Below are 144,179 nucleotides of genomic sequence, written 5' to 3' on the forward strand. Positions count from 1 at the left end.
TATATAAGGGCAAAAATCCGATGTACGCTACCGGGCCGAAACATTCGCCTCTAACGGGCCTGCATTTCAGCGGACCACAATTGGGCCGGCCCACAACTTTCTTGGGCCTATGCTGCCTAGCCTTTGGGGCCTATCGAGGACAGTGTGTGCTAGGCCCACAACTTACTTGGGCCTTCATTAGGCCCAATGTTTGGTTGGGCCTTTAGTGGACCCAACGCTTAGTTGGGCCCATGTAGCTTCGGGCCATTAATAGGCTGAATATTTTGCTGGCCTATTACGGACTAGAAGATACCATGGGCATTTAGCAGGCCGAAATGCATGTTGGGACTCAATTTTCAATACTCGTCCACGGGCCTGTAGCAGGCTGAAGTGTAGACCACCCCATTATTGGCACAGTTATATGACGGGCCGTTACCAGGCTGAAACATATCTCGGACCTTAGTTGGCCCACTGATATCATGGGCCTTTAAGAGGCTGAAAGCTTAGTAGAGGCATCAACGGGCCGAATTATACGATAGGCCATTAACAGGCCCAAAGTCATGTTGGGCTGAACTGTTGACACCTTGATCACGGGTTGTTAGTGGGCCGGATGTCGCGTCGGACCATATATGGCCCATGGGCAGCACGGACCATTCCCAAGCCGAAAGACACACCGGGCAGAAATGAGCCCATGTCTACATCGGGCCTCTAACAGGCTGAAAATTCACTGGGCCGTAATTGGGCCCAAATACTCGGTGAACAATTAACGGGACAGATCTGGTGGTGGGCCATTAATGGGCCATGTTTAAGCAGGTCGTTAGTGGGCTCGCACACTAGTACCTAAGTAAATCATACGGGCCTTTGACTGGGCCTGCCTTTTCAACCTATATGGGCCTTTGTTGGGCCCTGCCATGTGTCGACGTATCATAGGCACGTCTCCTCCATTGGATGGACGACATCTAGCCCACCACGGAGCCGACACGTGTTTCCTCCGGCCAATGATAATTTACACGTGGAAAATACCCATTAGTATGGCCTATTAATGGGTACTGATCCAAACCAGAACCCAATAGCTTAACGGCGACCCGTTACGGTGGATGCCACATGTCAGTTAGCCTTGACAAAAACACTTCCATGATGTACCATTTATCGTCATGGAAGTAGACACTTCCATGATGATAATTTCGGTATTGTCATAGAAGACTTCTATGACAACACATGTATGACTATCTTGATTCTATCATAAAATCATCATGAATGTACATGCATGACAGAAAACGTGATCTACTGTGACAAACATGTATCATCACGGAAGTGTATTTTTTTGTAATGCTAGTAGTGGTAGCTGCAAGGCTAGGAGTCACACCTAGGCCAATGATCCTATATTACCTGATAAATACTTAGACTTTGAGGCAATGCGATGCCATGGCTTTATTAAGGATGGAGCCCAGAACTATGAATATAACTTAATGTTCAATAAATAACATATTATATCTGTTATTTTCCTGCACCTGCCCTCTTGATTTTCAGCGTAAACAAAGATATTACATTTATGAGAGTGAGGCATGTGAGTACAATGCAGCAGTGGAAGTTGCTTGTTTGGCTGAGGAGGCTACACGGCAAGCCTCCATGAGCTACCACTTTGATTATTACCCAGACCACGGATGGTGATTACCAAGCTAGGCAAAAGCCTAAGCTTGGGGGAGTAAGTATTTCTCACCGATATTATATTCATGTTCACACATTTCATTCAGTTGTCAGTGTTCATCCTCTTTCATTGTATAATCCATGTTAGGTTTATTTTCTCGCTTTCTTTTTGTGTGTTTGAAAAACTTAGAGAAAAACCAAAAATATTTCTCTCTTCTTTTCGGTTTTTATTTATACTTTAATTAGTTGTAGTAGTAAAAGAAACCCCAAAAGATTTCTCGTTTCTTCTTTTGCTTGTTGAGAGCTTTCCCGTGTAAATAGTTTTTCTCGTTTTTGTTTTTTCTTCATTAATTTGCTTCCTTCAAGAAAAAAACTAAAAAAATCCAAAAACATTTCAGTGTGCTTCTCTGAAATTCTTTTCTTTTGTTGAGTCATTGTAAGGAGAAGACCATGATGAAAATGTTGAGTGGCTCTCATATGCATTATTATTGATTTGACAAAGAGCCCATATTATTGTGTCTTCTCCTTTGAATAAAATGTTTGCAGATTCCAGCTTAGTCCACGTCACTCTTGCACTATTATTATTTCCATATCATTCGGTCGTGCAAATGAAAGGCAATAATGACGAAAAATTGATGAAGTGACTGTGGCAAAGAAAGGCGGGTATAAACTCAACTTTTTTTTGTTTTTGTAAATATGTTTAACTCAGTATCCATGATTCAACATATTACGATTAAACATGTTTATGATGAAAAGTAGAGATTATAGTTGCTCATGTCATGCTTAAGTAGCTAGGAGTGGATAGTGATTTATCTTGGGTGTCAACATGCATTAAAATGATTATGATGAAGTATGATGATATGGTATCCTCCTATGAATGTTTTGAGTGGCTTGACTTGGCACATGTTCACGCATGTAGTTGATTCAAAACCAACATAGCCTCCACGATATTTATGTTCATGGTGTTTATATCCTACTCATGCTAGTATTCAATGTTAATTATTCACAATGCATGATTATGACCGTTTTCGCTCTATCTGGTCTATCTATTTGCTAGCCTTTGCCTGTACTTATCGGGAATACTGCTTGTACATCCAAATCCCTAAACCAAAGTTATTCCAGATTAGTCCACTATATCTACCTATAGGCGGTATTACTCTTCCGTTCCAAGTAAATTTGCATGTGCCACCTCTAAATATTCAAATGAACATCTATTTTGTGTGCCCATACCGCTCATGGAGCGACAAGGAGCGGTCAGTATCTTCCATGCTAAGCGGGTTATTCTCATGATGAGTGTTTATTCAGTTGTCCTTGCACGAGAGGGGCTGGAAATCGAGATGCCCAGTCCCATGATTAAAATTGCAAATAATAAAACAAACTCCCCTAAAAAGTTGTTGGTATGGAGGGCACCCAAGGATTCGGCTAGCCATGGCTTGTGTTTGTTGGTGGGAGTAATCTTTACTTTACCGCCTGCGAACCGCCGCTAATTTGTTTAGCATGGAAGATGTTGAAAATTCTGAGTCGTGACGTTGACAGGGAAGGCATACCTCCCAAAATTATATTTATCTCTGATTTAAGCTTCAAGATCGGCACCTATGTAAATCCTTGCTTCCCTCGGCGAAGGGCATATCTATTTACTTTTATGTTTTTTTTTACTTTTATTGTTGAGTCACCACCTTCTCAAATAAGCACCTGTCCTGAGAGCACTATTGTCATTCTTATGCATTGTGTACAGTTAATATTGTCTCCATCATGACTGGATCTCTTCTACCATAAATTACAATGTTTAGTCATCGCTTGAACTTTGGAATTGCTCTACATTTATGTTTTGCGATCTCAGAAAGGGCTCGCAAGATACCATGTTGGCATATTATATCATGATTGTTTTGACAAAGTGTTGGCATTTGAGATATTTTATTATTGCTCGCTAGTTGATTATGGCATTGATATGAGTGAATATAATTTCCAAGAGTTATCATTTGCTTGGTTAGTTATAATCTTTGCTGAAAACCTGGGTATTATTTAAGCATATATATATAGATAAAAGAACAAAAGAGTTCGTAAAAGTTTTTATTTATCACTTTCAGTTTATCAACTGAATTGCTTGAGCACAAGCAATGAGTTAAGCTTGGGGGAGATGATACGCCTCCATCGTATCTACTTTTCCAAACACTTTTGCTCTTGTTTTGGACTCTAATTTGCATGATTTGAACGAAACTAACCCGGACTGACGCTATTTTCAGCAGAACTATCATGGTGTTGTTTTTTGTGCAGAAATAAAAGTTCTCGAAAGTGGATGAAACTTTTCAGAGATTTTTAATGGAATAAATTGAAAAAACTGGAGCAAAGACCCACTGGAGGGGGTCACCTGCTGCCCACGAGGCCCAGGGCGCGCAAACCCCCTAGGCGTGCCCTGGTGGCTCGTGGGGCCCATGAGGCTCCGCTGATCCTAATCTCAAGCCTATAAATTTCGTTTTCCCGGGAAAAAAATAAAGAGAGGAAGTTTTGTCACGTTTTACGATATGGAGCCGCCACCACCTCACGTTCTTCATCGGGAGGCCAGATCTAGAGTCCGTTCGGGGCTCCGGAGAGGGGGATTGTTCGTCATCATCATCAACCATCCTCCATCACCAATTTCATGATGCTCACCGTCGGGAGTGAGTAATTCCTTCGTAGGCTTGCTGGACGGTCATGGGTTGGATGATATTTATCATGTAATCGAGTTAGTTTTGTTAGGGCTTGATCCCTAGTATCCACTATGTTCTGAGATTGATGTTGCTATGATTTTGCTATGCTTAATGCTTGTCACTAGGGCTCGAGTGCCATGATTTCATATCTGAACCATTTATGTTTTCATGAATATATTTGTGTTCTTGATCCTATCTTGCAAGTTATAGGCACCTATTACGTGTTATAGTCCGCATACCCCAAGGTGACAATAATTGGGATTCTTTCCGGTGATTACCGTAGTTCGAGGAATTCATGTATTCACTATGTGTTAATGCTTTGTTCGGTTCTCTATTAAAAGGAGGCCTTAATATCCCTTAGTTTCCTTATGGATCCCACTGCCACGGGAGGGTAGGACAAAAGATGTCATGCAAGTTCTTATCGCAAGTGTGTATGACTATATACGGAATACATTCCTACATTACATTGATGAATTGGAGCTAGTTCTGTATGGCCCTAGGTTATAATTGTTAAATGATGAATGCCATCCAATATAATTATCCATCAATGATCCAATGCCTATGAGATTTCCACATATTGATCTTTACTAAGTTACCACTGTTGCTGCTACTGTCACAATTGCACAAAACTACTGCTACTGCTGTTATCGTTACTGTTGCTATAGTTACTACTGCTATCAAACTATCTTATTACCGCTCTATTGATCACTTTGTTGCAGATATTTAGTCTACATGTGTGGTTGAATTGACAACTCAACTCCTAATACTTGCAAATATTATTTGACTCACCTTGTGTGGAATCAATAAATTTGGGTTGAATACTCTATCCTCGAAAGTGTTGTGACCCCCTATACTTATGGGTTATCAGTAGACCACATACGAAATCAATACGTACAACGATATATAACCTACATAGAAGAAGATGCTTTACTGTCAAATACAATATCATTTTTACATAGTCAAAGTGGCCCATAATAAGATAGATGCTCCAACCCATATTAGTATGCTAAGCCTATTTGCTAATGCATCAAGCGAGTGACCATATATATTAGCCATAATTGTACGGATACAAATTAGACACTATTTAGACGACTGACCGTGTAAACATGCAAAGTTGCAATAGAAGAAGGGGTGTTTGATTTTCTTGTGAGCACAAGAGCTACACCACTATTTTGTTTACCGTCTTTCGGTACAATATTCGACCAAAAATTAATTAAGCTTGAATATAACATTATTCCAACCCAAGACTATATTTTGTATCTTAGAACACAATTTGAATCCTAAAGTCTTTTTTGATGTCTTGGACAATTTTCAAATTTCAAGAACATTTTTTCGAATGTCTTGAACATTTTTTTAATCTTCTAACATAATTTCAATTCCAAGAACAATTTTTTAATGCCAAGAATAACATTTTTTGTATCTTAGATCATTTTTGTTATCAATACAAGAATATTTTTGGAACTTTAGAACAGAATTTGAATACTATATCATTTTTTGAATGTATCAAATAACTTTTAAATTCCAAGAACATTTTTTTAATGTCTTGAACATGTTGTGAACCATATAACATCATTTCAACTATAAGATTTTTTTTGAATTGCAAGACCATTTTTTTCAATTCCAATAACATTTTTGTACTCCAAGAACAAATTTTGAATTCCAATAATATTATTTGAACCTTAGAACTTTTTTAAACCTCAATTTTTTGGATCCTATAGCTTTTTGAATGTATCGAATAATATTTAAACTCCAATAATATTTTTAAATGTCTTGAACATTTATCAAATCTTAGAACATAATTTCAGTTCTAAGAACAATTTTTGAATATGATGAACATATCTTGAACCTTAGAACATTTTTTGAACCTTAGAACATTTTTTTGAATCTCAGAAGAAAATTTGAATCGTAGAACCATTTTTGAAGGTCTTGATCAAATTTTGAATTCCAAGAACTTTTTTTGAATCAAGAACATTCTTTGAATCCTTGAAGATTTTTTGAATCCAAGAACATTTTTCAAATGCCTTGATAATTTTTTGAATCTTATAACATAATTTCAATTCCAAGAACAATTTTTGTATTTCGGGATTTTTTAATCCAAGATTTTTTTTGAATAAAAGAATAATTTTGAGTGCAAGAACATTTTTTTGGATCTTTATAAGAAAATTTGATTCCTAGAACATTTTTTGAATGTCTTGAACAATATTTGAATTCCAAAAACTTTCTTTGAATTTTTTTTCCGAAATTCTAAAAATGTCCAGAAGTTTAAAACTATAATTTTATCAGTACTAAGAAATAAATTATGATTCTTAATGTAATTCAAATGTTTTTGTAGGTTTACATAAGAATGAGAAGGAAATTTTATAATGCAAAAGATCGTGGAAAGAATTTTACACACGAGTACTAGTTCTAGTTCTGAGAAAATCAAAATGTGCTCTAGCCTATTTTTTTCTACACATGAACTTATGTTTTACAATTTCGGTATAGTTCTTTGAGATAGATCAAATTCCATTTGTTTCGTGCTGTACATAATTGGAAAGTGAAATATGAACAATTATCTATTGAAATTAATCTTTCAACACTCTCTTCATTCTTTTTAAACATTTTGTTTCTTTTGTGCATTAGTTCATACATGAGAAACAACGAACGAAGAAAAACCCTGGTGAACCAGATAACATCGAACCAACAGGCCCGCCAAAAAAGCCAACCAATAGTGAAACAAAAATGAACAAAGAAAACCCCGAGACAAAATAGATACGACCCAACAAGCCCGCTAGTTGGATGCAGCGTGCGAAATGATGCCATTTTTACAAAAAAGAGGGTCACGTCGGGATTGGGAGAGCATAGATGAGAGTGAGAGTGTTAGGTGGGCTACGCAAGGTTTTAGGGTTTAGGTTAGGTGGGCTTGGTTAAAGGTAGTTGGGTCCAGGTGACCGGGGCGCTGTGGCTCTCTTAGACGGCTGTTGCACCAAATTCTATTTAGCGCTGAGGTTATAGGCTATTTCAACTTTTACAAACTTATTTTCAAAACTCGTGAACCTTTTCAAACTCATGATTATTTTTTCAAAATCAATGAACTTTTTTCAATTCGTGATTTTTTAAATCTATGATTTTTTTTCAATTTTTAAAACCTTTTTAAGTGTCATGAACCTTTTCAAAAAGTTGAACTTTTGTGAAATGTGAACTTATTATCAAATTTCTTGATTTTTTTAAATTCACACACTTGACGCAGGAGCGAATGACGCAGTGGGCTGACCCAACAGCTAGCGAAGCTTTTTTGCTTCTTCTTTTCATTTTTAGTCATTTCTGTTTCTTTTTTCTTTTCTTCATTTTTCTTCTTTTGTGTTTGTTCACTTTCTTTGGTTTGTTATTTATTTTTATTTTTATTTTCTCCTTTTTTCAATATATTCAATTTTTGTTTGTTTTTCCATAAAATGTTCAGTTTTTGGAAAAATATTCTCAAAAATCGAAAAATGTTCTCGTTAAACAAAAAAGTTCAAAACTTTTGAAATTCATAAAATGTACCAGATTTCAATTTTTTGTTCATGTTTTCAAAAAATGTTCGCACTTCCCAATTTGTTCGGGATTTTTAAATTCTGTTCTCCGTTTAAAAATTTATTCTCAATATTCAAAAAATGTTCGTGCTTTAAGAAATTATTCGCGCTTCCAAATTTGTTCTACATTTCAACATTTGTTCTCAAGATTCAAAAAAATGTTCATGTGTTAAAAAATTGTTCGTGCTTTCAAATTTGTTGTTTGTTTCAAAATTTGTTCTCAAGATTAAAGGAATGTTCATGCTTTAAAAATGCTCATGTTCAAATTTTTTTCTTTAAATTAAAAAAAATCATGATTTTAAATTTAGTTAAAACTAAAAAATATTTCAGAAATTTTCAAAATTTGGTCGTCTTTGTCAAGATTGTTCACAAGTACAATTAAAAAATGTTCAGAAATTTTCAAAATGTTCTGGTTTTCAATTTATTTTTCCCTATTTTAAAAAATGTTTGAGATTCCAAAAATGCTCTAATTTCTTTTCACAAATTTGAAAGTGTTTGCGTTTTTCTAAAATTGTTCGCAATTTTAAATAATGTTCTTGTTTTCAGTTTTGTTCCTTTTTTATCCCCAAAAAATGTTTGCATTTTCACACAATGTTCTAATTTCAAAAATTTGTTCACAAGTTATAAAATGGTTGCATTATTAAAAATATTTACCTTTTCCAAACAGAAAGTAACATTTCTTTAAATTGCGGTCTTTTTCGCGGCTTATAGTTCATATATGCTGGGCTACCTTTTTTGACATGAAATCTCAGGAATTATGGTGGCTAGCTACTTGTTTGCCTGGAGCAAGGTAGCTTGTTCGATCCCTCACTCACACTTTAGTTCATTGTAGTTTAGTGAACTGATATTTTTAGTTTTGTCGCTACTATTAGTTTCTTTTAGGTTTGTGTTGCCAATTTAGCATAAGAACTAGCTAGTCCTATTTGCTAGCTCAGTGCATACATCAATAAGAAGACGCAGGTTTGATTCCCAGCGGCTGCAATCCTTTACGTGATTTTTTACCTCGCGCCTTCTTTACCTCGCGGACGTGGTGCTCCCGCAACATGGGCCAGCCCAGGTGAGCTGATCCTGTGCGAAGTGCGACTCCTTGCCGCAACGAGCGGCGTATAGGAGCTCCCGGGTATAGGTGCGCAGCTAGGGAAAATCCTATTTGACGCTCTCTGCGTAAGCAGTCGACCGATCGCATACAGGGAGTGATCAGCAGGACCGGCCCATCTCCCACTGTAGGCAGTTTCGGTTTTGGGAACTTTCTAGCAGTTTCCCAGCCGGTTTTCATCGGTTTTGGGAACCTTCTAGAAGGTTCCGTAAGTTGGTTTTCTATTTCCCTTCTTTCTTCTTTTTCTGTTTCCTTTCGTTTTTTTCCTGTTTCTTTTTTCTTTTTCACTCCTTTTTTTCTTTTTCTTTTTCACTCCTTTTTTTCTTTTTCTCTTTTCCCCTTTTTCGTTTTCTTTTTTCTCTTTTAAGTTTATTTTTAGTTTTTAAATGTTTGTATTTTCTGAAAAATGTTTGTAAATTTCAAAAAATGTTTCCATTCATCATAAATTGTTTATAAATTTAAAAAATGTTTTCACTTTCGAATTTTGTTTAGTAATTAAAAAAATGTTCCCTTTTCCAAAAAATGTTTGTGCTTTTTCAAAATTTATGCGGAACTTTGAAAAATGTTCCTGTTTTCAATTTTGGTTAAGAAATAAAAAAAATGTTCATGCTTTTACGAAAAATGTTCCTGTTTTAAAATTTTGTTCAGAAATTCAAAAATTGTTCGGAAATTTAAAAAATGTTCTTGCTATTCAAATATTGTTTAGAAGTTCGAAAAATGTTCCTGCTTTAAAATTTGGTTCACAATTTATAAAAATGTTCGTCCTTTTACGAAAAATGTTCCCGTTTTCAAATTTAGTTCAGAAATTCAAAAAATGTACTTGCTATTCAAAATTTGTTTAGAAGTTCAAAAAATGTTGCTGTTTCAATTTTTTTCAAAATTTAGTAAATTTTGGCAAATTTGAAAAATTGGTCGGAATTAAAAAAAGGCAGCTATACTTCCGGGCGCTACAGTACAAAAATGTTCGTATTTTGAATTTTTAAAAATGTTTCAGAATCTCGCGCTGATGTTAGTTCTTGAAAATTTCGGGCTGTGTACTAGACAACAACTGTCGTCATCTCCCGTGGCTAGCTACATGCGCTCATGAGAGGGAGGGCTGGAATGATCCCTAGCTAGCGAACTGCATTTTTTTGCGGGATTTTCAGTTTGCGCCATTTGCTACCGCACCCGCAAATGGGCCGACCCAACATAGCGTCGTCTGTGCATTTGCTTGGATGTTCGACGCAAAACGCGTGGAATAGAGCTCCCCGCGGCTAGACCGCTCTCAACGCGAGTTGGATGGTATGGAGGGCCATACTGTGCCGGCCCAGCTCACGTAGGCTACAGTCATGTTTTTTCTTTCGGTTTTTCTTATTTTTTCTCTTGTTTATAATTTGAATTATTCTGAATAAATATATATTGCAAAAACACATTACGTAAACATTTGAAAACATGTTACACAAGCATTTTAAAAAAATCGTATAGAGAAAATGTTACTCATGCATACAAAAAATGTACAGAAAAAATACAAATGTGTATGAAAAAATGATCATATATTGAAAAATGTTAGATGTGTATATAAAAAATGTTGACCATGTACTAAAAAAATATTAATCTTGTATTTGAAATGTAAATCAAGCATTTGAAAATTTTCAAAATGAATAGAAAAATGTTAATTTCGTATTTGAAAATGTTAATAATGCATTTGACAAATGTTTAAAATGTGTATAGAAAAAATGTTCGTCATGTACATTTTTTTAAAACTGGTATCTGAAAGACGTTAAACATGTATTATAAAAAATTATTAGATATATACCAAACATGTACAATATGTATGGCAATAGTAGACATCATGTTTTTTAAAAATGTTAATCATGTATTTCAAAATGTTAAATGTGTATATAAAAAATGTTTCTGATCTATAAGAAAAATGTTGAATGTGTACTAAAAAAAGACACCGATTGTAAACGAGAAAGAAACAGACAAAACCAAAGGAAAATGAAAGAAAAAAGTAGTGAAAACCAAGTAAAAAACTTTGAAAACCAAAGAAAAACAAAGAAAAAGAGAATGGATAGAAAAGATAACCCTGTGAAAACAGAGAAAAGAAATGAAGAAAATAGTTGAAAAAACAAAAAGATTGGAAAATAGTAATAAACGTGGAAAACCAGTGAAAAAAGAGCTCTTTTCCTTTAAGTAGTTCACAATTTCTATTCTACCACGAACCTGGCAGGGACGCATTGGCCAACAGTGAGGAGACCCTGGTTTGATCCCTAACTTTCTCCCTTTTCTCTATTTTCTCTTGTTTTAATGGTGCGCTAGTGGGCCGGCCCACTATTGTAGACACTTCACACAAGAGCTTCTTTGCTTCTCGCTGTAAGCAATATATAGCTCTTTCGCTGCTGATAATGAAGATCGGGAGAGCTTCTATTGGACGCTCGCGGTGCGTCCAATATGCGAGCTTTCACAGAACTATCACACAAAACAGGTCGTCCCATTCCCACGAGTCGAATGAAAAATGCCAGCAAAAAAAAATGCAAGCGAAGGAGTCGAACCCATGATTACACGCTAGATAGTAGTGTTGGCAGCTACAGGAGCTAGAGACTGAGGATGGCTTAATTACAATGCTACCGTCAAAGTATTATGTACACTTGTAGATCCTTTTTGTTTTCAATTTTTCAACATTTCTTTGAAGAAAATGTGAAAAACAAATCCCTAAATTGTTCGGAAATTGTTTGAAAATCATGAACAAATTTTGAAATTCGAATAAACTTTTTAACGTGAACAACTATTGAAAACATGAAAAAATGTTTTGAATTTCCAAATGATGAACAATTTTGAAATATACATTAAACATTTTTGTGATAATACATTGAACAAATATTTAAATACACAATCAACATTTTTTATATACATTGAACAATTTTAAAATACATGATGAAAATGTTTTAAAATATGTTGAACATTTTATTAATATAGGGTGGACATTCCGTAAACATATGATGAACATTTTTGTATAATACAGAAAACAAAAGATAAAAAATAATATCAAATTAAAAAATAGATAGAAACAGAAAAAGAAGAAAAGAGAAAAGAGAATAACCAGCAGAGCGACCGTTAGTCGACCCAAACTGGAGGATCGGGTGGGCAGGCTTCAGCAAAGCCACGTTATTTCGTCGCTTTCTAGAGTCATCTTGCGTTGGAATATCCTATTTGGCGCTGCAGGCGCCCGTTAATGTAATTTCTGCAAACGGGCGCCTGCAGCCACGTTTACTGGGCTCGGCCCATTTGTGAATTTATTTTCTGTTTTAAAAAATGCGCATGCTGATGGAATCGAACCCGCGGCCCCTTCGCTGCGAGGGTTACGCGCTAACCAACAGACCACCGTCCCGCTCGTGTAAATCATCTTCCCTTCCTTTTTTATTTAACTCTTCAGTTCGTTATGTTCCTTTATCCTTTTCTGCCATTTTTTATTGTTTTCTTTAATGCGCGATTGTTTCTCACATTTCGTGAACCTCTTTTTCTTAATTGATGAACTTTTTTCATTAGATTACTTTAAAAAATTGATGAACTTTGTTTTACAAATTCTATGAACTTTGTTTCAAATTTGATGAATTTTTTTCAATTTTGATGAACTTTTTTTAATTTTGATGAACTTTTTCAAAATCGATGAACTTTTTTTCAAAATTGGCGGACTTTTTTTCAGTTTTGATGAACTCTTTTTCCAAATTCGATGAGCTATTTCTGAAAAGCGATGAACTTTTTTCAAATTGATGAACTTTTTTCATAATCGATGAACTCTTTTCAAAATCAATGAACTAATTTTAAATTTGATGAAATTTTTCTTCTAATCGATGAACTTTTGTTTCAAATTTGATGAACTTTCTTCAAAATTTATGAACTTATTTTCATTAAAAATATTGACTTTAAAATAATGAATAGTTCAAAAGTGCATAATAACTAGCGCGGCTCTTATGGTACTTAATGCGTTTGTGTTTGTAATAAATCAGTAGTCTTCCCGTAGTCTACTGGTTAGCTGAGCAATACTTCAATTTCGAGTCGTGGTTCTTACGTATTTTTTGTTGCGAGACGTTTACTGCTCTGTTTCGTTCTTTCGTCCGTGGGCGAGCCCACTAGTGTTGCCTGTAGGCGCCCGTTCGGTTCCACGGCGCCTGCAGCGGGCAATTAGGAGCTCCCTCTTGCGTTGCTGCGTATCGCTCTTTATGTGGCGCCCCTATGTCTTGCATTAAGCAAGATGGTGGGAACCCTCGCTGAAGGGTGGCGCCGGTTCAGCCGGCCCAGGCTCACGGGAACAACAGCCTAATTTTTCATTTTTTTTATTTTGTTTGTACTTCCAAATATTTTTAATAAATATATACAAAAGTCAAACTACATAAAACATTTGAAAAATATTGCCTAAGCATTTGAAAAACGTTAAATGTGTATAAAAAATATTTATCACGTATACGAAAAATGTAGACAAAAATATATGTATGACAATTTGATGATTTGTTTTTAAAAGATTAATAAAACATTTGACAAATTGTTTGAAAATGGTAATCGAGCATTTAGAAAAGGTAAAATGTGTACAAACAAAATGCTAACCCTATATTAAAACATTGTGAAAACAATGCATGATGTACATAAAAATGTTATTCAATAATTTGAAAAACCTGTTGAACGATTACTTACAAAATGTTAATCATGCATTTGAGAAAATGCTAAATGTGTATAAACAATGTTAACCACATATAAAAGAAAGGATGGAATTTTTGTTATCATGTATATAAAATTATTAATCAAGAATTTGAAAAATAAAATGTAAACAAGTATTTCAAGAATGTTAATCAAGAATTTTAAAAAGGTTAACTCTGTTTCGATGAAATATTGACCATGTTTTAAAAAATGTCAATATTTAAAATGTTAATAGAGCATTTGAAAAAAATGATACATGTGCATATAAAAATGTTGACCATGTATTAGAAAATATGAATATTGTATTTGAAAAATGTTAATCAGACATTTGTAAAAATTTAGAAGTGTATATAGGAAAATGTTGACCATGTATTAAAAAAATATTAAATCTGTATTGGAAAAAATTTAGACGTGTATTAGAAAAATGTTGTTGACATATACAAAAAATGTAGAATGAAAACCAAAAGAACAAAGAAAAAATATACAAAATAAACATAATAAAAACAGAAAATGGAAAATAAAATCGAAGAAACAAAATGCAAAAAAGAATGAAAAGTGGAGTAGAAACAAAGAAAAGAAACAACAGAAAAGGAAAGATGAAAAAACCTGGAAGAAACCAGCTCGAATCGCCTCAAGTAGGAGACGCCCTTACTACTTAGCATGAATGGGACTTGGGCGATGTGGCTAGCAGCGCCCGTGAACTTCCCTGGACACCATGGATCAACCCTAGATTTTTCCCTTTCCTGTACTCTTTTTACCGTAGAACCTTCAGCGAGACTTTCTACGGATTCGCTTAATGCTAGATCTAGTCGTTGCGTGGGTGTAGAGACCAAACACGCCACACCACCCCAGTAATGCGCCTGTCCATTAGTCTGTTTTTTCTGGTTGTTCCTTTTGCCATTATTTCCTTTTTCCACTTTTTTTTATTTTTTGCTCTTATTTAAAATTCTTGATATTGTCCAAATCGCGAACCTTTTCTCAAATTCAAGATTTTCATTGGAACAAGCAAAACAACTTAAAACTCATAAACTTTTTTCTAAGAACGAGAAAATTTTAATATTTGTGAATGATTTACAAAGTCAGGATTTTTTAAATTCATGAACATTCTTTGTTATTTGTAAACATTATTCAAAATTTTCATTTTTGACACTCATGATTTTTCTTAAATGTGTATCTACTAAATGGTAGTGAACAATTTCTCAAACTCAAGAATATATCTCGAAATTGCAAATAGTCGTGATCCCTTTAGAATGTCGAGAACATATTTTCAAATTTTGAAATATTTTTTGAATTCATGAACATTTTCTCATGTGTGAATTGTATTTTAGTTGGTGAACATTTATTCAATCACGAAAATTTGTTTAAGTTTGGGAAAGAATGGGAAATACCTGACATGTTTTGAATCGACGGATATTTTTGAAATCATATTTTTTTGAATTGGCGAATATTTTTCTAATCATACACGTTTTTGCAATTAGTGAACATTTTTTCAAATTCCTGAAATTCTTTTAAAATCCTACACATTTTTCGAATTTGTTAGTAAATTTCAAATTTTCATGTTTTTTCGGAAGTCCCAAACGTTTTTAAAAAGATGAAAAATAAAGAAGAAAATAAAAATTTAAAAGTAAGTAAATGGTACGGAAAAACTTATGTGTCGCATTTTGCAAGAGAACTTTGCTGAAAAATGGGCTAACAGAATTTTGAAAAAAAAGAAAACCGCCCTGTTCGCACACCCGGGTGTGCATTTGCTTATAAACACTAATTTCAAAATGTTGGTCATATGTTCTAAAGATGTTAATTGTGTGTATAGAAAATGTTTCTCATGCATAGGAAAAATGTATATAAAAAATTATATATAATGTGTATGAAAAATATTGATCACATATTTTTTTCAAAAACTTATTCAAGTATTTGGAAAAGAATGTTAGTCAAGTATTTGAAAAATATTACTCAAGCACTTGAAAAATGTCAAATGTGTATAGAAAAAAATATTTGTCATATATACAGAATATATATATATATATATATATATATATATATATATATATATATATATACATACATATATATATATATGAATGAAAAAATATGATCATCCGTTATAAAAATGTTAAATGTGTATAAAAATGTGCGTCTATGAAAAATGCTGATCATGTATTTTAGAAAATGTTAATCAACCATTTAAAATTATTAATAAAGAATTTTAAAAAATGTTAATCAAGTATTTGAAAAATATGAAAGCATTTTAAAATGTTAAATGTGTATAAAAATGTGCGTCATGTATACGGAAAATTTATACAAAACAAAAACAATGTGTATGGAAAAATGTTGATCATATATGTTTGAAATGCTAAATGTTTATAAAGAAAATGTTTCTCAAGTGTATAAAAAATATAAATTGTGTATGAAAAATGTTGATCACGTATTTCAAAAATGTTAATCATGCATATTGGGAAAAACTGCTAATCCAGTATTTGCAAAATATTAATGAAGGGAAAATGTTAATGTGTATATAGAAAATGTTTGTATGGAAAATGAATGTTCATCATTAAAAAATGTGAAATGTGTATAAAAAATGTTCCCGGGGTATAAAAAAATGTACATTGTGTATGAAAAATGTTTATTTCTGTTAAAAATATGTTCGCCATGTATTGAAAAATGTTGACCATGTATTCGAAAAATGTTAATCTTGTATATGCAAAAGGTATTTGATATATACCTTAAATGTGAAATGTGTACGAGAAATGTTATCCATAAATAATATTAGTTTTCAAAAAATGTAAATCATATATTTCAATATGTAGCGACCAGACCTCAAACAGTCTGATCTCTGTGCTCCGGTGTCATCCCTGGATCAGTAATGCTGACACCACACAATACTCGGTGGATTTATAACAGAGTAGCAATCACACACTTATTACATCGAGTGTCTCAAAAAAGAACTTATTACAATAAATATGGCTTAAGGCTATCTAATAACGATAATAGCGGAAGGCTTGGAAGATAAGTGAGTCCATCAACTCCAACGGCATCACTGAGTATAGAACCATGACCTAAAAACTCCTTAATCGTCGTCTGAAAAGTCTGCAACATTAACGTTGTAGTCCGAAACGGGTCAGCACATGGAATATGCTGGCAATGTAACACATAGAGAGTAATGGAATGAAACAACTATACTATATGCATATTTGGCTGGTGGAAAGCTCTATGGTTACAGTTTTGCATAAAGCCAATTTTTCCCTACAACAAAGGAATAAATTTTATTTACTATCATGGTGGTTGTTAAACATTGAGAATGGTTGACAGCATCCTCAATCCCAATTAAACATCATCATTATCAAAACCCAACAAAATTAATTTAGAGTAACATGTTGAGATTCACATGATAATCCAAATACTAGATACTCAAGTTGTCCATAACCGGGGACACGGCTAACCATGATTAGTTTGTTACACTCTGCAGAGGTTTGCGCACTTTTCCCCACAAGACTCGATCACCTCCGTTTGGTTTCTCGCACTACATGGTGTTTGAGAAGACGGATGACCGAGACATAGTCTTTCAAAAGCACTAGCACCTTACGATGGATAGACCGTTACATCTACTTTCCCCTACACCTGCTAGTCTACCCTGTAAGAGTTCGCATGACTTAATCAACTATGCCAGAGCCCATAATGGCTTGTGGCTGCACACGGAAGTTTCTAGTATGAAAAATCTCATGATCCCTTTGGGCCTAGGTGGCGGTCCATAAAGAAAAACAGGAATCCTGGAATACCCAGGTATCTCAATCCACCCAGATGTGTGTTTAAGTTGCTACCTTAGATAAACCATCAATTAACAAACTCACATCTGTCATGGATATCACTCACCCAATCCACGTCTACTAGCATAGCATGGCATAATGGCAAACGTAGAAGTAACTCCCAAGGTTTGATAATAAAACAGGTAATAGGTACTACCTCAACTACTTCCCATCCCATAATTTAATTAGATCCTAATCATGCAATATGTGAGGATTAATCTAATGCAATAAAACTGGGTAGTAGGAAAGATATGATCAAAGTGTTACTTGCCTTGCTGATGATCAGCGAAACCTAGAGATTCGAAGTAACAGGCGGCGCACTCCGGGTATTCTATCGCAGACAAACAAACAAGCATACAATAAGAATTCATCTAATGCACAGGTAAAATTCAAATAAGAGATCTAACCAGAAGGTTCAACTTAAGAACTCCGGTTGGCAAAAAGAATCAAATCAAACGAATCAACGAAAGTCAAACGACGAAAGAAAACAACTTCGTTCTACTAATCTGGATCTAAGGCAATTTTTACAGTAGAAAAAACTTATTTAAGTTGGTTAAACGGATAGAGGGTTTCGAGACGAAACTCCAGGCGCTTGAATCGCCTGATTCCGATAAACTCCAGGCGCACGAGTAAGGTTCTTCTCAAATGCAAAGGAGATGAGGTCTTGATGATCTAGAGAGATCCTTCTCCCTTAGGAGGTCTTGATAATCATATGATGGGGATCCTTCTCCCTTGAGAGGTCTTGATCCCCAAGATGGAGGTACAATGAGCAAAGCTGTAACGCCCCGGACACGCCCCCGATGGTCGTTACTCCTGGCGGGATCTAGACTGGCCCCACAGATCAATACTAGTCTTTTCTGCACACTTTGTCCTCACTCGTGCGCACCCGGGAGCAACTTCCCGGTCGGTCACCCATCCTGAAACTACTCCAAGCTGAGCACACTTAACTTTGGAGTTCTGTCCGAATGGGCTCCCGAAAAAGAAGGAATTCCTTATTGATATGAGTAGTCTATCATCCCTAATAAGCCAGGCTATCACATACACCCCCACTCAGAGGAACCGACGTCCTCGTCGGGCCACAAGAACGTTCCCTCTTGGCACATACGTCTATGCATCCAGTCCGGTACATGTGCCATGCAGTGTGCCACGACGGGTCACAGACGTCATGAACAACATGACCACGCACCTGTCCGCAAACATTCGTGTAACCGCGAGGGTTGGCTCTGATACCAACTTGGAACGGCCCGGACACACCCGCCGGTGGTCGTTACTCCTGGCGGGATCTAGACTGGCCCCACAGATCAATACTAGTCTTTTCTACACACTTTGTCCTCACTCGTGCGCACCCTGGAGCAACTTCCCGGTTGGTCACCCATCCTGAAACTACTCCAAGCTGAGCACGCTTAACTTTGAAGTTCTGTCCGAATGGGCTCACGGAAAAGAAGGAATTCCTTATTGATATGAGTAGTCCATCATCCCTAATAAGCCAGGCTATCACATAACACTCTGGTTAAAATTCTAAGCTTTTTCTCAACGTTATCCATTCCATCTGCCCCAAGTTGCCTTTGTTTTCCCGCCCTCCCACCCTTTCTTTTCTTCAAGGATTCAGATTTCTTAATCATGTATCCTTTTATTGATGGGGAGTCTCTCCATTCTTTTCCGTCAATGTTCTTACCCGGTGATTCTCATGAAGATGCTAAGGAAGCTTCAAGCTCTTTATTCTTCATTCTTTTCTTCTCCGGTGGATTCAATTCAAGCTTTATCAATCATATCCTTTTCTCATTTCAAATGTGTTATCATGCCGGTGCACCTCTTAATCATCCACTTCTCGCTATTCAATTGTTCCGGAGTGTTCAAGATATCTCGAAGATTCGTGTTTCCACTCTGCATTTGTTCAAGCTCTTTCGAGGATGTTATCTCATTCAAGCCATTTAATTCAATCGGCGCAATCTCTCTTTTAAATTGTTCAACGGTGTATCTTTTGAGTGGGCCCTAACCCACAGGGCTTTTTTCAGGATCTTATCTAACTCTTCTATTTCCGTAGCTACTCTCAAATTCTTCTCCAAGTTTGACGTAAGAATGAGTTATGATCAGTCAAATGCCTTCTCCAGGATCTTTCACATTCTTTTCATCATTGGTTCAACCTTTCTAATTTCCATTCCCGAGTGCCTCAACAATTCAAGGTGGTGTTTCTCATCATCATTATCAACATTTGAAGACCGGAGAAGAGTTTTTCCTCCAAATCTTATCCGTTTCTCTCAAAGATGCGAAGTTCGAACTTGCTGCCATCCTCTCATAATTGTTTTTGATTGTGAGAATTCTTTTCACCCATCCGGAGCAATTCAGGAGTCTTTTCAGTTTGATTCTCCGGAGCCCGTCATCTCAGAATTATTCATTCCAGCTTTCAACTCTCGTTCTCAAATCCTACCGGTGCATCATCCAAATATTCTCTAATCAAGCATCTTCGTTCATTTGCTAATTCTTCCCGGTGGTTCGCTATATTTTCCTTGATCGTTTTTTAGTTCTTACGGTGGTTCATTCAATATTTCTTTTCCTTCGTTATCATATTAATTCATTCGTTGTTTTCCAAACCCCACCGGGGGATCCATCAAGACCTTCCCAAGTTTGTGCCATATCTATCTTAATCCGTTCTACGAGAATAAGTAGTATACCAAATCCGTTGCTTGTCATTGATCTAAATTGGTGAAGGATAAGCATAATGTAATTCTTATTCTTGTTTCATCGAGTGAATTCAATTCCTTATTCCGGAGGTTCATCAAATTCTCGGTTTCAATTGTTTCATCTTTTCTTTTCCGAAGTTCCAAGTTTTCCTTGGTTATCTCATCAAGAAGCTCCACCTAATCATTGCAAGGTTTCACCTTGTGTTTTCAACTTCTCTTTCTTTCTACCATCCTTTTATTACCGGAGTTCTTCATGGAGGCTCAACATGGTGGCTCATCAAGGATTCTTTTCATTCTTCAATTGTTCTTCAAGATCTCTCTAGAAGTCATGACCTGCCAAGCTATACTCTAAAATAAACATGGTGTTTAACACATGTCTTGTTTTGAGGAGTTCAACCATTCTTCATCTTGCATTTCTAAGTGCAGTTCTTCCTATCTTATCTTTTGAGGTGGTTTTATGTCATTCTTGACTTTGAGTTCGTGTTTCATGATTCACCAATCTCTTCATTGGAATTATCTTGGGTTATATTTCACCTAAAGCTTTCCCTAGGGATTGTTTCTATTTATGGTTCTCATAAAGGACCCAAGTTCTTCATTTATCCTCCCGGTGAAATAAGTTTCTCGTCTCCTTGTTCATATCAATCCAATCTATTGTTTTTTGTTAGTGGCGGAATTTCACCTCAAGATTTTGAGATGTTTTCCATAAGCCCACAACAAGCTTACTCTTTTCGTTGTTGGTTTTCCAACAACTCCGTTCGACCCTTCTCCTAAAGATGCCCTTTCAAGCTCAGTTGACGTAGACGATGTTGTTTTCCCCTTCGTTCTTTTAATTCCATTCTTACATTTGTTCCGGAGGCATTGTGATGTTGCTCTCTTCGACCCATCATCTTGTTTTGTCAAGTTCATGTTCAATTCCTTCCATTTACAGTCAGAGTGTTGTCCAAATTATATCATTCTTTTCCTTCTCTATCTTGTTTAACCAGAGTGTCGTGTATGTCATTCCTCGTCTAAGCGGAGTCTCATCCAAGTGCTTTCATTTTGCCAAGTTCATATTCTATGCCTTCCTTTTCCAACCAAAGTGTTGTCGTAATTGATCTATATCGTTCCTTGTACATCTCGTTTCAACCGGAGTGCTTGCATGTACTTCTTATCCATTGCAACTTTTTTCTTATGTCTTTCAACCTACAAGGTTCCCATAATGTTCCTTGTTCCTTTTTTCTAACGGGGTGTTTTCAACTTTGTTCATCTTTGGTGTATTCTTTTTTCAATTTGTTCAACCTCGCAAGGTTCTTTGGTTTCAATCATTTTTCCAAGAAGCAGCTTAGTTTTACCTCTTCTCTTCCTCTTCCGTTTCCCTCCGGTGCCATCCCTAGATCTCGGCACGAGATCCTCTTGTAGTGTGGAGTGTTGTAACGCCCCGAATCCGATGCGCTAGGTGTCCTCCAGTTATTCGCTGTTGTTGCCATGTCGTTTGCTTGCCTGTCGCATCTTTGCCATGTCATCATGTGCATTGCAGCATCATGTTTTCAAAATTTGCATCCGTCCGGGTTCCCCAGTTCTCCCCATTGTCCGTTCTGAGCCCAGATACACTCGCACGCGCCTGCGGCATGTCCGAAATATTATTTTATTAGTGGCCGGAAATGGTCTAGGAATGGGATGAAAGTTGGCGTGCGGTCTTGTTATAGTGTAGGTGTCAAGTTTCGTCGCATTCGGAGCTCGTTTGATAGCCCAACCGTTAAACATATAGCGGCACTATAGCCGGTCATACTTCAGACGTTTTCGGTCTCCGGAAACTGCTGTCGGGCCTCTCTCTCTTTTCTCTCCTCTCAGCCCAAGGCATTCTGCACAACCCACAAGTTCCAACCGACCCCTCGCGTGAGCGTCCGAAACTTCCCCAGACCCGACCCGGGCAGTCGTTACCGTTGGGTCCGGATCATCCCCAAACACATATAAAATATCTTTGTTTTATTTATTGGACTCCCTAACCTATATTTTTCTCGACCGTCCGATTTAAAATTGGAGGAACCAAATACCCCTAAACCTAGCCACACTTGCTATATATAGTCCACCCTTAGTCTTTTTGGACAAACCCTAAAATCTAGGGACTTGTCCCGTCGAGCCGCCGCCACCCGCCGCATCTTCATCGGGATCCCCATCACCCCAATCCAGCGCCTCCACTATTTTCCCCCGATCCCTCCGCCTCCACTCGCTGCCTCCACCGCACATCCATCCAGTCGACCGTCCCCGCAATAGAGCAAGCCATGGCCACTCCTACACCGCCTCGCGCACGAGCGCCCAAGCCCCTCGATCCAGCCGTCCAGGAGGCCGCCGCCGTGGACACCAGGCACCATCTCCCCGATGCCTCCTCCTACCCATGTCGTTTCCCTCTGGATCCCTCTCTCTTTCACTCAGTTTCCTCCCTCTCCCTCTCACTCTGGTTCACAGGAACGTCGCCATGGCCACCGCGTCAACTTTGTCACCACCGAAGCCCCGGCGATGACCAGCACCCGACGTCGGCAAGCAACAGCAGCAACTCCCGCATCCCCGACTCCCGAGCACCTCCACCATCGTTGTCTCAGGACCTGCCATGGAAAAACCCGTCGACCTCGCTGGCAGGAGCTCCAGCTCCACCACCAGGACCGGCCTTGTCCCACTCATCTCCGTCCCTCTCTCTTTCTTCCTCTGATTTCCTCTCTCACCTGCTGTCTCTCTTCTCCATGAAACTCACAGGAACTCCATGGCCGTCCCTGAGCCCCACCCATGGACAACGGCTGCCGGAGCTCATCTTCCCCATCACCGCGCATGTCCGCCGTCGGCGAGAGTCCCAAGCCACCAACGCCATGAACGGAATCCATCCAGGATCTCACCGCCGTCCGCTCCTTCCTTAAGCCTCCTCACCAACGCCGTACCCCGCCATCATTGTCTGTCCGGCGAGCCGCCCGAGCCCCAGGTCGTCCCTCTCCTTCGCCCCGCTGCTCCCCCGCCTCAACTCCGGCCGGACCGGCTCGGTTCCCCGCTGCCTCGCCAAGTCCATGGAGCCGCCTTCCCATGCTCCTTCACCTCGCCTTGTCGTTCGAGGGCCGGCCCCGCCGCCGGCGACCACGAGGCAGGAGACCGCCATGGACGGCCGCCCAAGTCCGCCTTCCCGTGCCATGTCGCCGCCCTGCGCCTCAAGTTTCCCCTGTCGAAGCCCCGCGCATCGCCCTATTCCTTCTCCTGGAACGAGACGACGAACAGCAGCAGGGGAGCGCTCGCGTTGACTGCAGGGTGGCTCGCGTGGGTCCTAGCTCCAGCAACCGCGCTGCGTTGCTCTGTTTATGTCGAGCGAGTTGGAGAATGCTCGTGCTGCTTCTGTCGTGCGCCAGGTGGGCCACCAACCGGCCTCCAGCCCAGCTGCCTCATCCACCGACCTAGGCCTCAGCCCATGGGTGAGCAGCCCCCTCCAGCTCCTCTCCTTACACATTCAGGCCAGCCAGATTCGGCCCACGTACTTTTTTTAGATCTGCAAATTTGCTAATTAATCCAGAGACTGCAGTTTTACAGAAAAACCCTCTAACTTCATGCATATAATAACTCATGAACTATGCATCATTTGTAAAAAACTTTATATATGTAAAATGCTTATATTTTCATCTACTTTTAACAAGATGTTGCTTTCATGCATGTTAACAATGTTTAAAATGTTGTTTGTGTTTATTTTGCTTAATTGCCATGCTAAAATGCTTTACTTCATAACTAAATAATCGTAGCTCCAAATTTAATAATCTTTATATGTAAATGGGGTAGAAAAATGCCTAGTTTAACATGGTGCACTCATCTTGCATGTTTAATAACTCTAAAATATAGTTTAGGGCAGAACAGTACCAAATCTAAAATATGCACATGAGGATTTCTCTGGACTTGTTGCTTGTTGCTCCGGCCTCATTTAAACTTGTCTAGTTAGATAGTTTCTTTATGTTTCACCCCTTGCTGTGTTTAATAACATTTAATATTGTTGGGTACATAAACGAGAGAGAACTAAATAAGTCATGTGGTGTTTCGTCAATATGCAACTCGTTGCATATTGAGCTCCACTTAACTTGTAGTTTTGTTTGTGCACTTTGCCATGCCATGCCTCATTAAACCAGACATGCATCATCCTTGGTTGTGCATCATGCAATGTTTATGCTTGTGTGTTTACTATGTTTCTTGCTTCTCTCGTTAGCTTCGGTTTCGTTCCGGAGTTATGAGGATCCGTTCGACTACGTCCGTTTGTCTTCTTCATGGACTCGTTCTTCTTCCTTGCGGGATCTCAGGCAAGATGACCGTACCCTTGAAATAACTTCTATCTTTGCTTGCTAGTTGTTCGTTCTACCGATATGTCGCGCTACCTACCATTTGTTTATCATGCCTCCCATGTTGCCATGTCAAGCCTCTAACCCACCTTCCTAGCAAACCGTTGTTTGGCTATGTTGCCGCTTTTGCTTAGCCCCTCTTATAGTGTTGCTAGTTGCAGGTGAAGTTGAAGCTGGTTCCATGTTGGAACATGGATATTTTGGGATATCACAATATATCTTATTTAACTAATGCATCTATATACTTGGTAAAGGGTGGAAGGCTCGGCCTTATGCCTGGTGTTTTGTTCCACTCTTGCCGCCCTAGTTTCCGTCATACCGGTGTTATGTTCCTTGATTTTGCGTTCCTTACGCGGTTGGGTGTTATGGGAACCCCTTGACAGTTCCTTTTGAATAAAACTCCTCCAGAAAGGCTCAACCTTGGTTTTACATTTTCCTAACAACCTATACCTTGCCCTTGGGAGTAATTAACCTGAGGGTCATCTTTATTTTAACCCCCCGGGCCAGTGCTTCTCTAAGTGTTGGTCCGAACTAGAGCCCCTTGCAGAGCCACCTCGAAGAAACTTGAGGGCTGGTTTTAGTTGTACGGATTGCTCATCCGGTGTTGCCCTGAGAACGAGATATGTGCAGCTCCTATCGGGATTGTCGGCACATCGAGCGGCTTTGCTGGTCTTGTTTTACCATTGTTGAAATGTCTTCTAACCGTGATTCCGAGACTGATCGGGTCTTCCCGGGAGAAGGAATATCCTTCGTTGACCATGAGAGCTTGTGATGGGCTATGTTGGGACACCCTTGTAGGGTATAAACTTTCGAGAGTCGTGCCCGCGGTTATGTGGCATATGGGAATTTGTTAATGTCCGGTTGTAGAGAACTTGACACTTGACTTAATGAAAATGCACCAACCACGTGTGTAGCCATGATGGTCTCTTTTCGGCGGAGTCCGGGAAGTGAACATGGTCTTGTGTTATGCTTGAACGTAAGTAGATTCAGGATCACTTCTTGATCACTTCTAGCTTCTCGACCGTTGCGTTGCTTCTCTTCTCGCTCTTATTTTCATATGTTTAGTGCTTGCTGCAGCTCCACCTCATTACCTTACCCTACCCATAAGCTTAAATAGTCTTGATCTCGCGGGTGTGAGATTGCTGAGTCCTCGTCACTCAAGGATACTTCCAAACAGTTGCAGGTGCCGATGATACCAGTGCAGGTGATGCAACCAAGCTCAAGTGGGAGCTCGATGAAGATCTTGGTTGTTGTTATGTGTCTTTTCTGGTTGATCAGTAGTGGTGCCCAGTTGGGACGATCGGGGATCTAGCATTTGGGGTTGTCTTCTTTTATTTTGGTTCCGTAGTCGGACCTTGATTGTACTCTGGATGATGTATGTTTAACTTGGTATTTGTGTGAAGTGGCGATTGTAAGCCAACTCTTTATCCCTCTCTTATTCAGTACATGGGATTGTGTGAAGATTACCCATCTTGCAACAAATCTACCATGCGGCTATGCCTCTAAGTCGTGCCCCGACACATGGGAGATATAGCCGCATTGTGGGTGTTACAAAAGCTCTCTCTAGTAATCTCAAATACTTTGCTAACCCTAATTCGGAGCTAGGAGATGAGTACTTATAGTCCAATGGGTAAGTTAGGGATACATGGGTCAAGGCCCCTTTCTCTGCACATAGACATGCCGGTTATACCGGTCACCCAGATGGTTGTACCACTAGGAGCGGTTGTACTGCTTTCCTGGAGGCGTGTACTGAAGTGGAGACCAGTAGTACTGGTAGGAGGACCGGTTGTACTAGTCGAGCTGCGGCTGTAGGAACAAGTGTGTGTGTGTGTGTGTGGGGGGGGTACCGGCCTTAAACCGCTTGAAAATGGTAGGTTTGCTAGGTGGAGCAGCAGTGAACCGGTAGTAGACCAGTTGTACTGGTATTTTTGGGCTGAGCAAAAATCCTCTCCATGTTCTTAGGGTCCCTCAAGCTCCTTTCCTTCTCCATGACTGATTCCTAGGTACCTAAGCACAAAAAGTTTCTCCATTTGAGATAGTAGCCATGTCTCAAGTGGGTCGAAGGGAAGTTCAACAAGGAAAGAGTTAACCTCGGTTTCAATAGCTCTTTCATGGGATCTTATCATTGGTCCAGTTGGTGCTTGACGAAACACTGTGGTGTCCATGGGGATGACTGAAGGATGCTTCGCATCATCTCCCACCCCCCCTTGGGAAAGATCCGTTCTCGGATCAATAACTTTATCGCCATGGAAGGGAGATAGGTCCTTGACGTTGAAGATGTCACTCACGTTGTACTTATTGTGTGGGATGTCGATCTTGTAGGCGTTGTCATTGTACCATGCTAGCACCTTCAATGGCCCATCAACACGAGGTAGAAGCTTGGACTTGTGCTCGGTGGGGAAACGGTCTTTGCAAAGGTGTAACCACACAAGATCTCCGATGTTGAACACCATGGGGTGCTTATTGATGTTTAGTTTGGTGGTGAGGCGATGTACTTGGCGGTCAATCATGTGCCTTGTATCTTCATGCATCTTCTTGAGGTAACTTTCCCTTGCGCCCGCGTCCATGTATGTTCGTTCTTGTAGTGGTAGCGGGAGGATGTCTAATGGCGACAATGGGTTGAAGCCGTAGACGACCTCGAAGGGGGACTTGCCGGTTGTAGAGTGTCGTGCTTGATTGTAGGCGTACTCGGCGATGGGCAGCATTCATCCCACTCACTGATGTTTTTCTTGATCAACACACGGAGGAGCGTAGATAGTGTCCGTTTGGTGACTTTCGTTTGGCCGTCAATTTGTGGGTGATATGCCAAAGAGAACAGTAGTTGATTCCAAGCTTGGCGCATAATGTCTTCCAAAAGTAGCTTAGGAACTTGACGCCGTGGTCTGACACGATCTTCTTGGGCACTCCATACAACCTAAAGATTTCCCTACGAAAAATATTTTTAACATGTGAAGCATAGTCTATCTTGTTGCATGGGATAAAATGTGCCATCTTAGAGAAATGGTCCACAACAACAAATACAGAATATTTGCCATTTTGTGTTCTAGGCAACACAAGCACAAAATACATACTAATGTCTTCCCATGGGTGATACGAAATAGGAAGTGGCATATGTCTACCATGAGATTGAGCTTCTGACTTAGCTTTCTGACATGTAGAGCATCGGTTGGTGTAGCGTGCGACATCACGAAATATCTTTGCCCAACAGTAGTTGGTGGAGAGCGTCGCAAAGGTCTTGTTGTGTCCGAAGTGTCCCATAAGTCCTCCGCCGTGAGCCTCTTGCAAAAGCAAAAAACAAAGAGAAGACTCGGGAACACAAAGTTTGTTAGCCTTCATAAGATAGCCATCCTTGAGATAATATCACTCCCAATAAGTGTTAGCTTGACATTTGGCATAAGGAATCATAAACGAAGGATCATGCACATACAAATCTTTAATGTGCCCAAAGCCAATAACATTCAATTCAAGTTGGTAACCAACATGCACTTGTGGGAAAAAGCATACACTACTACATTTTCTTTATCCTTAATGTACTTAATGACATAAGGAAAAGACTCAATGAATTCACTCCATTTGGCATGCCTTTTATTCAACTTGCACTGGTGCAACAAGCTGCTATACAAACGGGTTTTAACCCATTTCCATGACAGCATTTTAAACCATCGCTTAGTGAGTGTGTGTGATAGGGGGGTCCTCCCGACACGACCCAAAAACCGTCGGCTATAGGGAGCCATGATGCAGACGCATTGCCAAATGTAATCATATGCGATGCAGCAACATATTGCACACACCACATTCTGGTACGCGTGTGGGGTTGGTGATCAAACGTTTCTAACGACGCTGTGAAACCAAACGGTGTTTCATACTGAACCGTTTGGGAAGCAGTATCTAAGGCACACGGGCCAACTTATGAACTTTGTGCGATATGTGACCCATCACACACGAGTTTTCTGCGGAACTCATCTGCCATGCATGACACTATCGCACATGTTAGGCGAACAATTACCGTGTGCAATAATGTGCTATCAGAAATGGTTCAAGAGCCCCTTCGCATACATACAAGTGCCACAGATCGTTTGTGATTTTTGGTGTATCACTGAAGTTTGCGGTATGAGTGACGTGTGCTTTCCGTTTGGGATCCCACACGTTTCCTGTAAAATTTACAGGAGGGATTGTATTTTACATTGGGCATGGTTTACTATAAGCTCTCGTGTGTGATAATGTGGTATCACAAATGGTTCGGGAGCCCCTACGCACACGTAGAAGTGCTGCAAATTGTCTGCAATCTGCTATGTATCACCGACAGTTCTGCTACGATTGACGTATGCTTTCCGATGTGGATCGCACACACTCATTTAGTTGAACCGTGTGCGCATCAATGACCATTTTAAAGAAAAAACATACCATTTGAATTGGCATGCAAAAAGCAAATTCGCCACAATATGCAATTGAACAAATAGTGTCCACAGGAAGAACATTCATCAGATTCCGCAACAATTGCAATTGAACAAATGGTAGCTAAATTCCAACGATTTGTCGACATATATATGCATTACATAATTAATCATAGTGTACGAAATACGAAGACCTCATCACATGGAAAACAATGGATCCGTGCGTATATGTTTAGCGGCTAACTCTTACTCAGTGTTTCAAGAGAAGGCATGCTAAAGTCTTCATTATCACCAGTGGGGTTGATGTAGTGATTCAGGAAGAAGTTGCTGATAAATCTCCGAACCATCAGCAATTCACCAGCAAGGAGTGGTTCAGGGGTCCTCGGTTCAAAGATGAGTTGCAGTATTTTTAAGATCAGAATGTGCCATATGAGTGGAGTAGAAGATATTAATTAAGATAGACTTACTGGGACTAGTTCATGAGCATCTTCACAACTATCAACAGATTTGCAGATGGAGATCATGTGTCTGCAAACATAATATCCACAAAGGTTGGTCCCTGCTTGTTGCCGAGGACACTGAATTTTATTGTACATAATTATTCATGTATTTGCCCTATTAGGAACAACCTAACCGATGTCAGATGTATTTTTTTCTTTGGACAAAAATAGAAAGAGGTTTAGAAGCTTGAACATTTGACTAGCATAAGAAAAGGTATTTGCAAACTATTGGATATATTTTCCAAAAATGGCGGATTTCGGTGTGTTACGGAGAAATGATCTCCTACTTTAGAGGTAGTTCCCTCTTGAACAAGTTCTTGGTTTAGTTTTCTACAATGCGACCACACTGCAAATGAAGATGAATTTTCACAACATCAATTCTTGAACCAGATATGAGTGCAAATTAATTTCAACACCATAGAATTCAATACCTATCCATGAATTGTTGAAGATGCGTTAGATCCTGAGGCTTTATTGACTCTTTGAGAGAATCAATGTAGTAAACTATGTTCTTATTTGGAACAATGAATACCAAGATCTAGTGATTGCTACATATTAAGAAAACCATGAACTTACGAGTTATGTCGAAATCTGAAAGACAATCAGTGTATGCGTGGTTGCTTATTTGAGTTACCACCCACGATATGGACAGAGAAATGATTTTGCATGGGATGTGTTTTTGAAGATACGAGTGACCGTGTTAATGGCCCACTCCCGTTCATCCTTACCATGTAATGTTGTGCCATTTGCTAATGCCGTATCTATGAAATACACACTCTCCCTTTTTCTTCTCTGCATGGTCAATCCCCTGAGAGGAATAAAATGCAGTTAGTTGTTTATCATTTACAACCTTGTATGGAGAAGTTGATCAGAGTTTGTTAAGTACTTAAAAAATCAGGCATCTAACAAGAGTGACATCGAGCACGTTCAAGTTGAAGAAGGGATGTAAGTCCTTGAAATCCACACTGATGGAACTAGGATCGTGTTGGAAATGATCTCTGTTGTAGTAGACTAGCTGAACATGATGAACTACTGACATTAGATCCGTGCAATATTTATGTAATGCGCGGCAACTGCAACTACACTCATCAAAGTATTGGCCAACAAGAAATGGCTGGCCATGGACGTAACTATGTGCTTCAAGTACGTCTGCTTTATTTTTAGCAAGTGCCAATTCTATTTGTGCATCATCCATGCCGCCAGAAATAATATTACTCTTGGATTCGAACAACTTCTTGTTAATTTGATTCTGGGTGATGAGTGCCTTAAGAGGAAACCATTCTCATTCCTCTTCGATCTCGTGGGTCGCCTCCTCACAGGTGCAGCCTTTTTGCTTGCTTCCTTCCTAGTACTTGAAGCAGTTCTGGTCCAAGGTCTGGATGGCTGAAACGGGCTCCTAAGTAGGCAGTAAAGCTGCGACAGACTGTTCAGCAGACAGTTTAGCTATGCCGGAGTGCCAAGCTGGCGATGCTGCTATGACGGACTGCTGGGCTATAGGAGCAGAGGCATCGGACTGCTGACCAGGCGTTGAAGCAATGTCGGGTTTCTGCGCAGTTGGTGACAACTTGTCGGTGTGCTGTGGAGGTTGTGCCAACGCGTTGGTTTGCTGAGCAGGCAGTCCTGATGCATTGGTATGCTGATCACGTGGATGCAGACTGATGGACTGGTGAGCAGTCGATTCTGGACCTACAGACTGCTTAGCAGGCGGTTCCAAAGCATCAGACTGCTTAGCAGTCTGTTCCACCAGGTTGTTCTGATGAGCATGTGGTGGAGCTGAGCCCCCCCCCCCCGCTGCTTCGGTGGCCGGCATCTGAACCGGTGGTGCGTCTTTAGCAGTTGTAGGCCTTGCCACTAGCTGTTCTGGGGCAGACGATGACATCGCCTATACAGCAGAAAGTCAAGCGGGCTGATCACAGGTTGATGCATCACTCGTCGGATTACGAGTATTAGGTTCCTTGGGGGAAGCACGCGAGAGCTGCCGTGGCAAGGAGAGCATCATCGGTTGAAGGGCGACAATGGTTGCTCTTGGCAGGGCTTCAAGGATCTCATCCATGAAGTTTCCTTTTGTGGCCACTGGGTTTGATGTAACAGTGTTTCTCCCAAGGGTCTTTGCTCATCAAAGTCCCCTAGGACATTCTTCTAGGCAAATTCATTGAATCCATGCTTTACTTCAGTCACGTAGCACTTCACACCGCCCGGCTTCAATGGCACATTGTCCAACAAGAGGCCCTCTTCCAAGAAGGGTGGGAAAACCCAGGTTGTTGCACATTTTAACGTACCTTCATAATGTCTAAGAACGCCCCTCAGTCTGTCTTTCATTCTAGTTAGATCAGATATAGCATCATCATGCAGCTACAGTCTCAGTGTCGCTGGGGTCAGCTGATGCACATCTACTCTTGTGCGGTGTTATCGCGCAATAACCAGCATCATCCATGCCCACCTCCCCTCCCATATGTTGGCTACCTGTCAGTGTTAGAGTCTTCCACATCATCATTGACTCCTCAATTTCCTTTCGAAGCCCCGGGTACATGTCCCTCCTCAACCTTTCATACGATTCATTCTACTTCATTTCACTCCTTGCTTTTTTCATGTTGAGCCTCTCTTCTTTGCTGAGTTTGAAAGCCCTCTTGTGCGGGACATTGACACCTATACCCCTTACACGGCCAGGGACTCTTTCGTTTCCAGACTATCAGATAGAATGTCACATGGCCCTGAGTTCTTGTAGAACCTTCCAGGGATCTTGTAAGCCTTTAACATCATGCTATAAAGTTCTTCATCATGCGATTTTTCAATGTAATAAGTTCCGTCGTCACGCCTCCTTGCACGTGCCTAAAAGTAGTCTCTAGCGTGTTTGCCCCTGATATCACTAAAGGTCAGTTTCCCACTCGCAGCTATGTCTTCTTTGTCCCCCTGGTCCCATATCGGTTTCATATCGTAGTATCCTGCCACACCCATACGGTGGGGGAGTGTGTTCGTCTTCTGAAGTTCTGATTGCTTGGCACTCTTCTCAGTAAACTCTGTAGTTGCCCTGACCCTTTTGAATTCTGCCCAGTCTGCCTTTGTAATTTGGGGGTATGCGGGGATTGGGTCCTTACCTTCAGTCAAGTACTTCTTGTACAACACGTGCTTCTCGTTTCTCCAAGCATCCCTGGCCGTCTTCAGTGCAGCATGTTCCACCTGCATTCTCCACTGCTCTGGAACGTTGAAGTGATCCATGATCTCCCGGACTATCCTTTGTCATGTTTCTGTGTCAGCCTTCCGAAACCATGGCAGATTAATGTTGAGCCTTGCCCTGCCAACAAATCCACACACACTCCTGAACCTCGTGTGTGCTTTATCTAGTTTAGTTGGAGCCCAAGACTTTAAATCGATGTCGGTTACTTCATATACACCTTTAGGCTGGTGTGTGGGCTTCCTTGGAGCATTCCTCCATGTCCTGACCGGAAGGGTAATTGCTACAGCTCTCCCCATTACAGATTACTTGATCCCTGACCATCTGCTAGAGACCTAGGGTTGTCAGACTCAGGTGAAGATACATCGCCGGAAGCATGAGTGATATCGCTGCTACTCGGCATCAACAGAGAACACATGCGAAACTCAGGAAAGAAGGATAAGCATAAGGCTAACAACTTGGTAGCAAGCTGTGTAAACATGTCATGCAATAATTTTGAAAATGTACAATTAATTTGTTAACTTTGTGTGACTCGGGCGCCCATGATTTGTAAATCAACAATAACTAATTGGAACAAATATAGCTTATATGTACTAGTTAGGAAGGTAGATAATAAACATATATATGCTCTCCATTATTTTATAGCCAATTTGGGAACATACTAAATGAAATAGGATGAGGGATTGCGAGGAAATATGCCTCGCCGCAATGGAGAACAGTAACTAAAAGGTTTTTTGTGTAGACCCGGCAGGACCACATGAGAGGCGAGGGTTACAGGATCGATATGCTCAAGGGCGGCTGGTGAGCAAACGAAGATGGTGAGGCACGGACATTCACGTGTTGGGAACAACTGTGGAGGTAGGGTTGACGCTGAAAAGTGGGCACACGGCCGGGTTGAGCACGCCGCCACCGGAGAGGGTTCTGGTGTGGATCTTGGGGAGGGGAGTTGGCGATGGAGATTGGGTGGACTATTGAGTGAAATGGGGGCCGGCGGTGGGGGGATGTTTGCGGCTTTAGTGAAAAAGGTGAAAAAAGATCCTCGGTCGCCGCACGGAAAGGCCTATGCAAACAGTTGCCTCTAAGCGACCATGTGCACAAACAACATAATTTCATTTGAAATGAAGATGTGCTAATTTTGAAATGAAGATGTGAGTTCATCGTTATGCCTCGAATTTTTTCCATGGTAAGCAATCACCATTATACCACAGATTTGATTTTCTGACGCATTTCATGTATCATTTGCTATATTGAAGCCATTTTTGGCATTTACCATGCATTTTGGCATATAAGTCAAATCCTAGCCGCAATTGCATGTGCTGATGAAAGGGATGGGGATTGTCATTTGATCTGGGAGCATCCAATGGTGCAGACGTACGATTTGTGGGGTTTGGGTTCTGGCCAATCAGAATGCACGACTCACAACACGCGCGCGGTAGGGGGCGCATCTGCCACGGTTTGGTTGGCACGCGGCTTTCGTGAATGAACTGTATGCTATTTGAAAACATTTACATCAACTAACAACATATTCTTATTTGAATGAAGACGTGAGTTTATCGTTTGGCCTCTAATTTTTTCCACGGCAAGCAATCACCATTGTACCCTAGGTTTGATTTTCTGGTGCATTTCATGTCTCGTTTGCTATATTTGAATCATATTTTGCATTTACCATGCATTTAGTGCATATACATACATACATGCATGCATGCATGCATATATATATATAGGACTATTTTGTTACAAAGCCCTTATAGAGGCCCGATCCATTTTGCACAAACTGGTGTTGTGGCACAAAACAGAGAAAAAGCCCACCCACTTTCCAACTTTTTCTCGAACCTCATATCCATGTCCCCTGCTCCCACGCGCCACCGGCCGCCGCTCTCCTCCTCCCACGTGTCGCCGGACCCTGCTCCCATGCGCCGCCAGCCGCCGCGTCCCTGCTCACTCGCCGCCGGCTCCCCCTGGTTCCACGCACCACCAGCCCCTGCCTCCATGCTTCCATAAGCCACCGACCGCCACCTCAGCTCCAGGCGACGCCCACCCCTCCCACCACCCCCGGCTCCTGGCACCGCCCGCACCCACCTCCCCTCGGCTCCCGGCGCCGCCGAGTGCCCAACCTCCCTATATTCGGCGATGCCTCGCGTGTACCTCCTCCCGTCTCCCGACGCTGCCCTCCCACATCATCCCCCGATCCCGAAGCCGCCCCATGCCATCCTCACCTTGCTCATCCCCGTTGCTGGCTGCAGTGTTGTTGCAACTGTATCCCTTCTCCAGCGATGCGTGAGCAACACACGAGTCTGTCGTAAATGCACTTAGAGTGCCGCCGCCCCGTACGCTTGTGCCCATTCCGTGCCGACCCCCACGACCTCGACTGTGATAATGCCAGATCTCGTGGCTCCCCTCTGCTGCTGAAGACGAAGGGTGTCAACGCCAGCAGTCCTACTTCTCCATGACGACAAGGATGACGTTGTCGTGTGTGCTCGGCCGTGGCGTGCATGCTGTCCTTTCTTTCTGCTTCCGAGACGGTGAGGTGCTCCAGCAGGCGTCCGCCGATGGGATACCCAGGACAGCCCCCATCTTCCACCTACCCTACTCCTCTCTGCCCGGAAGAATTGATGATAACCCGCCGGAGGAGCAACATTGCGGGAGCTCGAAGTAAAACAAGGACGGCTACAGCGATGCACCGTGCAGTTCGCCCGCTCCTATCCAAGTTCCCGCCATGCATTTTGTGTGTGTAGAATTTCGTCTAATCTAGTTCGAATTTGGTCCACTTGCGTAAATCTGGTAGTTCAAGACAAGTACGTTCGGATGCTAGAAATTAGGTCCTTTGTGAATATTGCTTGTTTCAGAAAGAAATAGACTTTGTAATTGCATGACATGGTGTACTGAAAACCATAAACATGGTGTACTGAACAAAACATACACATTCTATCTATTTAGCCATGAATAATACTTAAGAATGTTTGATATGCACAACAACTATTGAGTCTTAGATCCAGGAATACACACACCAATTGCCACTATAGATAGATAGATGGACACCTCTTACCTGATGTATTAATTCAAAGCTCCAATTCCAATGTAAACTGCTGTTGTTGCTTAACACACAAAAAGTCACTTATTAGGATTTAGGAATATACTTATTGTCATGATTTACTAAAGCCAAGATCCATTGCAGCATTCGAAGCCCTTCAGTTCACTTCTATCTCTCCCGATAAGTTTAGTGTGTGTAATGAAAGAAACGAAAATATAATAGTTCAGTTCACTTCAGCTGGTTGATATTGGATTCTATTGGTTGATTGCAAAATACTTTGCTATTTGCCCATCGTTGTGGCCTTGCTCCCTAACCAACGCCGCCGGCCAACGATGTGGCCTTGCCCCTGATCATCACCACGGCCCCTCCTCGTGCCGTCACATCGTGCACTCACCCCACTGTGTGTGGCATCCTCCCGGTGAAGCGCCCGCACCGGCGACAAGCGCCATGCTGCAGGCCAATCTTCCGGCGTCGCCCTCCGCCACCTCAGTGCACAGGTCGTCCACCTCCACCACCCCAAGATGCTCACCACTGCCACGAGAGCCTGTTCAACTACGTGCGACACCAAGAGGCCAAATCCCATGGAGCTGATGACCGATCTGCGGCGTCGGCAAGTATTTAAGTGCAAGTTCAGAACTGAAACAATGCCGATGTTGAATTCAAAACTTGGTGTGGTAGGTGTACTGCTCAGAAGTGGTGTTTGAACCCATTTTGAAGAGTGACATCCATAGATGTTTTTGTATACATAAAAAACCAAAAATTTCAGTTCACCTTTGTGTGTGCCTTCAGATCATCTTACATGTCAAGCACCAAACCGACACCCCTGGTAGCCAACGCGACTTGTGTTGCTGGTGCTAGTGTGGATGTGTACCAAGTTCAACTACCAGTATATGCTGAGTACATGTATGTTGTCGTGAACGACCAAGTTCGGGGATGCCTCTATCCCTAAGGCAAGTCGGGGTACTATAAGCAGTTCTTTGTAATAGTCCTATTTACTACTACTTATTAGCATTTTTAACTCTCTTGATTTCTTAATAATAGGGTAGTTCAATTTTGCTAATTCCTACAGTTCTCTAGTTAGAAAACTAGTGGTTCATTTTTCTAATTCTTGTGGTCTACAAAATTATTTAACCACCATCGTTGGCCGTTCTCCTTCGACATCTCCTAAAGTTCAGCATTCATCATCTCATCCTTGTATTTCTACGCATGTTCAATTGCTGCTCGCTTAAGAGTTCAGAAACAAAGATTTTGAATAGTGATCACTAAATATTTTCTTGATCACTAAACATGACCAATTTTAGCATGTTACCTAAAATATTTTAGCATGTTTTCTATTCTCATCCACAAGTTCACACACTACCATCTCGGATGTCCAAACATTTGTTTCCCTGATGTTCATATATTATTGTCTAGAAATAAATGCTGCAACTTCGAGAGAAAAGTTCATGTTGATTACTCCCGTCTAGTGTAAAAGTTCGCCAACATACAATCTATAAGTTCAAATATCCAACACATTAGTTTAGTCATTGGTACTAACTACTCCAGCCTTTTTCTTGATGTACCTATGGTGTCTAGTTTTTGTTTCTTTTAGTTCAATTTCTAAATTTCATCCAGTTCAATTCGTATGGTAGCTCCAATTTAGTCCATGTGGTTAATTGTTGGCTGGTGTTTGTGTAGGGTACCGCGACATTGAGTAGGCGCGAAGTGTATCACTCCAGCACGCCATGTTGTGCATGACAATGTCTTTTCCGCTGCAATGGAAGCTGCAGATTTGCTCGGCTCTACTTGCCTTGCTAGTGTTTGCTTTAATGCCTCAATGGTGCACCGTGCATCTTTTGCTCTCTGAACACAGAATTAAAAAAAGTGTTTCCTATCCAAAAACGTCCAAAAATGAGTGGTTGTATAAAAATAGTCTATGAATCACTGTACTGATGATAGAACTAGTCTGCATGGTCTGGAAACTTTGGATTTCAGTTGCGTTGTTGATCGAATATGAGCTCCTATCAGCCGGTAGTCCAATGATTGCGGCTTGAACTACGTCGGTATTCCCCCAAAGAGGAAGGGATGATGCAGCACAACTACGATAGGTATTTCCCTCACTGATGACACCAAGGTTATCGAACCAGTAGGAGAACCACACAACACCACGTAAATAGCTCCTGCACACAAACAACAAATACTTGCAACCCTACGTAAGAGAGGGGTTGTCAATCCCTCACGGGTAAAAAGATAGGTAAAATTGTAGTACATTGGATAAATAGATCTCACGGGAACGCGAGATAAAATAAATAAATAAAAATTGTAGCAAGGTATTTTTGGGGTTTTTGGATTAATAGATCTGAAAATAAAAGAAAATAAGAATAGACCCCGAAGGAAAATATAATAAAGAAGAGACTCGCGGGCCGTAGGTTTCACTAGTGGCTTCTCTTGAGAAAAATAGCAACGTTGGGTAAACAAATTACTGTTGGGCAATTGATAGAACTTAAAATAATCATGACGATATCCAGGCAATGGTCATTATATAGGCATCACGTCCAAGATTAGTAGACCAACTCCTGGCTGCATCTACTACTATTACTCCACACATCGACCGCTATCCAGCATGCATCTAGTGTATTAAGTTCATGGAGAAATGGAGTAATGCAATAAGAATGATGACATGATGTAGACAAGATCTATTTATGTAGAAATAGACCCCATCTTGTTATCCTTAATAGCAATGATACATATGTGTCGGTTCCCCTTCTGTCACTGGGATCAAGCATCGTAAGTTCGAACCCATCACAAAGCACCTCTTCCCATGGCAAGAAAAATCGATCTAGTTGGCCTAACTGAACCAAAGATTCGAAGAAGAAATACGAGGCTATAAGTTATCATGCATATAAGAGATCAAAAGATTCAAATAACTTTCATGGATAAAAACATAGATCTGATCATAAACTCAAAGTTGATCAGATCCCAATAAACACACCGCAAAAAAGTTACATCAAATAGATCTGCAAGAGACCATTGTATTGAGAATCAAAAGAGAGAGAGAGAGGAAGTCATCTAGCTACTAACCACGGACCCGAAGGTCTACAAAAGACTACTCACGCATCATCGGAGAGGCACCAATGAGGATGATGAACCCCTCTGTGATGGTGTCTAGATTGGATTTGTGGTTTCTGGAACTTGCGGCAGCTGGAATTGATTTTCGTCGACTCCCCAAGGTTTCTGAAATATTGGGGTATTTATAGAGCAAAGAGGCGGTGCGGGAGGCCACCGAGGTGGGCACAACCCACCTGGGCGCGCCTGGGGGCCCATGTGCGCCCTGGTGGGTTGTGCCCCCTATGGGCACCCCCAGGTGATTCTCCGGCCCATTGGATGTCTTCTGTTCCATAAAAATTCCACAAAAAGTTTCGCTGCGTTTGGACTCCGTTTGGTATTGATTTCCTGCAATGTAAAAAGCAAGCAAAAAACAGCAACTGGCACTTCGCACTATGTCAATAGGTTAGTACCAAAAACTGATATAAAATGATTGTAAAACATCCAAGAATAATAATATAACAGCATGGAATAAAAAAAATTATAGACACGTTGGAGACGTATGATGCAAGAGTATGCAGACAATGCAAACATAACAACAATCTTCCAAAACAGTACAATCTGTAAAGAATGCAAGAGTATCAATACTTCCCTAAATCCAAAAGTTATGTAAATTTGTCACACTGTAGAAAATTTAACAGAGCTCATTTTGCAAAAAGTTTCAACATTTTATCACATTCTGACTTTTCTAGGGAATTTTTGCAACAACGGTAAACTTTCTGTTTTCAAACAGCAACATGTATACTTGCAAAATAAGCATGGCAGAGGATATCATTGCCACTTTTATTGAAATAAAAGATGCAAAACATTATTATAAATAACATAAAGCAAATCCTAACAAAATAAAATGATTCTCCAAGCAAAACACATATCATGTGACGAATGAAAACATAGCCCCAAGTGAGGTTACCATAATGTTGGAGATGAAAGAGGGGATGCCTTTCCGGGCATCCCCAAGCTTAGTTGCTTGGATATTCCTTGAATATTACCTTGGGGTGCCTTGGGCATCCCCAAGCTTAGGGTATTTCCACTCCTTATTCTCCTCATATCGACATCTCACGCAAAACTTGAAAACTTCAATCACACAAAACCTAACGGAACTTTGTGAAATAGGTTAGTATGATAAAGAGCAAACCATTTCACTTTTGGTACTATCAAAGACAAGATTCATAATTGCTCTCACACAATGATCTTACACAATGCCTACTACAGCATATAATTTCCACAATTTATATTGAGCAATATAAGTCATGGAAATTAGAAAACAAGCAAACTATGCATCAAAAAAAGAATCTGTCAAAAACAGAACAGTCTATAGTAATCTATACTCCAACCATACTTCTGCTACTCCAAAAATTCTAACAATAGGAAAATCTGGGTAATTTATCTATTAATCTTCTGCAAAAAGAATCAGCATTTTATCACGCTTCTGTTAAAAATGAGAATTGTTTTCCTGAGCGCAAAAGTTTTTGTTTTTCAGCAAGATCAAATCAACTATCACCGTAAGCAATAAAACATGATTACTATAGTAGCCTAATCACGTGAACACACAAAAACAGTAGGTAAAAGTGTTGGGTTGTCTCCCAACAAGCGCTTTTCTTTAATGCCTTTTAGCTAGGCATGATGAGTTCAATGATGCTCGCATAGAAGATAAGGATTGAAATACAAAGAGAGCATCATGAAGCATATAACTAGCACATTTAAGTCTAACCCACTTCCTATGCATAGGGATTTTGTGAGAAAACAACTTATGGGAACAAGAATCAACTAGCATAGGAAGGCAAAACAAGCATAACTTCAAAACTTTCAACACATAGAGAGGAAACTTGGTATTATTGCAATCCCTACAATCATAAGTTCCTCCCTCATAACAATTTTCAGTAGCATCATGAAGAAATTCAACAATATAACCATCATATAAGGCACTCTTTTCATGATGCATAATCATAGAAATTTTGTTACTCTCCACATAAGCAAATTGATTCTCAGCAATAGTAGTGGGAGCAAACTCAACAAAATAGCTATCATGTGATTGAAAATTAAAATCATGATGACAAGTTTCATGGTTATCATTATTCTTTATAGCATACATGTCATCACCATAATCATCATAAATAGGAGGCATGCAATCATTATAACAAATTTTCACATCAAATCTTGGGGGACTAAAAATATCATCTTCATCAAACATAGACTCCCCAAGCTTATGGCTTTGCATATAATTAGCATCATGGATATTCAAAGAATTCATACTAACAACATTGCAATCATGCTCATCATTTATACCAAACATTCTATTGAATTCTTCTTCTATCAATTGAGCAAAATTTCCTTCCATCATTTTCACGAAAGATATTATAAAGATGATCAATAATATGATGCAACCTCAATTCCATCTTTTAGTTCTATTTTATAAACCAAAATAGAGATAAAACAAGAAACTAAAAGATTTGATTGCAAAATCTAAAGATATACCTTCCTGCACTCACCTCCTCGGCAACGGCGCCAGAAAAGAGCTTGATGTCTACTACGCAACTTTATTCTTGTAGACTCGTGTTGGGCCTCCAAGCGCAGAGTTTTGGCAATTTTCCCTCAAGTGGATGACCTAAGGTTTATCAATCCGTGGGAGGCGTAGGATGAAGATGGTCTCTTTCAAATAACCTTGCAATCAAATACAAGAAATCTCTTGTGTCCCCAACGCACCTAATACAATGACAAATTGTATAGGTGCACTAGTTCGGCGAAGAGATGGTGATAAAAGTGTAATATTGATGGTAGAAATATATTTTTATAATCTGAACAAATAAAAACAGCAAGGCAGCAAATAGTAAACGGGCACAAAAACGGTATTGCAATGCTTGAAAATGAGGCCTAGGGTCCGTACTTTCGCTAGTGCAATCTCTCAATAGTGCTAATATAATTGGATCATATAGCCACCCCTCAAAGTGCAACGAAGAATCACTCCAAAGTTCCTATCTAGCGGAGAACATAAGACATAATTGTTTTTAGGGTACGAAACCACCTCAAAGCTATTCTTCCCGATCAACCTATCCTAGAGTTCGTACTAAAATAACACGAAACTATTCTTTCCAATTGATCTAACCAAGCGTTCGTACTAAAATAACACCAAAGAAAATTTAGATTCATAATATTCAATCCAAAACAAAGAACCTCAAAGAGTGACCCAAGATTTCTACCAGAGAAACAAAAGATGAGAACGTGCATCAATCCCTATGTATAGATTACCCCAATGTCACTGCGGGAATCTGCAAGTTGAATGCCAAAACACATATCAAGTAAATCAATATGATACCCCGTTGTCACCACGAGTATTCATATGCAAGACATATATCAAGTGCTCTCAAATCCATAAAAGTATTCAATCCGATAGCAACAAAATCTCAAAGGTAAAAACTCAATTCATCACAACAGATAGAGAGGGGAAACACCATATGATCCGACTATATTAACAAAGCCCGCGATACATCAAGATCGTGTCTGCTACCTCATGAGCATGCGTTGGTTTTCCCTTGAAGAGGAAAGGGTGATGCAGCAAAGTAGCATAAGTATTTCCCTCAGTTTTTGAGAACCAAGGTATAAATCCAGTAGGAGACAACACACAAGTCACCTAGTACTTGCACAAACAATCAAGAACCTCGCAACCAACGCGATAAAGGGGTTGTCAATCCCTTCATGATCACTTGCGAAAGTGAGATCTGATAGAGATAGTAAGATAAATATTTTGGTATTTTGTTGTATAGATTGGAAAATAAAGATTGAAAAATAGTAAACGAGATGCGATAATAAAAGAGATGCAATATAATAAGAAAGAGACCCGGGGGCCATAGGTTTCACTAGTGGCTTCTCTCATGATAGCATGTATTACGGTGGGTGAACAAATTACTGCTGAGCAATTGATAGAAAAGTGCATAGTTACGAAGATATCTAAGGCAATGATCATGAATATAGGCATCACGTCCGTGTCAAGTAGATCGAAATGATTCTGCATCTACTACTATTACTCCACACATCTACCGCCATCCAGCATGCATCTAGAGTATTAAGTTCATAAGAACAGAGTAACGCTTTAAGCAAGATGACATGATGTAGAGGGATAAACTCATGCAATATTATATAAACCCCATCTTTTTATCCTCGATGGCAACAATACAATATGTGTCGTTTCCCTTTCTGTCACTGGGATCGAGCACCGCAAGATTGAACCCAAAGCTAAGCACTTCTCCCATTGCAAGAAAGATCAATCTAGTAGGCCAAACGAAACTGATAATTCGAAGAGACTTGCAAAGATAACCGATCATACATGAAAGAATTCAGAGAAGATTCAAATATTGTTCATAGATAATCTTGATCATAAACCCACAATTCATCGTATCTCGACAAACACACCGCAAAAGAAGATTACATCGAATAGATCTCCAAGAGAATCGAGGAGAACTTTGTATTGAGATCCAAAGAGAGAGAAGAAGCTATCTAGCTAATAACTATGGATCCGAAGGTCTGAGGTAAACTACTCACACATCATCGGAGGATCCATGGAGTTGATGTAGAGGCCCTCCGTGATCAATGCCCCCTCCGGCGGAGCTCCGGAAAAGGCCCCAAGATGGGATCTCTTGGGTATAGAAGGTTGCGGCAGTGGAAATAGGGTTTCGTGGTGCTCCTGGATATTTTCAGGGTATGTGAATGTAACACCCACGATGCGGCTATGTCTCCCACGTGCCGGAGCACGACTTAGAGGCATAACCGCATTATAGGCATGTCGCAAGAGGGGTAATCTTTACACATCCCATGTACTGAATAAGGAAGGGATAAAGAGTTGGCTTACAATCGCCACTTCACACAATACATAAATATAGCATTACATCATCCAATATACAAACAAGGTCCGACTACGGAACCAAAATAAAAGAAGACAACCCCTAATGCAATAGATCCCCGATCGCCCCAACTGGGCTCCACTACTGATCAACTGGAAACGAAACAACACAACAAACACGATCTGCATCGAGCTCCTCCTTGAGCTCGGTTGCGTCACCTGCACGGTATCAATGGCACCTGCAACTGGTTGAAGCAATCTGTGAGTCACGGGGACTCAGCAATCTCACACCCTCGCGATCAAGACTATTTAAGCTTATGGGTAGGAAAAGGTAGTGAGGTGGAGTTGCAGCAAGCACTAGCATATATGGTGGCTAACTTACGCAAATGAGAGCGAGAAGAGAAGCAATGCACGGTCGTGAACTAGAAGTGATCAAGAAGTGATCCTGAAACTACTTACATTCAAGCGTAACACGAAACCGTGTTCACTTCCCGGACTCCGCCGAGAAGAGACCATCACGGCTACACACGCGGTTGATGCATTTTAAATAAGTTAAGTGTCAAGTTTTCTACAACCGGACATTAACAAATTCCCATCTGCCCATAACTGCAAGCATGGCTTTCAAAAGTTCAAAACCTTGCAGGGGTGTCCCAACTTAGCCCATCACAAGCTCTCACGGTCAACGAAGGATATTCCTTCTCCCAGGAAGACCCGATCAGACTCGGAATCCCGGTTACAAGACATTTCGGCAATGGTAAAACAAGACCAGCAAAGCCACCCAGATGTGCCGACAAATCCCAATAGGAGCTGCACATATCTCGTTCTCAGGGCACACCGGATGAGCAAGACGTCGGGTTGGCATAAACCCTGGTTGCCCAGGGGGCACAGGACATCACTCAGGTTGGACCAACACTTGGAGAAGCACTGGCCCGGGGGGATTAAAATAAAGATAACCCTTGAGTCCGCAGAACCCAAGGTAAAAAAAGGCTAGATGGCAAATGGTAAAACCAAGGTTGGGCCTTGCTGGAGGAGTTTTATTCAAGGCGAACTGTCAAGGGGTTCCCATTATAATCCAACCGCGTAAGGAACGCAAAATCAAGGAACATAACACCGGTATGACGGAAACTAGGGCGGCAAGAGTGGAACAAAACACCAGGCATAAGGCCGAGCCTTCCACCCTTTACCAAGTGTATAGATGCATTAATTAAAATAAGAGATATTGTGATATCCCAACATATCCATGTTCCAACAAGGAACAAACTTCATCTTCACCTGCAACTAACAACGCTATAAGAGGGGCTGAGCAAAGCGGTAACATAGCCAAACAACGGTTTGCTAGGACAAGGTTGGTTAGAGGCTTGGCTTAGCAATATGGGAGGCATGATATAGCAAGTGGTAGGTATTGCAGCATAGGCATAGCAATAGAGCGAGCAACTAGCAAGCAAAGATAGAAGTGATTTCGAGGGTATGGTCATCTTGCCTGCAAAGTTCTCTGAGAAGACAAAAGTTTGATCCTCGTAAGCGTACTCAATGGGTTCCTTGAACACGAACTCGTCTCCCGGCTCTACCCAAGGCAATAACACAAGCAAAGGAAACAACAATCAACCACGGTGCAATGCGCAAGCAACATGATGCAAAACATGGCATGATATGCGGGATGTGATATGCAATGCATATGCATGCTCCGGAAGGAAAAGATCAAACCAGGTCTCAACTTGGCAAACCAAGAGCGCAGCTGGAAAGATGAGTTGATTTCGGTCGAAACCGATATAAAGATCACCGGAATCGGATGCACGGTTTGCAAATGACAAGCAAAACAAGTATGGCACAATTCTACGGTTAACAACACGATGCCATCTAAAATGCATCAAGAAAATAAGCTACTGCACTCTAACATAGCAAAAAAGCACATGGCAGTGATCTACTCAAGATGCTTGACAAAAGATGAACACTAAGCTATGGCTAAATCACACAAGAGCAGGTCCAAACAAGCATGGCAAAAGTACAAAAGATATCAAGTTCACAGACTTAGTGAAAATAACAACATGTCAGGAATTAACATCAGGAAGCAATGTTTAGAGCAAGATAACAACATGCTACAGGAACATATCATGGCAAAAAAAGGCATGGAATGAAACTAATCAAAGCATATAACAAAAGTCCCTTACTGACCATAAGCCAAAAAGGATCATAAGATATGACAGCACCCATGTAAACATAGCAAGTTTCATTAACAGATTCAGACTTAGCAGAAAACTGGACATGGCATAAACAGAGTTGCGTAGGTATGTTTGCGAGCTCGATGCACTCAACACAAAGCATTGCATGACAAACTAAGCATACTACCAGCAAGAAGACATGATCAAGAAGCTAACCATGGCAGGAACAATCTCATAGCATGCATGGATCAACTACAACCACCTTGGCAAAATTGATTAACATGTAAACAACCTGCCAGGAACATTTTATAGCAAAAGTAGAGCAAGATTGAGTCATGCTATGGTACTCCATAATTGCAAAAAAAGACATGGATGGATAGAGCATAACAATATCTCAAAATCATCCTTACTGAACATACTCACAAGAAGCATGGATCACTCTGTAGCAACATGAATACATGGCAAAAAAATAACATCAGGGAAATGACTTGAATTCTAAGTCCCTGAAATCAGCAACATCACGAGAGCTACTTTGCATGCATGTGCTAGTCACCACATTGATCACAAAAATACATGGCATACACCCCTGTAAAGATGGCATGGCATATAACAAAACACATGTAAAGCTCATGCCCATATGCAGCACACAATAATCATGGTAAAAATGAAAAATGCTCATAAACTGATAAGAATCAGGAACTAACATTATGAAGCACTCTTGCAACAGTCATTAGGACATCAAGATGGACACAAACAAGCATGGTGCAATGGAACAAAATGAAGAGCACAACCTGATGAACATTTCGATATATCATGCATGCAAAACGGAGCTACGGGTGAGAAGTTATGGCATGATGAACAGGACTATAAAACTTCACAGATCTGGGACTTAGAGAAAAAAACATGGGCACAGGATAGCTAAAGTGCGCACGAGCGGGGTTTAGAGGGATGGCTCACCATGGGCTTGGCCCAGGTTGAAGGAGAGGCGGGCCGAACTGAGGTGGGCCGGCGCGCTGGCCCACGAGGAAATGAGCGAAGCGGGCGGGCGGTTCCAGCCGCTCCCGATGCGGGAGGCGAGGGTGACACCGGCGCGGTGGCGCCAACTCCGACGAGGTCTAGGGCCGACGAGGAAGGTGCGGGGCGCCGGGGGTCTGCCGGATCTCGAGCAGGGCGACCGGATCCAGCCGTTTTTCGGTGATGGCGGGGCGGAGCTTGAGGCGGCGAAGACCGGACCCGAGCACAGCGACGGGGCGAACAGAGGAGGTTGTCGGACGATGGACGGCGGGGATCCAGTGAAGTGCGGCGGCGGCGCGCGCTGGAGAGGAGGGGAGCGGACGGCGGAGGAAGCAGGCGAGGCGGCGTGGCGCGGCGACGTGGTCGGCCAAGTCCGGCGAAGCGAGCGCAGCGGCGCCGGCGAACGGGCGCCGGGGCGGCGCGGAGGGGCGCGGCCCGGTTCGGCCCGGAGCGGGCCGATGATGGGCTCCGCGGGCCCGCGCGTGGTGGAGACTGGCGATGGCGACGTGGCGCGCTGCTGTTGGCCCGGAGCGGCCGCTGGGGTGAGGTGGCGCGACCCTATTGGTCGGAGTGATGTGGCGGTGGCGGTGGACATGTCCGGTGACGGGATGGACATGTCCGGCGGCGTGAGGAGGAAGAGGACTAGGGTTAGACTGCGCGAATTTCGGAGGGAGCCACATATTTATAGGTAGAGGGAGCTAGGAGAGTCCAAATGAGGTGCGGTTTTTGGCCACACGATCGTGATAGAACGACCGAGAGGATGGAGGGGATTTGGATGGGTGTTGGGCCACTTTGAAGGGTGTTGGGCTGCAACACACACTAGGGCTTTACGGTTCCCCGGTTAACCGTTGGAGTATCAAACGGACTCCAAATGGCACGAAACTTGACAGGTGGTCTACCGGTGGTAAACTAAGGCCTCTTGGCAAATCTCGGTCCAATACGAGAACGTTCAACACCCGCACACGAAAAGAGACAAAAGGAGGGCGCCAGAGGACATAGGAGCGCCGGATTGAGAAATGGACAACGGGGAAAATGCTCGGATGCATGAGACAAACACGTATGCAAATGAGATGCACATGATGACATGATATGAAATGCATGACACGCAAACAAATGACAAGGCAACAACAGCGAATAACTGGAAGACATCTGGCGCAACGGTCTCGGGGCATCACAACACTCCACCACTACGAGAGGATCTTGTCCCGAGATCTAGAATGGCACCGGAGAGAAACGGAAGAGGAAGAGAAGAGGTAAAACTAAGTTGCTTCTTGACAATTGAGTGAAACCAAAGAACCTTGAGAGGTTGAACAAAACGAAAGAAAGAATATAACGAAGATGAACAAAGTCGAAAACACTTCATTAGAAAAGAGGAACAAGGAACATTACTAGAACCTTGTAGGTTGAAAGACATCAGGAAAGGGTGCAATGGATAAGAAGTACATGCAAGCACTCCGGTTGAAACGAGATGTACAAGGAACGGTAACGATTAATTACGACAACACTCCGGTTGGAAATGGAAGGTAAGAATATGAACTTGGCAAAATGAGAGGATACTTGAAAAGAGGACACGACGCTCCGGTTAAAAGGATAAGCACGAAAAGAACGTGATCCTCGCCATTCGAGATGATGATTGAAAAGAGCAACATTACAATGCCTCCAGAAGAAATGAAAGAATGGAATGAATGAACAGAGGGAAACACGATCTTGGGAGAGCATGCTTACAACAAATGCTAGAATGGAGTCGTTGGATTATCAACAACGAAAGGATAAGCTTTAAGTGGGCTTATGGAGAACATCTCAAAACTGAGGTGAAATTCTGCCACTAACGGAAACGATAGATTTGATTGAGGTCAACAAGGAGATAAGAAACTATTTCACCGGGAGGATAAATGAATAACTTGGGTCATTTATAAGCACCATAATAACAACAATCCTTAGGGAAGGCTTAAGGTAAAATATAACCCAAGATAACTCCAAAGAAGAGAAAGATTGGTTGAAAAGATGTCTTGAGCGAAGAGAAAATGATGGAATTAGATGTGTCACTCTTGAAAACTTGTGAATCATGAAACACAAAGGAAAATTATCAACAATGACATAACACCACCTCAAAAGATGAGATATGAAAGAATTGCACTTTGGAATGCAAGATGAAGAATCCTTGAGCTCCTTTGAAAAGAATCTCGATGAACACTTCGAGAAGGAATTAAATCCTTGATGAACCATCATGTAGATCCTCCATGAAGAACTCCGGTAACAAAAGGATGATCTACGAAAGGAAAGAGAAGTTGAAAACACAAGGTGAAGCCTTGCGATGATTTAGATGGAGCTTCGTGATGAGATAATGCGGAAAAAAACTTGGAACTCCGGAAAAGAAAGATGAACAAAAGAAATCAATAATTTTGATGAACCTCCGAAATAAGGAATTTAATTTACTCGAAGAAACAAGAATAAGAATTACATTATGCTTATCCTTCACCAATTAAATTGATGACAAAGCACGGATTTTTGCATACTACTTATTCTCGTAGAAAGGATTAATATAGATATAGCGCCAACTCGAAGAGGCCTTCAACGAACCACCGGTAGGATTGGAAAGAATGAATGAATTGATATGATAACGAAGGAAGAGAAATCTCGAAACCGAACCACCGTAAGAATTGAAAATGAACGAAGAAAAGATAAAGAACCACCGGGAAGAATTGGAAAACGAATGAAGATACTTGCTAGGATTCAGATACATGAGAATGAAGAGAACATGAACTGATTAGAGGATATTTGAATGATGCAACGATATGATTTGGAGGATGAGAGCTGAAAGCTGGAAATGAATAATTCTGATATGATGACCTTCGGAGAATCAAACTGAAAAGAATCTTGAATTGCTCCGGATGGGTGAAAAGAATTCTCACAATCAAAACAATTATGAGCGGATGGCATCAAGCTAGAACCATGAATCTTGAAGAAAATGGAGCAAGATTTAAGAGAAACTCTTCTTCGGTCTCCAAAAGCTGAGAATGACGATGAGAAGCACCACCATGAATTGTTGAGGCACTCCGAAATGGAAATTAGAAAGGTTAAACCAATGATGAAAAGAATTTGAAAGATCTTGGAGAAAGACATATGACTGATGAAAATTCATTCTTACGTGAACTTTAGAAGATTTGAGAATAACTCCAGGAAAATTAGAAGAGTCAGGTAAGATCCTGGGAAAAGAGCTGTGGGTTAGGGCCCACTCAAAAGATACACCGTTGAACAATTACTTGAAAAGGAGATTGCACCGGTTGATTTAAATGGCTTGAATGAGATAGCATCCTCGAAAGATCTTGAACGAATGTAGAGTGGAAATACGAATCTTCGAGATATCTTCCGCACTTCGGAACAATTGAATAGCGAGAAATGGAAGATTAAGAGGTGCACCGACATGGGAAAACATTTGGAACGAGCAAAGGATATGATCAACAAAGCTTGAATTGAATCCACCAGAGAAGAAAAAGAACGAATAATGATGAACTTGAGGCTCCGTTAGTATCTTCTTGAGAATCACTGGATAAGAATATTGACAGAAAAGAATGGAGAGACTTCGCATCAATAAGATGGATACTCGATTAAGAGATCCGAGTCCTTGAAGAAAAAGAGTGGGAGGGCGGGAAAAACAAAGGCAACTTGGGACGAATGAAACAAACACCGTTGCAAAGAACTGAGAATTGATCTCGCAAATGTAGAAACGATCGGATCCACTTGAAGAGGAACACGCCGGTTGAAAAGAATTATCATTACAATCTCGATTATCATGAAGGATTGGTATTCACATAGAAATATGAGAACACCATTTAGGAAAGGTATGGAATCAACATTTGACTTTGAAGCAACTCGAATACCACAACTCAAAACAAAACAAAGGATTGGCTTGCAGAATAAGCCGGAACAAACATATGATAGAGATTTCGTCCGAAGTTTTCGTGGTGGGGCCCACACGGGCTCGATCGTACAACACCATCATGTACAAGGCAGTGCACATGACATACGAAGCGTCCCCGAGTCAGCATAGCCAAGGACTCTTTAAGACACAACGAGACCACTGTAAAACCAACCGTGGATAGGCGGACCACTAGACGTCAAACCCCAATTTCATATCATACATCTATCAGAAAGATATTCTAGGAGCTACTTGAATTCCCACTTATAAAACTCCCGAAACTTTCTGGTTATGCAATCAGGTGTTGGGGATACAGGGGAAGCATAATATGTCACCCAAACTAACAATCCCTACATCCAGTTGTATCCATCCTTCAACACATAACCAAGAAAACTTCGGAAATCATGTACCTCAACCTTCGAAAAGCATTCGTTATATGAGTTATGGCAATACTCCCGAACTCCCGCCCCAGTACTAGGTGGTGTCGAGGTTATCTCACCAACAACTGCATAAAAAAGATTTTCGATGTCGGCGAAACTCAGGTATTCCAGAACTGCAACGATAAAATTGTGACGACAACACCTCAGAGCTCAACTCCCCGGGACAGTGCCACAACCCCTAAATGACAGGAGGCACCAAGAACAATGTTCTCGTCACAAAACCATCGAAACGATTCCAAGATACCCACGTGATCCTAAAAAAATTTGTGAAATTTGAGGAGAGAAGAGTCAAAACTCTACGTCAGGAGGCCTCACCAGAGCGACGAAGGGACTGAGGAGTAAAAAGAATCCTACTCTCCGATATATATAATCCTATAAGACTCAAAACATTTTTCTAGGCTCAACAACGCCAGCGATTCGATCAAGCAGGGGGCTCCTAAGTTGGGGAAGGCTCTGATACCAACTTGTAACACCTACAATGCGGTTATGCCTCTAAGTCGTGCTCCGACACGTGGGAGATATAGCCGCATCGTGGGTGTTATAGTGAACATATATAGGAGGAAGAAGTAGGTCGGTTGAGCCACGAGGGGCCCACGAGGGGGAGGGCACGCCCAGGGGGGCAGGCACGCCCCCTACCTCGTGGCCACCTCATTGGTTGCTTGACGTCCACTCCAAGTCCTCTGGATCACATTTGTTCCAAAAATCACGCTCCCGAAGGTTTCATTCCGTTTGGACTCCGTTTGATATTCTTTTTCTGCGAAACACTGAAATAGGCAAAAAAACAGCTATTTGGGCTGGGCCTCCTGTTAATAGGTTAGTCCCAAAAATAATATAAAAGTGTAAAATAAAGCCCATTAACATCCAAAACAGATAATATAATAGCATGGAACAATCAAAAATTATAGATACGTTGGAGACGTATCAGCATCCCCAAGCTTAATTCCTGCTCGTCCTCGAGTAGGTAAATGATAAAAATAGAATTTTTGATGTTGAATTCTTTCTAGAATATTCTTCAATATATTTTTTTCTATTGTGGCATGAATGTTCAGATCCGAAAGATTCAAGATAAAAGTTTATTGTTGACATAAAAATAGTAATACTCCAAGTATGCAAATCAAGCAATTATATCTTATCAAAATACCATAGCCAAAGAAAACTTATCCCTACAAAGTCATATAGTTTGGCCATGCTTCATTTTCGTCACACAAAATGCTCTCATCATGCACAACCCCGATGACAAGCCAAGCAATTGTTTCATACTTAGCCATTTCAAACTCTTTCAACCTTTACGCAATATATGAGCACGAGCCATGGACATAACACTATGGGTGGAATAGAATATGATGATTGAGGTTGTGTGAGAAGACAAAAGGGAGAAAGTCTCACATTCACGTGGCTAATCAATGGGCTATGGAGATGCCCACCGATTGATGTCAATGCAAGGAGTAGGGATTGCCATGCAACGGATGCACTAGAGCTATAAATATGTGAAAGCTCATCAAAGAAACTAAGTGGGTGTGCATCCAACTCGCTTGCTCACGAAGACCTAGGGCATTTGAGGAAGCCCATCATTGGAATATACAAGCCAAGTTCTATAATGAAAAATTCCCACTAGTATATGAAAGTGACAAAATAAGAGACTCTCCATCATGAAGATCATGGTGCTACTTTGAAGCACAAGTGTGGAAAAAGGATAGTAACATTGTCCCTTCTCTCTTTTTCTCTCATTATTTTTTTATTTTTTCTTTTCTTTTTTATTTGTGCCTTCTTTCCTTTTTTTCTTTTGGCCTCTTTTTTTTCGTCCAGAATCTCATCCCGACTTGTGGGGGAATCATAGTCTCCATCATCCTTTCCTCACATGGGACAATGCTCTAATGATGATCATCACACTTTTATTTTCTTACAACTCAAGAATAACAACTCAATACTTAGAACAAAATATGACTCTATGTGATTGCCTCCGGCGGTGTACCGAGATATGCAATGAATCAAGAGTGACATGTATGAAAAAATTATGAACGGTGGCTTTGCCACAAATACGATGTCAACTACATGATCATGCATGGCAATATGAAAATGATGATGCGTGTCATAATAAATGGAATGGTGGAAAGTTGCATGGCAATATATCTCGGAATGGCTATGGAAATGCCATAATAGGTAGGTATGGTGGCTGTTTTGAGGAAGATATAAGGAGGCTTATGTGTGATAGAGCGTATCATATCACGGGGTTTGGATGCACCGGCGAAGTTTGCACCAACTCTCAAGGTGAGAAAGGGCAATGCACGGTACCGAAGAGGCTAGCAATGATGGAAGGGTGAGAGTGCGTATAATCCATGGAATCAACATTAGTCATAAAGAACTCACATACTTATTGCAAAAATTTACAAGTCATCAAAACCAAGCACTACGTGCATGCTCCTAGGGGATAGATTGGTAGGAAAAGACCATCGCTCGTCCCCGACCGCCACTCATAAGGAAAGCAATCAAAGAACACCCCATGCTTCAAATTTGTCACATAACGTTTACCATACGTGCATGCTACGGGACTTGCCTACTTCAACACAAGTATTCACCAATTTCACAATTACTCAACTAGCACACCTCTAATATTACCACCTTTATATCTCAAAACAATCCATCAAGCATCCAACTTCTCTTAGCATTTAAAATTTATAACCAAAGTGAATTAATATGCTGTTCTAAAGGACTCTAAAAATGATATAAGTGAAGCATGAGAGATCAATTATTTCTATAAAATAGAACCACCGCCGTGCTCTAAAAGATATAAGAGAAGCACTAGAGCAAAAATTATCCAACTGAAAAGATATAAGTGAATCACATAGAGTATTCTAATAAATTACAATTCATGCGTGTCTCTCCCAAAAGGTTTGTACAGCAAGGATTATTGTGGTAAACTAAAAAGCAAAGAGTAAAATCATACAAGACGCTCGAAGCAAAACACATATCATGTGGCGAATAAAAATATAGCTCCAAGTAAAGTTATCGATGGACGAAGACGAAAGAGGGGATGCCTTCCGGGGCATCCCCAAGCTTAGGCTTTTGGGTGTCCTTGTATTTTAACTTGGGGTGCCTTGGGCATCCCCAGTATTAGGCTCTTGCCACTCCTTGTTCAATAATCCATCAAATCTTTACCCAAAACTTGAAAACTTCACAACACAAAACTTAAAAGAAAATCTTCGTGAGCTCCGTTAGTAAAATAAAACAAACCACCACTTCAAGGTACTGTAATGAACTCATTATTTATTTATATTGGTGTTAAACCTACTGTATTCCAACTTTTCTATGGTTCATAAACTCTATTACTAGCCATAGATTCATCAAAATAAGCAAACAACACACGAAAAACAGAATCTATCAAAAACAGAACAGTCTGTAGTAATCTGTAGGTTTCGAATACTTATGGAACCCCAAAAATTCTAAAATAAATTCCAGACGTGAGGAATTTATCTATTAATCATCTGCAAAAATAATTAACTAAATAGCACTCTCCAGTAAAATAATTCAGCAATTCTCGTGAGCGCTAAAGTTTCTGTTTTTTACAGCAAAATCAAAAAGACTTCCCCCAAGTCTTCCCATCGGTTCTACTTGGCACAAACACTAATTAAACACAAAAAACACAACAAAAACAGAGGCTAGATAAATTATTTATTACTAAATAGGAACAAAATCAAGGAATAAAAATAAAATTGGGTTGCCTCCCAACAAGCGCTATCGTTTAACGCCCCTAGTTAGGCATAAAAGCAATGATAGATCTAGGTATTGCCATCTTTGGTAGGCAATCCATAGGTGGCTCTCATAATATATTCATATGGTAATTTAATTTTCTTTCTAGGGAAGTGTTCCATGCCTTTCCTTAGCGGAGATTCCCTTTCTTCATATCAATAATTGCACCAATCGTTCTAAGGAAAGGTCTACCAACAATAATAGGACATGAAGGATTGCAATCTATATCAAGAACAATGAAATCTACGGGCACATAATTCATATTTGAAAAAATAAGAACATCCTTAATCTTTCCCATAGGTTTCTTAATAGTGGAATCCGCAAGGTGCAAGTTTAAAGAACAATCATCAAATTCAAGGAAACCTAGCAAATCACACAAAGTTACTGGGATCGTGGAAACACTAGCACCAAAATCACACAAATCATAGCATTCATGATCTTTAATTTTTATTTTAATTGTAGGTTCCCACTCATCATAAATTTTTATAGGGATAGAAACTTCCAACTCAAGTTTTTCTTCGTAAGATTGCATTAAAGCATCAACGATATGTTTAGTAAAAGCTTTATTTTGACTATAAGCATGAGGAAAATTTAGCACGGATTGAAATAAGGAAATACAATCTATCAAAGAGCAATTATCATAATTAAATTCCTTGAAATCCAAGATAGTGGGTTCATTGCTATGTAAAGTTTTGACCTCTCCAATCCCACTTTTATCAATTTTTGCATCAAGATCTAAAAACTCCGAATCATTGGGACGCCTTCTAACTAAAGTTGACTCTTCTCTAGTCCCATCATTATAAAGATTCATATTGCAAAAGAAAGATTTAATAGGGGACACATCAATTACTTTTAGATCTTCTTCTTTATTATCATGGAAACTAGAAGAACATGCTTTCACAAAGCAATCTTTTTTAGCACGCATCCTAGCGGTTCTTTCTTTGCACTCATCAATGGAAATTATCATAGCTTTGAGAGACTCATTAATATCATGCTTAGGTGGAATAGATCTAAGTTTCAAAGAATCAACATCAAGATAAATTCTATCCATGTTCCTAGCCAACTCATCAATCTTAGACAATTTTTCTTCAATCATAGCATTGATACTCTTTTGTGAACTAATAAATTCTTTAATACTAGATTCAAAATCAGAGGGCATCTTATTATAATTTCCATAAGAATTGTTGTAGAAATTACCATAATTATTAGAGGAATTACTAGGAAACGGCCTAGAATTAAAATTACCTCTATACGCGTTGTTACCAAAATTGTTCCTACCAACAAAATTCACATCCATAGATTCATTATTATTCTCAGTCAAAGTAGACAAAGGCATATCATTAGGATCAGTAGGAGCACTCTTATTAGCAAACAATTTCATAAGTTCATCCATCTTTCCACTCAAAATATTAATCTCTTCAATCGCATGAACTTTTTTACTAGTAGATCTTTCAGTGTGCCATTGAGAATAATTAACCATAATATTATCTAGGAGTTTGGTAGCTTCTCCTAAAGTGATTTCCATAAAAGTGCCTCCCGCGACCGAATCTAAAAGATTTCTAGAAGCAAAATTCAATCCGGCATAAATTTTTTGTATAATCATCCATAAATTCAAACCATGTGTAGGGCAATTACGTATCATTAATTTCATCCTCTCCCAAGATTGTGCAACATGCTCATGATCAAGTTGCTTAAAATTCATAATATCGTTTCTAAGAGAGATGATCTTTGCGGGAGGAAAATACTTAGAGATAAAAGCATCTTTGCACTTATTCCATGAATCATTACTATTTTTAGGCAAAGACGAAAACCAAGCTTTAGCACGATCTCTAAGCAAAAAACGGAAATAGCTTAAGTTTAACAATATCATTATCCACATCTTTCTTCTTTTTCATATCACACAAATCAACAAAGTTGTTTAGATGGGTAGCGACATCTTCACTAGGAAGGCTAGAAAACAGATCTTTCATGACAAGATTCAGCAAAGCAGTATTAATTTCACAAGATTCAGCATCGATAAGAGGAGAAATCAGAGTGCTAATAAAATAATTATTGTTGGTATTGGCAAAGTCACACAATTTAGTATTATCTTGAGCCATCGTGACAAGCAAGCAATCCAACACACAAGCAAACAAGCAAAGAAAAAACGAACGGAAAGAGAGGGCGAAAGGAAAAGAGGGCGAATAAAATGGCAAGGGTGAAGCGGGGGAGAGGAAAGTGAGAGGCAAATGGCAAATAATGTAATGCGAAGGATAAGAGTTGTGATGGGTACTTGGTATTTCTTGACTTGGCGTAGATCTCCCCGGCAACGGCGCCAGAAATCCTTCTTGCTACCTCTTGAGCATGCGTTGGTTTTCCTTTGAAGAGGAAAGGGTGATGCAGCAAACAAGAGTAAGTATTTCCCTCAGTTTTTGAGAACCAAGGTATCAATCCAGTAGGAGACCACGCGCGAGTCACCTCATACCTACACAAACAAATAAGAACCTTGCAACCAATGCGATAAAGGGGTTGTCAATCCCTTCACGACCACTTGCAAGAGTGAGATCTGATAGAGATAATAATAATAATAAGATAAATATTTTTGGTATTTTTATGATATAGATTGAAAGTAAAGATTGCAAAATAAAATAGATTGGAAACTTGTATGATGGAAAATAGACCCAGGGGCCATAGGTTTCACTAGTGGCTTCTCTCAAGATAGCACAAGTATTACGGTGGGTGAACAAATTACTGTCGAGCAATTGATAGAATTGAGCATAGTTATGAGAATATCTAGGTATGATCATGCATATAGGCATCACGTCCGTGTCAAGTAGACCGACTCCTGCCTGCATCTACTACTATTACTCCACACATCGACCGCTATCCAGCATGCATCTAGAGTATTAAGTTCATAAGAACAGAGTAACGCTTTAAGCAAGATGACATGATGTAGAGGGATAAACTCATGCAATATGATATAAACCCCATCTTTTTATCCTCGATGGCAACAATACAATACGTGTCATTTCCCTTGCTGTCACTGGGATCGAGCACCGCAAGATTGAACCCAAAGCTAAGCACTTCTCCCATTGCAAGAAAGATCAATCTAGTAGGCCAAACCAAACTGATTATTCAAAGAGACTTGCAAAGATAACCAATCATACATAAAAGAATTCAGAGAAGATTCAAATATTGCTCATAGATAATCTTGATCATAAACCCACAATTCATCGAATCTTGACAAACACATCGCAAAAGAAGATTACATCGAATAGATCTATAAGAGAATCGAGGAGAACTTTGTATTGAGATCCAAAGAGAGAGAAGAAGCCATCTAGCTAATAACTATGGACCCGAAGGTCTGTGGTAAACTAGTCACACATCATCGGAGGGGCAATGGAGTTGATGTAGAGGCCCTCCGTGATCAATGCCCCCTCCGACGGAGCTCCGGAAAAGGCCCCAAGATGGGATCTCTTGGGTGCAGAAGGTTGCGGCGGTGGAAATAGGGTTTCGTGGTTCTCCTGGATGTTTTCGGGGTATGCGAACATATATAGGAGGAAGAAGTAGGTCGGTTGAGCCACGAGGGGCCCACGAGGGGGGAGGGCGCGCCCAGGGGGTAGGTGCACCCCCCTACCTCATGGCCACCTCATTGGTTGCTTGACATCCACTCCAAGTCCTCTGGATCACGTTTGTTCCAAAAAACACGCTCCCGAAGGTTTCATTCAGTTTGGACTCCGTTTGATATTCTTTTTCTGCGAAACACTGAAATAGGCAAAAAACAGCAATTTGGGCTGGGCCTCCGGTTAATAGGTTAGTCCCAAAAATAATATAAAAGTGTAAAATAAAGCCCATTAACATCCAAAACAAATAATATAATAGCATGGAACAATAAAAAATTATAGATACGTTGGAGACATATCAGTAGACAAGGCTCTTATGATTGAAGGGAAGCAGCAGCAAATTGAGAGCCGCAAAAGGAAGTATGGACAAGGGAAGTACAATTCAGGAGCTTAGCAGAAGCCTCGTTTTACCTCGAACTCGGGAGGATATACCCATAACCATGGAGGCCATACACACAATGGAGGAAGTTCGCATAACCACAGTGGCCCCAAGAATGGAAATGGGAATGGAGCAGGGAGCAACTAGAACCGCCCTATCCCAGCCACACCTGCCAAGAAGGATCAAAGTCACATTACTTGTTTCAAGTGCGGGAAGACTGGACACTATGCCAATGAGTGTCCTGAAGCAAAGAATGGAAATGGCAATGGAAGCTCTGGGAAGAAGCCCAACCCTTTTAATAGGGGACAAGTGAACCACGTTAACGTAGGAGGTTGAAGAGGAGCCAGATGCAGTTATAGGTAAGTTTTTGGTTAAGTCATTTACTGCAATCGTTCTTTTTGATACTGGTGCATCACATTCATACATTTCAAGGGGATTTCTGGATAAGTATAAGTTGCCCACCAAAGTTCTTAGGATACCCATGTTAGTAAGCTCGCCAGGAGCGGAGTATATGGCAAGCCAAGGATGTTTTCAGATGCCACTGACCATAGGTAGGCATGTTTTCCCCCCAGAGTTAATAATTCTGGAGTCGCAAGGATTGGATGTGATACTAGGAATGGATTGGCTATCGATGTATGGAGGAAACATCGATTGCGCCAGTAAGTCAATTCTGCTCACCACCCCGGAGGGAAAAAGGATCAAGTATGTATCCAGACATGCACCGAGGAGGACCCAAGTAAATTCTCTCACGGGAGTTGTTCAGGAGGAAGTGCATGTAGTGAAGGATTACCCGGATGTATTTTCAGAGGAATTACTAGTCATGCCGCCGGATCGAGACATTGAGTTTTTGATAGAGCTGTTGCCAGGCACCGGACCGATATCGAAGAGACCATACCGGATGCCCGCAAATGACCTGGAGGATATAAAGAAGAAGATTAAAGAGTTATTGGAGAAAGGTTACATTCGACGAAGTTCGTCAAGGTGGGGAGCCCCATTGCTCTTAGTTGAGAAGAAGGATGGATCTTTGAGAATGGTTGTTGATTATCGTGCATTGAATGAAGTGACGATTAAGAACAAGTACCCACTGTTGATGATCAATGATTTGTTTGACCAACTGCAAGGAGCTAAAGTATTCTCCAAGATTGATCTACGATCAGGATACCACCAGCTGAAGATCCGAGAACATGATATACCTAAGAGAACATTCACCACAAGGTACGGGCTATATAAGTATACAGTTATGTCATTTGGATTAACAAATGCCCCTGCCTATTTCGTGAGTATGATGAATAAGGTGTTCATGGAGTTCTTGGATAATTTTGTTGTGGTGTTCATTGATGATATCTTGGTGTACTCAAAGAATGAAGAGGAGCACAAGGAGCATTTGCATTTAGTTCTCGAGAAGCTCAGGGAACACCAGTTGGATGCCAAGTTCAGCAAGTGTGAGTTTTTATTGAAGGAAGTTGGATTTCTTGGCCATGTTATATCAGGAGAAGGTATAGCAGTGGATCCTACCAAGGTTCAGTCTGTCACTGAGTGGCTGGCACGCACCTTAGTTGGAGAGATCCGCAGTTTTCTTGGACTTGCGGGATATTATCGGAGATTCATTGAGAATTTTTCCAACATTGCGAAGCCTATGAAGGAGTTGTTGAAGAAAGACACCAAGTTTAAGTGGACAAAGGAATGTGAGGCAAGTTTTCAGGAGCTGAAGAAACGTTTGGTTACAGCCCCAGTGCTGATTCTGCCGGATATACGCAAGGATTTCCAAGTGTATTGTGATGCTTCTCGCTTAGGACTTGGAGGTGTACTTATGCAGGACGGAAGAGTTGTTTCATATGCCGCACGTCAACTTCGATCGCATGAGTTGAATTATGCCATGCATGATTTGGAGTTAGCAGCTGTAGTGCATGCACTCAAGACCTGGAGACATTTTCTTATTGGAAATCGTTGTGATGTGTACACGGATCATAAGAGTTTGAAGTACATTTTCACTCAGAAGGAGCTGAATCTCAGGCAAAGGAGATGGTTGGAGCTTATAAAGGATTATGATATGAAGTTGCACTATCACCCAGGCAAGGCCAATGTCGTAGCAGACGCTTTGAGCCGGAAGAGTTATGCCAATACCCTCGAAAGCAGAGGATTGCCAAAGAAGTTAGCCGAAGATCTCAGGGAGCTATGTTTGGAGATAGTCCCTAGAGGTTTTGTCACAGCAATGGAGGTTCAGTCGACATTATTGGGAAAGATTCGAGAAGCTCAGAAAGGTGACAAAGAGATTGCCGAGATAAAGGAGAAGATGAGCAAAGCAAAAGCCAAAGGTTTTTGTGAGGATGAGCACGACACTTTATGGTTTGAGGACCGTGTTTATGTACCCAATAATGCCGAGATATGGAAGTTAATACTTCAGGAGGCCCATGACTTGCCATACTCGATACACCCCAGAAACACCAAGATGTATTTGGATTTGAAGGAGCGTTTCTGGTGGACTGGTATGAAGAAGGATATTGCCGAGTATGTAGCCGTATGTGATGTATGTTAGAGAGTGAAGGCAGAACATCAGAAGCCAGCAGGATTATTGCAGCCTATGCCGATACCCGAATGGAAGTGGGACAAGCTTGGCATGGATTTCATCACCGAATTACCCAGGACCCAATCGGGATATGATTCTATCTGGGTAGTAGTGGATCATTTGACCAAAGTGGCTCACTTTATCCCAGTGAAAACCACCTATACGAGTGCAAAGTTGGCCAAGATATATATGACCAGGATTGTATGTCTGCATGGAGTTCCGAGGAACATCGTATCAGATAGAGGGACCCAGTTTACTTCGAAGTTTTGGCACCAGTTGCACCAGACTTTGGGCACCAGGCTAGAGTTCAGTACAGCCTTTCATCCGCAGACAGATGGACAGACCGAGAGAGTCAATCAGATTCTGGAGGATATGTTGAGAGCTTGTGTGCTAGATTATGGATCTAGTTGGGATGATAATTTGCCTTACGCGGAGTTCTCATACAACAACAGCTCCCAGGACAGTTTGAAGATGGCACGTTTCGAAGCTTTGTATGGAAGGAGGTGCAGGACATCGTTGATGTGGGATGAAATTGGAGACCGTCAGTTGTTTGGACCAGATTTGATCAAAGAGTCAGAAGAGAAGGTCAAGTTGATTCGCGATAGACTGAAAGTAGCTCAGTCCAGGTAGAAGTTATGCAGACTCAAAATGCAAGGAGGTAGTCTATGAAATCGGAGACAGAGCATATCTTCGAGCGTCACCTCTACGAGGAGTTAAACACTTTGGAGTTAAGGGAAAGTTAGCCTCGAGATTTATAGGACCATACCGAGTTTTGGAACAGATGGGAGAAGTGGCCTCAAGTTGGAGTTACCCGAAGGACTGTCAGGAGTTCATGATGTGTTTCACGTTTCCTAGCTGAAGAAGTACCATGCTGAGATGGCCGATATTCCTCTGAGAGATACAGTGACCACAGAGAGAGTTATTCATGATGTATTTAAATTTGGAATGTTATACATAGGTCATCAATGCATATCATATTTTATTGCATTTTGTTTTGCGATCCTGGAAAATCCTAAGCAACTCAAGGACCCACGGAGAGAGTTGGGGATTTCATTTATTTTCATATGTGAATTTTTCTCAAATATTGAAAAGGGATCATTTTGGTTTTAATAATTTTTCTCTCCAAAAATATTTCGAATATAAAAATAAAAGGGAGGAGATAATATGACTTCTCCAAAAATAAAAGAAATATTGGAGGAAAAATGTTAAAATCAAATAAATATTTTATTGGATTTTTATCCGGAGTTATTTTAATTAAATTAGAAAAAAACTGCATTTTTGAAAATTGCATTAGGTCCGGGAAAATTGTTCACTTTGTCCTAAATTTTATTAGAGGACAGTGAATATTTATTTCGGAATTTTTGGACTTCGTTTGATATTTCTTTTTGTTTATTTACTCCACCCGCTTTAAAAAATGCGTGAACCGACTTTGGGACGTGCCCGAGCCGGACAAGTCCCGCCCAGGCCCCTTTATAAGCGCCCGAGGCCGCCGCCCCAGCCCAGCCGCCAGTCCACCCCACGCCGCCCGAAACCCTATCTGCGCCGCCGCCGCCCGCTCGCGCCGCCGCCGCCGGAGTTCGCCGCCGCCGCCGGTTTTATTTTTGGTTTAGGTATAAACTGCTGTTTTTTAAACCCTAGATCTATTTCATTTTTTTATTAGATCGATTTTTTTTCTCGGTTTAGTTTTATTTTACGAACGTTCGTTCGTTTAGATCTGTTAATGAACGAATTCATTCGTTAGCCTCTGTTAGCTGACGTTCGTTTGATAGATTTTTCTTTTTCTGTTTTTTTCCGGCCAGGGACCTATCCGCGATTATTTTTATCGTAGATTAGCCCCTGATCTTCAAACCCTCGCAACTTTTTAACCGTTCGTCCAAATCCTGTGAAACCAACGCCAAAATCTTCGTCTCGAGCCCCTCTTTCTGGTTAATCAACTTGAACATGGTTTTGACTATTCAAAATTTGGTTTCAAGAAGTTTTGAATTCGAAGTTCTTTTGACCGTAGTTTCAGTTCCGTAGCTCCGATTTGATTGATTCTTTTTGCAAATCGAAGCTTTTCAATTGGACTTTCAGATTTGGATCTTCTTATTTGAGTTTTACCCTTGCATCTATGCTTGAGTGCTTATGTATGCTATTGTTTGTTTGCGATAGAATTCCCGAAGTGCGAAGCGTGTTACTACGAGTCTCTAGGTTTTGCGGATCATCAGCAAGGCAAGTAACACAATGATCATACCCCTTTATTACCCAGATTTTATGCATTAGTTACAATCCTCAAACACTGCATGATTAGGATGTGATTAACATGTGGGTATTGAGAATTAGATGATGAGGTAGAACCTATTGCCCTTTTATTATCAAACCCTTGGGAGTTACATCTACGTTATGCTTATACTGCTATGCTATGCTCGTAGACATGGTTTGGTTTGAGTGATCAATGACAGATGTGAGATTGTTAATTAATGCTTAACTTAAGGTGGCTACTTAAATACACATCTGGGTGGAGTGGTTGCAGGCACCTGGGGATATACCAGTGTTGTCTTTGGTTCGCCACCCAGGCTCAAAGGGATCATAAGATTATTCATGCTAGAAACTTCCGTGTGCAGCCACAAGCTATTATGGGCTCTAGCATAGTTGAGTATGTTGCATGACCTCTTTCAGTGGCAGGCTAGCAGATGTAGGGGAAAGTAAGTGTAACAATCTACCCAGAGTAAAGAGTTAATGCTTCTGAAAGACTGTGTCTCGGTCATCCGTTTCTCAAACACCATGTAGTGCGAGAAATCCAACGGAGGAGATCAAGTCTTGTGGGGAAAAGTGTGCAAACCTCTGTAGAGTGTACAAACTAATCATGGTTAGCCGTGTCCCCGGTTATGGACATCTTGAGTATCTGGTTCTTGGATTATCATGTTGATCTCATCACTCTAAACTAATTTGTTGGATTATTAATTAATGTTTAATTCGTATTGAGATGGGGGTACCATTCTCAATGTTTATCAACTACCATGATAGTTAAATAAAATATATTCCTTTGATGTAGGGAAAAATTGGCTTTTAGCAGAAACATTATAACCATAGAGCCTCCACCAGCCATATATGCATGTAGTGATAGCATTTACTCGTTCATTGCTCTATTGTGTTATCTTGCCAGCATATTCCATGTGCTGACCCGTTTCGGGCTGCAACATATCATGTTGCAGACTTTTCAGACGAAGAGTAAGGTGCGCTAGGTCTTTGTCGTGCTCTCAGCTATGCCGTTGGAGTTGATGGACTCACTTTATCTTCCAAGCCTTCCGTTGTTATCTTATTTAGATGGCACTAAGCCATATTATTGTAATAAGTTCTCTTTTGAGACATTCGATGTAATAAGTGTGTGATTGCACTCTGTTATAAATCTTTCAAGTATTGTGCGTGTCAGCATTACCGATCCAGGGATGACACTTATGCACAAAGATTTGACCGTTTGAGGTCGGATTCGCTACAGTAGTAGGAGCAATCGGAGTGCTAATAACATCATTGTTGTTGGTATTGGAAAAGTCACACAATTTAGTATTATCTTGAGCCATCATGACAAACAATCAATCCAACACACAAGCAGACAAGAAGCAAGCAAAAAGAGACAAACAAAAAAGGGCGAATAAAACGGCAAAGGTGAAGTGGGGGAGAGGAAAACGAGAGGCGAGTGGCAAATAATGTAATGCAAGGGAGAAGAGTTTATGATGGGTACTTGGTATGTCTTGACTTGGTGTAGATCTCCTCGGCAACAGCGCCAGAAATCATTCTTGATACCTCTTGAGCATGCATTGGTTTTCCCTTGAAGAGGAAAGGGTGATGCAGCAAAGTAGCGTAAGTATTTCCCTCAGTTTTTGAGAACCAAGGTATAAATCCAGTAGGAGACAACACACAAGTCACCTAGTACTTGCACAAACAATCAAGAACCTCGCAACCAATGCGATAAAGGGGTTGTCAATCCCTTCATGATCACTTGCGAAAGTGAGATCTGATAGAGATAGTAAGATAAATATTTTTGGTATTTTGTTGTATAGATTGGAAAATAAAGATTGCAAAATAGTAAAGGAGATGCGATAATAAAAGAGATGCAATATAATAAGAAAGAGACCCGGGGGCCATAGGTTTCACTAGTGGCTTCTCTCATGATAGCATGTATTACGGTGGGTGAACAAATTACTGCCGAGTAATTGATAGAAAAGTGCATAGTTACGAAGATATCTAAGGCAATGATCATGAATATAGGTATCACGTCCGTGTCAAGTAGATCGAAATGATTCTGCATCTACTACTATTACTCCACACATCTACCGCCATCCAGCATGCATCTAGAGTATTAAGTTCACAAGAACAGAGTAACACTTAAAGCAAGATGACATGATGTAGAGGGATAAACTCAAGCAATATGATATAAACCCCATCTTTTTATCCTCGATGGAAACAATACAATATGTGCCTTGCTGCCCCTACTGTCACTGGAAAGGACACCGCAAGACTCAACCCAAAGCTAAGCACTTCTCCCATTGCAAGAAAGATCAATCTAGTAGGCCAAACTAAACCGATAATTCGAAGAGACTTGCAAAGATATCAAATCATGCATATAAGAATTCAGAGAAGAACCAAATAATATTCATAGATAATCAAGTTCATAAACCCACAATTCATCGGATCTCGGCAAACACACCTCAAAAGAGTATTACATCGAATAGATCTCCAAGAACATCGAGGATAAATTTGTATTGAAGATCAAAGAGGGAGAAGAAGCCATCTAGCTAATAACTATGGACCTGGAGGTCTATTGTAAACTACTCACGCTTCATCGGAGAGGCTATGGTGTTGATGCAGAAGCCCTCTGTGATCGATTCCCCCTCCGGCAGGTCGCCGGAAAAGGCCCCAAGATGGGATCTCATGGGTACAGAATGTTGCGGCGGTGGAGAAGTGGTTTCATGGTTCCCCCTGGTGTTTCTAGGGTATAAGGGTATATATAGGCGAAAGAAGTACGTCGGTGGAGCTCCATGGGGCCCATGAGGGTGGGGGGCATGCCTACCCCCCTGGGCGCGCCCTCCTATCTCGTGGCCGCCTCACGGAGTCCCAGAATTCAACTCAAACTCTTCTAGTTTGCTTTCGGTCCAAGAAAGATCATCGCGAAGGTTTCATTCCGTTTGGTATTCCTTTTCAGCGAAACACTGAAATAGGAAAAAAACAGAAACTGGCACTGGGCCTCCAGTTAATAGGTTAGTCCCAAAAATAATATAAAAGAGCATATTAAAGCCCATTAAACATCCAAAACAGATAATATAATAGCATGGAACAATCAAAAATTATAGATACGTTGGAGACGTATCAGTGCCATCTCAAGAACACAAGAGAGAGAGAGATTAAACACATAGCTACTGGTACAAACCCTCAGCCCCGAGGGTGTACTACTCCCTCCTCATCATGGTGGCCGCGGGATGATGAAGATGGCCACCGGAGATGATTCCCCCCTCCGGTGGGTGATGTCTACTACACAACCTTCTTCTTGTAGACGTTGTTGGGCCACCAAGTGCAGAGGTTTGTAGGACAGTAGCAAATTTCCCTCAAGTGGATGACCTAAGGTTTATCAATCCATAGGAGGCGTAGGATGAAGATGGTCTCTCTCAAGCAACCCTGCAACCAAATAACAAAGAGTCTCTTGTGTCCCCAACACACCCAATACAATGGTAAGTTGTATAGGTGCACTAGTTCGGCGAAGAGATGGTGATACAAGTGCAATATGGATAGTAGATAAAGGTTTTTGTAAACTGAAAATATAAAAACAACAAGGTAACTAATGATAAAAGTGAGCGTAAACGGTATTGCAATGTTAGGAAACAAGGCCTAGGGTTCATACTTTCGCTAGTGTAGGTTCCCTCAACAATGATAACATAATTGGATCACATAACTACACCTCAACATGCAACAAAGAGTCACTCCAAAGTCACTAATAGCGGAGAACGAACGAAGAGATTATGGTAGGGTACGAAACCACCTCAAAGTTATTATTTCCAATCAATCCGTTGGGCAATTCCTATAAGTGTCAAAAACAGCCCTAGAGTTCGTACTACAATAACATCTTAAGATACAAATCAACCAAAACCCTAATGTCACCTAGATACTCCAATGTCACCTCAAGTATCCGTGGGTATGATTATATGATATGCATCACACAATCTCAGATTCATCTATTCAACCAACACATAGAACCTCAAAGAGTGCCCCAATGTTTATACCGGAGAATCATGATGAAAATGTGTGCCAACCCCTATGCATAGGTTCATGGGCGGAACCCGCAAGTTGATCACCAAAACATACATCAAGTGAATCACGTGATATCCCATTGTCACCACAGATATGCACGGCAAGACATACGTCAAGTGTTCTCAAATCTTTAAAGACTCAATCCGATAAGATAACTTCAAAGGGGAAACTCAATCCATTACAAGAGAGTAGAGGGGGAGGAGAAACATAAGATCCAACTATAATAGCAAAGCTCGCGATACATCAAGATCGTGCCAAATCAAGAACACGAGAGAGAGAGAGAGAGACCAAACACATAGCTACTGGTACATACCCTCAGCCCCGAGGGGAGAACTACTCCCTCCTCATCACGGAGAGCGCCGGGATGATGAAGATGGCCACCGGTGAGGGTTCCCCCCTCCGGCAGGGTGCCGGAACAGGGCCCCGATTGACTTTTTGTGGCTACACAGGCTTGCGGCTGTGGAACTCCAGATCTAATCTCCGTTCTAGAAGTTTTAGGATACGTGAGTATATATGGGTGAAAGGAGTACGTTGGTGGACCGAAAGGGGGGCCACGAGGCAGAGGGCGCGCCCCAGGGGGTGGGCGCCCCCTACCCTCGTGAGCTCCTCCTTCATCTTCTGACGTAGGGTCCAAGTCTATCCGGTAGGTTTCCTTCCAAAAATAACTTCTCCAGTTGATTTCGTTCCGTTTCGACTCCGTTTGATATTCCTTTTCTTCGAAACACTGAAATAGGCATAAAACAACAAATCTGGGCTGGGCCTCTGGTTAATAGGTTAGTCCCAAAAATAATATAAAAGTGGAAAATAAAGCCCAATATTGCCCAAAACAGTAGATAATATAGCATGGAGCAATCAAAAATTATAGATACGTTGGAGACGTATCAAGCATCCCCAAGCTTAATTCCTGCTCATCCTCGAGTAGGTAAATGATAAAAAAGATAATTTTTGATGTGGAATGCTAGTTGGCATAATTTTAGTGTAATTCTTCTTAATTGTGGTATGAATATTCAAATCCATAAGATTCAAGACAAAAGTTCATATTGACATAGAAATAATAATACTTCAAGCATACTAACTAAGCAATCATGTCTTCTCAAAATAACATGTCCAAAGAAAGTTATCCCTACAAAATCATATAGTCTGGCTATGCTCTATCTTCACCACAAAAAATATTTAAATCATGCACAACCCCGATGACAAGCCAAGCAATTGTTTCATACTTTTAATGTTCTCAAACTTTTTCAATCTTCACGCAATACATGAGCATGAGCCATGGACATAGCACTATAGGTGGAATAGAGTGGTGGTTGTGGAGAAGACAAAAAAGGGGGAACATAGTCTCACATCAACTAGGCATATCAACGGGCTATGGAGATGCCCATCAATAGATATCAATGTGAGTGAGTAGGGATTGCCATGCAACGGATGCACTAGAGCTATAAATGTATGAAAGCTCAACAAAAGAGACTAGTGGGTGTGCATCCAACTCGCTTGCTCACGAAGACCTAGGCATTTTGAGGAAGCCCATCATTGGAATATACAAGCCAAGTTCTATAATGAAAGATTCCCACTAGTATATGAAAGTGACAACATAGGAGACTCTCTATCATGAAGATCATGGTGCTATTTTGAAGCACAAGTGTGGTAAAGGGTAGTAGCATTGTCCCTTCTCTCTTTTTCTCTCATTTTTTTATTTTTTATTTTTTTATTTGGGCCTTTCTCTTTTTTATGGCCTCTTTTTTTCTGTTTTTTTATTTGGGCTTGTTTGGCCTCTTTTATTTATTTATTTTCGTCCGGAGTCTCATCCCGACTTGTGGGGGAATCATGGTCTCCATCATCCTTTCCTCACTGGGACAATGCTCTAATAATGATGATCATCACACTTCTTTTTACTTACAACTCAAGAATTACAACTCAATACTGAGAACAAGATATGACTCTATATGAATGCCTCCGGCGGTGTACCGGGATGTGCAATGAGGCATGAGTGACATGTATGAAAGAATTATGAACGGTGGCTTTGCCACAAATACAATGTCAACTACATGATCATGCTAAGTAATATGACAATGATGAAGCGTGTCATAATAAAGGAACGGTGGAAAGTTGCATGGCAATATATCTCGGAATGGCTATGGAAATGCCATAATAGGTAGGTATGGTGGCTGTTTTGAGGAAGGTATATGGTGGGTTTATGGTATCGGCGAAAGTTGCGCGGTACTAGAGAGGCTAGCAAAGGTGGAAGGGTGAGATTGCGTATAATCCATGGACTCAACATTAGTCATAAAGAACTCATATACTTATTGCAAAAATCTACAAGTTATCAACGCAAAGTATTACACGCATGCTCCTAGGGGGATAAATTGGTAGGAAAAGACCATCGCTCGTCCCCGACCGCCACTCATAAGGAAGACAATCAATATATAAATCATGCTCCGACTTCATCACATAACGGTTCACCTGTAGCGACCCGACCCGAATGGATCAAGTCTCTGTGCTTAAGTGTCATCCCTGGATCGGTATGCTGACACACATAGTACTCGAAGGATTTATAACAGAGGTAAATCACATGTATAAAGTAACGTAAGTACTATTACCTCAATCCAAATAGCGGAAGCAACAAGGTTGTGGATTCCCATCAACACCAACGGCAAAGTTGAGTGTAGAAATCGTAACCCTAACGTATCACTTACTCGTCGTAAGAAACCTGCAACATGAGACGTTGCAGCCCGAAACGGGTCAGTACATTGAATGTACTGGCAAATTCACACCATAGAGAATGATACATGCATATTTGGCTGGTGGAAAAGCTCTATGGTTATAAAGTTTTTGCGTCAAGCCAATTTTTCCCTATTGCAAAGGAATAAATTTACTTAACTATCATGGTGGCTGTGTAACATTGAGAATGGTTGACAGCATTCTCAATCCCAATTAAAAATAATTAAAACCCAACAACATTAATTAGAAGTAACATGTTGAGATTCACATGATATTCAAGTACTAGATACTCAAGTTGTCCATGACCGGGGACACGGCTAATCATGATTAGTTTGTACACTCTGCAGAGGTTTGCGCACTTTTCCCCACAAGACTCGATCGCCTCCGTTGGATTTCTCGCACTACATGGTGTTTGAGAAACGGATGACCGAGACACAGTCTTTCAGAAGCGCTAGCACCTTACGATGGATAGACCGGTACACCTACTTTCCCCTACATCTGCTAGTATACCCTGTAAGAGTTCGCACGACTTAATCAACTATGCCAGAGCCCATAATGGCTTGTGGCTGCACACGGAAGTTTCTAGCATGAAAGATCTTATGATCCCTTTGAGCCTGGGTGGCGGTCCAAAAAAAATAGGCAAGTCCTGATAGACATCAGGTGCCTCAATCCACCCAGATGTGTGTTTAAGTTGCCACCTTAGATAAACCAATAAAATTATCAACTCACATCTGTCATGGATATCACTCACCCAATCCACGTCTACTAGCATAGCATGGCATAATAAGCAAACGTAGAAGTACCTCCCAAAGGTTTCATAATAATACAGGTGATAGGTACTACCTCATCTACTTCCCATCCCACAGTTTAATTAGATCCTAATCATGCAATGTATGAGGATTGATCTAATGCAATAAAACATGGGTTGTAGAAAAGGTATGATCAAAGTGTGAACTTGCCTGCAAGGTTGATGAAGATGATTCGCACTCAAAATCTCTTGATAGATCTACTCGTCACACTCCGGTCAATCTATCGTAAGCAAGCAATAGTAACCACACAATAAGTACTCATCTAATGCACAAGTAAAACTCGAACGAGAGAACGAACCAGAAAGTTCAACTTAAGAACTCCGGTTGCAAAGAGAGAATGAACCGAACAAATGACGGAAAACAAACGGCGGAAGAAAACAACTCGGTTCTAGCAAGTTGAAACTAGGTCAAATTTTACCATAGCAAAAACTTGTTCAAGTTGATTAGACGGAACGGCGGTTTCGAGACAAAACTCTAGGCGCTTGAATCACCTGATTCCGATAAACGGGCGAGAAGATAAACTAGAACGAAGATCGGATCTGAGATCACGATCGCGGAATAAATCCGACAAAAAGAAAACGAAGAACGGTTAAACGAACGGACGTCGTTAACCGGGAAAGAATTGGTGATCACGTTCGTTGAGACGAATGGTCCGAAAGAAGAACGAAAACCGATCTAGGGTTTTCGGAGAAGAAACCGAAAAAGAAAACGGAAAACCGATCTAGGGTTTCGGAAAAGAAACCGAAACGAAGAATAGGAGAGAAAAACCGGAAAATAAAACCGGAACGGTTTCTTTTAAAAGAACCGAACCGCGGGGAAAAAAAAGAGAGGCGCGGGGCTACCTCCGGCGAGGCGGGGCGAACGGTGGCGACGGCGGCGTGCTGGGGCGGCGGCGGCGCTATAGGGGCGGCGGCGGCGCTAGGGCACAAGGGCGGCGGCGCGGGTGTGGGGTGGCGCGGCGCTAGGGCACAAGGGCGGCGGCGCGGGTGTCGGGTGGCGCGGCGCTAGGGCACAAGGGCGGCGGCGCGGGTGTGGGGTGGCGCGGCTTGGGGAGGAGAGGGGGTTTGGGTTTTTTTGTGTGAGGAGAGGGGGGGGTCTATGGGGGTATTTATATAGGTGAGAGGGGGGTTACTTGGGGTAGGGGGCAAGAAAAAGAGAGGAAAAAGGAAAACGAAACAAAGAAAAAAGGGCTAGCCTAGAGTCCTTCTAGGACTCGGCTAAGGCAAGAGGCGGCGGCCTGGCTGGCTCCTGCGCCAGGCGCGCGGCGCACGGGAGGCTGGGCGCAGCGGCTGGCTGGGCCTTGGCCCGGCTGGCCTGCTGGAAAGTTTTTTTAACAGTTTCGCGCGCAGCAAAACACAGAAAAGAAAATCTAAACGGGCTCCAAAATTTCTAAAGTAAATTTTCCCCGACTCCTAAAAATGAGCCGAACAAAATGAACTTTTCTCCGGACCTAAAATGCAATTTTCGAAAACGCGCATTTTTCCCTATCCAAGGAAAAACAAACAAACACCGGAAAACGAAACTTGATCTATTTATTAAATCTTCATTTTTCCTATATTTTGGGAAAGTCATATTATTCCCTCTCTCATATTTTGATATAAGAAAAATAATTGAAGGTGAAATAAATAAATCAAATGATCCTCTTTTCAAATTCAAGAAAACTCCCAAATATGAAAATAACGAAATCTCCAACTCTCTCCGAAGGTCCTTGAGTTGCGTGAAATTTCTAGGATCGACCAAAAGGCAAGAAAGTAAGATATGCATGATGATCTAATGTATAACATTCCAAATTGAAAATTTGGGATGTTACAAACCTACCACCCTTAAAAGGAATCTCGTCCTCGAGATTCGGAGAGGCTAGCAAGAAAAGGTTAGGGTTTGGGGGTCTCCTCAAAATCCATCGATCATCACAGGGGTCTGGGGTGCTACCACCCTTAGAAGCATGGTTACTGTTCCATCAAAATTCATATACTCCATCCTTATTCTTGACAGTGTCGGTCTTCTCAGATCCTCGAGAAAATTTCTCCTCTGAGCTCTTCCGGTAACGACATAACCTTTTTCCTCAATTCTTTTGTCCTTTCATCTTGGTAAGGTTATTCCAAGACTGGGTCTTCTTAGCTGATGGGTCTGGCGCCATTACTAAACAACTATCAATATCTCATGGTGGTCAACCATTTATGGTTTCTCCTGCAGGAAATGGTCTGGGTTGATCCTCACCGTATATCCTACGGTTGGCAACAACTGCCGTGTACAAGGAAAAAAAATACTTATACCATTCTAAGGTTTAAACAGAGTTTTGATCGTCGTCTCTCTACTATAGGTAAGTCACTCAGATTTACCATCCCATATATCAAGGCGAATAATAAGAGTAAGTCGGTATGGTGATCAATCCATCCCGCACCCAAATCATTACCTTGTATACGGTTTAGCAAATCTCGCATTCTAACACTCGGTCATCCTCACAAGCATTGCAGAATTTCTCTTGTCGACGAACCAAGTTCGGATAAATCCATAGATTCTGCAAGCCAGATCAACATCTATCGTTCCTTCACAACTCTCAGGTTTTGCGTAAACTCCTATAAGATCGTCTATCGTCAAAGGTATATCCACTTCCAGGGTTTTTCCTTCAGCAAGAATGTGCTTGCTTCTTCGCAGGTCCTGGGCCTGTGGGTTATGGCCCATCTCATCACTTGTAGTCCTTGAACTTATCATCGGGCAAATGATCATTGTTCCAACTTCCAACTTCCTAGTATTCTTAAATCCATCCAATTGTACTGTCTTCCTTCCTTATATTGGCACCAATCTAGGACATGATTACTCAGACTCATCATGGAGTTTTCATTGATCCATATTTCCGACATCATACCTCCTTTATATCCAATAGTAATTTATCTCCCCATCCTCGTGGGTTATCCCACATACCGAGATATAAACTTATACTTATGGAGTCCGTATTCCACTTCGTTGAACATCATTATCCTTTCCAGGGTCAAGCGTCCTTACAGGGGAATATTGGCCATCTCTGCATGGCACTTCTTCAACTGGGAAGCATGAAACACATCATGAACTCCTAACAGTCCTTAGGATGACTCCAACTTGTTGGCCACTTCTCCCATATGCTCCATAACTCGGTATGGTCCTACAATTCTCGGGGATAACTGTCCCTTCACTCCAATCCGTTTGACTCCTCGCATAGGGGACATGCGAAGACATGCTCTGTCTTCCATTTCATAGACTACCTCCTTGAGTTTTTTTTGAGTCTACATAACTCTTCTGCCTGGACTGAGCTACCTTCAGTCTATTTCGAATCAACTTAACATTCTCTTCTGACTCCTTGATCACATTTGGTCCAAACAACTGACGTCTCCAACTTCATCCCACACACTCTTGGGGTATCGCACATATCGAGACAAAACTCATATTCATTTTGTCCGAAATCCACTCAGTGGAGTATGCTTATCTTTTCCAGGGGCCAACGGTTCTTACAGGGTACTACCACCCTTAAAATGCTCCAATATTTTATAGACCATATTTCTCATATCCTCAAAAATGGTCAACATCTTTCCTCATAGAGTAACTCATAAAATCCAAATCAGTACCAACACTGCTAACTTTATTGATTCTCAAATTATTACAATCTCCTGTTTTTCCATTACATGCCTCAACTCAACACCTCAATATAAAGGAAAATGTCCTCACTACTACGACTATATTTCTTCTGTTACAAACTCAACTACTTATCACAAGTCTCCTTCTCCTTCGAACAATCTTTGGCAAGGTGCCCTGCTTTATTACAATGGAAACATATTACATCTGACAAGTTTCGAGGTTTTCTTGTGATTATATAGCCTCCTTGGGTTCTTGGCTTCCTTTTTGGGCAACTGTGGAGGTAGTGCCCTGACTCCTTGCACCTATAACAGGTGATATGACTTAGGTCCTTCCTGGAATCCAATCGGTTTCTCTTTCTGGACCTTTCCATAGCAATCATGGCTTCTATTTCCTATGGGTCATATTCTACTTCCTCTATCGGGAATTCTACTAGATCCCCATTCATACAATTCTGGGAGATGTGTCCCTCTTCTCCACATGAATAGCAAGATTTAGTGCAGGGTTTACTTGGGTCCTCTTTAGGTGTGTCTTCCACATCTTCCTTCATCACGGGTTCTTCTAAAATTTCCATGAGGGCTCCTTTCATTACTTCGTTCTTCTGCTGGATGGTTCGTTGTACCATGGGGTAAATGTGACACTGAGCAGGGTAGTGGGTAGTCCCTTCACATAAGAAACAAGTGATCTGCCTGGTTGGGCATTCTTCAGCTGGGTGACTTCCTTCACAGTTAGGGCATTCATCCTTGTGTGCTTTATGGGTGTGTCCTATTTCTCCACAAATCTTGCATGCACAAGGTTTCTTCACATCCTTTCCATAAGGCTTCAATTTCTGGGACACAAACTGAGACTTTAGCAAAGTCAACTTAAATTCTTTCCAAGTGGTTACTCCTTGCCATCCATTCATGGTTTGGTACATCCTCCACCAAGTAGCAGCACCTCTTTCAAAGCATTGAAGAGCATGCTGGGCCATATCCTTTCCGACTATAGGGTTGTTCTCCATATGATCTTCCATGTTCTGAATCCATCGGTCTGTCTCCAATTGACTCTTTGGTCCAGAAAATACAAGCTCATCTCCATTCATCATCTATTGGGTCCATGGGTTTGGGGTGAGATAGGAGAGATCAAGAGGGATGCACACAATGCAAACAACAATTTTGAAAAGATAGATTTTATTGTGGCTGTCGGAAAAACATCAAACAAATGACAGCTCACAATCGTCGCATCTATCGTAGGTATAAAACAGGGGTTTGATCTTCTAAGGTCAACATCGCCAAACTCTTCAAACCTTGTTCATGCCTCCAATGGCTTCTTTCGATCATGCTTGTCTTTCTCAAGTTCTTTTGCCAGATCCATCTCTGTTGACGTGAAATCTCTCGTGACATCCTTTAATATTCCGGAGTTGCATTTCAAACTTCTGGTTTCAACATCCTTCACATGAACCATGGTCATACTGTCCTTCAGTTCTTGACAATTCTCCGGTATCTCGAGGTTGTAGCTCCTCCATCTTGGCTACTTTCAGCTTTTGGTTCCTGAGTTCTTCACGAAATGCTTCCCTGTTAAAATATGGCTTCCTGGAGCTCCATCTTAAAATTCTTGATGTACTACTCCCGATCTTGGTGATACACCAGCTAAGGTTAAAACTTCATCTTATGATAGGTGCTCCATCAGCCTTCTTCCATCAAATCCATTCTGATGAAATGCATCAACTCAGCATGGTGACAATAGCATAAGCGGGCCATAACATGCTGGATAGCTGGGTTTCTGCTCTTGTCATTTCCATGCGCTATCATTCCATAGTTGATATCTCCTGCCTTAGGGTTTTCTTGACAAAACTTTGAGTTCTCATACTCCTTGTTTCAGTCTTTCTTCGATACACCTTGATCTCGGGTATTGACAGCTTCCATAGTCTGCCAAGTTCCATAAGGGGTAGCCTTCCTAGGTCATACAAATCTGGGAATTCTTCAGAGCCTTCAAATTCTCCTAGTCTTCAGAGTCTTCAACCACTGTAGTTTCCATTTTTTTTCAGATGCACGGAAAATACTCTTCATTCCGAAGTGGCTTTAGTTGTCCGATATCTTGTACTTCTTGGAGTGGTCTCATCAGTGGAATCCTCAAGTGGTCAAAAGGAAAAAGGGATATGGTCTCACTAAAAAGGAATTTTTGAATAAGCTCAGAAGAGAAGAGAGGTAAAAGATCTTTTTGAAAGAGAAAGTTGTAGAGAAAGATCTTTGCTATGGGCTTGCCAGTTTCTAGGGTCACGTCCTACAGTCAACATGTGCTCTGATACCATCTTGTAGCGACCCGACCCGAATGGATCAAGTCTCTGTGCTTAAGTGTCATCCCTGGATCGGTATGCTGACACACACAGTACTCGAAGGATTTATAACAGAGGTAAATCACATGTATAAAGTAACATAAGTACTATTACCTCAATCCAAATAGCGGAAGCAACAAGGTTGTGGATTCCCATCAACACCAACGGCAAAGTTGAGTGTAGAAATCGTAACCCTAACGTATCACTTACTCGTCGTAAGAAACCTGCAACATGAGACGTTGCAGCCCAAAACGGGTCAGTACATTGAATGTACTGGCAAATTCACACCATAGAGAATGATGAACAATGGCTATCACTACATGCATATTTGGCTGGTGGAAAAGCTCTATGGTTATAAAGTTTTTGCGTAAAGCCAATTTTTCCCTACTGCAAAGGAATAAATTTACTTAACTATCATGGTGGCTGTGTAACATTGAGAATGGTTGACAACATTCTCAATCCCAATTAAAAATAATTAAAACCCAACAACATTAATTAGAAGTAACATGTTGAGATTCACATGATATTCAAGTACTAGATACTCAAGTTGTCCATGACCGGGGACACGGCTAATCATGATTAGTTTGTACACTCTGCAGAGGTTTGCGCACTTTTCCCCACAAGACTCGATCTCCTCCGTTGGATTTCTCGCACTACATGGTGTTTGAGAAACGGATGACCGAGACACAGTTTTCAGAAGCGCTAGCACCTTACGATGGATAGACCGGTACACCTACTTTCCCCTACATCTGCTAGTCTACCCCGTAAGAGTTCGCACGACTTAATCAACTATGCCAGAGCCCATAATGGCTTGTGGCTGCACACGGAAGTTTCTAGCATAAAAGATCTTATGATCCCTTTGAGCCTGGGTGGCGGTCCAAAAAAAATAGGCAAGTCCTGATAGACATCAGGTGCCTCAATCCACCCAGATGTGTGTTTAAGTTGCCACCTTAGATAAACCAATAAAATTATCAACTCACATCTGTCATGGATATCACTCACCCAATCCACGTCTACTAGCATAGCATGGCATAATAAGCAAACGTAGAAGTAACTCCCAAAGGTTTCATAATAATACAGGTGATAGGTACTACCTCATCTACTTCCCATCCCATAGTTTAATTAGATCCTAATCATGCAATGTGTGAGGATTGATCTAATGCAATAAAACATGGGTTGTAGAAAAGGTATGATCAAAGTGTGAACTTGCCTGCAAGGTTGATGAAGATGATTCGCACTCAAAATCTCTTGATAGATCTACTCGTCACACTCCGGTCAATCTATCGTAAGCAAGCAATAGTAACCACACAATAAGTACTCATCTAATGCACAAGTAAAACTCGAACGAGAGAACGAACCAGAAAGTTCAACTTAAGAACTCCGGTTGCAAAGAGAGAATGAACCGAACAAACGACGGAAAACAAACGGCGGAAGAAAACAACTCGGTTCTAGCAAGTTGAAACTAGGTCAAATTTTACCATAGCAAAAACTTGTTCAAGTTGATTAGACGGAACGGCGGTTTCGAGACGAAACTCCAGGCGCTTGAATCACCTGATTCCGATAAACGGGCGAGAAGATAAACTAGAACGAAGATCGGATCTGAGATCACGATCGCGGAATAAATCCGATGAAAAGAAAAAGAAGAACGGTTAAACGAACGGACGTCGTTAACCGGGAAAGAATCGGTGATCACGTTCGTTGAGACGAACGGTCCGAAAGAAGAACGAAAACCGATCTAGGGTTTTCGGAGAAGAAACCGAAAAAGAAAACGGAAAACCGATCTAGGGTTTCGGAAAAGAAACCGAAACGAAGAATAGGAGAGAAAAACCGGAAAATAAAACCGGAATGGTTTCTTTTAAAAGAACCGAACCGCGGGGAAGAAAAAGAGAGGCGCGGGGCTACCTCTGGCGAGGCGGGGCGAACGGTGGCGACGGCGGCGTGCTGGGGCGGCGGCGGCGGCGCTATAGGGGCGGCGGCGGCGCTAGGGTACAAGGGCGGCGGCGCGGCTGTGGGGTGGCGCAGCGCTAGGGCACAAGGGCGGCGGCGCGGGTGTCGGGTGGCGCGGCGCTAGGGCACAAGGGCGGCGGCGCGGGTGTGGGGTGGCGCGGCTTGGGGAGGAGAGGGGGTTTGGGTTTTTTTGTGTGAGGAGAGGGGGGGTCTATGGGGGTATTTATATAGGTGAGAGGGGGGGTTACTTGGGGTAGGGGGCAAGAAAAAGAGAGGAAAAAGGAAAACGAAACAAAGAAAAAAGGGCTAGCCTAGAGTCCTTCTAGGATTCGGCTAAGGCAAGAGGCGGCGGCCTGGCTGGCTCCTGCGCCAGGCGCACGGCGCACGGGAGGCTGGGCGCAGCGGCTGGCTGGGCCTTGGCCCGGCTGGCCTGCTGGAAAGTTTTTTTAACAGTTTCGTGCGCAGCAAAACACAGAAAAGAAAATCTAAACGGGCTCCAAAATTTCTAAAGTAAATTTTCCCCGACTCCTAAAAATGAGCCGAACAAAATGAACTTTTCTCCAGACCTAAAATGCAATTTTCGTAAACGCGCATTTTTTCCTATCCAAGGAAAAACAAACAAACACCGGAAAACGAAACTTGATCTATTTATTAAATCTTCATTTTTCCTATATTTTGGGAAAGTCATATTATTCCCTCTCTCATATTTTGATATCGGAAAAATAATTGAAGGTGAAATAAATAAATCAAATGATCCTCTTTTCAAATTCGAGAAAACTCTCAAATATGAAAATAACGAAATCTCCAACTCTCTCCGAAGGTCCTTGAGTTGCGTGAAATTTCTAGGATCGACCAAAAGGCAAGAAAATAAGATATGCATGATGATCTAATGTATAACATTCCAAATTGAAAATTTGGGATGTTACATCACCATACGTGCATGCTACGGGAATCACAAACTTCAACACAAGTATTTCTCAAATTCACAACTACTCAACTAGCACGACTTTGATATTATTACCTCTATATCTCAAAACAATCATCAAGCATCAGACTTCTCTTAGTATTCAACACACTCATAAGAAAGTTTTATTATTCTTGAATACCTAGCATATTAGGATTTTAAGCAAATTACCATGCTATTAAGACTCTCAAAATAATCTAAGTGAAGCATGAGAGTTCATATATTTATTCAAAATAAAACTACCACCATGCTCTAAAAGATATAAGTGAAGCACTAGAGCAAATGACAAACTACTCCGAAGGATATAAGTGAAGATCAATGAGTAGTCGAATAATTATGCAACTATGTGAAGACCCTCTAATATTTAAGAATTTCAGATCTTGGTATTTTATTCAAACAGCAAGCAAAGCAAAAGAAAATGACATTCTAAGAATGGCAAACATCATGTGAAGAAGCAAAAACTTAGGATCAACCGAAACTAACCGATAGTTGTTGAAGAAGAAAGGTGGGATGCCAACCGGGGCATCCCCAAGCTTAGACGCTTGAGACTTATTGAAATATTATCTTGGGGTGCCTTGTGCATCCCCAAGCTTGAGATTTTGTGTCTCCTTAATTCCTCTCATATCAAGGTCTCCCTAAATCTCAAAAGCTTCATCCACACAAAACTCAACAAAGACACGTGAGATAGGTTAGTATAAACCATTGCCAAAACCTTATCATACTCTACTGTAGCAAATCACTAAAATTATTATTCAACATTGCATACTAAATGCCTCTGCATATTTAATAGTCCTATCCTCAAATAGAATCATTAAAGAAGCAAACATATCCAAACAATGCAAACATAACAGCAATCTGCCTAAACAGGATAGTCTGTAAAGAATGCAGAAACATCCATACTTCCCTAGCTCCAAAAATTATGAAAGAAAATTTCCATTGTAGTAAATTTATCAGAGACTAATATGCAAAAGGTTTCAACATTTTATCACATTCTGACTTTTCTAGGGAATTATTGCAACAGCGGTAAACTTTCTGTTTTCAAACAGCAACATGTGGACTTCTAAACTAGGCATAGTAAAGGCTATCAATGCCACTTTTATTGAAATAAAAGATGCAAAACATTGTTCTAAATAACAGTAAGCAAATTCTAACAAAATAAATTGACGCTCCAAGCAAAACACATATCATGTGGCGAATAAAAATATAGCTCCAAGTAAAGTTACTGATGAACGAAGACGAAAGAGGGGATGCCTTCCGGGGCATCCCCAAGCTTAGGCTCTTGGCTATTCTTGAATATTACCTTGGGGTGCCTTGGGCATCCCCGAGCTTAGGCTCTTGGATATCCTTGAATATTACCTTGGGGTGCCTTGGGCATCCCCAAGCTTAGGCTCTTGCCACTCCTTATTCCATAGTCCATCGAATCCTTACCCAAAACTTGAAAACATCACAACACAAAACTTAACAGAAAACTCGTAAGCTCCGTTAGTATAAGAAAATAAATCACCATTTCAAGGTACTGTAATGAACTCATTCTTTATTTATATTGGTGTTAAACCTACTGTATTCCAACTTCTCTATGGTTTATAAACTATTTTACTAGCCATAGATTCATCAAAATAAGTAAACAACACATGAAAAACAGAATCTGTCAAAAACAGAACAGTCTGTAGTAATCTGGATCAAACGTATACTTCTGGAACTCATAAAATTCTAAAATAAATTTCTGGACCTGAGGAATTTATCTATTAATCATCTGCAAAAAGAATTAACTAAATAGCACTCTCCAAATAAAAATGGCAGCAGTTCTCGTGAGCGCTAAAGTTTCTGTTTTTTTACAGCATGATCAACAAGACTTTCCCCAAGTCTTCCCAACGGTTCTACTTGGCAAAAACACTAATTAAACACATAAAACCACATCTAAACAGAGGCTAGATGAATTATTTATTACTAAACAGGAACAAAAATCAAGGAACAAAAATAAAGTTGGGTTGCCTCCCAACAAGCGCTATCGTTTAACGCCCCTAGCTAGGCATGATGATTTCAATGATGCTCACATAAAGGATAAGAATTGAAACATAAAGAGAGCATCGTGAAGAATATGACTAGCACATTTAAGTCTAACATTCTTCCTATGCACAGGGATTTTGTGAGCAAACAACTTGTGGGGACAATAATCAACTAGCATAGGAAGGCAAAACAAGCATAACTTCAAGATTTTAAGCACATAGAGAGGAAATTTGATATTATTGCAATTCCTACAAGCATATATTCCTCCCTCATAATAATTTTCAGTAGCATCATGAATGAATTCAACAATATAACCAGCACCTAAAGCATTCTTTTCATGATCTATAAGCATATAAATTTTATTACTCTCCACATAAGCAAATTTCTTCTCATGAATAATAGTGGGAGCAAACTCAACAAAATAACTATCATGTGATTGAAAATTACGATCAAGATGACAAGTTTCATGGTTATCATTATTCTTTAAAGCATACGTGTCATCACAATAATCATCATAGATATGAGGCATGCTTTCATCATAATAAATTTGCTCATCAAAACTTGGGGGATAAAAGATATCATCTTCATCAAACATAGCTTCCCCAAGCTTGTGGCTTTGCATATCATTAGCATCATGGATATTCAAGGAATTCATACTAACAACATTGCAATCATGCTCAACATTCAAATATTTAGTGCCAAACATTTTATAGATTTCTTCTTCTAGCACTTGAGCACAATTATCCTTTCCATCATACTCACGAAAGATATTAAAAAGGTGAAGCGTGTGAGACAAACTCAATTCCATTTTTTTATAGTTTTCTTTTATAAACTAAACTAGTGATAAAACAAGAAACTAAAAGACTCGATTGCAAGATCTAAAGATATACCTTCAAGCACTCACCTCCCCGGCAACGGCGCCAGAAAAGAGCTTGATGTCTACTACACAACCTTCTTCTTGTAGACGTTGTTGGGCCTCCAAGTACAGAGGTTTGTAGGACAGTAGCAAATTTCCCTCAAGTGGATGATCTAAGGTTTATCAATCCATAGGAGGCGTAGGATGAAGATGGTCTCTCTCAAGCAACCCTGCAACCAAATAACAAAGAGTCTCTTGTGTCCCCAACACACCCAATACAATGGTAAGTTGTATAGGTGCACTAGTTCGGCGAAGAGATGGTGATACAAGTGCAATATGGATAGTAGATAAAGGTTTTTGTAATCTGAAAATATAAACACAGCAAGGTAACTAATGATAAAAGTGAGCGTAAACGGTATTGCAATGTTAGGAAACAAGGCCTAGGGTTCATACTTTCGCTAGTGTAAGTTCCCTCAACAATGATAACATAATTGGATCACATAACTACCCCTCAACATGCAACAAAGAGTCACCTCAAAGTCACTAATAGCGGAGAACGAATGAAGAGATTATGGTAGGGTACGAAACCACCTCAAAGTTATTATTTCCAATCAATCCGTTGGGCTATTCCTATAAGTGTCACAAACAGCCCTAGAGTTCGTACTAAAATAACACCTTAAGATACAAATCAACCAAAACCATAATGTCACCTAGATACTCCAATGTCACCTCAAGTATCCGTGGGTATGATTATATGATATGCATCACACAATCTCAGATTCATCTATTCAACCAACACATAGAACCTCAAAGAGTGCCCCAATGTTTCTACCGGAGAATCATGACGAAAACGTGTGCCAACCCCTATGCATAGGTTCATGGGCGGAACCCGCAAGTTGATCACCAAAACATACATCAAGTGAATCACGTGATATCCCATTGTCACCACAGATATGCATGATAAGACATACGTCAAGTGTTCTCAAATCTTTAAAGACTCAATCCGATAAGATAACTTCAAAGGGGAAACTCAATCCATTACAAGAGAGTAGAGGGGGAGGAGAAACATAAGATCCAACTATAATAGCAAAGCTCGCGATACATCAAGATTGTGCCAAATCAAGAACACGAGAGAGAGAGATCAAACACATAGCTACTGGTACATACCCTCAGCCCCGAGGGAGAACTACTCCCTCCTCGTCATGGAGAGCGCCGGGATGATGAAGATGGCCACCGGTGAGGGTTCCCCCCTCCGGCAGGGTGCCGGAACAGGGTCCCGATTGACTTTTGGTGGCTACAGAGGCTTGCGGCGGCGGAACTCCAGATCTAATCTCCGTTCTGGAAGTTTTAGGATACGTGGATATATAGGGTGAAAGGAGTACGTCGGTGGACCGAAGGGGGAGCCACGAGGCAGGGGGCGCGCCCCAGGGGGGTGGGCGCACCCCCTACCCTCGTGAGCTCCTCCTTCATCTTCTGACGTAGGGTCCAAGTCTATCTGGTAGGTTTCCTTCCAAACATAACTTTTCCAGTTGATTTCGTTTCGTTTCGACTCCGTTTGATATTCCTTTTCTTCGAAACACTGAAATAGGCATAAAACAGCAAATCTGGGCTGGGCCTCCGGTTAATAGGTTAGTCCCAAAAATAATATAAAAGTGGAAAATAAAGCCCAATATTGCCCAAAACAGTAGATAATATAGCATGGAGCAATCAAAAATTATAGATACGCTGGAGACGTATCAGTGGGGTGCCGAAACAGGGTCTAGATTGGTTTTCGGTGGCTATAGAGGCCTGTGGTGGCGGAACTTCTGATCTAGGTTAACCCGTGGGTTTTCCAAATATTTTTGAATTTATAGGGTAAAGAGGGGGTGCGGGAGGCCACCGAGGTGGGCACAACCCACCTGGGCGCGCCTGGGCCCCCAGGCGCGCCCTGGTGGGTTGTGCCCCCCTTGGGGCACCCCCCAGGTGCTGCTCTAGCCCATTGGTGGTCTTCTGGTCCATCAAAAATCCACAAAATGTTTCGCGGTGTTTGGACTCCGTTTGATATTGATTTCCTGCGATGTAAAAACAAGCAAAAAACGGCAACTGGCACTGGGCACTGGGTCAATAGGTTAGTCCCCAAAAACGATATAAAGTTGCTATCAAATGATTGTAAAACATCCAAGAATGATAGCATATTATCATGAATACTTCATAAATTATAGATACGTTGGAGACGTACCAGCACCCCCAAGCTTAATTCCTACTCGTCCTCGAGTGGGTAAATGATAAAATAATAATTTATGAAGTATGAATGCTAGCAAAGTGCACAAGTTTGATCAATGACAATTTCAATCACTTTTCCTAGCATCATAACAGCAATTGTTTTCTTATAAAACTTCTCATGTTATAGTAGCAACCAATTCACATGTTAAGGTTCAAACAATGAATTCTCTTGAAACTCAACAACCTGTGTTCTCAGTCACCAAGCAGTTGCAATTCAACTTATTCAACAGATTCTAAGTGAGAGCTCCACATACTCAACCAACATATAGTCTTCTATGATTGCTAACACTCGCGGTATACACATGAGCAAAACGTTTGACACATAGAAAGATAGAGGCTTATAATTTCTCCTCCCAACGTATTCACCTCAAGGGTGATGTCAACAATAATAACTCATGCTACCCATATCCAACTGGATATATGTGCCTAGATCTTTCCTCACCACATTATGCTTGCCAAAAGAGAAAAATAAAAAGGAATAGAGAGAAAAACTTTGACTCTTGCATGAAAGTAAATACATAAAAGTAAAAGATAGGCCCTTCGCAGATGGAAGCAGAGGTTGCCATGCGCTTATTTGTTTGTATGCTCAACCCCTTAGTGCAAAAGAACATCACGTTATATTGCCCCTTATGATAGCAACCTTTATTATGCAGTCTGTCGCTTTTATTCTTTGCCATCACAAGTTCGTACAACGCTCAATTTTCTCTTACACTAAATGATCTAACACTTCTAGAAGCAATTTTTATTACCTTATTGCACCAATGACAACTTACTTGAAGGATCTTTCTCAATCCTTAGGTAGGTATGGTGGACTCTTGAAGATAAGATTTGCGTTTAAGGGTTTTTGGATGCACAAGTAGTATCTCTACTTGGTGCGGAATTTTTGGCTAGCAAAGATGGGGGGCAAGCACCACATGTTGAAGGATCTATGACAATATAACTTCTATGTGAATATGAACAAACATAAACCATTACGTTATCTTCCTTGTCCAACGTCAACAATTTTGGCATATAATATTTTGATGGGGGCTCACAATCACAAAAGATTTCCAAGATAGTGTATTTGCATGTGAAAGTTCTCTTCCTTATACTAATTATTCGTGAATTGCTTGTATGACCAATATGGTGATTGTCAAGCCTCAAAAGATTTCACTTTCTAAACCCAATGTGAAGCTACCACTAGGCATGATATGATTTCAAATTCATGACATTCAATTTATTCAATAATTTACTCATAGGATATAAGTGAAGCACAAGAGTAAATGACAAGCTACTCCAAAAAGATAAAAGTGAAGATCATGAGCATAATATTTCTTTCTCTCAAATTAATTTAAGTTAAGCAAGAGAGAATTTCTTCAAAAATATTAAAGCACACCATGCTCAAAAATATATAAGTGAAGCACTAGAGCAATTCTGTAGAAAAGAGCTTCGTTGATGAGATGTGCGTGCCGCTTACCTAGCCTCCTTGGAAACTATTTGTGGAGTCTATTTTATTTAAAAACTTTTAGATATAAGTATTTTATTAAAACAGCAAGAAAAATGAAAATAAAATGATATTCTAAGAATATCACAACTCATGTGAAGAAGCAAAAACTTAGGCTCAACCGATACTAACCGGTAACTGTTGAGGAGGAAAGGTGGGATGCCTATCGGGGCATCCCCAAGATTAGATGCTTTAGACTTCTTGAAATATTATCTTGGAGTGCCTTGGGAATCCCCAATCTTGAGCTTTTGTGTCTCCTTAATTCTTCTCATATCACGGTTTTCCTAAATCTCAAAAGCTTCATCCACACAAAACTCAACAAGAACTCATGAGATAAGTTAGTATAAACCAATGCAAAAACCTTATCATTATCTACTGTAGCAAATAACTAAAATTATTATTCAACATTGCATACTAAATGCCTCTGCATATTTAATACTCCTATCCTCAAATAGAATCATTAAACAAGCAAACATATGCAAACAATACAAACATAACAGCAATCTGCCAAAACAGTATAGTCTGTAAAGAATGCAAGAGTATCGATACTTCCCTAACTCCAAAAGTTCTGAAAATTTGCCACACTGTAGAAAATTTATCAGAGATCGTTTTGCAAAATGTTTCAACATTTTATCACATTCTGACTTTTCTAGGGAATTTTTGCAACAGCGGTAAACTTACTGTTTTCAAACAGCAACATGTATACTTGCAAAATAAGCATGGCAAAGGCTATCATTGACACTTTTATTGAAATAAAAGATGCAAAACATTATTCTAAATAACAGAGAGCAAATCCTAAAAAAATAAAATGATGCTCCAAGCAAAACACATATCATGTGACGAAAGAAAACATAGCTCCAAGTGAGGTTACTGATAATGTTGGAGATGAAAGAGGGGATGCCTTCCGGGGCATCCCCAAGCTTAGTTGCTTGGATATTCCCTGAATATTACCTTGGGGTGCCTTGGGCATCCCCAAGCTTAGGGTCTTGTCACTCGTTATTCTCCTCATATTGACATCTCACCCAAAACTTGAAAACTTCAATCACACAAAACCTAACGGAACTTTGTGAGATAGTTTAGTATGATAAAGAGCAAACCATTTCACTTTTGGTACTGTCAAAGACAAGATTCATAATTGTTCTCACACAATGCCTACTATAGCATATAATTTCCATAATTTATATTGAGAAGTATAAGCCATGGAAATTAGAAAACAAGCAAACTATGCATTGAAAACAGAATATGTCAAAAACAGAACAGTCTGTAGTAATCTGTACTCCAACCATACTTCTGCTACTCCAAAAATTCTGAAAAATAGGAAAACCTGGGTACTTTGTCTATTAATCTTCTGCAAAAAGAATCAGTATTTTATCATGCTTCTGTTAAAAATGAGAATTGTTTTCTTGAGCGCAGAAGTTTCTGTATTTCAGCAAGATCAAATCAACTATCACCGTAAGCCATCCCAAAGGTCTTACTTGGCACTTTATTGAAACAAAAGCAATAAAACATGATTACTACAGTAGCGTAATCATGTGAACACACAAAAACAGTAGGTAAAAGTGTTGGGTTGTCTCCCAACAAGCGCTTTTCTTTAATGCCTTTTAGCTAGGCATGATGAGTTCAATGATGCTCGCATAAAAGATAAGGACTGAAACACAAAGAGAGCATCATGAAGCATATAACTAGCACATTTAAGTCTAACCCACTTCCTATGCATAGGGATTTTGTGAGAAAACAACTTATGGGAACAAGAATCAACTAGCATAGGAAGGCAAAACAAGCATAACTTCAAAAACTTTCAACACATAGAGAGGAAACTTGGTATTATTGCAATTCCTACAATCATAAGTTCCTCCCTCATAATAATTTTCAGTAGCATCATGAAGAAATTCAACAATATAACCATCACATAAGGCACTCTTTTCATGATGCATAATCATAGAAATTTTGTTAATCTCCACATAAGAAAATTTATTCTCATCAATAGTAGTGGGAGCAAACTCAACAAAATAACTATCATGTGATTGAAAATTAAAATCATGATGACAAGTTTCATGGTTATAATTATTCTTTATAGCATACATGTCATCACCATAATCATCATAAATAGGAGGCATGCAATAATTATAACAAATTTGCACATCAAATCTTGGGGGACTAAAAATATCATCTTCATCAAACATAGCATCCCCAAGCTTATGGCTTTGCATATAATTAGCATCATGGATATTCAAAGAATTCATACTAACAACATTGCAATCATGCTCATCATTTATACCAAACATTCTATTGAATTCTTCTTCTATCAATTGAGCACAATTTTCCTTTCCATCATTTTCATGAAATATATTATAAAGATGATCAATAATATGATGCAACCTCGATTCCTTTTTTTAGTATTCTTTTATAAACCAAACTAGTGATAAAACAAGAAAATAAAAGATTCGATTGCAAGATCTAAAGATATACCTTCATGCACTCACCTCCCCGGGAACGACGCCAAAAAAGAGCTTGATCTCTACTATGCAACTTTATTCTTGTAGACTCGTGTTGGGCCTCCAAGCATAGAGTTTTGTAGGACAGTAGCAATTTTCCCTCAAGTGGATGACCTAAGGTTTATTAATCCGTGGGAGGCATAGGATGAAGATGGTCTCTTTCAAACAACCCTGCAATCAAATATAAGAAATCTCTCCAAAGTTCCTATCTAGTGGAGAACATAAGACGGAATTGTTTGTAGGGTACGAAACCACCTCAAAGATATTCTTTCCGATCAATCTATCCTAGAGTTCATACTAAAATAACACGAAACTATTCTTTCCGATCGATCTAACCAAGAGTTCATACTGAAATAACAACAAAGCAAATTCAGATTCACCACATTTAATCCAACATAAAGAACCTCAAAGAGTGCCCCAAGATTTCTACCGGAGAAACAAAAGACAAGAACGCGCATCGACCCTATGCATAGATTACCCCAATGTCACCGTGGGAATCCGCAAGTGGAATGCCAAAACACATATCAAGTAAATCAATATGATACCCCATTCTCACCACGAGTATTCATATGCAAGACATATATCAAGTGCTCTCAAATCCATAAAAGTATTCAATCCGATAGCAAAAAAATCTCAAAGGGAAAAACTCAATTCATCACAATAAGATAGAGAGGGGGAAACACCATATGATCCGACTATATTAACAAAGCCCGCGATACATCAAGATCATGCCATCTCAAGAACACGAGAGAGAGAGAGATTAAACACATAGCTACTGCTACAAACCCTCACCCCCGAGGGTGGACTACTCCCTCCTCATCGTGGTGGCCGCCGGGATGATGAAGATGGCCACCGGAGATGATTCCCCCCTCCGATAGGGTGCCGGAACAGGGTCTAGATTGGTTTTCGGTGGCTACAGAGGCCTGCAGCGGCAGAACTTCTGATCTAGGTTAACCCCGAGGGTTTTTGGAATATTTGTAAATTTATAGGGTAAAGAGGGCGTGTGGGAGGCCACCGAGGTGGGCACAACCCACCTGGGCGTGCCTAGGCCCCCAGGCGCACCCTGGTGGGTTGTGCCCCCCTCGGGGCACCCCCAGGTGCTGCTCTGGCCCATTGGTGGTCTTCTGGTCCATAAAAAATCCATGAAAAGTTTTGTGGTGTTTGCACTCTGTTTGATATTGATTTCCTGCGATGTAAAAAACAAGCAAAAAACAGCAACTAGCACTGGGCACTGGGTCAGTAGGTTAGTCCCAAAAAATGATATAGAGTTGCTATAAAATGATTGTAAAACATCCAAGAATGACAATATATTAGCATGAATACTTCATAAATTATAGATACGTTGGAGATGTATCAACGTATCAACATCCCCAAGCTTAATTCCTGCTCGTCATCGAGTAAATAAATGATAAAAACAGAATTTTTGATGTGGAATGCTGCCTAACATGTTCATCACATATTCTTTCTTTTATAGCATGGACAATTGGACTTTTATATGGTTCAAAGCAATAGTCTAGTTTTGACATGAGGACTTTAATACTCAAGCATATCAACAAGCAACCATGTCTTTCAAAATATCAACGCTAAAGCAAGTTATCCCTAGCCCATTATGATCAATCATTGATCCACTCATGAAACACACTCGCATATTAGCAACACCCAATGCTCAAGTACGATCATAGTGCCCCTTAGTTGGTGCTTTATAAGAGAAGATGGAGACTCAAGTAAAAGTAAAAATTGCATAAAGTAAATAGAAAGGCCCTTTGCGGAGGGAAGTAGGGATTTGTAGAGGTGCCAGAGCTCAAAGTGAAAAAGATAGAGATAAAACATTTCGGGTGGCATGCTTTTCCTGTCAACGAAAGTGATCAAGTAGTTCCCAATACTTTCCATGCTAGATCATAGGCGGTTCCCAAACAGAAAATAAAGTTTAATCCTTTTCCACCATACTTTCACTTTCCATGGATAACCGTATCCACGGGAGCCTTACATACCAACACTTTCCAAGGAATTTATTATTTGACAACATAAAGTAAATTCATTTTTCATTTCGGGACTGGGCATCCCTAATACCTTTGCCGTACTCTCGTGCAATGACAAGTGAATAAACACTCATCTTGAGAATAGCACACATCTAGCATGGAAGTATATCAGCCACCCCCTACCGTTTCATGAGCGATACGAGCACACACAAGAGAAGTTTATTATGAAAATTAGAGATGCCGCATACAAATTTGCTTAGAACGGCAAAAGAATACTGCATATAGGTAGGTATAGTGGACTCATATGGCAAAACTGGTTTAAAGGATTTTGGATGCACAAGTAGTGATCATACTTAGTGCAAGATGAAGGCTAGCATAAGATTGAGAAAAACCAACCAAGAAACGAAAAATCTCATAAGCGAGCATTAAGCATAACTAACACCAAATAATGCACCACAAGTAGGATGTAAATTCATTGCATAACTATTGACTTTCATGCTTGCATAGGGAATCAAAAACCTTAACACCAATATTCTTACTAAAGCATAATTACTCATCAACATGACTCACATATTACATCAACATATCTCAAAACTATTGCAAGGAATTAAGTTTATTTTGCTCAATGATCTTCATGAAAGTTTTTATTATATTCTCCTTGGATATATATCACTTTGGAACTAGTTTCATATGTTGCTTTTGATAGCTCAAACAAATATAAGTGTAGAACATGAGCATAAATGTTTTTCTTCTCTCAAAATAATTTAAGTGAAGAAAAAGAGAATTTCTTAAATTTTTTTACTAACTCTCAAATAAATCTAAGTGAGGCATGAGAGCATTTCTTCAAAAAATACTAAAGCACACCATGCTCAAAAAGATATAAGTGAAGCACTAGAGCAATTCCATGGCTCAAAAGGATTTAAGTGAAGCATAGAGAGCAGTTCTAACAAGTCAGGGCATAATTTTGGCTCTCTCAAATAGTTGTTTCCAGAAAGGATTCATGAATAAAAACACAAAGCAAAACAAGCAAAGACTCATATCATACAAGATTCTCCAAGCAAAACTCATAATATGTGACGAATAAAAATATAGTTTCAAGTAAAATACCGATGGTTGTTAGAAGAAAGAGGGGATGCCACTCGGGGGCATCCCCAAGCTTAGTTGCTTGATACTTCTTGAATATTATCTTGGGGTGCCATGGGCATCCCCAAGCTTAGCCTTTTGCTAATCCTTATTCCTTCATCCATCGTAAAGTCACCCAAAACTTGAAAACTTCAATCACACAAAACTCAACAAAATCTTCGTGAGATCTGTTAGTATAAGAAAGCAAACCACTACTATAAGTACTGTTGCAAACCCATTAATATTTTATTTTTGCATTATATCTACTATATTCCAACTTTTCTATGGCAAAAAATCTTCAAATAAAACCATAGGACCATCAAAACAAGCACACAACACAAAGAAAACAGAATCTGTCAAAAATAGAACAGCCTGTAGCAATCTGGATATTTCCAATACTTCTGTAACTCCAAAAATTCTGAAAACTTAGGAAGACGTGAATTTTTTTATATTAATATTCTGCAAAAAGAATCAGTATTTTATCGCGTTTCTGTTAAAAATGAGAATTATTTTTATGGATGCAAAAGTTTCTATTTTTCAGCAAGATCAAATCAACTATTACCCAACATGATCCCAAAGGCTTTGCTTGGCACAAACACTAATTAAAACACAAAAAAACACAATCATAACAGTGGCATAATTGTGCAAACACTCAAGAACAGAAAGAAAAAGGCAAAAATAAATTTTATTAGTTGGGTTGCCTCCCAACAAGCGCTATTGTTTTACGCCCCTAGCTAGGCATAATGCAAAGGATCAAGTATTGTCATCTTTGTCTTTAGATCCATATAATGCCCTCATGATTGATTCATATGGTGGCTTAATTCTAGTCCTAAGGAAGTGTTCCATACCTTTCCTCAGTGGAAATTGAAATTTAATATTGCCTTCTTTCATATCAATCACGGCACCAATAGTATGCAAAAACGGTCTACCAAGAATTATTGGACAAGACAGATTGCAATCAATATCAAGAACAATAAAATCTATGGGCACATAATTCCTATTTGCAAGAATAAGAACATCATTAATTCTTCCCATAGGCTTTTTAATAGTGGAATCTGCCAAGTGCAAATTTAGAGAACATTCTTCAATATCGGTAAGACCAAGCACATCACATAAAGATTTCGGAATTGTAGAAATACTAGCACCCAAATCACATAAAGCAAAACACTCATAATTTTTAATCTTGACTTTGATAGTAGGTTCCCATTCATCATGCAATTTTCTAGGAATTGAAATATCTAATTTCAACTTTTCTTCCAAAGCTTTCATCATAGCATCAACAATATGTTCAGTAAAAGTTTTAATTTGTTCATAAGAATGGGGTGAATTTAACATGGATTGCAACAAATAAATACAATCAATCAAAGAGCAACTATCGTAATTAAAGTCTTTGTAATCCAAAAGAGTGGGCACATCACTAGTTAAAGTTTTGACCTCTTCAAACCCACTTTTATCAATTTTATCAACAAGATTTTCACCCTCCAAATTATCGGGACGCCTTCTAGCTAAAATTGACTCTTCTTTAGTCCCTTTATTACCAATCTTAATCTTACTAAACAAGGAATCAATAGAATAAACACCAATCATTTTAAGATCTTCATCACTTTTATGAAAGCAATCACTAGAAAACGCTTTTTCTAAAAATTCTCTTCTAGCTCTAAGCATAGCGGTTCTTTTCTTACTTTCATCCATAGAAACATAAAGAGCCTTAATTGATTCCTCAACCTTAGGCACACAAATTTTCATCTTGAGATTTTCTACATCATGAGAAATTCTATCAATACTTCTAGACATATCATCAATCTTATTCAACTTTTCTTCTATTATAACATTGGAAACTTTTTGAGTATTGATAAATTCTTTAATATTATTCTCAAGATCAGAGGTGTTCCTATTATTATTATTATTATTATATTATTATTATTATTATTATTATTATTATTATTATAAGAAGTATTACCATAGGAATTACCATAATTATTAGAGGAATTACTAGGAAAAGGCCTAGGATTAAAATTACATCTATAAGCATTGTTATTAAAATTGTTTCGAGAGATAAAATTCACATCTATGGAATCACTATTTTGCTCAATCAAAGTAGACAAAGGCATCAACTGTTATTAGCAACCAATTTCATAAGAGCATCAACTGTTTTACTCAAACAAGAAATTTCTTCAACTGAATTAACTTTTTTACAAGTAGGAGCTCTTTTGGTATGCCATTGTAAATAATTTGCCATAATATTGTCAAGGGTGGCTTCACCCGAAGTAATTTCTATAAAAGTACCACCCGTAGCGGAGTCCAAAAGATTACGAGAAACAAAATTCAACCCCGCATAAAATTTTTGTACAATCATCCAAAGATTTAACCCATGAGTTGGGCAATTCCTTAGCATTAATTTCATCCTTTCCAAGATTGTGCAACATGCTCATGTTTAAGTTGCTTGAAATTCATGATCTGGTTCTAAGGGAAATAATTTTTGCGGGTGAAAAATATTTAGTAACAAAAGAATATTTGCACTTATCCCAAGAATCAATACTATTGCGAGGCAAATAACAAAACCGATTTTTTGCACGATCTCGCAAATAAAGCGGGAATAATTTCAACTTCACAAAATCATTATCCACAAATTTTTTCTTTTGCATATTGCATAATTCAACGAATGTGTTAAGATGGGACGCGACATCCTCATTAGGAGTACCGGAAAATTGATCTTTCATAACAAGATTCAGCAAAGCGGTATAAAGACTCCGCACTAGTGGCGGGAGGAGCAATCGGAGTGCTAATAAAATCATTGTTGTTGGTATTGGATAAATCACACAACTTGGTGTTCTCTTGAGTCATTGTGACTACGCAACAAGATTGCACTCAAAAACAGATCTGACAAGAAAACAACGAACGAAAAAGAGGGCGGATAAAACGGTAAATTTTTGTGAAGTGGTGGAGAGGAAAACGAGAGGAAAATGGAAAATAATGTAAATTGCAAGGAGATGAGATATGTGATTAGGAACCTAGTAGATGTTGATGATGTCTCCCTAGCAACGGCGCCAGAAATTCCTTTTGATTGCGGCTTGAACTACGTCCGTATTCCCCCAAAGAGGAAGGGATGATGTAGCACAACTACGGTAGGTATTTCCCTCAGTAATGACACCAAGGTTATTGAACCAGTAGGAGAACCACGCAACACCACGTAAACAGCTCCTGCACACAAACAACAAATACTTGCAACCCTACGTAAGAGAGGGGTTGTCAATCCCCCATGGGTAAAAAGATAGGTAAAATTGTAGTAGATTGGATAAATAGATCTCGCGGGAACGTGAGATAAAATAAATAAATAAAAATTGTAGCAAGGTATTTTGGGTTTTTGGATTAATAGATCTGAAATAAAAGCAAATAAGAATAGATCGCGAAGGCAAATATAATAAAGAAGAGACCCGGGGGTCGTAGGTTTCACTAGTGGCTTCTCTCGAGAAAAATAGCAACGTTGGGTAAACAAATTACTATTGGGAAATTGATATAACTTAAAATAAACATGACGATATCTAGGCAATGATCATTATATAGGCATCACGTCCAAGATTAGTAGACCGACTCCTGCCTGCATCTACTACTATTACTCCACACATCGACCGCTATCCAGCATGCATCTAGTGTATTAAGTTCATGGAGAAACGGAGTAATGCAATAAGAACGATGACATGATGTAGACAAGATCTATTTATGTAGAAATAGACCCCATCTTGTTATCCTTAATAGTAATGATACATACGTGTCGGTTCCCCTTTTGTCACTAGGATCAAGCACCGTAAGATCGAACCATCACAATGCACCTCTTCCCATGGCAAGAAAAATCGATCTAGTTGGCCTAACTAAACCAAAGATTCAAAGAAGAAATACGAGGCTATAAGTAATCATGCATATAAGAGATCAATAGAGTCAAATAACTTTCATGGATAAAAACATAGATCTGATCATAAACTCAAAGTTCATCGGATCCTAACAAACACACCGCAAAAAAGAGTTACATCAAATAGATCTCCAAGAGACCATTGTATTGAGAATCAAAAGAGAGAGAGGAAGCCATCTAGCTACTAACTACGGACCCGAAGGTCTACAAAAGACTACTCACGCATCATCGGAGAGGCACCAATGAGGATGATGAACCCCTCCATGATGGTGTCTAGATTGGATCTGTGGTTTCTGGAACTTGTGGCGGCCGGAATTGATTTTCGTCGACTCCCCTTGGGTTTTTGGAATATTGGGGTATTTATAGAGCAAAGAGGCGGTGCGGGAGGCCACCGAGGAGGGCACAACCCACTTGGGCGCGCCTGGGGGCCCAGGCGCGCCCTGGTGGGTTGTGCCCCCCTCGGGGCACCCCCAGGTGATTCTCTGGCTCATTGGATTTCTTCGGGTCCACAAAAATTCCACAAAAAGTTTCGCTATGTTTGGACTCCATTTGGTATTGATTTTCTGCGATGTAAAAAACAAGCAAAAACACAGCTACTTGCACTTGGCACTATGTCAATAGGTTAGTACCAAAAAATGATATAAAATGATTATAAAATAATTGTAAAACATCCAAGAATGATAATATAAGAACATGGAACAATAAAAAATTATAGATACGTTGGAGACGTATCATCCATCTATGCTCTGTAGTTCATGCAACCTTTTGTTATTAGTTCAGTTTAGTCTGGTTAGTCTGTTTCTACTATTAGTTCATGCAAACATGATTATATGATGTCTTGTTTTTGTCATTAGTACTCGATGTCTCATTTTCCTTTTTTCTGTTATTTTTTCTTACGGGGAAGGTTCTTGTAACTCCTCCTTGCAGAGGGGGAGGTAGTTACTGTCCTCGGAGTCATTAAGGTCCTCGGGATTAAACTAATCCTCGCGTTCCTCTGAGTTGTGTGGCTGTTGCTTGGGGGCGGGGTCACCGAGGTCTTCCACATTGTCCGGGGTATCATCTTCTTTGGTGCCCGTGTTGCTTTCCCTGCCTCGACTCCCCTGGGATCGTCGGCGTTGTCTCCGGCGTTTGGGCGGCTCTACGCCGGGCTTGTTGCTATCTCTCCTGGGGGTGCCATCCTCGTTATTAGCGCCATCACCATTGTCCTTGGGGTGTACACCATGTAAACATCATAGGTGGAGGTGGTTGTCCATCAGCCGGTGACGGAAGGGGCAGTGTCAGCGTGGGCCATGTCTTCGTCCATGTCGTCGGCCTCCTCAACGGCGTAGTCCAGCATGTAGGTTAAGTCCTCAACAATGGCTACTAAGTGGGTGGTGGGTGGTAGGTAGAATTCCCTGTGGCCAGCCTCATGGCCCCGCCAGGCGTAGGCCGAGGATGGACCATCCATGATAGTCATCATCTGGATCCGATCTAGCGCCTCGTTTAACAGGGCGAAGCTAGCTGGATTAGTGTGTGAGATTTCTTCGGAGTCGACTTCCGGAGTGATGTTGAGGTGGGGTGAGAGTTGGCCGGCGCTAACTCCCAGTCCTCGGACGCTGAACTTGCGCCAAGGCTCAAAGCCAGGTCTGCCGTAAGGAGGGTGAGTCCGGCCGGGGTTGAATCCCGGTCTTAGGACATTGTTGTCGCATCTAGGCTCGAGGCCGGGTGCGAGGTAAGAGCCGACCCGGAAATCGGATCGGGAAGATGTTCCGAAGTCAATGCTTTAGGGTCTGTGGGTGCGTCAGATAGGGCTGAGAAGCCGGTGAAGATCAGATCGCCCGAGTGTCAGCGACATTCTCTAGGTTACCGAATCTGATCCGGCACTCAAGGGAGAAACTGTCGACCTGGTCGAGATGACCGGTCGAGTTGGCATGCAGAACGATGCTGCCGAACGCAAAAAGCTACCAGGGAAGAAGATGTCCCCGGTGTTGATGCCATCTCTGATGATTAGGTGAGCCATTGATCCTTTAACGATCCAACAACAAAACTCTCAATGAAAGCACCAATGTCGGTGTCAAAACTGGCGGATCTCAGGTAGGGGGTCCCGAGCTATGGATCTTGGATCAATGGGGAACAAGGGACGAAGGACACGATGTTTACCCAGGTTCAGGCCCTCTCGAAGAGGTAAAACCCTATGCCCTGCTTGATTATATTGAAGTGTATAGGATGATTATAGAGTCGATCTACAATGAGATTAGATGAACTAAACCCTAGGCGAGTAGGATGATGGTTGTTGTTCTAGCTTCCACGGACTAAACACTCTGGTTTATATAGACACCAGGGGTACTAGGGTTACACATGATCAGTTACAAGGAAAGGATAAACATGCCGATTCTTCTCATCTTGACTTGGAGGAAACACCAAGACATCAAAGACCTCCTGTCTAGACATGGGATCACCTCGTAGTTCGGCCTTCTAGCAGTTGAAGTGTGGCCCAACTGCCCGGCCCACGAGAGATAGACCCGTAGGCTGAGGACCCCCTAGTCCAGAACTCCCTCAGCCGCCTCAGCCGCCGCCACCATCTCTATCTACATAGAGGTTGTTTTTATTTTTTGACGGGTATCCGCAGAGTGGCTATTTACCCTAAGTATTACTGTAACTCAATTATTCCGTCCCCATATGTACAGGGTAGTACATCATATACGGTTATGTTATGGCAACCGTGATTCACCTACATTGTCTTCTCACATGGTTTGGTGCAGAAATCGTGTGTGAAGTTGTAATACCTATACTTCTTCCTCAAGCTTACCATTAAGGAATGCACTTTTCACATCCATTTGATATAAGAGTATATCATGATGGTTAGCATATCCAAGTAGTATACGAATAACTTCAAGTCTAGCAAACATGTGCAAATGTTTCATCGAAATAAATTCCTTCAACCTGTGTGTAGCTTTGTGCTATAAGACGAGCCTTATTCCTCACAACTTGGACATTTTCGTCTCGTTTTTTGTAGTAGATCAACTTGGTACCGATGACATTGTGCTTGGGTGGGTCGGGACGCTTGACAAGCTTCCACACATTGTTGAGCTCCAATTGATGCAATTCATCTTGCATGGATTGAATCCATTCGGGCTCTAGAAATGCTTCATCAACTTTGGTGGGCTTTGAGATAGACACAAGGGCATAGTGCCCACAAAATTTAGCCAAATGAGAAGCTCTTGAGTGAGTGAGGGAGATGTTGTCGAGGATTTTCCCAATTCCTACTTTGTTTGCCACTCATGGATGAGTTGAACGAGTGCCTTGTTGTTGTTGAGCATTTTTCTCGGTATCATTTTATTCAGGATCAGGAGCTTCTTAATGACGGGGAATGATCACTTCTTCAACAACTATTTCTTCACTGGGCACAATTTCGCCAGTACCCATCAACTTGATAGATTCCTCAGGAGGCATTTCATCTAGCACAGGAGGCAGGTGCTCTCTTTGCGAGACATTAGTTTCATCGAACTGCACATCTACAGTTTCAACAACCTTGTATTGGTAGGTGATGAAGAATCTATAGGTTTGTGAGTCCTTTCTATAACCAAGCATAAAACCCTCGTGTGCTTTAGGTGCAAATGTCGAACTATGATGAGGATCTCTAATCTAGCATTTAGCACCTAAGACTTTGAAATAACTCACATTGGGTTTCTTGTCAGTGAAGAGCTCATATGAGATCTTCTTGAGGAATTTGTGAAGATATACCCGGTTGATGATGTGGCATGCAGTATCAATTGCTTCAGGCCACCAACGACGAGGAGTCTGTATTCATCAAGCATAGTGTGAGCCATATCGATGGGTGTTCTATTCTTATGCTCCACGATCCCATTCTATTGAGGCGGATAGGGAGCAGAGAGCTCATGACTGATACCAAGTTCCTCAAGATAGTCACCATGACCCGTGTTCTTGAACTTGGTGCCATTGTCTCTCCTGATGTGCTTGATGTTGACACCATAATTCATCATGCCCCGGTTTGAGAAGCCTGAAAACATCCCGCACGTCATGCTTAAACATGATCAAATGCACTTAGTTGTAACAAGAGAAATCGTCAACTATGATGAATCCATACAGTAGGATCAGACTAATCCATATGAAGTAATTCAAAGAGACGAGTAGTAGTCATGATTGTCTTTGAGGTGTGCTTGGATCTCTTCATCTTCCTAGACTCACAAGCAGCACAAGCATCACAATGATATGCTTCTTCTCGACGAGAGTGCTCAAATTCCTCATGCCAGCATGTCCAAGTTGTTGATGCCATAGCCAGCATTTTGAAGCTTTTACCACTAGACATGTGGCAGGTGGTTGACCTGTAGCGAAAGCTACAATGTACAAGTCACCTCTACTAAATCCTTTGAGGACTTTCAATTTGTCAGAATCCAACAGCACAATGCATCTATATTTTCCCAAGATGGAAATCATATCAAGATCACAAAGCATTGAGACAGGCATGAGGTTGTATCCAAGGGATTCGACAAAAAACACTTTATCCATGTGCCGATCCTCTGAGATAGCAACCTTACCTAGACCCAATACTTTGCTTTTCCCTTTATCCATGTGTCGAACCCGTACACTTTGGCAACCCTTGGGGCGGTCACCAGAACCCATACAAATTGCTCGGGGCAATATCCACAACTTAATTGGAGACCCCGATGCTTTTCCCAGAGCTTTCCACCACAATGATTGAGCTCCGCGACACCACCAACCGTCTAGGGCACCCAAGCATCCAAGAGGCACAAGCTCCAGGGTGCCCGAACACCCAAGAGTTATAAGCTTCTCAACTTTCACTTCCACATATCACCATGGAGAACTCAAACCGATGCAACTAATGCAATGTCAAGAACACGACGAAGTGGCAAGTCCCTGACACCCAAATCCCACTACCACAACAAAAGCTATGGAGGAATATGAGAGGAAGAACAAGGAGAACAATAAGAACTCCAAGATCTAGATCCAAGGGGTTCCCCTCACTTAGAGGAGAAAGTGATTGGTGGAAATGTGGATCTAGATCTCTCTCTTTCCCTCAAAAACTAGCAATAATCATTAGAGGGATCGAGAGCTTGCAAGCTCTAAGAAGGTCAACAATGGGGGAAAACACAAGCTAGAAGGATAAGGTTCATTGGGGAAGAAGACCCCCTTTTATAGGTCCCCCAAATCCAACCGTTATGTGCGCTGGACGTGCACAAGCAGTACTACCGCTCCTGGGAGCGGTACTACCGCTTTGCTAGGTCAACACGACCCAACAAGAACGAAGTAAAAGAGCAGTAGTTCTACTAGAGAGGTACTACCGCTTATAAGAGGTACTACCACTCGAGCAGATTGGGCAACCGAAGCATAAAAATAAGTGGAAGCGGTTGCATTAGAAGGAACAGGAAGTACCATGCAAGTGGTACTGCCGCTTAGAGCAGTACTACCGCTCTACTACCGCTTAAAGCTAAAAACTGCCCAAGCAAAATAGAAGGATGCTCCAATGCTGAAACTGCTATAACTACTGCAAGCGAACTCTAAAATCAACAAACTCAAGCTTGTTGGATAGAAGATGACAAGTACTATGCAACAACGAATGGATAAATTATGAACTAGCAATGGAGAAGACATGCCAATAGGATAAGGAAGAGGACCTTCCCTAAGCATGAACCAACAAACTCTCCAACATCAAAAGCTCGAAGATGAAGCATGCGAACTCCGTTTTCGATGAGCTTGAGTTTGACAAGAAGATGAACACAAACTCTAAAACCTCACAAAGAGAAGAGTCAAATAAGAACCAATAAAGATGATGCAAGGATGCAATGATTTGAGCTCTCTATGAACGATATGATCAAGCTACATACTTGAGAGCCACCCTTGATAGTACGACAATCGATCCTATAACCCAGTCTCCCAACTACCACCATGAGACCGATAAAATAGAAAACCTATCCTATTAAGGGAAAACCTTTGCCTTGCACACAGTCCACTTGAGCTAGATGATGACGATCTTGACTTCCTCAAGTTGGGCCACCTTTCTTGATTGTGTTGGCTCGATGAAGACTAGTTGATTGCCTCCCATACTCCACTATGAGTGAGAAACTCTTCAGCACATCTTCACAAGTCCATTTTCACCACAAAGGATGGAAAGCTTCAAGCATGTGATCACTTTGTGATGCTCCTCTTGAACTTGCATATAGCAATCTTGATGACGATCATCACTTGATGTCGTCCTCCATGGGTTGTATGCTATCTTCCTTTTGATGCACGCCCATGGAAAAAAACCTAACCCCACAAAGAACTCTCACATAGAACATGGGTTAGTACACAAAGTGTAATGAACACTGCTTACCATACCATGGGATCACTTGATCCCTCTCGGTACATCTTCTACGCTTTGTGTGTTGATAAACTTGAATCAAAATTTGTACTTAGTCTTGATCAACCTTGTATCTTTCCAAATCTATTTATTAGGATGATATCTTGAAGGTAAACATGAATGTTAACACAATCTTATTATTCAAGAAACGTTTTCAATAGGATCAATCTCACATGACCAATCTTTGGAAAATCCTTGAATAGACCCTTGGTCAACACTTATCACCTTCTTATAATCTTGAAACCAACAAATGGTCCTCAAGCAAAGCCTATGGACAAGCCCTTCAAATATAACTTAAGGCAAACATTAGTCCATATGGAATGTCAACAATTACCAAAAGCAAACATTGGGGCACCATGCTCTTTCAATTGTATTGAAGATCAGAGAGAGAGAGAGAGAGAGAGAGAGAGAGAGAATCACTATGGACTCGTAGGTATGTGTTGAACTACTCACACATCATTGGAGGTGCAGCAAGGTTGATGTAGAGGCCCTGCTTAATCGATTCCCCCTCCAGCAGAGTATCAAAAAAGGCTTCGGATGGGATCGCGGAAGAACAGAGACTTTCGGCGGCGGATTTTTTTCCTGGTGGATGCTCTGGGTTTTTCCAATATTTGGGAATTTATAGCATTGTAATTGTGCTAGACAGAGCCACGAGGGCCCCACAAGGCATCAAGGCATGCCCTGTTGCCTTTTCGTCTCCTCATAGGTCTTTTGGTCCCTCCCAGAAGCTTCTAGGGTCTCTTATGTCCAGGAAAAATCATCAAAAAGTTTCGTTGTGTTTGGACTCCATTTACTATAAATTTTCTGCAAAACCAAAAACAAGCAAAAAATAGCAACTGGCACTAGGCACCGAGTTAATAGGTTAGTCCCCAAAAATGATATAAAATTGCATATAAAGTATCTAAGATTGATAATATAACAGCATGAAACAATAAAAAATTATAGATACATTGGAGACGTATCATCCTATTCTTGCGAATGCTCACCCTTCGTCCCTTGCGACTTCCGCACCATATCCACACGACGTGGCCAAAAGGACTTGCAGTGTAGAAATTATAGCTGAGCGCAAAGAGAAAAAGGAAGCGTGTGAGGAAGAAAATCGTAGCTTGGTGAAAGATGACCTCGAGAAGAAGAAAGTTGTTGGTTTGTGAGAAGGCCGCTCTAAGTGCAAATCAAGCCTTCCCGCATTAGTGCTCCCCTCCTTGCTACTCGGTTGTGGCGTTAGTCCAAGTGTGGCTCCATGATGCTACTGTACCATTAGTCGAATCGGTGCTGCTAGCTACGGGTGTGGTGACGTGCGAGCTTGCCTTTTCCTAGGCAAGAGGAGTAGGGATGAGGCTTGCTCCATGGCGACTATCGGGAGCCTCTAGGTTGTGCCCCCACCCCTCCTGGTACACCGGGACTGGCAGGGGACAAAATTGTGGATGCCTCCTACGGTGGAGGTGTTGACATAGACCTGGTGGCTGATGTCGGGTTAGGAGTGGACCACATGGTTGGCTCTCCAACAGGCGCCATGCGGCAGTGATGGCTATGCCTCTTGGTTGTTAGGGAGATAAGGATTTCAGAGGTGGGAAACTCGTGCTCACTCTCTGTCTTTGGCGATAATGATGCCTAGATCCATATCTGGAATCTGATGCATGATGTAGTTGTTTTGGGTGCCTCATGGTAGCATGGGTGAGCTGCCAAGCGAAAGCAACGTGCTTTGGCGCCGACAATGGCCGCGAGTGCCGCTGTCATCTTGAGGATTCCGATGTGGTTCTCCTCTCCCTGCCAGGGTTCCGGGTGAAAACACTTGTCCATTTTGGGCTCGACAACAACAACGCTTTACATTGTTCCCCCTCTTCAGGGCGTTGTCATGGAGCTTAGGTGTCGTAGGGCGTGTCATGATGTTGTATTCAGGTTGCCCTGTGTATTCCTTTGACAACATAGTCACATGCGTTTGTGTTGTCCAGTTATCTTAGGATCTGCTTTGTAAGGAAGTTATCTCACTATTTTGTACTCCCTGCTACACTTTTTAGCCTGCATATAAGTTTTGTCTGAAGTAAAAGTATCTCTATTTTGACCAAACTCATAGAAAAATGTATCAGCACTCACAATGCAAAATCACTATTGTTAGATTCATTGTGAAATGCAGGTTCATACTATGTATTTAATATTGTGGATGATGATATTTTTCAATATAAAGTTTTTCAAACTTTGTAAAGTTTGACTTGACAAAAATCTAATATGCAAAGTAAAAAGGACACGGATGCGGGAGTCCACTATCCAACCATAGCCGCATACATTTTCACAACAGTTCAAACCAACCAGATAAAATTCATGCAAACACGACCGGATTTCATATAAACATGACAGATTTCATTACATTTACATCAACTAAGCGGTGCTAGTCCGGATCTGGAGGTATAATCATTACCTAGCCTAAACGGCCGCCCGCGGATCCCTTTGTCTTCCTCATCTCCGGCAGCCCGATCACTGGACTCTCGGGAGCCCCAGAGGTATATGCTTCAGCGCAAAGGATGGCTTGCTTCCCCACCTCTCAACGAGTGGAACCCCTGGCTGATGCTTCAGCCAGAGAGGAAGGGGGTGCCTCCGCTTTCGTGGAGCCCATGCGGGGTCGTGATGGTCTGCGCGGAAGAAGAACCGGGCAAGACACTAGTTGTGTACGTCGCCGTTGCCTCGATGGTGGCCTTCATGGGACACAAGTGGCGCGGCATCCCTTGTTCTACTTCTCCTTGATGATGGCGGCGTACGCGGATGTGCTGGCCACTGATTCGTCGATCTCTGCGCACCCGACTTCTGACTCTGCATGCATGACGCGACCGCAGGCACATGAGGCATGGTCGCAAACATGGGAGGCGGAGGACGACACGGTGTCATCGACGGCAGCGATGATGCCCATGCCGCCAACATGGCGGGAAGCTACTCACCACTCCTCCTCGAGCTGGCCTGGAGCGATGAGATACTCTTGTGCCGGCTTGGAGAGGCAACTGGCTTCGTCGGGCTAGGCGAGGGAGGTGGAGCCGTGAGCTTCCTCGCTCGTATCAGGCTGGCTCGATGGGCCACCTAGTCGGCTTTTATACCAGAGAACTGATCTTCCTGCTTGTCGGATGCCATCGAAAGAGTGAAGAAAATGGTGGAAGGAAGAGATGGGGAGTGGTGCGACTCTTGCCCATCATATGGACTCGCTAAATAGAGGGCGGACAGTAGGATCTTGGTCGGTGTTGCGTTTAATGCCGGTCCGCTCCTGAACGGACGTGTGGCTAAAATAGGTTTCTCAGCTTCCACACGGGTTTAATGTAGGCGTTTGAATGCGGCGAGGGGGCGTGTTCAACGGGGCGTGCAGTGGGCGGCGCCCACGGCCAACGCGCCACTTCAATGGCAGTCAGAGGTCGGGTCCGCCCTGAGTCACCTTTAATGTTGAGTGGCGCACTCTATAGCGGCATGAATGCGGGCAGCTGCCGCCGGGCCGGAAGCATACATGGGGAGGGGGGCAGGGTGATCAGAAGCGAGCTTGGGATCGGTCCGAACTTCCGCAAACCATGCCACGTTTGTCTCCGGTTTGCGGCAGAAAACGCGTCCGGACCGTGTCATGAATCGATACAGGACCGTGTTGGATGGCTTTCGCGGTCCGTACAACGTGATCCGAACAGTTGTGGGAGATTTGAGGGTCGGTGTTGGAGATGTCTTTATGCTGTGTGATCAGCATCCTATGTTTTGAAACCACAGGGTCTCCATACCCAAGTAATCAAGGAGGGATGGCTCAACACGGGGATGGAGAGGACATTGCTAGCTCAGGCATGACAACACAGGTGGCAGCAGCTTACTCAAAACTGAAGACTTTCTGCGCCAATATCATCAAGAGGCTAGCTCCACCCCTGATCAAGGAAGTGCAGGCCTCATCTCTGCGGCCTGAGGCAGAGCCATTCACTCCGAGGCGTACGACCAGGGCGACAAAGAAGGCAAGCTCTGCGACCAATGCCAAAGCAATGCCGGCAGAGAACGTGCTGCTCCGTGCCCTGGGGCTTGTCCCTGACGACCTGGTGCCAAACGAGTCGGTGGTGGCCAAGTTGAAGGACATGTTCGATTCGCCGCTACGGGAGCAACATGTACACGTGATTGCTGCCATCTTCGGCAAGTCTCTGCCACGCTGTGAAGACCTTGCGAGTCATAGTGGGATAGTGATCTCCGCGCACTAGGGACGTGTGCGATCGGTGTTGGAGTCTTTACATCTTGCCCATGGATTTAAACCCATCTATTTTATGCTGGAACGTGCGAGGTCTTAACAATCCAGCAAAGAGGAAGGCGGTCTGTGAGTTCATCGCATCGGTGAAATGTAACACAGTTTGTCTTCAGGAGACCAAAATGGATGTATTTGACTCGTATCTCGCTATGCAATGTATTGGACCATCATTTGATGGGTTTTCCTACCTCTCGGCGACTGAGACACGTGGTGGCATCCTACTCGCTTGGGATTCCACTAGGTTTACGGTGGACAATGTGACCTATGACACACATTGTCTAACCGGGCTTGTTCACAATAAGGACGAGCAAAAGTGGTGGATCACCATGGTGTATGGCCCCCAAGGGGATGATGATAAGATTGCATTCTTGGAGGAGCTAAAGGCGAGAAGAGCGGTCTGCCATGGCCAATGGATGCTCTTAGGAGATTTCAATATGATCCTTCGTGCCTCGGAGAAGAATAATGCCAACATTAATCGCTGTATCATGAACAAGTTCAGGGCCTTTGTGGATGAGATGGAGCTCAAGGAGTTATATATGCCTGGGAGGCGTTTCACTTGGACGAACGACCATGATTGTCCGACGCTTACTAAGATCGACAGGGTGCTTGTTTCTGTTGACTGGGAATTGGCAAACGCGGATTGCTTGCTCCAAGTGCTAGCTACCGGCGTGTCGGACCATGCCCCGCTGCTTTTATGCACCAATGTGATCTGCAGCCCAAAACCTAGATTCCGCTTCAAGCTATATTGGACCAAGATGGAGGGCTTGAAGATGTTGTCCGTCAAGCATGGGTGTGTGATGAGGCTATTGTAGACCCTTTCAAGCACCTGGACGCTTTGCTTCGTAACACATCCATAGCGTTGCAGGCGTGGGGACAGAAAAAGACCGGGAACATTAAGCTCATGATGGCCGTGGCTAACTGGATTATCCTTAGAGTTGAACAAGCCCAGGAGAGGTGACATCTCAGCGAGGAGGAACTTTGGCTGCGGCGCACTTTGAAGGTCACGTTACTTGGGCTTGCCTCTCTTGAGCGAACGATTTCTCGCCAACGATCCAGGTTGCACTGGATCCGTGAAGGGGATGCTAACACGCAACTTTTCTAGGCGGTTGCGAATGGGAGAAGGGCAAAGAATTATATCGCCCACATTAAGCAGGGCGACACCATAATTACGGATCAAGCTAGAAAGGAGCAGATATTCTCTGAAACATATGCTCATCTGCTAGGGCACCATACGGCAAGGGATCACACGCTCGACCTGGATTACTTGGGTATGGAGACCCTGGATCTTCACGAGCTGGAGGGTATCTTCACTGAGGAGGAAATTTGAAATGTAATTAAGGAGTTGCCGGCGGACAGAGCTCCGGGGCCGGACGGGTTCATGCGGATTTTTTATCAAAAGGCTTGGCCAATCATCAAGCACGACATCATGGCAGCCTTCATGAAGCTATATGTGGGGGATAGACTTGGATTTGGCAAGCTTAATAAAGCACTCATAACCCTAATCCCCAAACGTGCAGACGCAGAGGAAGTTGGAGACTTTCTGCCTATAAGCTTGACACACAGCTTTGCCAAGTTATTTGCCAAAGCGTTGGCTTGTCGCGCCAGAAGACGCATGACAGATATTGTCACTTGCAACTAGTCAGTGTTTATACGGGGAAGATGCCTTCATGATAACTTTCTGTTAGTCCGACAAGTGGCAAAGAAAATGCACGCTATGAAAACCCTGGGAGTGTTTCTGAAGTTGGACATAACTAGGGCTTTTGACACTCTGTCCTGGCCCTTTTGTTCCAGGTGCTATGGCAGAAAGGGTTCGACGAGACTTGGATGCGCTGGATTGCCATTCTATTGCAGACTGCTAGCACCAAAGTGCTTGTGAATGGAGTTCCGGGTTTCAGTTTCATGCACGCATGTGGTTTGCGTCAGGGAGATCCAATTTCTCCGCTCCTGTTCGTGATTGCTATGGAGGCGCTCTCGGCCATTTTCAGAAAGGCCGAGGACGCGGGGGTGATTAGCTCGATCAGAGGGGTCTCGGCAACACAACATTTATCCATTTATGCGGACGATGTCGCTCTGTTTATCAAACCCTCCGACCAGGATCTACAGTTTGTGCGAGCAGCCCTACACAGTTTTGTCGTAGCCTCTGGGCTCTGGGTTAACTACAGGAAGTCGATGGCTGTGCTCATACGAGGATCGGAGGAGGACCAGAACAGGATTGCTACCATCCTTCAATGTGCTATAGGCAAATTTCCATGCAAATACTTGGGCATCCCTCTATCTATCAACCAGCTTACAAAAAATGACTGACAGCCCCTACTTGACCAAGTGAAAAAGTTCATCCCGGCCGCAGAAAGGCCTCATTCATAGGCCCGGATGGCTTGTGCTCATTAAATCAGTGGTCTCCGCCAGACCCATACATCAGCTTATGATCCTCGAGGCCTCGGCTTGGGTGTTTGAAGAGATAAATGGTTGGATGCAATCCTTCTTTTGGGCTGGAAAGGAGAAGTCTAACGGAGGGCAGTGCTTGGTGGCGTGGAACACAATATGCCGCCCAACTTGCTATGGAGGTTTGGGCATTAAAAACGTCAGGTTACAAGCTTTGGCGCTCAGAGTACGGTGGGAGTGGCTGCGACGTACAGACCCTGAACGACCATGGCAAGGAATCCCGTTCTTGGTTGACAATGAGGCTAAAGATGTGTTCAACAGTTTGGTTGCGATCACAATAGGCATCGGCAGCAGGGTTCTCTTCTGGAGGGACCGATGGATTAATGGATCGGCGGTGCGAGATATAGCACCGGCTATTCTATCTTTGGTAAATGTCCGCACGATCAACAGTCGCACAGTCGAACAGGCGCTCACAGAAAACAGATGGGAGCACGACATCACTACACCCACCCCTTTCTTGGCGCTGATGCAGCTCATGCACCTTAGAGCATCTCCAGCCGCGCCCCCAGAAAGGCCTCCCCAGGCATTTTTTTCGCGCCTGCACTGAAAAATCGGCCCAGTCGCGCCCCCAGGAGCCCGATTTTCGCCGGCCTGGGCTGAATTTAGCGCTGGCGGACCCAGGCCGAACCCGGCGCGCTGGGGGGCGCTCGGGGGCGCCGGGGCGAGCGGTTTTGGCGCGAAAGGGCCGCGGGCCTGCCGCGTCAGCGACACCGCGCGTCATCTTCCTCGAACGCCTCGGTTTCCCGCGGGGAATCAATGGCAAGGCTGCCGCCGGTCAGCCTTACCAGTGATTCCTCATCGACGGCGCATTCACGGGGCGGCGCGCCGATGCCTCCCCTCCCTCACACGCGTACACACGGGGCGGCGCGCCGACGCCTCCCCTCCCTCACACGCGTACACACGGGGCGGCACCGCTATATAAGCTAGTGGCCTCCCTCGCCTCTGGCTACACGAGCCACACCCGCCCTAGCCCGCCCTCTATCTCTCCCGAGCGCCGCCGCCGAGCCCTGCCTCTCCCGAGCGCCACCGCCGAGCCCTCCCTCTCCCGATGGCCGAGCGGTTCCCCGGTGATGAGGCCACGGCCAACGGCTTCGGCCGCCGATTGCTCCGCGAACAGGAGTCTTGGCTCCTGTTCCAGGCGAACATCCCGGTGCCGCCGGACATGCGCGCCGGGCCGACGGGCTGGAAGCTCAGCAACGGGGGAGTGCCCATTCCCCCATTGCCCGACGCCGTGGCCAAACCCGGGTACTTCGCTGAGGAGGTCGACGTCATGCGCGCCTCCCTCACCGCCGCCCAACTCTCCCTCCCCCAGTATGCCGCCGACAACCATGCGGCTTGGGCGGCGTACTTCGAGCGCCGTCAGCAGCAGCGGCTGGCGTCCACCAACGGCGCGACGGTCGTCGACGGCATGAAGAACAGCGAGGGGCGCCGCATGTGGTGGGGCGTCCCCGACCGCACACTCGAGGGCGTGCTGACGCACCTCGAGGGCGGCAACAACCCGCCGTTGGCGCACCCCCCGGCGAGGGCGGCCGCCACGGCTCACCGCCGACACGACGGGCAATGGTTGCCTAGGAGGTTCGGCGCCTCCTCTTCTTCCTCCTCATCACGCTCTTCTTCGCACTCCTCCGGCTCTCCGGCGTTGCTCGGCGTCAAGGCCGAGCCCGCAGCGGAGACGCCGCTCGGACGACGCACTCGCAGCGCCGGCATCGTCATCAACGAGGGCGGCCAGCACGCCTCCTCGTCGGCTCCTCCTCCGCGCTTCGTCAAGCCCAAGACGGAGCCGGGGCTCGCGCCGGTGAAGACGGAGCCGGGCCTCCTCCCCGCGGTGAAGACGGAGCACGGCGGCGACGTCGAGCTCGACGACGACACGGCCCTGGAATGGGCACGTGCGGACTCCCTGAAGATGGTGTAGGAGCGCCAGTGCGCCGCCCTGCAGCGCTTCGCGCAGCGCCGCCGAGGCCGCGACGAAGGAGGCGTCATCGTCATCGAGGACAGCAACGACGACGACGCGCCGCCGCAACCAGCCCGCGTTGGCGACGCCGGTCAGGGGTCCACCAGGGACGGCCGCGTCAAGGAGGAGAAACCCGACGACGGCGACGACGATGGCGGCGACGACGGCGACTACTCGGCGTTCAGCCAATTTCTTTTTGAGATTAGTTATCTATTTTGCTATGTAATGAAAATCCGTGAACATGTCTAATATATGCCCAAGTTTGCCGAAATTTAGTCGTGTTTAGCCGAACTTCGCCGAACTTTGCCGAAATTTGCTATACTTTTTTTTAATCGTGCCTGGGGGCGGCCCTAGGGCCGGCGGCTGGGGACCAACTCGCCCCCAGTCCCATTTTTTGCGCCGGCTCATCCCCAGGCGGCGATTTTAGGCGCCCCCTGGGGGGCCAACAGCTGGAGATGCTCTTAGACTTGCAATTTCGAGGATGGCAAGGGATACGCAATTGCCGGACCAATTCAGGTGGCCAGCTGATGTTTCTGGGGTCTACTCGGCCCGCTCTACTTACCTCGGATTGTGTTTGGGTCTGACGAGAACACCAACATTCCAATGCATATGGAGGAGTTGGGCCTTACTTAAGTGCAATTTTTTTGCGTGGCTGGCCGTGCAGTACCGTGTGTGGACCTCTGACAGGCGGACCAGGCATGGTCTACAGGACACTGGTACCACTTCACCATGTTTTACATACTTGCAAGAGGAGGACACTGTGGACCATATATTGGTACAGTGCACTTGCGCTCGCGAGGTGTGGTACCGTTTCTTCGTGCTGGTACATATACCTATCCTCATACCATCACATGACAGCACTTTCACGGCATGGTGGTTGGATGCAAGGGCTAGAGTGCAGAGCAAGACGAGAAGGGCTTTTGATACGGCAGTCATCGCCATCGCCTGGTCTCCGTGGAAGCAGCGTAACACGCGTGTGTTTGGAAGAGTACACGAGCAGAGGGGTACACTGGATCTTGTTGCCCAAATCAGGGATGAGCTGAGTGATTGGTACAGGGCGGGTGTGGGTAGATTACAATTTTTTGCGAGAGAGTAGCTTAATTTGTTTACTGGTGTTGTGTGCGTTTCCGTGATGCTTGCATCATAGGAAACATTCTTGTAAATATGTTTTGCTCCTTTCTATAAAAATCAGGTACGTCATTAACGTATCCTCGAAAAAAAACCTAAGGACTAAAACACATGGGGTGGGGTGAGGATTTATTACACAACTTGCGACTGTTTTTCTTGCCCCGTCTCGTCCCTGGTGCAGCCCATGCAACGCGCACATACGCTCCAATAATTTGAGAATGATGACCTTATGATGGCCTGCACCTTCATGGTAGCTCTGCCCAGCTACAATCTGGGCGTTGCCCTACACCTACACAGCGCTGAGCCCTCTGCTAGATCCATGCCGAGGACAGAAGAGATATGGGGCGCTCTGCATGCAGCTCCAGCAAAGCTACGGGGAGGAAGGCAGGGTAAGAGGGGCACTGTTGATCGATGAGGTGACCCATCACGCATTCATTCATCGCTAGCTAATTTCCTTCCCTCGCTTTCATCGCTCGAAATTGCTGTACGGACGACAGTCGCCGGCCGAACTGTGGACGACGGGAGGAGTGGACGGTGATGCTCACTTTTGCTAATTGCATGGATGGCTTGATGCGCTGCATCGTCTCCAAATCGTCCACAATGTGTCGGCTGTGTAGGAGCGTTGTTCATCGCTCCTTTCTCTCTCCTCTCCTCTCCGTGTCGTCATCCTGCTGCCTGTTGTTGGTCTGTGGTCTCTGCTCCTTCCCCATGCAATGCAGTTGGACGGAAAGCTCATTCTTGATTGATGTCATCATTTACTTACTTCTGAGTGCATGTTACTACCACCAGTACTCCTGTCCTAGCAAGACCACCCCTCTCTCTCTCCCTCGCCCCGTAGTAAAGTCGGCACCCAAAAGGAGCTGACCGCGGTCAGCGTTCGCTTCTCCCTAGATTGACTCGAGGTGGCCATCAGCTGGCAGCTCGACCCGCTCTCTCTTCGGTCTTTGCTTCACGTCTCCGTCTATGGTTTCGACACGCAGTTGCAGCCTTGCAGGGTTCCGCCTTGTGAAGTGTTCGTAACCAAGCTTTTAAATCTAAGCGGATACTAGCGATAGGTTGACATATCACTCTTGGGACTCTACCCATATGAACATAACATATCAATTTTATAAAATCATTTTTAGATATATCATTCGATATGACCGATATCTATCCCAATATATAGAACGATATGTACAAGACAATAATATTTATTAGAACGCAGTAAAAATAAGATTATGCATTACAACTTTATTATATATTATCAAACTTATGCACAATGTTTCGTACAAATGCATATATATCATATTATTTCTAATCATAGAGTAAGGATTTTGTGAATCTTTCCTTAATAGTAGTTTCTTACTCAACAAATTAATAAACTAGAAATCTATAATGTCATGTTAAAGCATTGACATCATACATTTGTTTTACTAAAAATAAATCTTTTGAACAAAATAATGAAAAGATTCATGTTTTCTCTTATATATCTACATGTCTTTCGATATATCACCTGATATCGGACATCCGATATATCAAAGCCAAACTGATGTGAACCCGATATTCGATATTTTGAAGCTTGTTCATGACGCTGAAATTTCGCTAAACTTTGCAAGAATGTTACTCCCTCTTTCCATCTATATAGGGCTTAATGCATTTTTTAAGACCGTCTTTGACTATTGATAAGATTAATAGTATATGACATGCACAATATAAAACTTATATCATTGAAAGCTTCTTTCACACACGAATTTAACGGTGTGCTTTGTGTAAGTTGCATGTCATATATTATTGCTCTAATATTTGGTCAAAGTTAGCCTCAAAAAATGCATTAGGCCTATATAGATGGAACGAGGAAGTATCTCTTTGTTCCATATTAGTTGTGGCTCGTTTAATACAATATGTGTAGTATCTTGATTTCATCATCTAAAGTGCATGTAGGATTTACTTCAAATAGTAATAGTATAGTCTCAACATACTACTGTATATCCAGATTCTTTGGATTCTTTCAACGATAGTACTCCCTCCATTCCAAAATATAGTACGCCCACGCTTTTTGAAATCTAACTTTGACCATAAATTTAACTAGCGAGACCAACTGTGGCGAGAGAAAAAATTATATAATTAAAAAGCTTCTTTTGAATACGAATTCACTGATATAATTTTTACTCCCGCCACAAATCGATCTTGGTAGTTAAATTTACGGTCAAAGTTAAAGCTCGTGGATAGAGAAAACACTACATAGTGGAATGGAGGGAGTATATGCTTTGCGTTTTGTTTGCTACGTACAGTGGCGTGTGTCAGCCGCTCGTGGTGTTTTCCTCCGGTCCGGCCGGCCGGTCAGCAACAGGATATGGCTTTGTTGTCATTTGTCAAACATATAGTACCACCGCATGCTTCCGTCCCAGCAGTAGTAGTGTATTGAATAAACTGAAAGCAGGTGTTCTGTACTGGACTGAACTACAAGTCCACTGCCACACACATCCTTCGTGTCAACGTCTCTTCAGTTTTAATGTCCATCCATCACCATTTCTTCGCAAGATAACTTTGGTCCACCCTCCGGTCAAAAAAGCAGTACTGTCTGGTTTTTTATTTACTCCGTACAATAGGTTCTTCTTACGTCAAACATTGTAAATTTTGACGAAATTTACAAACGATTTTTGTGGGAGGTTATAAGTGAAATTGTTAACATCGGCTAATATTCTTGAATTTTGTCCTAAGCTCCAGTAATTTTAAATCTTGTTTTAGCTTGTACTCCGAGGTGTTATGACTCAAGACTTTTCTTCTAAAAACCTTGCCATTTCTCTGTGTCCAAATATTCTAGCATCCGAGAATGATGATGTCTAGCCCTATAGGCTTCGGCAGTTTCTGACATCCAAGCAAAATTTCATCAAAAGGAGAGATGCCTCTCTATCTGTTAGGAAAAAAGTATTTCCTAGCAATCTTTGTGCAAATGAGCAGTCCCAAAACAAATGTAATAAGGTTTCTTCCATGCATTAAAACAAACTCATAGCTTTTCAGGTGTATAGCTTTCCTTTTAAGCAGATTTCTTATGTTCACCCTATCATGCAGAAGAAACCAGAAAAAAATTGTGCCTGGCCCTCCCCTTCAAGAACTTTTCCAAAGCCGTTTAAAACGATCTATGTATCTGACCCTGTCTTTAAGCTATTGTACACTAATTGAGGATACTTTGTGCTGGTGCTCGGACACACCCATGTGTCAAGTGCTCGTTTGTTGGATTGATGTTGCAAAAGATTCTGGAGATCATTTAATTGAGCAAATTCTTCAACTAAAAGAGGCGTGTGAAAGTGGTCAAAGATATCATGAGAGTTGATCATCATGTTCAGTGAAACCTTGTCATTGTTTGCAAATGAATGTAGCTCAGGGAAAAGATGGATCAAAGGCCTTTCCATCCAAGTATCACACTACGGTTTGACTGTTCTTCCATTACCAGCATTGCACGTTGCTAACTATGTGTAATATGGCAATAACTTAAGATGGGATTTCCACTACCTTGATCCTACCATTCTATCCCCTTGTAGTTCAAAAGCATAATATTTATTCCAAATCAAATTGACCCATGGAAGGTCTTCCCCGTTGAAAAAATTGTGAAGGCTCTTCATAAGCAAAGCTTTGTTGTGAAGAGCAATATCCAAAATGCGAAGACCACCTTGAATCTTGGGCTTGCAAACCTTGTCCAAAGCAATTAAGGCATGAGCAGAGTTCTCATGCCATACTTTCTCCAAAGGAAATGTCTGGTGTATTTTTAATCTGCTCAATAATACCTCCTGGTAAGCCAAGGGCACACATGAAGAAGATTGGAAGAGTAGAGAGAACATATTTGATTAGCTGCAACCTTCCATCGTAATCCATTAAAGTGGGAACACTAGCCCGTCTTCTTTCAATTGTCTGACAAACTAGAGCGAAATCACCATTTCTGCGTCTGTGATCACTCAGTGGCAGACCTAGATAAGTGAAGGGAAATGGCCCAATTTGTAACCCTAGGAGATGGAGCAATTTGTTCAGATTTTCCTCTCAAACATTAAGAGGTACCAAGATAGACTTGTTGTAGTTTATATGAAACCCACTTTGAGAAGCAAAGTGTGCTAAAAGATTATCGACTTGTTGAATTTCGATCTCTTTAGCATGGAGCACTAAAATAGTATCATCTGCATATTTAACAGGAAAGTCTAGAGCCGTTGGAGAGCTAATAGGGGTTTGAATGATATGATCTTGCAAATCTGCATTGTGTATAGATTGGAGTAGGTTAGCAGCCAGGACAAAAAACGAGGGGTGAAAAATGATCTCCTTGTCTGACACCTCTCTTGAATTTGAACTGTTTTCAAGAACTCTATTAAGCAGGACCGAGGAAAACCTAGAGCTGAAAAGCATCCTTATCCAGGAAATCCCTCTAGGGCCAAAGCCTTTGGTTTCCAAAATTTGAATGATCACCTCATGTTCAATCACGTCAAAAGCTTTATCAAAGTCTAGCTTTAAAATCACTATTTCCTTCTTAGATTGGTGACATTGATGAATATACTCATATCTCCAATCCAGAAAATCTTGAATGGATTCCGGCTATCAAGAAACCATATTGACTGGTATGGACTAGCTAGAGAATAACTTTCTGAAGTCTATTTGCCAGAAGCTTGGTTATAATCTTAATTGTGCTACTGAGAAAATATATGGGTTGAAAACATATGGAGTTTGAGGGTTGTCCCTTTGGGGATTACACTGATGAATGATCCATTGATTGATTGAGGCTTATTTTCCCATGGTAGAACAATACACATGCTAATGTGTACGCATGTAAGATTTTAGGTTGAAATACCTTGAATTGCCAGTTAAACAATAAAATCATGAACTTCAAGGATGAACAATACATATGCTAAAAAGCCACATATTTGTTTTTTGCGTAGCTCTCATTCTAACGTATTTCGACTTGGAAATTTACACATATGTAGATTATGTCTCTAGGTATATGTGTATTTTTGTTCAAAAAAACTAAAATAGGAAAGTTTAAATTTTGAAGTCTTCCAATTCGACCTCCATGGAGTTCGCCTCCATTTGGCATTTTCGATGAGTGTAGGCATATATTACCATTTTTGTGGTTGTGCCTTGTTTATATGTCCTTTTTACTACAAATAATGGTTGTGTGCATCATAATGATGCAGTGGCCGGGCTATCCTCATTTATAAAAAAACTTCTCATGTAGAGACCAGAATGATAGGGAAGTAGTAGGGTTCGATCTAATCTCTCTCACGATCATGAGTGTTTAGGTCTTGATTACAACTCAGGTATGCAAGAATTGGACGAACGGAGAGGAGAAAGGGGAACAGGGTTCATAGCCACTTCCATCTGTTAATCCACTGGATGCCTTCTTCATCGGGAGGAAGGGGTTAACATGGTGTGCGTCTTGATGGGATTCATTGGGGCCAGTTCCCAGTCACCTTGGGATTGAACTTGGCCTCGCGTCGTGGGCATCCCTCTCTTGGCCCAAAGTCACTAACGAGCAAGGCCAACATGTCAGGAATGCTGACATTCCCCTTCTTGTGACGAGGCTTGCCCCAAGCCTCAGCTTGAGGGAATCAGGCCAAGAGCGCGGCCTGGCTCTCCGTAGGTGATGCCAAGCACATCGCTCAGCGACCATCGCACCTTGACCTACTCGATCATTGAGCCCACCGCCTGGCGCCAACATGTTTGCAGGATTTCCACGGGTGTTGCCATATCCGTGTCAACATGCAAAGTTGGGGATTCATTGGTACCTAGAAGGAGAGCGCACCGAAGCAAAGACACGTGAAAGACATGATGAATCGTGGCTTCTGGCGATAGTTGCAGCTTGTACGCGACTATGTGTATCTTGGCGATGATCGGGAAGGGCCTGAAGAACTTGAAGGTTAATTTGTGGTTCGCACGCGGGGCCACCGACGAATGGATGTATGTCCAGAGCTTGAGGAAGAACTTGTTGCCCACTTCGAATTGTCGCCACGATCATTTCTTGTCAGCTTGGGTCTCAATGTATTATCGCGCGCAGTTCAGGTGTTGATGAAGGATGTCCTGAATCATCGTGTGGTAAAGCAGCATAGATACGTCTCAAGGCGCTCATTAACCCGCTTGGTCTGCCTATCCATCTCGTGGTGGTTGGTTATTTTCAAGCACAACTCTAAGCCGGCGTACTTGAAGAGCTCCCGCCGGAGGTGGTTAGTGAAGACTGGGTCACGGTCGGAGACGATGTCGCGTGGGGAAGCCATGTTGTCTATCAGTCTATGTAGTTGGTTCATGTAGAGGAGCCACCTTAGACACGGTATATGGGTGTGCCACGAGCAAGAAGTGTGCAAACTTGGTTTGTTTGTCAATGATAACTAGGAGGCAGTTAAACTTGCCTGATTGGGGCATGCCATGGACCAAGTCCATCATGATTATCTCCCACGACACGGATGGTATTGACAGTGGTTGAAGCAGCTCTGGTTTGGCAGCTCGATCCGACTGCACATGCTGACATGTTTGACAGCATCATATGTAGTTGTGGATATGGATCTTCATCTTTGGCCAAGTGAACAGACGATGGACATGAAAATAAGGCGCTGGGATCCCAGAATGCCCCCCATTGGGCTATCATGGAACGCTACAATGATGCGTTGTTACAACAATGTTGACCCCCAAGCAAATGCGACAGCGAAACCGAAGCAGGCCCTGGGTGATAGTGAAGCACCCTTTTGGGTCAAGTCGGATGCCCAGTTGTTCAAGCAATTTTTGTGCCCAGGGATTTGAGTTGTAGCTGGTCAGGATATCGTCCAGCCATGCAGGCTAGCAGTAGGTGATCGCAGCAAGCACTTCCTCTGGTTTAGCGCACTACAGTACATCCGCTGCGGTATTTTCAGCCCTTTCTTATATTTGATCGAATATTGCAGATCCGGAAATTTCGTGAACACCTTATACTGCCACAGTGTTCATAGAGTTTGCTCTTCCAGGTGGATTAGGCTCTTTTGATCATTGTGAATGACGAACTCTTCATACCGCGAGTATGGTCACCAATGGTCCACGGCAACGATCACTACGAGATACTACTTCTCATAGGTTGACAAGTGAAAGAGCATGGTGCCCCCATGTTTGGTTTTGGTAATTGATGACAATCACTATGGACTAATGGTTGCTTTGAGTTATACTTTAAGGTTTGTCCATAGGAATTGCTTGAATACCATATGTCGGTTTCAAGGTTATAAGACGGAGATTATGTGTCGACCAAGGTGCTATTCAAGGAGTTATCCAAAGATTGGTCTTGTGAGAGTTTGAGCCTATTGCAAGCATGTATTGAGGAAGAAGTTTGTGTGAACATTCATGGTTACCTTCAAGTCATCATCTCAATGAAGAGATTAGTAAATATACAAGATTGATCAAGACAAAGTGCTAAGAGTGTATTCAAGTTTATCAACAGACAAAGCATAGAATATGTACCAAATGGGATAGTGTGATCTCACGCGTTGTCCATTATGGTTTGTGAACTAACCCATGATCTATGTGTTTGGTGTTTCTATGCAGTGTTAGGTATCTTTCCATGGGCTTGCATCAAAAGGAAGATTTCGTATATCCCAAGATAGGATGGCATCAAGTGGTGATTTTCATCAAGGTTGCGGTGTGCAAGTTCAAAAGAGGAGCATCACGAAGAGATCACATGCTTGAACTTTGCCGACCATTTGGTGATAATGGTCTTGTGAATATGTGCCTAAGAGTGGCTCTCCCATAGTGGAGTATGGGGAGCAAATTGTGAGTCTTCACCAAGCCTGCGCTAACAAAAAATGTGTTCCAACTTGAGGTGGTCAAGATCATCATCATCTAGCTCAAGTGGATTATGCATAAGGCAAAGGTTTGACCTTGATAGATTTTCTATTTTACCGGTCTCATGTTGTTAGTGGGGAGACCGGGTTATAGCATTAATTGTCGTACTATCAAGGGGGGCTCTTGAGTGAGTAGCTTGATCATATCATTTGTACAGAACTCAAACCATTGCATACTTGGCATCATCATATTTCTTGGTTCTTTTTTGGTTTTTCTCTATCTAAGTTTCAGAGCTTATGGTTATCATCATGACAAGCTCAAGTTCATTGAAAACGGATTTCATATGCATCTTCTAGTATGTTTTCAATGTTGGAGTTTTTGCCGGTTCTTCTCTTATGGAGGTAGTACCGCTTTTTGGCATACTCTTTCTTGTTTTAAAGATTTCCAATCTTGTTTTCATAGCTCTTGTTGTTAGCTTTCTACCAAGCTTGAGTTCGTCAAAATCGGAGTTCGTTTGCAGAAGTTATAACTATTCTGGCTCTGCTGCTATCTAATTGGAGGTAGTACCGCTTGTGCATAACTATAGGTAGTACCGCTTATTCTTAGGAGGTAGTACCACTTGTGCGGCACTTCAGCAGTTGTGCCACGCGTACTACCATGGGGATCTCTATTTCCCATCGATAATTAGCGGTAGTATTGCTTACACCTTAAGAAGTAGCACCGCTTATACTTAAAGGTAGTACCGTTTGTGTGATACTTCCACCGTTGTGCCGCGCATACTACCGTGAGGATTTATTGTTACCCACCAATATGTGGAGGTAGTGTCGCTCCCTTATGCGGTAGTATCGGTTAAGCATTTCTAGAACATAACGCTTAGCTTCATGGGGTCCTATAAAAAGGGGTCTTCTTCCACAAAGCAACAAAGTTATTGCAGCACGATTTTCTCTTCCATTGTTGGCCTCCAAAAGCTTTGCCTTCTCCCCATTCCTCCCATGAATCTTGCATCTTTTTGAGCAAAAAGAGAGAGGAGATCTAGATCTACATTCTCCACGAATCCATCTATCCTCTTAGTGAGGGGAACCTTGTGGATCTAGATCTTGGAGTACTTTTGTGTTCTCCTTGTTCTTCCTCTCATATTCCTACATAGCTTTCGTTGCTTTGGTGGGATTTGAGGGTGAGGGGCTTGATCACTTCGTGTGTTCTTGCCATTACATTAGCAGCATCAATTTCAGTTCTCTACGGTGATACGTGGGAGTGAAAGTTGAGAGGCTTATTACTCTTGGATTTGTGTTGGAAATATGCCCTAGAGGAAATAATATTTGTATTATTATATTCCCGTATTCATAGTTATTGAGTCTATATTCTATGCTATAACTGTTATGATCCTGGAATATGTGATTCACTGGAAAAATCATATGCACATGTGGAATGATAAACGGTTAAATAAAGGGTTCCTAGTCTTGCCTCTAGGACTAGCTCAAGTGTTGTTGGATCACGTTTTTTAGATCTTAGGTTATCGCTAAGTGTAACGATAGTCCTAAAACAACATTGAGATTATGACGTTAGAAGAACGATCATATTGAATCGACCAATCTTGTCTGTTATGAATTCAGTTAATATTGTCTGTAATCAATTGTAATAACACCGAGTGTTAACGTGTGTTTTTGCTCCTTAGACCATGAGAGTATCATGGTCACTTCTTGCTGCACGGTGGGCTTTGGGGATTCTCAAATGTCTCGTGTAACACGGTGATCATAACGACAACTTACGGGTTCATCGGAAAGTTTGACAAGTGGCCAGATAACTCGAGAGTGGGATTTGCTCCTCCGACAATGGAGAGATATTCTTAGGGCCCTCTCGTTGGGACGACATCAATCATCTTCTGGCCATACACAGGTGACCATGTCACCCGGATGCGGGAACACAATAACGAGAAAGAAGAACAAAACCGGCAACGAGGATTTCTGTATAGTGAGCATAGTGATGACTCTGGAGGATACTGATGCATCCTGGGTTTTGTGAAATATCACGAAGCAAATGGAACATGACATGATAACCAAAGGTTCACTCGAATATCATTCATGTGCTCATAGGGATCGATATGGACATCCACAGTTCCGCTGTCAGTCATTGAACGAATGGTTTCATTCATGTCTGTGAGTTACGAAACCTACGGGGTCACAAGCTTAAGGCAATCACTAGTGCAATGACCTGCTATGCAAAATATTTTTACCCCCTTTCCGTGATCGAGTTTTAAATTGTCGCCTTGCCTGTGTGTGCGATAGGTGGGGGGGGTCCTTCCCACACGACTCAGAAACCGTCGGGGATAGGAAGTAGAAATGCATATGTTTTGCAGAACTAAGCGTATGCGATGTACGCATCTATTCCAAACGCAATTCATCATACAACTATTTGTGATATATCAAATATCCCAAATGCTCCATCCTGGCTAGTCGTGTGTGCTGGCATTACCATCGCACATACTATTCTGTGGTGCAACGTTTATGATGCGCGCCCCATCACAAACAGTTCATGATTGTAAAGTGTGTATGATAAGGAGACTATCACACACATTCACTTCTTCTGAACCGTATGCGATATATAATTAAGAAGATAAGTTAATCATTGGACGAGTGTTGGATAGGTTTACGAAACTCCCGATTGCTGTAGCAGTGTCGGATGGGATAACTATTGCACACACTATTTTGTGGTGCAATATTTACAATGCCTACGACACACTATTTTATCGGATGGGATAACTATTGCACACACTAGTTTGTACAATAAGGCGACTATAACAAACATTTAGTTTGGTTGAAATTTTTTTGATATTGTCTCACATCACACACGCTTTGCAAACAACAACTGTGTGCATGGTTGCACACATTTTATCTTCGTGAACCATGTCGGGTTATGATGTATATCACACACATTGTGCTTTATAGACCGTGTGCACTGTAATGACCTACAGAGCGTATCTCAACCTCTGCAATTTAAAATTGTACAAAATTTGAATTTGTAAGTAGCCAATAACTTTATTCATATCCATGAGGTTCAACAACCAATGCACTATTCGATTCACAGGTACATATGTTCAAGAATTACATAAGCACCAAATAAAGAATGATGAACCAGGGTTGTATACTTGTATTAAAGACAATAAAGAAAGAGGTGAAAACATTCTGGTTGCTAAACAAGGTGAAGCAGAATGCCCATATTGTGCCCTCATCCATGTTGAATGCACACATGACTCTAGTCCAACCCCTTGTGATGGCTGACCGTCCATTCTTCACTGTCTTCATGAGGACTTCTAGTTAGTCATTGTAATCTGGTAGAAATGCTTTAACCTTTGCATGTCCACCAATCATGTAGTTTGAGAGGAAGAAGATTCAGACATTGTTATCTAACACTCATTATGGGTAGTAAAAAGAAGGCTACAAAGTTCTTACTTACCATCCTACAGTTCACTGTTGTCTTGTATAAAGTGTAAAAAATAGTTTAATTGCCATCTTTTGACCCATTTTACTAACAATATTTATCAGTTTCCTCGCTTGATGCTGGTTCATGAATATTTCATTGCCCCATTTGCAAAAAGGGTCGAAGCGCGGATCTTTACCAATGACATATGTACCTAGAAGCATCAGGTTAATATTAAAAGCTAAACTGCAAGTGCACAATGATGTAGTACAACACTCCCTCCATCCCATTATATAAGATCTTATCACATCCAATATACTCACATATTGGATGAATTAACATCTCATATTATGGGGGCGGAGGGAGTTTATATAAGCCATGCGATGAAACTAACCTCGACGGAAAACAACAGTCGTTCCCAATAATATCCTATGTAAGTACATCAAAAGGCATGTTAAGCACAACATGCTAAACATCAACCAAATATATCCATGGTAGACAACATAATCTCCAAATGACAACTTAAGTGTGCAGGTTTAAGCATGCTAGTTAAGCAAAACAAGAAGGGAAAGGTGTGTTAACTGCAACAAGCCTAACATTTAACAACAAGCAAATATAGTCATTCAAAATGTTAGGCCTGCAAAATACCAGTTCGAATGACTATATTTTCTTGTTGTTAAATGCTTGTCGTTAAGCATTTGCAGGCAAATATAGTTATTATTAAATAAAAATGGAAAGGCGTGTTAACTACAACATGCTTAACGACAACCAAATATAGTCATTGATAGTGGTATTGATGAAATTTAACGGCAAAGTTCATACTTGCACATATAGAACATCACGTTGTGAATAACCGAAATAAACAAGGCATACTACGAACAACCAAAGATAGCAATTTAAATTGGACATATGCTAACTACAAACAACTGAACAACCAAAAACCGTTAAAAGATGCATATGCTTGCTACAACAAACTTAACAACAAGCAAATATAGTCATTCATAGTGGTATTGTTGAAACTGGTATTGATGAAATTGAACTGCACAGTTCATACTTTCACATATAGAACATCACGTTGTGAATAACAGAAATAAACAAGCCATACTATGAACAACCAAAGAGAGCAATTGCAACTGGACATATGCTAACTACAAACAGTCGAACAACCAAAAACCGTTAAAAGAGGTATATGCTTGCTACAATAGGCTTAACAACAACCAAATATAGTCATTCAAAGTGGTATCGTTGAAACTGGTATTGATGAAATTGAACTACACAGTTCATACTTGCACATATAGAACCCTATTTGTACTACCTCATCATACCTGAATTGGTATATCATGCTCTTCTCATCAGGGACGTCCTGCTTGGCAAAGCGGACGAGCTTCTGGAACAACTTGTTGTAGTCATAGACAGACAAAGAGCCTTGCTTCAGATTGCGGAATTCCTCACGCTTGCTTTCAACCATGCTCTGCGGAATATGATGAGCTCGGAAATCTCGACGGAAATCATCCCAAGTGATAACACGTACACCTCTGGAATCCTTGTACTACTGGAACCATTCTGCAGCTTGATCTTTGAGTTGGAAGGAAGCGAACTTGACAAAGTCCTCAGGCCTGACGTTACTGCACTCGAAATGCTTACACAGATCCACAAGCCAATCGTCAGCATCGGTTGCCTCAACACAATTGCTGAAAGTCTTTGGCCCGTTAGCAAGGAACTGGTTGAGTGTAGCAAAGTGACTCTGATTGCTGCCTTGATTCCCTTGACTGCCTTGATTGCGCTCTTGAAGAATTTGCATGATCAGCTGTGTGTTTGCATTGGTTGCGGCCATCACAGCTTGCCATGCCTCCGGAGGAGGTGGAGGTGGTGGCGGATCTTGATTCTGGTTCTGACTGGTGCTCTTAGCGGGAGCCATCCTGAAGAGGTTGACCACCGTTAGCACAAAGACAGATAAATGAAGCTAAAACCAACGGAATGAAAATTGCAACATAAAGTCTTCACATCCGAACAAAATGAACGAATGCATTCCTCTTAAAGTGGTCACATATCCCTAAATTGAGAAGCCATATAGAATTAAGGTAGAGAAATAAATCAACAAGGTACGGATCAAGAACGAATAATCGGTAAGAAATCCCAATCTCAAACCAATATTCGTGGAAGAAGAACTAGAGCTACTAGAATTCCCACCTATGAAACTCCCGAACCTTTCTGGTTATGCAATCAGGTGTTGGGGATACAGGGGAAGCATAACATCTCACCCAAACTAGAAAATCCTACATCCAGCTGTATCCATCCTTCAACACATAACCAAGAAAACTTCGGAAACCATCTACCTCAACCTTCGAAAAGCATCCGTTATACGAGTTATGGCAATACTCCCTAACTCCCGCCCCAGTACTGGGTGGCGTCGAGGTTATCTCACCAACGAACTGCATAAAAGAGATTTTCGATGTCGGCGAACATATCTCAAGTATTCCAGAATTGCAATGATAAAATTATGATGACAACACCTCAGAGCTCAACTCCCCGGGACACTTCCACTAAACCCCTGACAGGAGGCACCAAGACAATGTTCTCATCATAAGCCATCGGAACGATTCCAAGATACTCGCGTGATCCTAAAAAAATAAGCTCGGGTTAAGTTTGCAGATTAAGTCGCATCGAGGGTAACACCCCGGATGTAACTTTCCCTATTTGTACTCCAACTCTTGCCGTTTCCGGCGTTAAGTTCCATTTATTTCCTCGGGTTTGGGTTTCGTCTCCGTGTGTTGCTGTCGTTTTCATGCATCTCATATAATGTCATCATGTGCATTGCATTTGCATACATGTTCGTCTCATGCATTCGAGCATTTTCCCCGTTGTCCGTTTTGCATTCCGGCGCTTCGTTCTCCTCCGGTGGCCATTTCTAGCTTTCTTTCATGTGTGGGGATTAAACATTTCTGGATTGGACCGAGACTTTCCAAGCGGCCTTGGTTTACTACCGGTAGACTGCCTGTCAAGTTTCGTATCATTTGGACTTCGTTTGATACTCCAACGGTTAACCGAGGGACCGAAAAGGCCTCGTGTGTGTTGCAGCCCAACACCCCTCCAATTTGGCCCAAAACCCACCAAACTCTGCTCCATGTCCTAGAGCGTTCGATCACGATCGCGTGGCCAAAAACCGCACCTCATTTGGACTCTCCTAGCTCCACTTATGCCTATAAATACACCCCCTCCGTTTTCGGATCTCCCCTCTCCCCGAAACCCTAAAAATCTCAGAACCGCCGCACCTCCCGCCAACGGACACGTCCGATTTGGGCCGGACGTGTCCGCCACCGCCCGCCGCCGCCAATCAAGCCGTGCCATGTGGCAGCCGCCGCCGCGGGCCGGGGAGCCCGAAGCCGGCCCCCGCGGCCCGTCTTCTTCGCCCCGCCGCCCGGCTCCTCCCGCGAGCGCCCCGCTGCCTCCTTCCTCAACTCCGGCGGCCGGAGTGCCCTGCCGCCCCGTCCATCAACTCCGGTGGCCGGAGCGCCCCGCCGCCCCGCCACTCGACTCCGGTGGCCGGAGCTCCGCCGCCTCCCTCCACGGCGAGAGCCGCCCCCCGCGGCCACCCTCGCTGCCCCGGCCTTCTTCTCCCTCGCCGGCGATGTCCACCGGCTCCGGCGCCGGTCGTCCTCGGCTTCCGTGCCGACCGGTGAACAGTGCAGCGCCGCACCTCGGTTTCCGTGCGAACCCTAGATCCAGATCCAGAGGTTGTTTTTTGCTAAGTCCCTAGAATGTTTACTCCATATGCTCCTGTTCGAGGCCCCGTAACTTTGCATCCGTAGCTCTAATTTGCACATGTAGCATATCAAAATGTTCGTCTCGATGAGTACATCATTTCATTCCATTGCATCATTTTCATTTGAGTTCATCTTGATGCCCGAAATGCTATTAGAAGAGGCCTTCACGAGTTAATTGTCAGATCTGCTAGTTCATCTTAGACTTTTGTCATTTTTGCCATGATTGTTGTGTGCATGCTATGCCTATGAGTCCTTCATATGTTTTGTTAAGGATTTTGTCTTCTTTCAAGAGGTGCAACCCATGCATTTTTGTGATGTGTGTGGTGACTTGTGGAAGCATGCAAAGTGAGGCACCCGGTAAATCTGTTTTCAGGGACTTGGTAGTTTTCACTAAGTCTGGGATTATTTAGTTCGTGATGCCATATGTTCTTGCTGTTTCCTAGTGATCCGTGCCTCTTTTGAGGATGATCAGCAAAGGAGTTTTGTTAATCTTGTTATTCTATATCTATCCATGTCTTTGTTTGCAATTATGGAGCAAGCTAGCTTGAGTCAATCGAGCTCTACTTTTGCTTCGTTGTGAATCTGGGCAGATCGTCAACTTGTTTGCGATTTTGCCGGTGTTATTGTAGTTGATCCGTGCATGCTATGCCATTGTTCTTGCCATGTCCAGCTTGTATTTTGTGTCTTATTAATGGATGTATGCTTGCCTTGCCATGACTTGCACCGTAGTGAGTGCATCGAGCTCGTTTACATGCCTTCGTGAGTTATATTTCAGCATGTCTCAGTTTTCACTAAGTCTGAAAACTGATTGTGTTTTAGCTATGTTCGTGTGCCCGTTAGTATATTTTGTGAACCCTTTTGGCCCCAGGTCACTTTGGGTCTTTTGTTAAGCTTGTTGAGTAGCTCTATGCCATGTTCTTACTTGTCTTAATCAGGTCATGTATCATGTTGTTTTGCTGCTCCGAAGAGGGCTTCATGATCTGAAATTTCAGACAATTGTTCATTTCACTAAGTCTGAAATCTGTTTTGCATTTGCATTGTTGACATGCTTGTTTGAACCTCATAATGGATGAATTGGCCGTGGCTCAGTGCTAGATTTTTGTTAAGCATCTTGTGTGCATCCCTGCCATGTATTTTGTTGTCATGTTTGGATGCTGTAGCATGTTCGTTTCATTGCATTTAGATGCCTACTTGCTGTAAATCGCAGACCGGTGCCATTTTTGAATCGCTTGCCATTTCCAAACCGTAACTCCGATTCCGGCGTTCTTTATATTGTTTTCGAGCGATTTCATCTCATATTTCCAGTGGCACATTTGTAATTCCAAGTTGAGGCCAGGTTCATGCATTTCCTGTCATATCTTGCATTTGGCATCCCGCATCGCATCCCGCATAGCATATCTTCTTTGCATTGTGTTGTTTGAGTTTGCACGTGGTTGATTGTATCCTTGTGGCTTGTTTGTCTTGTTTGGGTAGAGCCGGGAGACGAGTTCGCTAACGAGGAGCCCGTTGAGTTTGCTTTTGAGGATCCAGTCAACTCTGACAACTGTGCAGGCAAGATGATCATACCCTCGAAATCACTACTATCTTTGCTATGCTAGTTTGCTCGCTCTTTTGCTATGCCATTGCTACGATGCCTACCACTTGCTTGAAAGCCTCCCAAATTGCCATGTCAAACCTCTAACCCACCATGTCCTAGCAAACCGTTGATTGGCTATGTTACCGCTTTGCTCAGCCCCTCTTATAGCATTGCTAGTTGCAGGTGAAGTTTGGAGCCGTTCCTTGTTGAAACATTTATTTACTTGTTGGGATATCATTATATTGCTATGTTATCTTAATGCATCTATATACTTGGTAAAGGGTGGAAGGCTCGGCCTCTCGCCTAGTGTTTTGTTCCACTCTTGCCGCCCTAGTTTCCATCATATCGGTGTTATGTTCCCGGATTGTTGCGTTCCTTACGCGGTTGGGTTATAATGGGAACCCCTTGATATTTCGCCTTAATTAAAGCTTTTCCAGCAATACCCAGCATAGGTCTTACCATTCGCCACCTAGCCTTTTCTTTCCCTTGGGTTCTGCAGACTCAAGGGTCATCTTATTTTAACCCCCCCGGGCCAGTGCTCCTCTGAGTGTTGGTCCAACCGAGCGATGTCCGGGGCTACCAGGGGCAACTCTGGGCTGGCCTACCCGACGTCTTGCTCATCTGAGTGTGCCCTGAGAAAGAGATATGTGCAGCTCCTATCGGGATTTGTCGGCGCATTCGGGCGGTGTTGCTGGTCTTGTTTTAGCCTGTCAAAGTGTCTTGAGTTACCGAGATACCGAGTCTGATCGGAACGTCTTGGGAGGAGGTCTATTCCTTCGTTGACTGTGAGAGCTTGTCATGGGCTAAGTTGGGACTCCCCTGCAGGGATTGAACTTTCGAAAGCCGTGCCCGTGGTTATTGGCAGATGGGAATTTGTTAATGTCCGGTTGTAGATAACTTGAACCTTAATTAATTAAAATGAATCAACTGAGTGTGTTACCGTGATGGCCTCTTCTCGGCGGAGTCCGGGAAGTGGACACGGTGTTGGAGTAATGCTTGCGCAGGTTGTTCCTCTAGTTTTCACGCTCGCGCTTTGCCTCCTCTTCTCGCTCTCTTTTGCGAATATGATAGCCACCATATATGCTAGTCGCTTGCTGTAGCTCCACATATTTTTGCCTTACCCTGCCTATAAGCTTAAATAGTCTTGATCGCGAGGGTGCGAGATTGCTGAGTCCCTGTGGCTCACAGATACTATAACTCCAGATGCAGGTCCAGGTGATTCCGCTCCAGGTGACGAGTACGAGCTCAAGTGGGAGTTCGACGAAGACTCTCAGCGTTACTACGTGTCTTTTCCTGATGATCAGTAGTGGTGCCTAGTTGGGGTTTGATTCGGGGCCTTGTCGCATGTTGGGTTCTTTTCTATTTTGGCGCCGTAGTCGGGCCATGAGTGTTTGAATGATGGATGTTATTTATGTACTTTGATGTGACGTGGCGAGTGTAAGCCAACTATGTTGTCTCCCCTTTATTATTCATATTACATGGGATGTTGTGAAGATTGCCTAACTTGCGACATATGCCTTCAATACGATTATGTCTCTAAGTCATGCCTCGACATGTGGGAGCTATAGTCGCATCGAGGGTGTTACAATCACATTGTGAATAACATAAATAAACAAGGCATACTACGAACAACCAAAGATAGCAATTGAAGCTCGACATATGCTAACTACAAACAACCGAACAACCAAAAAACGTGAAAAAAGGCATATGCTAGCTACAACAAGCTTAAAAACAAGCAAATATAGTCATTCATAGTGGTATTGTTTAAATTGCATAGAACGTAGTTTGTGCTTAAACATCAAATTGTATAATTGGACATCACAATGTGAAAAAAGAGGGGGCGTATTACCTACACCAGGCTTAACAGGAAACAAATATGGTCATTGAACTGGTATTGATGAAATTGTACTGCACATTAAATAGTTGCATATAGAGCACCACATTGTGAATAACTGAAATAAAATCGCATACTGCAAACAACCAAATATAGCAATTAAAACTGGACATATTCTCAAGTGCAGTAACGTCAGGCCTGAGGACTTTGTCAAGTTCGCTTCCTTCCAACTCAAAGATCAAGCTGCAGAATGGTTCCAGCAGTACAAGGATTCCAGAGGTGGACGTGTTATCACTTGGGATGATTTCCGTCGAGATTTCCGAGCTCATCATACTCCGCAGAGCGTGGTTGAAAGCAAGCGTGGGGAATTCCGCAATCTGAAGCAAGGCTCTTTGTCTGTCTATCACTACAACAAGTTGTTCCAGAAGCTCGCCCGCTTTGCCAAGCAGGACGTCCCTGATGAGAAGAGCATGATATACCAGTTCAGGGGTGGTCTCAGAGAAGATATTCAGCTCGCTCTTGTTCTCTTCGAGCCCTTGAGATACGATGAGTTCTACAACATGGCACTAAAGCAAGAGGCTGCTCAGTTGATGTGTGATGCTTCCAGGAAGCGAGTCAGAGATGTTACTCCTTCTTCCTTTACTCAAGTGGCCAAGCAGCAGAAGTTTTGGCTTCCTCCTCCTCCGTTCCGTCAGCCGTATCAGCAGAAGAGTAAAGGTGGCAGTGGTTCTTCCCACCCACCCAACCCTGGCTTTCAGAACAAGACTTCGTCTCAAGCTCCAAGATCGAGTGCTCCGTATCACCTTCCGCTTTCAGAGGTCACGTGCAACAAGTGCCAACAGAAGGGTCACTATGCCAACAAGTGTTTCAACCAGAGGCATCTTCCTCCTCCTCCTCCTGTCAGATCGGCAAGTACAGCTGTGGTCAAGCATAACCCCAAGTCCGCCAAGGTCAACTTGCTGAATGCAACTCAGGCAGAGGAATCACCAGATGTGATCATGGGTAACCTTCCTGTTAATGACATTCCCGCAAGAGTTCTTTTTGACACTGGTGCATCTTTATCATTTTTGTCGAAGCCTTTTGCATCCATGCATGATGTACATACTATTGATTTGCCTAAGCCGATAGCGGTTTCTTCTCCGGGTTTGTTCATGAACACCAAAATGTTGGCTCTGGATGTTACTATCACATTGGGCGACTACAAGTTCCTTTCTTCTCCTATGGTGCTTGGTAACTCAGATATTGATCTTATTCTCGGGATGGATTGGCTTTCTAAGCACAAGGCTCAGCTTGATTGTGCAGTCAGGCAGATTCAATTGACTCATTCGTCTAAGGATGTAATTGTCTTTGCCGCTCGTGATGATACTATTCGTCTGTTTTCTCTCAATGAGAAGGGTGAATTGGGTGCTATCGCTCAAATTCCAGTCGTTTGCGAATATCAAGACGTCTTTCCAGAAGAGCTTCCAGGAATGCCTCCGCACCGGCCAGTTGAATTCGTTATTGATCTTGAGCCTGGCACGGAACCTGTGTGCAAGCATCCTTACAAGCTCGGACCTGAAGAGTTGAAGGAGCTGAAGAAGCAACTCGATATGCAAGAGAAAATGGGTCTCATCCGGCCTAGTTCTTCTCCGTGGGGTTGTGGTGTTCTTTTTGTGAAGAAGAAGGATGGAACGGACCGACTTTGTGTTGATTACCGTCCAGTGAACAAGAAGACCATCAAGAACAAATACCCACTTCCCAACATCAATGAGCTGTTCGAACAACTCAAAGGTGCTCAAGTATTCTCCAAGCTTGATCTCCGTATGGGTTATCACCAGATTCACATTCGTGAAGAAGATATTCCCAAGACAGCATTCAGAACAAGTTTTGGTTCATATGAATACACTGTCATGTCTTTTGGCCTCGCCAACGCTCCTCCGACGTTCTCTCGCATGATGAACTTCATATTCAATGCCTACACCAATGACTTCGTTTTGGTCTATCTCGATGACATTCTGGTTTTCTCCAAGAACAAGGAAGATCATGCCAAGCACTTGCGTTTGGTTCTCGATAAGCTCAGGGAACATCAGTTCTACGCCAAGTTCTCCAAGTGTGAATTTTGGCTCGATGAGGTTCTTTATCTTGGCCATATCATCTCTACCAAGGGCATTGCCATGAATCCCGAGAAGGTGTCCGCAATTGTGAATTGGGAACCTCCTCAGAACGTGAAGCAACTCCACAGTTTTCTCGGTCTCGCAAGCTATTGCCGAAGATTCGTTGAAAACTTGTCTAAGATCGCGAAGCCTCTCTCAAATCTTGTTTAGAAGCACGTCAAGTACGTTTGGTCTCCGGAGTGTGATATTGCTTTCAACACTTTCAAAGAGAAGTTGATCACTGCTCCAGTTCTGACTCCGCCTGATGAATCCAAACCGTACGAGGTCTTTTGTGATGCCTCTCTCCAAGGTCTTGGCGCAGTTTTGATGCAAGAAAAGAAAGTTGTTGCTTATACATCTCGCCAGTTGAAGCCTAATGAGAAGAACTACCCCACTCATGATCTCGAGTTGGCGGCAGTTGTGCATGCTCTTTTGACTTGGAGACATCTTCTATTGGGAAGAAAAGTGGACATTTTCACTGATCACAAGAGTCTCAAGTACATCTTCACTCAGCCTAATCTCAACCTCAGGCAAACTCGATGGGTCGAAATGATTCAAGAGTATAACCCGAGTATCGAGTATACTCCAGGCAAGGCCAATGTGATCGCTGACGCTTTGATCAGGAAAGCGTATTGCAACAGTCTGATTCTTAAGCCTTATCAACCCGAGCTTTGTGAAGCTTTCCGCAAACTTAATCTGCAAGTTGTTCCTCAAGGTTTCCTCGCCAACCTTCAAGTCTCTCCTACCTTAGAAGACCAGATTCGCCAAGCCCAGCTTCTTGATGCTATGGTGAAAAAGGTGAAGATTGGGATTGCCAGGAGTCAGTCCAAGTACAAGTGCTACCGCCTTGATGACAAGGACACTCTCTTCTTCGAGGATCGTATTGTTGTGCCCAAAGGTGACCTCCGTAAAGTGATCATGAACGAGGCTCACAATTCTCTCCTCTCCATTCACCCTGGGAGTACGAAGATGTACCAGGACCTTAAGCAAGCTTATTGGTGGACTCGAATGAAGCGCGAGATCGCTCAATTCGTGAATGAATGTGATGTCTGCAGAAGAGTGAAGGCAGAACACCAAAGGCCAGTAGGTCTCCTCCAACCTCTTGCCATTCCTGAATGGAAGTTTGACCACATTGAGATGGACTTCGTGACTGGATTTCCTAAGTCCAAGCGTGGCAATGATGCTATATTTGTTGTCATCGATAAACTCACCAAAGTGGCTCATTTTCTGCCTATCAAAGAGTCAATCACTGCAGCTCAATTGGCGGAACTCTATACCTCTAGAATTATCTCTCTGCACGGTATTCCTCAAGTGATCTCTTCAGACCGTGGCAGCATCTTTACCTCGAAGTTTTGGGATTCTTTCCAGAAGGCCATGGGCACTAACATCCGCTTCAGCCCAGCTTTCCATCCTCAAACAAGCGGTCAAGTCGAGCGTGTCAACAAGATTCTTGAAGATATGCTCAGGGCTTGTGTGATCTCCTTCGGCATGAAGTGGGAGGATTGTCTTCCTTATGCTGAATTCTCCTATAACAACAGTTTTCAAGCAAGTTCGGGCAAGGCCCCTTTTGAAATTCTGTATGGCAGGAAGTGCCGTACCCCTCTCAACTGGTCTGAAACCGGTGAACGTCAGCTTTTGGGTAATGACTTAATCACAGAAGCAGAAGAAATGTGCAAAGTCATTCGTGATAACCTCAAAGCAGCCCAATCCCGCCAGAAGAGCTACTATGATAGTAAGCACCGTGATTTGGCTTTCGAGATCGGAGATCATGTTTACCTCCGTGTCTCTCCTATGAAAGGTACTCGTTGCTTTGGTATCAAAGGGAAGCTTGCCCCTAGATACGTGGGACCTTTCAAGATTGTCAGCAAGAGAGGCGACCTCGCCTATCAACTCGAGCTTCCTTCAAACTTCGCAAATGTTCATGACGTGTTCCATGTGTCTCAGCTTCGAAAGTGCTTCAAGACTCATGACCGCACCATCAACTTCGAGGACATTGAGCTCCAAGAAGATCTCTCTTATCGTGAGCACCCAGTTGCTATTCTTGAAGAGACTAAACGCAAGACTCGCAACAAGTCGATCAAATTTCTCAAAGTCAAGTGGTCACACCATTCCGATCGTGAAGCTAACTGGGAACGCGAGGATCACCTCCGTTCTGAGTACCCGACATTCTTTCAGTCCTAGATCTCGGGACGAGATCTTTTCGTAGTGGTGGAGTGTTGTAACACCCCGGATGTAACTTTCCCTATTTGTACTCCAACTCTTGCCGTTTCCGGCGTTAAGTTATATTTATTTCCTCGGGTTTGGGTTTCGTCTCCGTGTGTTGTTGTCGTTGTCATGCATCTCATATAATGTCATCATGTGCATTGCATTTGCATACATGTTCGTCTCATGCATTCGAGCATTTTCCCCGTTGTCCGTTTTGCATTCCGGCGCTTCGTTCTCCTCCGGTGGCCATTTCTAGCTTTCTTTCATGTGTGGGGATTAAACATTTCTGGATTGGACCGAGACTTTCCAAGCGGCCTTGGTTTACTACCGGTAGACTGCCTGTCAAGTTTCGTATCATTTGGACTTCGTTTGATACTCCAACGGTTAACCGAGGGACCGAAAAGGCCTCGTGTGTGTTGCAGCCCAACACCCCTCCAATTTGGCCCAAAACCCACCAAACTCTGCTCCATGTCCTAGAGCGTTCGATCACGATCGCGTGGCCAAAAACCGCACCTCATTTGGACTCTCCTAGCTCCACTTATGCCTATAAATACACCCCCTCCGTTTTCGGATCTCCCCTCTCCCCGAAACCCTAAAAATCTCAGATCCGCCGCACCTCCCGCCGACGGACACGTCCGATTTGGGCCGGACGTGTCCGCCACCGCCCGCCGCCGCCAATCAAGCCGCGCCATGTGGCAGCCGCCGCCGCGGGCCGGGGAGCCCGAAGCCGGCCCCCGCGGCCCGTCTTCTTCGCCCCGCCGCCCGGCTCCTCCCGCGAGCGCCCCGCCGCCTCCTTCCTCAACTCCGGTGGCCGGAGCGCCCCGCCGCCCTGTCCATCAACTCCGGTGGCCGGAGCGCCCCGCCGCCCCGCCACTCGACTCCGGTGGCCGGAGCTCCGCCGCCTCCCTCCACGGCGAGCGCCGCCCCCCGCGGCCACCCTCGCCGCCCCGGCCTTCTTCTCCCTCGCCGGCGATGTCCACCGGCTCCGGCGCCAGTCATCCTCGGCTTCCGCGCCGACCGGTGTACAGTGCAGCGCCGCACCTCGGTTTCCGTGCGAACCCTAGATCCAGATCCAGAGGTTGTTTTTTTCTAAGTCCCTAGAATTTTTACTCCATATGCTCCTGTTCGAGGCCCCGTAACTTTGCATCCGTAGCTCTGATTTGCACATGTAGCATATCAAAATGTTCGTCTCGATGAGTACATCATTTCATTCCATTGCATCATTTTCATTTGAGTTCATCTTGATGCCCGAAATGCTGTTAGAAGAGGCCTTCACGAGTTAATTGTCAGATCTGCTAGTTCATCTTAGACTTTTGTCATTTTTGCCATGATTATTGTGTGCATGCTATGCCTATGAGTCCTTCATATGTTTTGTTAAGGATTTTGTCTTCTTTCAAGAGGTGCAACCCATGCATTTTTGTGATGTGTGTGGTGACTTGTGGAAGCATGCAAAGTGAGGCACCCGGTAAATCTGTTTTCAGGGACTTGGTAGTTTTCACTAAGTCTGGGATTATTTAGTTCGTGATGCCATATGTTCTTGCTGTTTCCTAGTGATCCGTGCCTCTTTTGAGGATGATCAGCAAAGGAGTTTTGTTAATCTTGTTATTCTATATCTATCCATGTCTTTTTTTGCAATTATGGAGCAAGCTAGCTTGAGTCAATCGAGCTCTACTTTTGCTTCGTTGTGAATCTGGGCAGATCATCAACTTGTTTGCGATTTTGCCGGTGTTATTGTAGTTGATCCGTGCATGCTATGCCATTGTTCTTGCCATGTCTAGCTTTTATTTTGTGTCTTATTAATGGATGTATGCTTGCCTTGCCATGACTTGCACCGTAGTGAGTGCATCGAGCTCGTTTACATGCCTTCGTGAGTTATATTTCAGCATGTCTCAGTTTTCACTAAGTCTGAAAACTGATTGTGTTTTAGCTATGTTCGTGTGCCCGTTAGTATATTTTGTGAACCCTTTTGGCCCCAGGTCACTTTGGGTCTTTTGTTAAGCTTGTTGAGTAGCTCTATGCCATGTTCTTACTTGTCTTAATCAGGTCATTTATCATGTTGTTTTGCTGCTCCGAAGAGGGCTTCATGATCTGAAATTTCAGACAATTGTTCATTTCACTAAGTCTGAAATCTGTTTTGCATTTGCATTGTTGACATGCTTGTTTGAACCTCATAATGGATGAATTGGCCGTGGCTCAGTGCTAGATTTTTGTTAAGCATCTTGTGTGCATCCCTGCCATGTATTTTGTTGTCATGTTTGGATGCTGTAGCATGTTCGTTTCATTGCATTTAGATGCCTACTTGCTGTAAATCGCAGACCGGTGCCATTTTTGAATCGCTTGCCATTTCCAAACCGTAACTCCGATTCCGGCGTTCTTTATATTGTTTTCGAGCGATTTCATCTCATATTTCCAGTGGCACATTTGTAATTCCAAGTTGAGGCCAGGTTCATGCATTTCCTGTCATATCTTGCATTTGGCATCCCGCATCGCATCCCGCATAGCATATCTTCTTTGCATTGTGTTGTTTGAGTTTGCACGTGGTTGATTGTATCCTTGTGGCTTGTTTGTCTTGTTTGGGTAGAGCCGGGAGACGAGTTCGCTAACGAGGAGCCCGTTGAGTTTGCTTTTGAGGATCCAGTCAACTCTGACAACTGTGCAGGCAAGATGATCATACCCTCGAAATCACTACTATCTTTGCTATGCTAGTTTGCTCGCTCTTTTGCTATGCCATTGCTACGATGCCTACCACTTGCTTGAAAGCCTCCCAAATTGCCATGTCAAACCTCTAACCCACCATGTCCTAGCAAACCGTTGATTGGCTATGTTACCGCTTTGCTCAGCCCCTCTTATAGCATTGCTAGTTGCAGGTGAAGTTTGGAGCCGTTCCTTGTTGAAACATTTATTTACTTGTTGGGATATCATTATATTGCTATGTTATCTTAATGCATCTATATACTTGGTAAAGGGTGGAAGGCTCGGCCTCTCGCCTAGTGTTTTGTTCCACTCTTGCCGCCCTAGTTTCCATCATATCGGTGTTATGTTCCCGGATTGTTGCGTTCCTTACGCGGTTGGGTTATAATGGGAACCCCTTGATATTTCGCCTTAATTAAAGCTTTTCCAGCAATACCCAGCATAGGTCTTACCATTCGCCACCTAGCCTTTTCTTTCCCTTGGGTTCTGCAGACTCAAGGGTCATCTTATTTTAACCCCCCCGGGCCAGTGCTCCTCTGAGTGTTGGTCCAACCGAGCGATGTCCGGGGCTACCAGGGGCAACTCTGGGCTGGCCTACCCGACGTCTTGCTCATCTGAGTGTGCCCTGAGAAAGAGATATGTGCAGCTCCTATCGGGATTTGTCGGCGCATTCGGGCGGTGTTGCTGGTCTTGTTTTAGCCTGTCAAAGTGTCTTGAGTTACCGAGATACCGAGTCTGATCGGAACGTCTTGGGAGGAGGTCTATTCCTTCGTTGACCGTGAGAGCTTGTCATGGGCTAAGTTGGGACTCCCCTGCAGGGATTGAACTTTCGAAAGCCGTGCCCGCGGTTATGGGCAGATGGGAATTTGTTAATGTCCGGTTGTAGATAACTTGAACCTTAATTAATTAAAATGAATCAACTGAGTGTGTTACCGTGATGGCCTCTTCTTGGCGGAGTCCGGGAAGTGGACACGGTGTTGGAGTAATGCTTGCGTAGGTTGTTCCTCTAGTTTTCATGCTCGCGCTTTGCCTCCTCTTCTCGCTCTCTTTTGCGAATATGATAGCCACCATATATGCTAGTCGCTTGCTGCAGCTCCACATATTTTTGCCTTACCCTTCCTATAAGCTTAAATAGTCTTGATCGCGAGGGTGCGAGATTGCTGAGTCCCTGTGGCTCACAGATACTATAACTCCAGATGCAGGTCCAGGTGATTCCGCTCCAGGTGACGAGTACGAGCTCAAGTGGGAGTTCGACGAAGACTCTCAGCGTTACTACGTGTCTTTTCCTGATGATCAGTAGTGGTGCCTAGTTGGGGTTTGATTCGGGGCCTTGTCGCATGTTGGGTTCTTTTCTATTTTGGCGCCGTAGTCGGGCATGAGTGTTTGAATGATGGATGTTATTTATGTACTTTGATGTGACGTGGCGAGTGTAAGCCAACTATGTTGTCTCCCCTTTATTATTCATATTACATGGGATGTTGTGAAGATTGCCTAACTTGCGACATATGCCTTCAATGCGATTATGTCTCTAAGTCATGCCTCGACACGTGGGAGCTATAGTCGCATCGAGGGTGTTACAATCACATTGTGAATAACATAAATAAACAAGGCATACTATGAACAACCAAAGATAGCAATTGAAGCTCGACATATGCTAACTACAAACAACCGAACAACCAAAAAACGTGAAAAAAGGCATATGCTAGCTACAACAAGCTTAAAAACAAGCAAATATAGTCATTCATAGTGGTATTGTTTAAATTGCATAGAACGTAGTTTGTGCTTAAACATCAAATTGTATAATTGGACATCACAATGTGAAAAAAGAGGGGGCGTATTACCTACACCAGGCTTAACAGGAAACAAATATGGTCATTGAACTGGTATTGATGAAATTGTACTGCACATTAAATAGTTGCATATAGAGCACCACATTGTGAATAACTGAAATAAAATCGCATACTGCAAACAACCAAATATAGCAATTAAAACTGGACATATTCTCACTACGAAAGTGGCTCGACAAAACAAATCATGGGTTTTGCCCTTGTGAAGAAGCATGTAAAAACAAATCATGAGTTTCCTCACTTGTCACAGACGGGATCCTTCCCATTGGAAGAGCATGAACTCTGGGTGTGCTACATGTTAAGGCAGATGGGATCCTCCCCCTTGGAAGAGCACGACTGTAGGGTGCCCTCCCTAATGTCGCAGATGGGCTCTTTCCCCTTGGAAGAGCTGGACAGGGTGCTATCCTCATACTCGTCGTCGATGAGGTCTGACTTGGCAGCGAAGGATCCCAAGCCTGTGTCGTAGAACCTGTCCTTTAGAAATAACAAAAGGGGTTGATGGGATGAAGGATGGCCAATTCTTGACAGTGAGCCATAGGAGATCAGCGCAGGGCCATCGATAAGATCCACGGCGGTTGAGCCCGAGGGGTTGGGGTGGGCCTCTTAACCTGTGACATAGCCCGCGTTAGGCTGTCGCTGTCAACGACCTTGATGTCGCAGCCGTCATCCATGACATACAAACATACTCTAGCCCACTAATTGAGAGCATGCGGCCAGTCATCATCGTTAGCTTCCTCGGCGGCCACCTCACCGGGCGAAGATGCCGCGATAAACCTCTTTTGGGCCATTCGCTCCTCGAGCTCCCCAGGAAGCATAGTCAGGCTTAGGCAGTGATGCTTTGGAGTGGGTAAGGGGGATGGGGATCTGTGGGAAAGGGGGCATTTCGAATGCATCATCTAAGAAACTCAGGGTGGCTAGGGTACGAAGATCGGTGGGTGACCTGCACGGGCAGACCGGCAGATGTTGACGATAGAGGTGGTGCGGTGGTGGCGGCGATGACGACCTTGCTAGGGTTTCGAGCAAGGGATGGGTGGTGTGTATGTGTGAGCGGAGGTTTGGGGGGGTGGAGGGGCCAAGGTGGTGTTTGAGGAAATGTCGTGGCTACAGAAAATTTTACTAGGCGGGAGTAAAATGCCGGGGCTATTGATAATTTGGATGAAGGGATTGAGCAACAAACATTGCACAAGGTCCAAACATAATAATCATGTGCTATATCAAACAGACCCCCCTCGACGGGCAGATATTTTTGAGATTGCGAGGGATGCAAGCGCGAGTGGGAGCAACAAACATCGCACACAATCCAAACATTATAATCATGTGCTATCAAACAGAAAAACCATCCAGGCAGGTAGATATTTTTTAGATGCCAGGGTAGCCTCGTGGAGCCCAATCGACTGTGCTGATGTGAGTGACAGGGGAACGGGCATGGTACATGGACAATCTAAGGGCACTGTGTCTATTGCGTCTGCAATCATAGACAGTTGTTGCATCTAACTCGTCTGTTGTTTATAATTTTGGAAAAAATGCGGGAAAGGGTCAGTACACAAACACAGCTGCATGTGGACCAAATATATGCATGAAAATGGTGGTTTGATGTTCAAATACCCAGTGCACAACTTTGATGCGGCACCTGTCTTAGAAAGTGCACAGTATTGCTAGTCCACCACCCCCACTTCGTTTCGGCAGGAGGGGATTCCTAGCTATGAACGCATGCTCCCAAATAGCTAGGTATGGCATCTCACCCTACCATAACACAAAACTGAAAGTGCGTTATATCGACTAGAGGGGGGGTGAATAGGCGATTTTTATGAAAGTCTTCAAAACGTGGGAGTTATGAAGACAGACAGTGAAGATATGCCTATTACTATGCAGCGGAAGTTAGATTACACTAGGCAAGCCATGGTCAAGTATTCAATAGAGTGAAAGCACAATGACAAATAGCTGCAGTGTAATAAGGATCAGGTAGGAAGAAGTTATGAAGCCAAACGGATCATACATTCACGTTGTGAAGACAAAAGATAGAGCAAGCATGCAATGGCTTCACAATGAGTAACAGTAAGAAGAGGGAAGTGAAGATGAAACCAGTGACTCGTTGAAGACAATGATGTGTTGGACCAGTTCCAGTTGCTGTGACAACTGTACGTCTGGTTGGAGCGGCTAGGTATTTAAACCTTAGGACACACAGTCCCGGACACCCAGTCCTGAACACGCAGCTCAGGACACCAAGTCCTCACCGTATTCTCCTTGAGCTAAGGTTACACAGTCCTCGCCCAATCACTCTGGTAAGTCTTCAAGGTAGACTCCCAAACCTTCACAGACTTCGTTCACTGGCAATCCACAATGTCTCTTGGATGCTCTGAACGCGACGCCTAACCGTCTGGGGATGCACAGTCCTCAAGTGTAATAAGTCTTCAGATCACACAGACAAGAAGACTTAAGTGATGCCCAATGTTCTCTGGCTCTGGGTGGTTAGGGCTTTTCTCCTCGCTAGGAATTTTCTCTCAAAGGCTTCGAGGTGGGTTTCTCTCAAACAACAAAAGCCGTGCACTGAAATCTGAGCAGCCAACCGTTTATGGTTGTAGGGGGTGGGCTATTTATAGCCACTTGGCAACCTGACCTGATTTGTCCGAAATGACCCTGGGTCACTAAGGAACTGACACATGTCTCAACGGTCAGATTTCAAACTCTCATGGCAACTTTACTTGGGCTACAAGCAAAGCTGACTTGTCCGACTCTGGACACGATTCGCTCTCATTGTCTTCACTCGAAGACATAGGTTTTTTGGTTTAGGCATCACTTCAGTCATTCTGACTGGTTCTCCTGGACCCCACTTAACAGTACGGTGGTTCCTATGACTCAACACAAAAGAAAAAGAACTACGAAAGATCTAAGTCTTCGAGCTCCATAGGCTTCATAACGTGTCTTCTTTTGTCATAGTCTTCAATGTGAATATCTTCATATACCACCTTTGGCTTCAATGTCTTCATACATTTTTAGGGGTCATCTCTGGTAGTAAAACCGAATCAATGAGGGACTTCTACCTGTGTTATCCTGCAATTCTCACAAACACATTAGTCCCTCAGCTAGGTTTGTCGTCAATACTCCAAAACCAACTAGGGGTGGCACTAGATGCACTTACAAAAACCTATAGGTGTCCATCATGGTTAAACCCTCTTTCTCTTTCGGTCAAAGGTGGACCGTGTGCAGGCCCACAAATGTGTGCGTGTGGCGCGAGATGGGTGAGACCACATACGAACCACCTGCGGGTGGCCCAACTATATGTATGAAAAGGGTGGTGTGGTATTTAAATAACCAATTCACAACTTTGATGTGGCACATATGCCTCGCAAACCGAACATCCCCGACCTCACGTATGTTCAGGAAGTGCGGAGTAGTCCCCCCACTGGTACGCGTTGGTGCTATACAAATGGTTTTTAACCCCTTTCCGCGACGGCATTTGGAACAGTCGCCAAGTGAGTGTGGGCGATAGGGGGGTCCTTCCCACACGACACAGAAACCATCGGGGATAGGCCCTCCTAGCACACAGGCTGTGGCAAAATGAGCTCGTGTGCGATCGGGCAAGGCATCGAAGCCCAATCGTTTCCGTTCGTATGTACATGCCACACGGTGAATCCCAGAAAAACATTTCCGTTCGTATGTATATCACACACAGTCAATCCAAGGAATACGTTTCCGTTCTTATGTACATCCCACATAGTTAATCCAGGGAAAACGTTTTCGTTCGTATGTAAATCCCACACTATTTTATGTATAGGCTCGTGTGTGAAAGGTGTAACTATCACACACACTCTGCCTTGGTTAACGGTTTGCTTTTATCAATTACATCACACACGATTTGATGAACAAAACTGTGTGGCATTGGGCTATCCATCACAAGCGCTTTTACTGCTAGAACCGTTTCCAAAGTTCCATGACCCATTTAGTAGGTTTATTTGTTTACAATTAATAATTCCAGTATTATGCAAATTCACATTTCATATCGAACAGCTGTTTGCCAATTTCATATCAGTCACATAAATATATTTTAACATCATAGTATGATAGCTACCTGAAAATAGCACATTACATCATATAGCTAGTTCAACTTCATAAGAACAATATTAGAACAATATATACATTTCTCTAATCGAGATCATCCATGAACGCCTTATCAGTTCAATAAGAACCTTTTTTGCACTGTCCAACTGGTAAAGTGCCTCCTCCTTCGCCAACACCATCTTAGCAAAGTCTGATTTAAGAAAATCTGAGCTCATTCTCCACCTTCCTCTTTTTATCCCGCATCTTCAAATATTCTTCAGCATTGACAACACTTTCTCTAAGCCTACCTCTGTTCTCTTCCTCATACATGCTCCAGAGCTTTGCTAGGCACATCTTTAAAGACTGTGGTCACTCTTGATCAACCCACTCCAAGTAAGAACACTTCCGTTCATCCTATAATATTTAAAACTAGATCAATAATGATTGTAGTGCAAATGGGTTTATAGCAACATAGAAAATCACCAATACTTATTTTGAAAAACTGAAGAAACAGGTTAATTATGACATATCTTCTCAAAAAGATCAATGTGCAAATGAATTAATTGCTACTGAGACAACAACCAAATTCTAAAACATCAGAAGCTATAATTAACTACAACAATGCTACAAGTTCTTACTCATGTAACTATAAATAACAAATTGAACATTTTATGAGGAATGTAAATATAACTGCAATAGCAAAGCGACAGTGTTTGGATGACAGCAAATTGATACTAACAGGTGTGTACATGCACAA

At 42.4% G+C, this 144,179-nt stretch overlaps 1 protein-coding gene across 1 annotated transcript; it reads left to right on the plus strand.

The window, feature by feature from the left end:
- Window positions 1-106,968: 106,968 nt before the first annotated feature.
- LOC147959801 (uncharacterized) lies at window positions 106,969-107,454 on the plus strand. Its single transcript, XM_087532907.1, has one exon. It carries the CDS (start codon window positions 106,969-106,971, stop codon window positions 107,452-107,454), a length of 486 nt encoding a protein of 161 aa, XP_087389033.1.
- The last annotated feature ends 36,725 nt before the right edge of the window (window positions 107,455-144,179 follow it).

The sequence above is a fragment of the Triticum urartu genome, chromosome 7A (genome assembly GCF_056163025.1).
Source record: "Triticum urartu cultivar PI428250 chromosome 7A, HENAU_Tu73, whole genome shotgun sequence".
Classification (NCBI taxonomy): domain Eukaryota; kingdom Viridiplantae; phylum Streptophyta; class Magnoliopsida; order Poales; family Poaceae; genus Triticum; species Triticum urartu.

Excerpts from the sequence above, each read along its gene's own strand:
- LOC147959801 (XM_087532907.1), top strand. The coding sequence starts at position 106,969 with ATGGTGTATGGCCCCCAAGGGGATGATGATAAGATTGCATTCTTGGAG.